This window comes from Meles meles, chromosome 21 (assembly GCF_922984935.1).
Source record: "Meles meles chromosome 21, mMelMel3.1 paternal haplotype, whole genome shotgun sequence".
NCBI lineage: Eukaryota > Metazoa > Chordata > Mammalia > Carnivora > Mustelidae > Meles > Meles meles.
Window position 1 is genome coordinate 35,647,157 of NC_060086.1, and position 140,321 is coordinate 35,787,477.

The 140,321-nt window shown below is 52.2% G+C and overlaps 3 protein-coding genes and 2 long non-coding RNA genes across 6 annotated transcripts; 4 read left to right on the forward strand and 1 right to left on the reverse strand.

The window, feature by feature from the left end:
• The first annotated feature begins 5,348 nt into the window (after positions 1-5,348).
• On the forward strand, positions 5,349-11,238 carry LOC123933686. Its single transcript, XR_006816654.1, has 3 exons — positions 5,349-5,445; positions 6,324-6,407; positions 11,185-11,238. It is a non-coding gene; the product is annotated as an uncharacterized LOC123933686 (long non-coding RNA).
• Positions 11,239-20,093: 8,855 nt separating this feature from the next.
• On the forward strand, positions 20,094-51,601 carry TVP23A (trans-golgi network vesicle protein 23 homolog A). Its single transcript, XM_045993109.1, has 8 exons — positions 20,094-20,206; positions 20,476-20,555; positions 47,921-48,065; positions 48,411-48,500; positions 48,735-48,863; positions 49,966-50,094; positions 50,738-50,797; positions 51,377-51,601. The coding sequence occupies exons 1-7, from the start codon at positions 20,198-20,200 to the stop codon at positions 50,795-50,797; spliced, it is 642 nt and encodes a 213-aa protein (XP_045849065.1). The 5' UTR covers positions 20,094-20,197; the 3' UTR covers positions 51,377-51,601.
• Positions 50,166-70,619, reverse strand: NUBP1 (NUBP iron-sulfur cluster assembly factor 1, cytosolic). 2 transcript variants are annotated; one of them, XR_006816651.1, is made up of 12 exons: positions 70,486-70,619; positions 70,303-70,407; positions 67,698-67,831; positions 61,790-61,858; positions 59,431-59,463; positions 58,741-58,831; positions 57,920-58,074; positions 55,139-55,249; positions 54,759-54,861; positions 52,361-52,444; positions 51,615-51,753; positions 50,166-51,483 (listed from the first exon to the last, which is right to left on the reverse strand). XR_006816651.1 is itself a non-coding variant. In XM_045993106.1 (11 exons), the coding sequence occupies exons 1-11, from the start codon at positions 70,502-70,504 to the stop codon at positions 51,695-51,697; spliced, it is 963 nt and encodes a 320-aa protein (XP_045849062.1). In that variant the 5' UTR covers positions 70,505-70,619; the 3' UTR covers positions 51,496-51,694. The 2 variants fall into 2 exon arrangements, 1 of the variants encoding a protein (XP_045849062.1); XM_045993106.1 differs by lacking the exon at positions 50,166-51,483 and having other exon boundaries at positions 51,496-51,753.
• LOC123933684 lies at positions 70,487-72,364 on the forward strand. Its single transcript, XR_006816652.1, has 3 exons — positions 70,487-70,594; positions 71,625-71,807; positions 72,242-72,364. It is a non-coding gene; the product is annotated as an uncharacterized LOC123933684 (long non-coding RNA).
• Positions 72,365-85,200: 12,836 nt separating this feature from the next.
• On the forward strand, positions 85,201-119,953 carry TEKT5 (tektin 5). The gene is made up of 7 exons (XM_045993105.1): positions 85,201-85,776; positions 88,474-88,557; positions 89,160-89,230; positions 92,892-93,035; positions 97,064-97,286; positions 117,068-117,222; positions 119,600-119,953. Exons 1-7 carry the CDS (start codon positions 85,201-85,203, stop codon positions 119,814-119,816), a joined length of 1,470 nt encoding a protein of 489 aa, XP_045849061.1. The 3' UTR covers positions 119,817-119,953.
• Positions 119,954-140,321: the final 20,368 nt, after the last annotated feature.

Consider the following 140,321-nt stretch of genomic DNA (forward strand, 5'->3'; position numbering starts at 1 on the left):
GGTTTTTCATGTAGAATTTTTACTATGTTTATGATATTTCTATTCTTGGTTTGTCATGCACTTTTATCATGAAAGGGTGTTGACTTTTGCCAAGTGCGTTGACAATTACTTCTGGTTCTCCACCTTGTCTGACCGCCAAAGTGCTATCTTTAATGTGCTCCCTCACCCCATTCTTTGGAGCAAACTATTTTAAGAGCCACTATTCATCTGGTGTTCTGTGTCCTTCAGTTCTAGGACATTTTCCTGAGCTATTGCTTTGGTAATTTCCTCTCTTAGTTTTCTCAGTTCTCTTTCTGGAACCCCTTCTGGTTAGACGTCAGCCCTCCTGCGTTGACCCTCTCCTGACTGTGCCCCTTCTCTCCTGTTTTCTGCATCTGTGTCCTTTCTTGCCAGCTCGCATGGTTTCTCCTTTCCCTGCCCTACCAATCCATCCCTATCTATTAGCTTTTTTTTTTTTAAGATTTTATTTATTTATTTGAGTGAGAGAGATCACGAGGGAGAGAGAATCTGAAGCAGACTCCATGCTGAGTGCAGAGCCCGATGCGGGGCTCAATCCCACGACCAGAAGATCATGACCTGAGCTGAAATCATGAGTCAGATGCTCAACCGAATGAGCCAGCCAGGTGCCCCACCATATTAACTTTTGCATTCCAGAAATGTGTTGATTTCTTTTGTCCATTTTTATCTCCTTTCCATTTTCTTTCTCTGTTCCCCTCTCTTTTTTCCTTTTGTCCATTCCTATACAAGTTATGCTGATAAAGTGATAAAGCCCTTTCACAGAGACCTCTCCAGAAGGAGAACAGGGAGAGGGCCACTTGACTCACATACCCACTCAGGTTTTCTGCCCCTGGTCTCTCTTTTCTTTTATACTGAAACCAGAATGGTGGAAAGAATAGGAATAGGTAGAGTGTATTAGATTAAACTATACCTCTCAAAAAGATACACCCAACTCCTAATTCCCCCCCCCCCGGACCTATGATTTTGATCTTGCTTGGAAATAGGATTTTTGTAGATGTAATGAAGGATCTTGAGATGGGCTCAGAGTAAAGTTACAGCGGGCCCTAAATCCAGTGACAAGGCCCTATACAACAAAGGACAGGAAGACGTGAAAACACAGAGGAGATGACCATATAGAGATAGAAGGACAGGAGTGATGCCACCATAAGCCAAGGAACACCGAAGGTGGCAGACAAGCACCAGACACTGGAGGAGGCTGGGAAAGATCCTCCCCTAGAGCCTTTAGAGGGAGCGCGACCCCACTGATACCTTGCTTTGGGATTAATGGTCTCAGAATGATGAGGGGATCCATTTCTGTGGTTAGGACCCACCCAGCCCTGGAAGAAGCTGAAGACAGAGCTAGATGAAAACTCCTGTGTCCTTGAACAGCTGACTCCACTTCTCAAGGACATATTCTTCCCCACCCTCCCATCCCCCAGCAGGAATGGAGATAAGAATATCTTTCTCACTGGGCTGTTGGACTGTGGCATGTCCCAGAACTCCCTGGGGGGACTTGTGAAAGCCAGATTGCTGGCGCACAACCCTCTCTTTCTGGATCCGAATGGGGCCTGAGAATGGGCAGATGCTACTGGTCCCAGGATCTTCGCTGTAGAGGATCCAGAACCGGGTGGGTTAGAAAAAAGTCAACTCCAGAGACACTGAAACTACGAAGAGCTGAGAGAAGGAGAGAGCAAAGAAGCAGGGAAGCCGCTGGGTTCTGTGCGGGGAGGGAGTGAGCAGGGACTTTAGAAGAGTGGCTTTCAATCAGAGAGGGCTTTGTGGCCACGTCTGGGGTCATCTGGGGTCATCTTTGGCCCGTACAACCGCAGGAAGTGGGACTGCTGGGGTCTTGTGGCTGGAGTCCAGGGATGGCGCTAATGGTCCAACAGCGTGCACAGGACAGCCCCACGACAAGGGATCATCTGGCCCTGAATGCCAGTGGTGGCGCGACGGGAGGGACAGCAACTTAGAAGGCTGGTTCCCATTCCTGCTGCATTATCAGAATCATCTAAGGAGTCGTTAGAGCATCTGATACCCAGACCACATCCAACTCGCACAGTGGGACGGAGGCGTCCAGGTGATGGCAGTGTGCAGCGCTGGTGAGACTCACTGATGGGGATGGCGGAAAGCACTGTTCATCCACGCAGGGATCACGCAGGGACCTTGTTAAAATGCGGATTCCAATTCACTGGGTCTGGGATGGGACCAGATTTTGTGTTTCCAACAAGCTTGCAGGAGATGCCCATGAGTACGTCGGAGGTTATCCCTAAGAGCTGCGGCTGGGTGTGTAGGTGTGTGTTGGGGGGTGGGGTGGGGGTGGGGGTGTCAGAGAAATCTCCTGGGAGGTGGAAGAGATTTTTCTACATCCTTTCTCTGCCCTCTGAGATGTAAATCTACCACCCCAAACTCTTTCCTCCAGGACCCAGAGAGCCATCCCTTTGAAATGTAAATATTCAGGGTGAGAAAGTTCTCTCCCAGTCCTGGTGGAAGGTCAAGGGCCAAATTCTCTGGTCACCTTGCGTCATCCGGTACCCCCCCATCCCACCCCACACCGCCTCCTGGCATAAAGGTAGCAGAAGCCAGCTTCTCCTCCTGCCAAGTGTAAAAAGCTCAGTGCCTTTTCCCTTAACGAAAGCCTTTATCTCAGGCTAGTCAAATCCAGTTCCGGTGGGGGCGGGGAGGTTTTCTGATTGTAGTAGCGGAAAGGAATGAATAAACCCGTGCCCACGGCTTTCCTAACCAGCCTCCCACTGTGCTGGTCTCGGATGGAGGGAGACCATCCGGGAAGCTCAGAGGCATCTGAAGGGCAGCACAAGGGCACCCTTACTGCGGCCTGATGACGGTCACAGGTCCCACCCCAGTTTACCTGGGCACAGCCCCGAGAAGCTCCCCCCCCACTTCTGCAGAACATGCTGCCAACACCACGACCTGCATTCCCACCCAGCCCTGTGTTGGCCAGGCGGAGATGTCCAGCTCTCCAGGTGACTTCTGATGTCAACAACACCCTCCAGGCCTCTTGGGCCACATGCCCTGGCTGTGGCTTTGAAGTTCTGGGTCTGGCCCACACCCAGATCCCAGTCAGGGAAGTAGGAGCCCAGACAGAGCCCCAGCTTCCGTCTGGGACGCAGTGCAGGCGTGGAGCCCAAGCTGAGCCTAAGAACGCTACATAAGACACTTCCAGGCTCTGCAACTTCAGGAAACCCCCTAAAACTCCCAGCGGGTGGTTCTGGAGGCCACACAGACCTCCCTCACTCTCGACTGGGAGTGTGGTTTCCCTCCAGGCAGCCTCCTGGCCTCCCTGCCTCCTCCTTCTGGGCACGGAAACAGGAGGAGTCCTGGGGAGGGGAGGCAGTCTGTTCCTTCTTGGATCTGGCCCAGCGGTTCCCACTATAACAAACAGAGAGACCAGAAGCCACGGTGGTGGGGGGCGGGGAGGATTGCTCAGACCTGGGAAAGTTTCCTTGTGCTGGAAGAGGGCATGGAGTCATGTGTTTTGTTTTTTGTTTTTTAATTTGGAGTCATGCTTTTGGATGGGTCTCGAGATCCCTTACCAGGATAGACTATTTTAATTCCAGAAAGGAAAACGAAACTGGGCTCTTTGAGGGCGGGATAGGGGCTCCCCGAGGGAGGGCCAGGAAACATGTCGTCTCCTGATCGCACCCCCCCCCCCCCCGCCCCGGCCCTGGTGCTGGTTATGTGGGGATGCTCAGTTTGGGAAAATGCGTTAAGCTGACGGTTTTGGTTTTGCACTTTTTTTGTGTGTATGCTACGTTATGCTTCCATGAACAAGTACTTGTTGTTGTTCAGTAAGCCTTTGGAGAACAGTGTGGTTCCTCAAAAGGTATTAGAAAGGGATTGTGAAACAAGGATGTGGGGGGGAATGGTTTCTTTAGGAAGCATCCCAGGAAGGAAAGGAAGCCTGACCAGGGATGAGCACCCGAGGGTCAGTCCCACTGCAAGGCAGGGGGCGGGGGGGGGTTCTTCCTCCCCACTCCCCCCACAACCCCCCCAGGGCTGCCCTGGAGCATTTGCGGCCTCCCTCTTGCTCGCACAGGTTGAGAGCGCCTGGACAAAGAGCCGTGGGAGCCTGCAGTGGGACACAGGGTACACCAAGGGGTAGGGGATGCCGCCCCCCCACCCCCGGACAGCTGCGGAACCCTGAGTAAGCCCTGACCTGCAGGCCACGGTGTCCCTAACTGGAAAGGACCCCGAGAAACCGATGAGGGCAGTGTCTTCAGCCCGACACTGGGCAACGTCTGCAGACACTGTCGGTTGCCACAACTGGGTGGCAAGGTGGTCTCACCACTTCTGGGACCTGGTGGGTGGAGGCCAGGAGGGCTGGGAAGCGCCCACGGCAGACTTCCATGACACAGCAATTCAGCCCAGTGTGTCCACAGGGCCGAGGTGGAGGAACCCCGGTGAGGGGGCAGCTGAGAGTGATGTTTCCAGCTTGAACGTGCCAAGCCCTAAGTTGCTCCAGCAAAGGCTGCTGCTGACCTCACGCTGGGCCCAACTGACTGTCCCCTCAGCCTGCTGAGAGCCCCGGGGACCCTTCCAAGGCAAAAGATCAGGCTGTCCAGCTCCAACACTGCTGTAGACCTTTCCTGCCCCCAGCCCTGGAACGTGGGGGTTCCCTTGGGGACAAGCGGGACAGAAATGAGGACCAATGCTGGGGTCTGGAGATAGGCCTGTGGGCCCCCACTCCTGAGAACCTGGATTTTGAGGTAGTGCAGGCTTCGGGTCCCACACACCTGGACTCAGGTCCACTCTGCCCTGGAACCTTGGCCAAATGGTGTCACCTCTCTGGGCCCTGGGAGAAGTGGCCGCCCTTGTGTTTTGGAGATTTGGCCCCTGTGGCTCTTAGACCAGGACTCCTATAGAAACCACTGTCTTCTGTGGTTAGCATCTTAGTCCTTAATCCCCACGTGGCAATCCCCAGAATCTCTGTTCGTGCCCAGTTTCTGCTCCCCTGGATCCTGGAGGACTGCATGTAGGTCTAACTTGGGTCATAGACCATTTTGAGTCAAACCATCCTAACCCTAACCCCCACAGTGGTTGAACATCCATCCAGCCATTTATGCATGACCGGGTGTGGAAGACAAGACAGAGTTATGGCTGCTCTAACAGACCAGTAGAAGTGTATTTCTCTCATGTAACCATAAACCTGTCAGCCATTCAGAATAAGCCACATGGCTCCCTGGGACAGAAACCAGGCTCCCTCTCTTGTCTGGCTTTCTCATCTTTGCTCAGGGCTTCCACCTCATGATCCACAGTGGCTGCTCTAGCTCCTGTCATCATGACTGTATTCCACCAGAGGGAAAGGCAGAACCCAGAAGTGGAACGATGGACTCCTACTAGCTTGGTCACACGACCCAACTAACTGCGGGGGAAGCCAAGAAAGGCAGTCTTTCATCTTTAGCATGAAGCAGCTAAAAATTCTCTTTCAATGTAAGAAGATCTTGGGGTTTGCTGGTGGTTTTGGCACTCATCAAACAGAAGAACAGAGAGTAATTTTATTTGTGTGGCTGGGTGAACCCACACATCGAGTGGTGTGAGGAGAACCCCCCCCAAAACCCTCGCAGGGTAATGGGCAAGAGGCTGGAGTGAGAAAGGAGCACCTAGGGAAAAGCAGTCAATATTTTCCTCCTGTTAGTCAACATCCATGTGTCAAGCATCTGCTTTGGGTCCTTCTAGAATAGAACAAGCTTTGGGCTGTGTACGGCAAGAGGAAGCCGAGAAAGGCCTGGGTGCTGCTGGCTGACACGGTGGTCGATATGTTGTATACCCTGGGTCACTCAACCTCTATGTACCGAGCACCTACAATTTGCCAGGCCCTGGAGGGGCTCCCGAGGAGAAAACAGTCCCAGCCTGACCCCGAAAGACTCTCATGATGAGTCTGCAGCGCCCACAAACCACAGGGGAAAATCCTTCTGTTAGAATCATGATTGCCTGCAGGGGCAGGGTCTGCCCATCCTTCCTTAGCACCAGCTGCCTGGACCCTGGGTCCCCAACTCACCCCCATGCTGTCCAGCTGCAGCCCTTCCCCCTCTGTTAGGACCAGGTGGCTTGAGCAGACTCCCCACAGCCTCTCCTGCAGACAGCAGGGACCTTTTCCTCTAAGAGTGGCCAACGCGGGAGTGAAGTACCGCCCAGCTGGCTTGGGAGCGCTTAGGGGTCCGACTCAACCTGGGTTGCTGGGGGTGGTCCTGGGTTTAGCAGTTGCAAGTCCAGCATCTGGAGATCCCCCTCGGGCTGGGCAGACGGGGCTGGTTCATCATGCTACAACTCTAACCTTGTCTTGTCCCCTCGCCTTCCCTCCAAACCAGGGCTTCTCAATCCTGCCCATGCATTGGCATCATCTGGAGGAACTTTGAGAAAAATGCCACAGCCGGAGTCTCATGTCAGACCAGGTTGTCTGGGGTCTCTGGGGCCGGGCGGGGCTCGGATCTTGTACAAAAATTCTCTGGGGGATTCTACAGCCCAGCTGGGGTTGCGAGCTCTGGGATTTGTGCCAAGTTCAGTGGGGGATACACACACACACACACACACACACACACACACACACACACACACATATATGTATATATATTTTTTCCATCTCGATCAGCTACGAGGTGAGGAGGGAGGGAGAAGGAGCACTGAACAGGGGCTCGTGGCTCATGCATTCATTCATTCACCCGCTGTATACAGAGGGGCTCTCATAAGTCACAAGTCGAGTGCTTTCCCGGGGCTGGAGGTACAGGGCGGGGAAGAGGGCAGTCAGGACCCACGTCCGTTCTAGCAGGGGGACCAGACCGGAAGCAAGGAAGTCACCTGTATCTCTGCAGGTGAAGATGGTCAATGGAGTGACGTGTCCAGGGAGGTGGGATACGTAGGGCTCAGGGACTCTGATGCAGTATTTGCTCACTTGGGCTCCCAGGTCACCACTAACGGGGCTTACCTCGACATGAGGCCGGAGTCTGAAGTCAAGGTGTGTGCAGGGCCGGCTCCCTGTGGGCAGGGGCTGGGGGGAGTCGGTCTCCCTCCACTCTCCCCACTTCAGGGGAGCTGCCACGGATCCGTGCTGCTCTTTGGCTGGTAGCGGCGCCAACCCCTGCCTCCGCCTCCACGTGGCTTTCTCTTCCATGTCTCTCCATGTCTGCACCTGCTCTTCTCCCTTCTCTCTGCGTCCCCTCTTCTCGTAAGGACCCCGGTCACTGGGTGTGGGCGCCACCCATGGCGTCCAGGGTAGTCTTACCTTTAGACCCTTAAATACGTTCACAAAATGTTTATTTTCCAAATAAGGTCCCAGTCTCAGGTTCCAGGGGTTAGGATATGGACATGTCTTTTCTGGGATGACTGTTCAACCGCGGTTACAGGGAGGTGAGGCCAGGGGACAGGAGGGGCCAGTTTTGGGGTGCACTCTGGAGCAGATCACCCTTGTGGGCAAATGGGACTCAGTCCTATGGGAGACTTTAGGAACCTCAGAGGTACCCCCCTATGTGGAGGTGAGGGCATGCGCCACTGAGACACCAATTCCTGAGAGTCACTGGTGGGGTCTCTACTAACCCACCTCCCACGCTGGGCCTAGCAGCTTCTGGAGGACAGAGGGAGCCCCCAGGCAGAGAATGGAAGGTGCTTGCTGTCATGGGAACCATGAGTGCCGAGAGGTCCTGGCGGGACCCCCACCACGGCTGCTGCAGAGGGACATTTGAGCTGTGGCCTGCACGGTTACATGGAAGAGCCAGGTATCAAGTGTGCCCGAGCATTTGGAGGACTCGTCCAAAAAGGAGACAGCAGGGGCAGACTCTGCGAGGCAGGAGAGAGTTGGGTGCGGCCCCAGAACAGCAAGGCTGCAGGGCGGCTGCACTCCGCGAGCGCGGGGCGGCACCCGGAGCCCCGAGCCCCCAAGGGGGCAGTTTTCAGGGCCCACCGTGAGGGTCAAGAGCTGAAATTTGATTGTGTGGACAAGGGGAAGCCTTTTTGAGTGTGAAGCAGGAGTCCCACGGGATCTGGTTACTGTTTGACAACCGCCTGACCCAGACACGGAGATGGATTTCAGGGAGTGGCGGCGTAAGGGTACAGGAGAGGGACCAAGCTGGGGAGGGCCTGGCTCAGTCTCCCCAGCAGCCTCCTGGCCTCTGGCCCCTTCCTTCTCAGTTTCCCATCTGAAAACCCCAGATGCGGCCTCGTCACCGCAGAAGGGTGTTTGGTGACTCTAGAGATCCCGAGAGAAGTCCCCTGGGCAGAGCTGAGTGAGGGCCTCCCCGCAGTGCTGGGGGCAAACAGCCCCTCAGGCAGAAGGGGTCATGCCTGGACCAGTCAAGTCCGGGGGGAGACCTTTCTTAAGGTCTCCACTACTGGCTGAATGTCCCTAAAAGTAATTTGAGCTATAATTCTGAATTATGAGTGCCATGTCCTGGAGATGTGAAGACCAAGAGGGTCTGAGAAATGAAGACTGAGTCTTCAGGGTCCCTTGGCAATGTGCAGCCAGCCCTGGGATGGGCTGGTCATCTCGCGTAGGGCTCTGGGAGGCAGGAGCTACGGCCGAATGTTCTCAGCAACTGGCTCCATGGTGGTCACTTGGCATTCACAGCTGACCAAGAGGAAAGTTGAATTGAATCCTGAGCCCCAAGAAGCAGCTAGGTTTCTCAGGATGGAATCCAAGTGCGACCATGTTCAGTTAACGCCTTAAATCTCACCATGCCCGGACCTGCCTATAGTCCAGCCCGTCCATGGTTCTCCTCCCCAGTGATTGCCAAGGCCCCAAGTGTGGCTTCAAGTAGCCAATAACTTTGGATACTCATTCATCAAGGGTTTGCCTCGTGCCGGGTGGTTGCTCGAAGCCTGTATGTGAGGAACGATGGTCATCATTCCCATCTTGGAGTACAGGAGATGGAACCTCAGGGACGTGAACTCATCCCTCTTCGAGCTGTCCTCCTTAGCAGGTGCCCACAGACAGGCTGCTGGGGTCCCATGCGTCCCACACATAACACTTCTGTGCTGAGGCAGCTGGGGTAGGGACGGATTTTGGCACCATTGCGTGTGGTGCCTACACCAACCCTTCCTCTCTGACTTCCCCCCCACGCCACTTGGCCTCATTTCGATGCCCCTCCTGCATACAGATGCTTATTTTCACCAGCTGGTGAATGCCAGTGAATGCTGGTTTGGATGGCCTGAGTACCCACCAAGGAGTGCTTTTAGAGTGGGGGTCGTGTTTCTTGCAGTGAGGCCGACAGGTGCGAGGGCTCTGTGTGCCACCACTGGCTGACCATCCTTGAGTGACAGCCACCTCTGGGGACACGGGGAAGGGGTTGGGTGGGTACAATCCACTTCTGTCCTTGGCAAAATGTGGAATGTGGTTGGTATGTAGAAAAGGGAAGGCGCTCAGCTGCCAGTGACTCATGTAGGGTCATTCCGAGCCCAGTGAGTGGGTGGCCGATGTGGGGTAAAGGTTATGCCTTCCATGCATTCGATGGAGGGGGCGGCGGGGTCCAGACCCCCTAGGATCCCTCTCCCACCTCCATGCCTCCCGGGCCCCCCATGAACTTTCCCTCCCAAACGTACCACCTGTGCCTCAGAGGGAGGATGACCCTCAGTCTGCCGGGACTCGCTTTTCCAGTGTGTGCCCCGAGCCAGAGCCCCTGGCACGTCCTGTCCCTGCTCGTGGCAGCCCTTAAGCCACGGCTGATGGGTGGGGGTGTAGAAAGCCTCCTGCTCCCTCCCCAGGGTAGACTTTCTGGGTGAGCAGCAGTTACCTTCTGTTACAGGCTGAATAGTGTCCCCTGCACCCCAAGTTCTTCCTTCGAAGTCCTAACCCCCAGCGCTTCAGAATGTGATTTTACTTGGAAATAAGGTCACGGCTGGTGTAATTCGTTTTGGTGAGGTCCTACTGGAATAGGGTAGACCTTCAATCCGACATGACTGGAGTCCTTCTGAAAAGGGGAAATGGGACGTGGAGATGCCATGTGAAGTTTGGAGCTACGTTGACAAAAAACTTTCAGAAGCTGGGGGAGGGTCTGGAACAGATCCCGCCCTTAGTACCTTTGGAACGGGGATGGCCCTGCCAACACCATGACCTTGGACCTCTGGCCTCCAGAACTGTGAGGGAAAAAATAATCTGTTGTCTAAGCTCTTCGATTTGTGGTATTTCACTAGGGCACCTTCAGGAAGCCCATACAGGTTCAGTGGGATTTTGCCTAGCAACATGTGCCTGCGGGGCCCCCCTCCCTGGGGACAGTGCCTGATAACTGGTGTTCTCATGGGTCCTTGTCATAGGCTCAGGTCTGCTCCTGGGCAGTACCGCCCAAAACAGTGGGATTTTAAGGAGCGATCGCAAATTTACCAGAGGCAGAGACCATAAGTGAGCAAACTCATGACTGGGGAAGGCGAACCCCATCTCCAGGGGGACAGTCCCTGTGCTCAGTCAGGAAAACAAGCAACTCTTGGTTTTGGGGTTGTGAGTGGGAGCCCCATGTTGGGTTTGGAGATTGTTTAAAAATAAAACCTTAAAAAACAACAACAACAAATAAGCCCAGAAAAGTGGATTTCCAAAGGAATAAATGATGACATCCGATTTTTAAATATGAGCAACTGACTCCATTCTTGTTTGTCCTTTTAACCTACTCAGATCCAACTCAAACAGGTCTGGGGATCAGATCTGGCCCCGCTTGGCACCCCCAGGTCAAGAGTTTGGGGGGGACTGTGTCCCCCACTCCCAGCCTCGTGTGCCGAGAAGAGCTGCGAGCCGGGCGTAGGACACCTGAGGTTCTACCGTGCATGAGCTGTGCACACCTGCTTCAAAAGCCCTCCCCGAGCCTCAGTCTCCATATGCATAAAATGGGTACCACCTCACAGACCTTGCTTCCCTCCTGGGGTGGTCATGAGGTGGAGGGACATAACCCACTTAGCAAACACCGTGCACCAGCAGGGTTCTGACCACGTGGCAAAAGAGTAAGGCTTTGACTCTGTCCTACCTGCACTCAGACGTGGGTGCCACGATGACCCTAGTTCACTCACCCAGGAGAAGTGAGGACCAGAGGTTAAGTGACTTGCTAAACATGCCCCGGCTGACCAGCAGTGGTCTTGGGCTTCATGTCCAGGGGAGCTGACTACCAAGTCTGTGCTCTTAGCCAACCCACTTGGCTGCCTCTTGGGAGACATTAAAATACTTTCCAATCTGTTTTTCCCTTTTCTTTTTTTATTAAGGGGGAGGAGAGGACGGATGGGTGTCCCTTGGCCTTCTCTTGGGGAGCATGCTTTCTCTCCGCGGGCAGCTGCTGTTCCTGGGAGGAACTGAGCGTGGGCTGACATAGCAGCAAGTCTTCCTGACCCGTCTGGACCGGGGCCAGTGCGCTGGGCCAAACAACGCTCCACCCTTTCTCCTCAATAGAGCATTTCCCGTAAGTAGCAGCTCCCTGCCTGCTGGAGCACAGACTGGCCCACAGTCAGAAGGTGTCTGGGCTCGCCCTCCACGGGGCCAGGCCAGACCAGTGGGGCCAGTGCTTCCCAAATAGGACCTGGTCCGTGTGTGTGTGTGTGTGTGTGTGTGTGTGTGTGAGAGAGAGAGAGAAAAATCTGGATCCAGATCCAGTCCTCCAGGTGTGGATCCAGGCCACTGTTGACCTTGATTCCAAAGTCCTTGTTCAAGCAATGGGCAGAGATTTGCAGCACAGCACAGTTCCCAGAGTTGTGCACTCTTCATTCACTTACTTTAAACTGTAAACTTCTCAAATATCCACAGTATGCCCTGCCTAAGTTATCAGATGGGGCACCTGCTTTGATGGAGATACTACTAGTGGTGGGTGGGGAGGAGAAAGATTGCTTAACTAATAAGATGATTTGAAACTGTGGACACTGCTAGAAAGAGGACAAGTCATGGCTAGGTCCCAGACCCTAAAGAGGGACTGAGCAATTAGGTGAAACAAGAGCTAGGAGTTAGGGAAAGCCTCATGGAGAGAGTCCTCATACTTTCAGTCCTAAAAAGTCCTGGCAAGGAAAATAGCAGGTGCAAAGGACCTGAGGTAGGGAGAAGCTTGGGTGTTTCTGGAAATCTTAGAGTCTGGCCAGTGTTATCAGAACATGATGAGTGACAGAAGGTGAGGTAAGAAAGGTCTGCACGTCCCCTCCAAACAGGGCCTGATGGGGGCATGGTGGTGGAAACCATCTTCTCTAGTGGGGGCCAACACAGCTGGACATCCTGCTGCTGGGGGAGAGACCAGCATTATGATCTGGACCTGGGGGAGGGACTTGCAAGCTCCTGCTGCTCCAACCAAGAGGAGGCCAGAGCTGTAAGATGGATAAGAGCCATTGCCCACTCTCCCATCTTCTGGACAAGAAGGCCAGCCTTACTGTGGACCTGCTTGCCATCTCTGTCCTTGGTCCCAGCCCTTGAGTGACAAGAGGCTTTCTCTGGCCTGTGTGCTGACTCCTCCATGGCCTGGCCAGGTTTCAAGTTCCTTGGGAAGCCAATCAAGCACATCAAAGCTTGGCTGTCCCTTTGGCCCCCTGGTCTGGAATGTCCCCTCTTGGGGGAACGCCCAGTTGGCCCGAGTAAGGGTCTCCCTACCAGACAAGGGCAGACTAGATAGGAAGCAAGCTTGGGGCACAGATGAAGCTTCACAGGACTTCAGAGAAGGAGGCCTCAGCAAGGAAAGAATGTGCAGAGGGGACAAGGAGTGGCAGCTGCAGGAAGGACAGTCAGCACCCAGATCTCCATGCCAGGCACTAGACACAGATCAACCCATTACTCCTGCGGGTGGCACGCCTTAAGATCTCACTGTCCCTAAGATCTGCCCGCCTGGCACCAGGCAGAGGTTCTGCTGTTCCTCCTCAAGCAGGAGAGAGGATCTCACAAGCAAAAAGAAGGGAAATGGAACTTGGGGGAAACAACAAATCATTTCTTAGTGTAAGTATATCCCACACACTATCTGGGATATACTTACACCTAAAAAAAGTATCAGTCACACACCTCAAATTCAAATGTACCTGGGGTCCTGTATTTCATCTGGCAATCCTATGTCTGCAGGCCAGGGTTCACCCAAGCTAATGGGGCCCAAACTCCCACCCTGATCCTGGGCAGCTGTCCCTGTGCCTCTCCCCTTCCTGCCTCTCACAGATGCTCCGCCCACTTCACGGGGCTCCTCCCCCCTGACCTGGCCTGTGTCCTTCATGCTGGCTGCCAGGGCAGTGTGGCCAGAAAGGCAGAGCATGGGGCGGAGAGAGGAAGGTGGGTCCTTCCCGTGGGCTGTCCCCGGGGGTGCCTGTCCTCCTTGTTGGGGTCAGGTGGTGCCCAGGGCTACCCAGACAGAGTCAGCGGTGCCTGGACCTCTGTGAGATGGGGAGAGATTCGCTACCCTGCACACTCCCGGGGTGTTTCACTCACTACCTACTCACCATCTCTAGGCAATGCACAGTATAACACTTAGAAAGGCACAAAAGATGTCTGCCTCTGTGGGCGCACATTCTCATTGTAGATGGACAAAAACAACCAATTAAAATAGAAGTCACAAAAGCTTTTGGATCGGTGCTCTAATGCTGCCAGACAAAGCCGCCTTGTCCTGTCTGGGAGCCATGAATCACCATGGAGCCCCTGAGAAGGGCGGGGCCCAATGGGGACATGCTGTACCCAGGGCTGGAAGGTCCTCCAGGAAAACAGAATGTAAAGTATCTTTTTCATAATTTCTTAATTGCTCATATGTTAAGATGATTGTGTTTTGGAAATAGTGGGTTCAAGAAAAGTACGATTAAAATCAATGTCCTCTGTTTTCTTTTTGCTTTTTTAGAGTGGCTATGAGATATAAAATGACGTACACCACTCACCTGACCCCGTTTTTTTTTTTTTAAGATTTTATTTATTTATTTGACAGACAGAGATCACAAGTAGGCAGAGAGGCAGCCAGAGAGGGAGGGAGGAAAGCAGGCACCCTGCTGAGCAGAGAGCCTGATGCGGGGCTCGATCCCAGGACCTGGGATCATGACCTGAGCCGAAGGCAGAGGCTTTCACCCACTGAGCCACCCAGGCACCCCTGACCCCGTTTTTTTTAAAGGAATTTCCATGCCCAGGGCGGAGCCCAACATCCGCCTTGAACTCGAGAGCCTGAGATCAAGACGTGAGCTGAGATCCAGGGTCAGACGCTTGACCGACTAAGCCTCCCAGAGGCCCCTTCCATGACATTTCTACTGCCAGAGGTAATTAGGTGGGAATTTGAAAGGCGACAGAAAAGTCGCTGTAAAACAAGCCTCACCATTAAAAACATTATTTTATTTTTGAGATTTTATTTATTTATTTGTCAGACAGAGTGCAAGCACAAGTGTGGGTGGGTGGCCCCCAGAGGGAGAAGCAGGCTCCCCGCAGAGCAAGGACCACCCCCCGCCCCCCCGCCATCCAAGCAGGGCCGACCCCAGGATCCTGAGATCACGACCTGAGCCGAAATCAAGAGTCGGAGACCGAACCAGCAGAGCCACCAAGGTACGCCACTCCCCGCCCCCATATGATTTTGAAGCGAGCCCCAATGTCTTGTCATTTCACCTTGCTACGTTGGTATGTAGCCTAAAGAGGGACTCTTCTGAGACACGAAGCTGCAAGCAATTCCACTCCTAGCTATGTGGCCAAGAAAACTGAACCCATGTCCGCCCAAAGCCTTGGGCAGGAATGTCATAGCGGCATTGCTCCCAGTCACCAGAAGGTAGACAATTGTCCATCAACTGATGAAGGGTTAAACCAAGGCCCCTCTGGCCATACAAGGAACTGTATAGCCATGCAAAGGACCAAAGCTCTCATACCTGTTGCAGGAGGGATGCACCTTGCGAACATGAGAAGCAAAAGACCATACGGTGTATGATTCTGTGTCTATGAGATGTCCAGGACAGGCAAATCCAGGAGACAGAAAGCAGGTGAGCAGTTGCCAGGGGCTGGGGTGGGGGGGAGGGGGCAGTGAGGGATGACCGATAATTATATAGTAATTCCTTTTGGGGTCATGAGAATGCCTGGAACTAGATAGAGGTGACGGTTGCATCGCTTTGTGAATCTACGAAAATCGCCACATGTTATACTTTAAAAGCGTTAATGTCATGGTATGTGAATTATATCCCAGTGTTTAAAAGCCACAGCATTGGGGCACCTGGGTGGCTCAGTGAGTTAAAGCCTCTGCCTTCGGCTCAGGTCACGATCCCAGAGTTCTGGGATAGAGCCCTGCCTCGGGCTCTCTGCTTAGCGGGGAGCCTTCTTCCTCCTCTCTCTATCTCTCTCTGCCTGCTTCTCTGCCTACTTGTGATCTCTGTCTATCAAATAAAAAAACACACACACACAAAAACCCCAGACAAACAAAAAGTAAAAGCCATGACATCATCCTTATGCCTTAAAAAAAATGAACCATTATCCTTAGTATTAGGGGTCTCACCTGCTAGGCGCTACCTTTCCAGGACTCATCTCATTCCCCGATTGTCCCATGAGTGTTATTTCCCTCTGTGTGTGTGTGTGTGTGTGTGTGTGTGTGTTTAAGATTTTATGGAGAGAGAGAGTGCGAGTGAGAGAAACAGAGCATGAGCAGGGGAGGAGAGGAGGGCCAGAGGGAGAGGGAGACTCCCCACTGAGCAGGGAGCCCGATGTGGGGCTCAATCTCTGGACCCTGAGATCATGACCTGAGCTGAAGGCAGACACCCAACCAACTGAGCCCCCCAGACGCCCTCCCATGGTTGTTTGAACCTCACCGTAGTAAGGGGCACACATTGCGTGTGATCCACACACGTGGATAAATGTGTTTAAACCAGAAGGTTCTTCTCCCTAACTCTTTCCTGGCGAAGTGTGGAAGGACCCAGCCGTCACCCCTTTGCATCCTCCCACGGTCTGTGTTATGTTGTGTCCCTGGGGTGGCAGAGGCCTTGTTCTCAGCCTGCCTGGCAGTCCTGAGCTGGTCACCGTCCTGCAACCCCAGGGGCAGCTGGTGAGACAGCAGAGGACATTTCGCCATAGGGTTGGGGTGGGGACAGGGCCAGGGAGCCCTGTGGACAGGCAGGGCTAGGGCTTATCTGTAAACTGTTTGCTGGGTGAGTGGTGGTGGCTGTCAGAGACCCGGAGGTCTCCAGCTAACAAGACCCTTGCCAGGCTCTCTTACCTTTCCACCGACCACAGATTTGGCAGGAACCCCCATCCCCAGAGCCACTAGAGCTGTGCTTGGGCCTGCACAGAGATAGGAACAGCAGAGCTGGGCCTCTGTCCTCAGCCAGGTGGCTTCTAGCTGCCCCTACCCATTGGATCGCCACCTTGCTCCCATCCTGGCCCCCAGCTGTGTCAGACAGGACCTGCTACCCTCTGCCAGCTGGCCAGACTCTGCCTGTGGCCGGCACATACCCAGGTCTTGCCCTGCTCAGGGCCTTTGCACCTGCTGTTTCCTCCGCATCCATGCTCCCCCCAGCACAGACATCAAAGTTCATGCGCTGAAAATGCAGAGGCTCCAAGTGGCCCTCCCTGCCCCCACTAAGCCCCCAGTGTCTCTATGCCTTTGTTCTCTTCTGTTGACATTTTTTAAAAAGATTTTATTTATGTATTTGACAGAGAGAGAGAAAGAGAGTACAAGCAGGGGGAGCAGCAGGCAGAGGGAGATGGAGAAACAAGTTCCCTGCTGAGCAGGGAGCCGGATGCGGGACCCTGGGACCATGACCTGAGCTGAACGCAGGTGCTCAACCGACTGAGCCAGCAGGTGCCCCCAGGTTTGGCAATTCTTATTTCTCTCTTAACGAGAATCTCAGCTTGGTGAGGGTTAGGCCCTATGTCTAGATCAGCACAGAAGAGGTGGGTGAGTAGGCAAGAGAGTGAGTGAAGGACCCCGGGAGTGTGCAGGGTAGCGAATCTCTCCCCATCTCACAGAGGTCCAGGCACCGCTGACTCTGTCTGGGTAGGAATCCAGGGCTCTCCCTGGGTACCACCTGACCCCAACAAGGAAGACAGGCACCCCCGGGGACAGCCCACAAGAGGGACCCACCTTCCTCCCTCTGCCCTATGCTCTGCCTTCCTGGCCACACTGCCCTGTTAACCAGCATGAAGGACAGAGGTCAGGTGGGAGGAGCATCTGTGAGAGGCAGGAAGGGGAGAGGCACAGGGACAGCTGCCCAGGATCAGGGTGGGAGCTTTGGGCCCCATGAGCTTGGGTGCACCCATCTCACGGGGTTTCATCTGGCAATCTTATGGAGGCATAGGGTTGCCAGATGAAATACAGGACCCCAGGTAAATTTGAATTTGAGGTGAGTGACTAATACTTTTTTTTAACATAAGTATATCCCAGCTAGTGCGTGGGATATACTTACACTAAGAAATGATTTGTTGTTTCCCTCAAATTCCATTTCACTGGGCTTCCTTCTTTTCGCTTGTGAGATGCAAGGCCCTGTTTGAGGTGGAACGGCAGGACAGTGGTCAGGGCAGACCCTAGGGAGTCCAGCCTGTGGCAAGGCAGGGCTGACGGCAAGGGGCAACTGTAGGCCTGGGGAAGACAGGCCTGGAGGCTGCAGCTATGGCCTTGACTGATGCAGGAGGACAGTGCAGCTCGGGGCCTTCTCCACCCCCAGATCCGAACCCCTCCCCACCCCCTGGGCCAGCTGTCCTCCCGCAGCGTAAGGATGGGAACAGTCCAGCCGGGCCGGCCCCTAACCTGCCCACCTCCCTGGTTGGACTCCAGGCCCCAGCCTTCAGCCATGTCCGTTCACACCCAAGCCCCTGCTTTCTGCCCTGGGGCTCCTGGGGTTCCATGTGGTGGAAAGGGCCATGCTGGGTCCTCTGTCCCAGCTGTCACATGTCCCGGGGACACAGAGTTGGGCCCACAGTAGATGTTCGGGAAAGTGCAGTTCCTGTTCCCCCATTAAGACAGACACCTCTTGGTGGAAGGAGTGACTGACATGGGGCTCACCAGCCCTGCTGATGACTGAAGTCACTATCACCAGAGCTGCTATCTCCCGAGCCCCAGCTGTGAGGAGGGCATTTGCCATGTGTTTTCTCCAGGTCTTGCATCATCTGTGATGATGGGGGAAAGGGGAGGTGTGGCCCCATTTTACAGATGTGGAGACTGAGGCCAGAGAGGTGAGGTCCCTGGCCCAAGGCTACCCAGAGAGGAAGTGGTAGAGTATCCCAGCCAGGCCTGCCCAACTCCGTGTGTTGACCTCCAACTGCCGTCCAGGGACCGGTGGCTGCCTGAGCTGGGAGCCCCAGGACCAGGGACCAGAGATGGGCTTACTCTTCGAAACTCTGCTTCCCAAGGTCCTCTGAGCCATGACCAGCAGAAGGTGACTAGGGTTACAATCCCAGCGGCCATATTCAGTGGTAGCAGTGTGAGTCAGTGTTCACCCCACGTCAAAGCCAACGATGAATTCCCTGCAGAACTGATGGGTTCTCTGCCCACCCCACACCCAAATTCTATTGGTTGACTCTGCAGAGGGCCAGCTGGGTGCATGTTCAGGGACAGCTTTGTCTCCTGGGGAAGGAGTGCCCCAGGTCTGGCCCCGGCATCTGTATCCTCAGCCTGTGCCCTGATGTGGTCAGGAAGGGGGAGAGTGACGTGACCTTGTGTTTGTGGGGTGACTTCCACATGGCAAGGCCATGGCTAATTCTCAGCACGCCCAACCTGATGGCCAAGAATGACAGTTTGTCCCCACATGGGGTTTCCAAGGGGGTTTTCCTACCTTCTCACCCCCCTGGGGACTCTCTGAGCCCCAACTTAACAGCTAGCAACAGCTGGTGATTTGCAGGGTTAGAGGAAAAGCCCATAAATGTTTTGTAACGGCCTCTCACCTCCACCTGCCCTTGCCCTGAGCATCCCAGGCAGCTGGGGACTAGCGGGGTAGGGGAAGCTTAGGGTCCCCCAGCCTCCCAGTGCAACACTCACCTATGCCTGGAGCAAGCTTTGAGCTGGAAGAGACAACAGGCCTTTCTAGAATCTGGGGTTTGGTAGCACAGATCGTTAGGGTTCAAAGGAAGGCTGGGGGCCTGTGGCATCCGTATCACCTGGGAACTTGTTAGAGAGATGCTTCTCAGACAGGCCCAGACCCGCTGACCCCGCAAGATGGCATCCTGTCCCCCAAGAAAGCATGCTCCCTGCACTTACACTTGCCAAGCCCTTTGCAGGGTCAGTGGGGGGAAGGGAGGGGTGCTCACCCCGGGATCAGAGCTAAGGCAGCTCCTGACAGCTGTTTCCTACTCGTCCTGGGCACACCCTAGGCCATTCATCTCTTCAGGAGGCCACCAGTGAATGAGTTGTGTCAGGAGCTTGTGGACCAGTGGCCTTTTTGCAGGTCACCAGAGATGGGGGACAAGCCCCTACTGCCCGTGACAAGAGGGCAAAGGCAGGACTAGGGGCCTTGGCATCTAGACTTTCAGCCCTCTGCTCCTGGGTGGGGGGAGGGGGGCTTAGGAGAGGGAGAAGGCAGAAAGGAGGGGAGTGACATTGTCCTTGCAAACAATACTTGCAGGTGGCAAGCCTTCTTTCCTGGGAGATACCTGGGAAGGTCTTACCATCCTGGGTCACTACTGTTACCGCCAACAATAGTCACTGCGTGCTCCGTGTGTGTCTGGCGCCCGGTTGAGGGACGATCTCACTGAGGTCAGCAGATACCTATTAAAAGGTAGATTCCACTGCCGGCACTCCAGCCCTTCCCAATCTCCAGGACTGGGCCTGGGAATCTGCTTTTTAAGAAGGACCCCAGGGAATTCTTGGGACCGGAGACTTGGGAGGCATTGACTTTCTCCAAACCCTAAATGAGGCTACCCGACCCTGGCATTCATTCATTCGTTCCCTCACCTGGCCCGACAACTACGGGACATCCCCCTCATTCATCCGCCCACCCCCGCTCTGTTCCTCCCCGGATCACTGTTCACGGTCCCCGAGTGCGCCTTTGAGCCCGAATCGTCCACTCCGTGCCCACGGAGGCTGCTCGGTTTTCGCCCTCCGTCCCTCCCGCCTGGGAGTCAGGTCTTTCCCTTTCAGGAGCCGTTCCCCAGCGAGCCCAGGGTCTGGGACCCTCCCAAGCCCCGCCCCCTCCCGGGCCGCCGAGCCCACCTCCCCAGCCTGCGACTGCGCTCTGGGCCGCGCGCGCCCCGCCCACACCCGACACCTGCACCGCTGGGCGCCAGCTCGGACTCCCACCCTCCCGGCACCCCCGCCAGGAGAGAGCCGGAGCGGGAGCCGCAACCGCAGGCGGAGCTTGGGCTGTGGGCTCCAGGTGCGCTCTGGGAAGCATGAAGCAGGTAGGGCCGCGAGGATGCTGGGGCGGAAGGATGGGGGAGAGGACGGGAGGAGCCTGTGAGAGCTCCGGGCAAGGGAGTGGGGGTGGTGAGGAGGGAGAGGGGAGGACAGGAGGAAGGATGGGCGAACCGGGGCCTGGACCGCACCCCAAATGGACAGAAGGCCTCGGATTGCAGCCGCGGGGGGGGGGGGGGGGGGGAGGGGCCCTTCCAGCAGAGAGGGTAGGGGTGGGGATGGCCACCGCCTGCCATCCGCGTTTGGTGTCCCCCAGGCCCTGGTGGATGATACTGAGGATGTGTCTTTGGACTTCGGTAATGAAGAGGAGCTGGCCTTTCGGAAAGCCAAGATCAGGTGCGTTAGGAAATGCTGTTTAGCAAGCGTTCTCCAAAGCTGCATATTCATTCTCCTTCACTCGCCCACTCATTCATTAATTCATTCATTCATTCAGAATGTGTTGAGCATCTAGTGTGTGCCAGGCATGGGTCTAGGGACATACCGCGGGCAGATCAGACAAGATCCCATGCCTCCTTGGGCCTGCACTCTGGGCTGCAGGCAAACAAAGATGGTAATGAGATAGTTCCACAGTGTGAGAAGATTTGGGAAGAAATATCAGCAGGTGGTGACAGAAGGTGATGGGAAGTCCGCTGGCCTGACTGCAGCCAGGGAGGGTCTCTTTGAGGAGATGGCATTTGCACTTAGACCTGAATGATGAGAGGCAGCCAGCCATGGGAGACTCCGGAGGGAGAGTGTTCCAAGCTGAAGAATAGCAGGTGCAAAGGCCCCGAGGCTGTGTTGGAAGGGCAGAGAAAGACCCCTGTGTCTGGAGGCTGGTGGGGAAAGGGAGGGGGTTGGCAGGGAGGCTGGAGAGCTGGGCGAGAGCTTCCGTTTTTATTCTAATCCTTGCTTCAGCGCCAGACAGACCTAGCATCCTGGGTTGAGTCCCTTGCCTTCCAGAGACCTTCCACAACCCAGAAGGCAGCAGGACTAGGGTGTGAGGAATGACCCACGGACACCGTTGTTGATGACCTGGGTGGCCACCGCAGCTAGAAACGCATGCCTCAGGTACCCTTACCACCTTGCCTTCCCACCCTCCAAGCCAGCAGGGTGGGGGTCTCTCCCTTAAATGCCCTTCCTTTCCAGCTCTCTGACCCAAATCCAATACACTCTGCATTGGAATATGACCCTATGAGTGCCCTAGGGCTGCCGTTACAGATGACTCAACTCGTTGGCCTAGAAACAACAGAAATTTATCCTTCCACAGTATTCCGAGCGAAAGATTCACAATAGCCCTCTTTGGGTTTTGAAAAGGAAAGGCAACTTTATTATTACTATAGAAACCTAATAGAGCCAGGAGAGGAGAGGAATCTACCCCCTGATGAAGGTAATAGTCGGCAATAAATGAGAATAAGGCAGAGTTAAATCAAATCAGGCTCTTAGAGCTTCTAGCCTCACCAGCTGGGGAAGCCCCGCGGAGACAGCCTGACTGGAGTCCCAAGTGAGAGACTTCCTACCCTTGCTGAGCCTTCCAGCTGACCACCCCCATAAAGGCCATTACTTATACGGCAAATGACAGGGTTTGAAACTGAGACTTTGTTTGCCTACCTGCAGTTTGGAGTGAGCTGCATTTCCGTGTTATCATGTTTCTATATTTTTAAGGAGCCTGGGCTATCTATGTGTGTCTGCCTCCCCTCCTGGATTCTGGATTCCATTCTGGGGGAGCCAGCCCAGCCTGGAGCAGGAGGGGAGGTGTGACAAGATTCTTAGCCCTTGGCACCCAGAACAGAAGGGCTAGTTCTGAGCTGGAGGCCAGATCGTGTATTGGAAACAACCAGGCTCCCGAGATCATTCTTGTAGCACGAGTCTCCCGAACATCATTCTGTAGCCTGCCTGCTTGCTTCTGTGCAGGTCCAGGAGCTAGGTAATGCGGGATAAGTCACAGAAACATCTTTCCATTCAGAACACACAATTCTGGAGGCCAGAAGTCCAAAATCAGTTTCACTGGGACAAAAAAAAAAAGGCATCAGCAGGGCCAAACCCTGCTTGAGGCTGTAGGGGAAGATCCGTCCCTTGCCTTTCCCAGCTTCCGGTGGATGCTGGCTGGGGCCCCTTCCCCCATCTTCAAGGCCAGCGTCGTAGCATCTTGGAATTTCTCTGCCCTGTCTTCACGTTGCATTGTCTCTGTCAATGTCCCAGTCTTCCTCTGCTAGGCTTGCTTGTGAGTGCATTTAGGACCCATCGGGATAATTCGGGATAATCGCCCCATCTCAAGATCTCAAGATCTCAAGATCCTTCACTTAATGGGATATGCAGAGTCCCATTTGCCATCTAAAGGGGCATTCACAGGTTCCAGGGGTTAGGACTTGGATATTTTGGGGGGCCATTATTCAGCCTTCCGTAATGACCAGTGAATGAATGTCGTTGTAAGACACTATAAGAGAACTGAAATCCTGGGGGAAAATCTTACAGAACATCTGGGCTCCTTAAGTGCTCCACTCTAGACTGGGGGCAGGGGACACACACTAAATAGGACACACACCCTTTCTTTATGGAGCTGTCCTATCCAGAGCAGGGATGGTCAAACTCAACACTGCCAATATTTTGGGCTAGATGATTCTTTGCTGCGAGGGTTATCCTGGGCACTGAAGGACCAGATGCCAGGACCACCTCACCAGTAATGAATCCATACTCTGCCAGGTGTCCCCTGGTCATTGGAGGAAACTTGCCTCTAGTTAAAAATTGTTGGTATGGGGTAATGGGTGTAGACGTGTCCATGGCTCTCATGACTCAGTGCTTTATATGCTGTGATTGGACAAAGTTTGGGCACTTGTCCTGAGTAGGGGAGAAGCAACAGCTGAGACCCAAAGAATGAGTAGGAGTTAGCCAAGCCAGGAAGGCAGGAAGGGTATGACGTGCAAAGATTTAGAGGGGAAAGCACGACTTTAGGGAGATGAGAGTGGTTCGCTGTGGCCAGGGATGCTGGGGAGGGGTCTGAGTAGAGGCTAGGGCCCGACCCCAAAGGGATCCCAAGCAAAGCCGTAGAACTCCGCTGACCACTAGAACTTTCTGTGAAGATGGGAGTGTGCTATACTTGTGCTAGCCAGTATGGTAGCCGCCAGCCATGTGTGGCTCTTGAGCATTGATATGTGATGAGTGTGAACTTGGGCAGAACTTGGGATATCGAACTCAAATAGCCACGTGCGGCTACCATATTGGACGGGGCAGTTCAAGAGTCCGCTCAGTGCTGGAGAGTTTTGTGCGGGGCAGTGACAGGATCAGATTTGCAGGACAGAGAATGGATGGTGGCGGCAGATGGAAGCAAGGAGGAGAAGCTGGGAGCTTGGACCATGGTGCTGGCAGGGGTGCTAGAGAGAAGTGGGGATACCTAGAGGCACATAGAGGATAGAATCTGCTGGCCTTGGTGATGGTCGAAATGTGGGGTGGGGACAGGGACAGTCAAGGGTGATGACCAGGTTTCTGGCCCAGCGATCCCAGCAAAGGAATCAGCATGTTGGGTTTAGGAGGTTGCTCTTGGGTTGTGCTGGGATGTCTAATTGGCAGGTTTGGTGGGCAGCTGGGGAGAGAGGCTGAGAGCTCAGGGAATCATCTGGGCTGCATTCCGAGGCCTGGGAGGCAGTAGTTCCCAGACCCACGTGTGTCTCAGAGCCACCTGTCCCCGAACTGTCCAGTGCGCCTCCTGTAGATTTCTGGGCACAGCCCTGCACCTCCTTAACCAGATCCCCAGGAGATGGGCCTGGGAGTGTACATTTATTTATTTTTAAGTTTTTTATTTTTTACTAATTATTTTTATTAGCATATAATGTATTATTTGCCCCAGGGGTGCAGGTCTGTGAATCATCAGGCTTACACATTTCATAGGACTCACCATAGCACGTACCCTCCCCAATGTCCATAACCCAACCACCCTCTCCATACCCCCCTCCCCCCAGCAACGTTCAGTTTGTTTTGTGAGATGTCTCCCTCCTGATCCCATCGTGTGTCATTTTTTTCCTTCCCCAACCCCAAACCCCCCACCCTGCCTCTCAAATTCCTCATATCAGAGAGATCATATGATAATTGTCTTTCTTTGATGGACTTATTTCACTGAGCATAATACCCTCTAGTTCCATTCACGTTGCTGCAAATGGCAAGATTTCATTTCTTTTGATGGCTGCATAGTATTCCATTGTATATATCTACCACATCTTCTTTAGCCATTCATCTGTTGATGGATGTCTAGGTTCTCTCCATAGTTTGGCTATTGTGGACATTGCTGCTATAAACATTCGGGTGCACATGCCCCTTTGGATCACTACATTTGTATCTTCAGGGTAAATACCCAGTAGTGCGATTCCTAGGTCGCAGGGTAGCTCTATTTTCAACTTTTTGAGAAACCTCCATGCTGTTTTCCAGAATAGCTGTACCAGCTTTTATTCCCACCAAGAGCGTAGGAGGGTTCCCCTTTCTCCACATCCTTGCCAACGTCTGTTGTTTCCTGACTTGTTAATTTTAGCTATTCTGACTGGTGTGAGGTGGTATCTCTTTGTGGTTTTGATTTGTATTTCCCTGATGCCGAGTGATGTGGAGCACTTTTTCATGTGTCTCTTGGCCATCTGGATGTCTTCTTTGCAGAAATGTCTATTCATGTCCTCTGCCTATTTCTTGATTGGATTGTTTGTTCTTTGGGTGTTGAGTTTGATGAGTTCTTTATAGATTTTGGATACTAGCCCTGTATCTGATATGTCATTTGCAAATATCTTCTCCCATTCCGTCAGCTGTCTTTTGGTTTTGTTGACTGTTTCCTTTGCTGTGCAAAAGTTTTGATCTTGATGAAGTCCCAATAGTTCATTTTTGTCCTTGCTTCTCTTGCCTTTGGCGATGTTTCTAGGAAGAATTTGCTGTGACTGAGGTCAAAGAGGTGCTGCCTGTGTTCTCCTCAAGGATTTTGATGGATTCCTGTCTCACATTGAAGTCTTTCATCCATTTTGAATCTATTTTTATGTGTGGTGTTTTATGTTGTCCAGTTTCATTCTTCTGCACGTGGCTGTCCAATTTTTCCAACCACCATTTGTTGAAGAGACTGCCTTTTTTTCTCTGTCTTTCTTTCTTTTTTAAAAGATTTTAAAAATTTATTTGACAGAGATCACAAGGAGGCAGAGAGAGAGGAGGAAGCTGGCTCTCTGCTGAGCAGAGAGCCCAATGCAGGGCTCATCCCAGGACCCCAGGATCATGAACTGAGCCCAAGGCAGAGGCTTTAACCCACTGAGCCACCCAGGCACCCCTTTGATTTTGTTATTAATTGGTTTATATAGTTGGCTGCTCCCATGTTAGGGGCATGGATATTTAAAATTATTAGATCTTCTTCTTGGACAGACCCTTTGAGTATGATACAGTGTCCTTCCTCATCTCTTATTATAGTCTTTGGATTAAAATCTAATTTATCTGTTATAAGGATTGCCATCCCAGCTTTCTTTTGATATTAATTAGCATGGTAAATAGTTTTCCACCCCCTCACTTTAAATGTGGGGGTTTTTTGGGTCTAAAATTAGTCTCTTGTAGACAGCGTATTGATGGGTTTTGTTTTTTTATCCATTCTGAGAACCTGTGTGTTTTGACTGGGGCATTTAGCCCATTTATATTCAGGGTAACTATTGAAAGATACGAATTTAGTGCCATTATATTGTCTATAAGGTGACTGTTACTGTGTATTGTCTCTGTTCCTTTCTAGTCTACTACTTTTCGGCTCTCTCTTTGCTTAGAGGACCCCTTTCAATATTTCCTGTAGGGCTGCTTTGGTGTTTGCAAATTCTTTTAATTTTTTATCTCTCCTTCTATTTTAGGATAGTCTAGCTGGATATAGTATTCTTGGTGCATGTTTTTCTCATTTACTGCTCTGAATATATCATGCCAGTCCTTTCTGGCCTGCCAGGTCTCTGTGGATAAGTCTGCTGTCAGTCTAATATTTCTACCATTGTATGTTACAGACTTCTTGTCCCGAGCTTCTTTCAGGATTTTCTCTTGTGAGGGGGGTTCTCTGCACTTACTAGATTTTGATGGTTGTTCCCTTTGCCATATTAGGGAAATTCTCTATTATAATTTGATCTAATATACCTTCTCCCCCCCTCTCTTTCTTCTTCTTCTGGGATCCCAATTATTCTAATATTGTTTCGTTTTATGGTGTCACTTATCTCTTGAATTCTCCCCTAATGATCCAGTAGTTGTTTGTCTCTCTTTTGCTCAGCTTCTTTATTCTCCATCATTTGGTCTTCTATATCACTAATTCTCTCTTCTGCCTCATTTATCCTAACAGAGCCTCCACTTTTGATCATACCTCATTAATAGCTTTTTTGATTTTAGCTTGGTTAGATTTTAGTTCTTTTATTTTTCCAGAAAGGGCTTTTATTTCTTCAGACAACGTTTCTCTAATATCTTCCATGCCTTTCTCGAGCCCAGCTGGCATCTTGAGAATCATATTCTGAACTGTAGCTCTGACATATTACCAATGTCTGTATTGATTAGGTCCTTAGCCTTCAGTACTGCCTCTTGTTCTTTTTTTTGGTGTGTTTTTCTGGCTTGTCATTTTGTCCAGATAAGAATATATGAATGAGAGAATAAAATACTAAATGAGTGGCAAAGACCCCAGAAAAATGCACGCTAACCAAATTAGAAGAGACTGAAAACCGGGAGGAGAAGAAGGGGAAAAAAAGAAATAAAAATTTAAAAAAATATATATGTATACATATATTAGACTGATGAATCGAACAGAGCCACCCACTTGATTTTGGGCATATTTTGGTCTCAGAAGAAACTATCTCCCAAATTTTAAAGAAAGAAAAACTTATATATATACAAAAATAAAGATAAATACCATGAAGGGATGGAATATGACTGTAAAGATGAAAATTTAAAAAACAATTCTAAAAAAGGATAAAAGGAATTGATAAGATAAATTGGATGGAAAAAGAGAAAAAGAAGGAGGAGAGGAATTGATCAGGCTGGAGACTAGAACAGTGGCATGTGCTAGATTTAGGGTATATTTTGATCTATTAGAAGAAAGTGTATCCCAAAATGATAAAGAGAAAAAACCTATATGTATACAAAAAATAAGGTTAAATACAATGAAGAGATAAATATGGCTATAATAATGAAGATTTAGTAATTTTTTTTTTTTAAACGTATTGTTAAGGGGCTGCCTGGGTGGCTCAGTGGGTTAAAGCCTCTGCCTTCCGCTCAGGTCATGATCCCAGGGTCCTGGGATTGAGCCCCGCTTCAGGCTCTCTGCTTAGCAGGGAACCTGCTTCCCCCCCACCCTGCCTTCCTCTCTGCTTACTTGTGATCTCTGTCAAATAAAAAATTAAAAAATCTTTAAAAAAAAACCGTATTGTTAAGATAAACTAGTTGGAAAGTGTTAAAAGAGGAAAGTGGAAAAGTTAAAGAAATAGAATAAGAAAAAAAAAAAAAAACAACTTTGCAAGACTAAAGAATCATGGGGGTAAAGCCATGAATCTCAGTGTTACTTTCCCCTAGCTCTGGAATTCTGCAGTTCTCATGGTGTGTGAACTTGGTCTTGGCTGGATGTTTTTGCTGATCTTCCGGGGAAGGGGCCTGTTGCAGTGATTCTCAAATGTCTTTGCCCAAGGTGGAATTGCACCACCCTTGCCAGGCCCAAGCTAAGCAATCTGCTCGAGTTTTCGCTTGGGAGCTTTTTTTTTTTTTTTTTTTTTTTTTTAATATTTTATTTATTTGACAGAGAGAAATCACAACTAGGCAGAGAGGCAGGCAGAGAGAGAGGAGGAAGCAGGCTCCCCGCGGAGCAGAGAGCCCGATGTGGGGCTCGATCCCGGATCCTGGGATCATGACCTGAGCCGAAGGGAGAGGCTTAACCCACTGAGCCACCCAGGCGCCCCGGGAGCTTTTTTTCCCTGAACGCTTTCCATACCACTTTGGAGGGTGGGAATGAAAATGGCAGTCTTCCATTCTCCAGTCCTATAGGAGCCGAGAGCTCAGGCCCCACTCCTCAGTGCGCCCTCAGAGAAAAACAGTCAGTCCTTCCCATCTCCGTGGTCTCTGGCCACACTCTGAGCTCACACGGCCTGTGACCAAGCGTTTCTGTCTCTGGTGCGTGGCCCCATTTGGAGTCTCCAAACCCAGTTGCTTCCTGTAGCTCACTCCTGCACCGCTTCTCCCAGAAGAGGAAGGGGGTGTCTCCCCAGATCTGCCACTTGTGGGGTCCCTTCCTGAAGAGCAGTGGCCCAACTGTGCCTTGAATCATGGTTTAAGGGAACCCCAAGCTGAGAGACCCCTCCTTGGCTCCGTCTCTGTAGCTGGCTTCCCCACTCTCATACCTGTGAGCTCTGCTACACTCAGGCACCCCTGATCTTTCTGTCACCCTGCAGGACCTGAGCCCACACTGTCCTCTGTGAGCCTCTGGAGCGACGTCCCTTGGGGAGCAGATTTCTACAAGTTCTGATTTTGTGCTCCGCTGCTCCACGGCTTGCCGGGAGCTGGCCCCTCTCCCGTGGTCTGTCTTCCCTTTGCCTGGGATTCCTGTCTCCGCACATCCTACCTTCCAGAAAGTGGTCACTTTTCTGTTCTTAGAATTGCTGCTCTTCCTCTCTTCTATCTCCTGTTGAGTTTGTAGGTGTTTGGAATGGTTTGATAACTGTCTAGCTGAACTCGTGGGACCCAATTTCATTTCAGTCTGCTACTCCTTTGCCATCTTGCTTTCTCCCATCCAGGAGTGTGCATTTAAAATAGCATCTTTCCTTGCCTCTTATGTTCAAGAATATAGATATGGCTCAAAAATTCTGAGGATAAATAAGGCCCCCTGCCCCTGGGGTAGCAGGATGTAAAGGGGGTTCTTAATAAGCTCGATGGAGGGGCTTCAAGAGGTCCAGGAACCCTCTGGAAACTATTCTCTAAGTCTCAAATGTGTGCGGCTTTGGGGAACGGACACTATTAGGCCCGTGATCTAAAAAAGTTAAGACCCACTAGTATAGGGCCAGAATTACTATTTGGGAATTCCTGTTGAAATGGGTGCCAGACTGACTCTGAAGGGAGATGGTATGAGAGAAGGGCCATCTGACAGGAGTCTGGCATCTCGGGGCCCCCTCTCCTTTTACCATTGGCTGGCTTTGTGGTTTCAGAAAGGTCATCTTGCCTTGCTGAGCTTTGATTAGCCTGTCTGTAAGATGGGGATCACGGTACCAACTTGATCTCACCACGTGGTTGTTACTGCAACTTGTTCAGCAAATATTTATCTCACATCTGCTGGGTACCCGGTGCTGGGCTAAGCCCTGGGACAGAGACCAGAGCTGGTCCTCTTCTTCCTGTCCCCAGTTCTAGGTCAGCGAGATGTAGCCGTGGCTCTCAGGGGAGGGCACCTGGCAGGATCAGGGCGAGATCAAGTGTGCCACAGGACACTTGGGTAGGTAGAGCTGTTAGCTGTGTGTGCGTGTGCGTGTGCGTGTGTGTGTGTGTGTGTGTTCCCCACTGGATACCTTTTCCTGTTTCTTTTTTCTTTATTTTGTTTTGTTTTGATTTGTCATGGTAAATACCAAACCCAAAAGTTACCAGTGTATCCACTTGTAAGTATATAATTCCATAGCATCGAATATATTCATTTTGTTGTGAAATAGATCAGCAGAACTTTCTCATTGGGAAATCTGAAACTCTACCCATGAAACATGAAATAACTCCCCATATCCCCCTCTGCAGCCCCTGGCAACCATCATTCTTCTTTCTGTCCTGGTGAACTGTAGATGTTTCATGAAAGTAGAATCATATAGACTTTGTGCCTGGCTTATTTCTGTTCACGTAATGTCCTTGAGGTTCACCCACATTTTAGCAGGTGCCAGAGTTTCCTTCCTGTTTAAAGAATGAGTAATATTCCATTGTACAGATAGTGTGTCCTTCCAGTTGTCTGTCAGTGGACACTGGCTGGCTTCCGTGTTGAGCTCATGTGACTAATGCTGCAAGGAACATGAATGAGCAAATCTATCTTCAGGACCCTGGTTTCAATGCATAGTATTGAACCTATGGCAATACGGGTTTTAATTTTTTGAGGAGTTTCCATTCCATTTTCTGTAACACTTGTCCCATTTTGTAGTTCTGCCAGTGACGTGCAGGGCTCTCATTTCTCCCCATCGCCACCAGCTCTTGTTATTCCCTGTTTTCTCATAGGATCCATGCTGATGGATATGTTCATCCATCAGCATGAGTGAAGAGAGTAAAGACACTCTCTTCATAGTGTCTATTGACATTTCCCTTATGATTGTTGGTGGTGAGCGTCTTCTCATGCGCTTGTTGGCCATTTGTATGTCTTCTTTCAAGAAATGTCCATCCAAGTCCTTTGCCCGTTTTTTTAAATCGAGGTATTCGATTTTTTGCTGGTGAGTTGTAGAACTTCTTTATATATGCTGCATATTAACCCTTTACAAGATATAGAATTTGCAGATACTCTCTCCTATTCCATGGGTTACCTTTCCTCTGCTGATTATATCCTTTGATACATGAAAGTGTCTTAGTTTGACATAGTTCTGTTTGTCTATTTATACTTTAGTTATTGTTGCTTTTGGTGCCATATTGTGTTGTGCGTATTTTAAATTGGAATATAGCTCATATACCCTAAGCCACCCTTTCCAAGAATGCAAGATCAGTGTGGTTTCTAGTGTATTAACAGGGTTATGCAACCATGACCATTGTCTAGCTCCAGAATTTTTTCATCACCCCAAATGGAAACCCTGTGCGCATTCAGCAGTCGCTCTTCCCGCATCCCCCTCCCCCAGCTCCCTGGCAACCACCAATCTACTTTCTGTTCCGAAGAATTTGCCTGCTTTGGACATTTTATAGAGATGGAATCACACCGCATGTGGCCCTTTTTCTGGCTTCTTTCACTGAGCATCATGTTCTCTAAGTTTGTCTGTGTTTTGACATTTCTTCATTTCTTTTTATGGCTGCATAGTATCTCATCATATGGCTAGAGCAATTTGTTTATCCACTTGTAAACTGATGGACCTCTCCATTATTTCTGCTTTTTGGTTCTTGTGAGAAGTGTTGCCTTGAACGTCCTTGTACAAGTTTTTCTGTGAGCGTATGTTTCCAGTTCTCTAGGGCAGAAGGGAAGTTGCTGAGCCATAGAATAAACTGTCTTTTCGCCATGCTGTGCTGCAGCCAACTTTGAGTGAGTACTCTGGGCTCCCAGCTGCCTTGGGGGAGCCTGGACTCAAGATCAGACAGACCCAGGTTTGGATCTTGGTTTCAGCATTCTCTAGCCAACTAACTTGGTTAAGGGTTCACCTTGGCCGACAGCCTCACAAGACACAATAGGTGTTCAGTTAAAACGACATCAATTCACCCATCCTATGGAAGGACGCGAAGCACCGCGTCTTCCTCTCATCACGAGATCCAGCCACCATCCATACACACGGTTCCCTGTGCTCTGCCACCTACATAGGCCATGTTATGTCCTACCAACCTTTTCTATGATTCTGTTCCCTGAGGTCCAGTTCCTCCAACCCAGGGCAGTGCCACACTCTGAGCGGGCAGAGGCCACACTGAGGTGGGAGACCCAGATCATTCCCAGGCAGGCCTGATGTTAAACCCGGACTCTCGATGTTGACTTTGAACGAGTCAGAACACCTTCTGAATCCCCCGTTTTCTCATCTGTAAAATGGGGATAATGTTAGCTCCATCGTAAGGTTGCAAAAAAAGGACTAGAGTAGGTGCCAAATGTATTAAACCAACTGAGTGGGACCCCCTGAGACCTTGTAGGGGCTTCATAAATGCTACCTAGTATCTGCCTTCTTGTGACTCCTGTGTCCTGCTCCTGTGGGCGGGGCCAGGGAGGAGGCACGTCCTCAGTCGGGATAGGATGTCACCTATCACTTGAGACTTGAGACAGGGGAGCCCGAGACTCTATCCTCTTGAAAGTTATGTGTATACTTTCAAGGCACTGTCTTCACAAAATTCGTTTAGATCCAAAGGTCACGGGGTGCAGGGCCTTTCCCCCAAAGTAGGCTGGTTTCTTCTTGTTGCGGACGGCATTCTTAGGTCTGATTTTGGGCCTAACGGTCAGGACGGGCTGGTGGGTCTTCATCTAGGCCAGAATTGTGAATCGAGAAACTTGCTGTTCCCTGGTCCCAGATGCCCCAGGGAGTCACATGGGATTGGGGGGAGGAGCAGGCCCTAAGGCAAAAACCACACGAAATCAGAACTACCCCCACAAATCCCCAACTTGCCTGTCCAGCAGAATAACGTTCTATCTCTCAGGAAGTCTCCCACTGTCGCTTTATCTTCCCATGCTGGGTGCCAAAGTGGTTCCTCAGCTTGAGCCACAGATGAAATTGTTGGCTGCTTTGGAGGGGAAGTGATAGTGAATGGAAAAGGCTTAATAGCAATAGCAATTACCTGACCAGCGCGTGCTCCGTGTTACAACGGTCTGTTTACCCCGTATTGCAAACCTGTGAAGGGGATACTATGATGTTTAGTGGTTTGAAGAGCCAATAAATTGATGGAGAGACTTGCCAAAGTCTCACTCACTCCAGTGACTTGCCCAATGTCACACAGCTAGCAGGTGGCAGGATGGGGATTTGAATCCCGAGAGTCTGAACACAAGGAGGGACACTTAGGGATGAGTCGTGGGAATAGGATTTTTAAGGCTCCCATCTTATGCTTACCCTTGGGGAATACTTGACCTTTTCCCCCTGTCTCCAGGAGTGCAGAATCGCTCCCCATTTTTAGAGTGGGTTTCCCTTTTTTTAAAGCAGTCTCCATGCCCAGCGCAGAGCCCAATGCATGACCCTGAAGTCCACCTGAGCTGAGATCAAAAGTTGGATTTTAACTGACTGAGCCACCCACGCGCCCCTTAGAGCAGGGTTTCTTAACTATGGCACTAACTGATATTTCAGACTTGGTAATTCTTTGTTGTGGGGCTGTCCCCTGTGTTGTAGGAATCTCATGATGGTGGCATTCACCTCCAACCCCAGGTGACAAACAGAAAAGTCTCCAGACATGGTCAGATGTCTCCTAGGGGCAAAATCACATGTTGAGAATCCTGATGAGATCATCCCCTCTTTCTGCGTGTGCGGTTAGGATATAGATAAGTTAAACTTTAATTTGAGGGGACTCTGAGAATTCCCAGCAATTCCCAGGGGGTAAGGAAGGAGCAGCAGGCAGATGACCACAGACAGAGCCTTGGTGGTCACCTGCCATTCTCAGAAATCCAGACAGGGGCAGCTCCAGTCACTATGCAAAAACACACACACACACACACACACACACACACGCACACACACACACACCCAGGGGCAGCTCCAGTCACTATGCAAACACACACACACACACACACACACACACACACACACACACCCAGGGGCAGCTCCAGTCACTATGCAAAAACACACACACACACACACACACACACACCCCAGGGGCAGCTCCAGTCACTATGCACACACACACACACACACACACACACACACACACACACACACCCAAGCTCCAACACACTAAGGAGAAGAATTTTGGTTTTTTTTTTGTTGTTGTTATTCCAGGAAGTCTGTTCCCTGCAATACGTGAGGCTCCCTCCCCCCTGAACCCACCTCTGTCCCCATTGACCTTGGGGAGGTTGTGCTGCCCCTCTCTCCACTCTGAAATCTCTATTTTAAAACATATAGAAATACAACGCATAAACAGGTCCCAGCAAGAGCTAATTGTTTAATTTTGAGGAAGGTCCATAATTACCAAGGAAAAGAACCCACAGAATCAGGGAACTAGACGAATTTCAGTTCTCTTTGATTAGGGCACGGAATTACATGTTTTGAAATTAACTCCTTACATCTACAACGGCTTAACTTCCCCTTGTGTGTAGTTCTCGTTAACTTGAAATCGATTGCATAAGCCTTGTCTCCAATAAAGTCACCAAGAGGAGATTTCTGCTGAAGTGTGACCCACACAATAAGGGAAGGCACTTGGGGACATTGGTCTGGTTCCTTGATGGTTGGTATTGAACAGCAGGCTGACTATGTGGACCCATAGTGATTAATTCACTCACTCATTCATTCTGGGATTGATGCTATTGACTTTTGGGGAATATGTTCTTTGTTGCGAGGGTCGTCCCTATGTACTGTAGGAGCCTGAGCAGTCGTCCTGGCCAGTACCCCCTAGATAGTAGTCGTCCCCCAGTGGCGACAACCAGAAATGTCTCCAGATATTACTGGGGGCAGAGGCAAAATCACCTCCCCTTTGAGGACCACTGTTTTATTTGTGCCCTCATTTCATTTATTCATTAAATCAACACAAATTTTTGGAACACCTGGGTGACTCAGTCAGCTAAGCGTCTACCTTCGGCTCAGGTTATAATCCCAGGGTCCTGGGATCGAGTCCTGCATCAGGCTTTCTGCTCAGGGGGGAGCCTGCTTCTCCCTCTGCCTGCCTCTCCCCCTGCTTGTGCTTTTTCAGACAAATAAATAAATAAAATCTTTTAAAAAAATAAATCAACACAAATTTTCAAGACTTGCGAGCTGAACACTGTTCTAGGGGACCCAGAGAAAATCGTCCAGGCCTAGTCCTGGCCTGCACAGAGCTGACATTTTAATTAAGGAGAAGACAATGAGCCGCTAAGTAAATATCTATAAACATAGTAACTTCAGAGAGTGGTCAGCGCTAGGAAGGGGTATGTGAGGGAAGGGGGGCTCCTTTAGATGAGGGGCTGTTTAGAGTTTTCCTCTGGGAAGAGGCACATTTGGACCTGAATTTGGAGGAGTAGCCAGGTGAGGAAAGATGCATAGCAAGAGAGTTCTGGCAGGAAAACAGCAGGTGCAAAGGTCCAGAGGTAGGAGGTGTACTTTGGGGCTGGTGGAGCCAGGGTGTAGGCAGAAGATGCTGGTGGCCTGGGCTGGCTGAACGCCAGGGATGCATCTGGGGACTTGGCAGATTTTTCTGGATTGTTCATTTGTGTAAAAGTAGGGAATGCTCCCATTGGCTTGTGCGTGTATGTGCGCGTGTGTTTACTTTCTTTGGCCCGGGGGTGTGTGTGTTGATACAAAGCTTAGACATAAATTCTTGTGAGTGATGCTCATGACATTTTCTTAGTGAAGACCAACTCAATGAATTTGGGTTGGAACCCAAGGGGACCAGCCCCGGGGCAAGCCCTTCTCCAGCCCTGAGGAAATCCTCTTCACAAAGGGGCTCAGCCCTGCATGCCCCACCGCCATAGTCCTTCTTCAGTCATTACGGGAGCGAGTCACTCTCGGGATGACTCAGATGTGACCACAGATGGTGGTAACAGGTCCTCACAGTTTGCCTGCATTACCGTACAGATGTGTGTCTCGCCTGGATTTTAAAGTACCCTAGAATAAGAACTGCAAAGAGAGAGTCAGGATGCTGATTCCAAGCCTCAGACACACTCTCTGAGGCCTGGGACGTATTTTAAATGAGTTTGAATTTAAATTGAAAAAAATTGGGAGAGGTCACATTAGAAACCTGACTTGCTCAGAGAAGGTAGACCGAAGACAAAAGGCAGATGGCCGTCACCAGGGGATGCAGGGAGGATAGAATGAGGAAAAAGTGCCTGAAGGGGATGGGGTTTTACTAGGGAATGGTGAGACTGTTTTAGAACAACAGTGTGAATTTCTAAGTGCCACTGAAATGTTTGCTTTAAAATAGTTACTTTTATAGAATGTGAATTTCACCTCAATACATTGGTGCCTATTTTTATTTTTTAAGACTTTATTTTTAAAATTTAAAAAAAATTTGTGTTTTTTTATTTGACAGAGAGAGACACAGTGAGAGAGGGAAGACAAGAAGGGGGAGTAGGAGAGGGAGAAGCAGGCTCCCCGCTGAGCAGGGAGCCTGATGTAGGGCTTGATCCCAAGACCCCGGGATGATGACCTGAGCTGAAGGCAGATGCTTAACTGATTGAGCCACCCAGGTGCCCTTTAAAGATTTTATTTTTAAAAGCAGTTTGAGGTTCACAGCCAAACCGAGGAGAAGGTCCAGAGATGTCCCCCGTGTCCTCCTGCCCCTCCCCACGGCCTGTCCCATCTTACCACCCCCCCCAGATACAACTTTATTACAGTTGACGAACCAACATGGACGCGTCATGACCCAAAGTCTGCAGTTTACCTTACAGTTCACTCTGTACTGTGCGTTCTCCTGAGGGTATCATAAAGACTGGCTTCAGTGCCCTAAAACCCTCCGTGCTCCCTCTCTTCATCCCTCCCTCCCCACAATCCCCGGCAGCCACGGATCTTTTACTTGTCTTTATAGTTTTGCTTGTTCCAGAATGTTGTGAAGCTGGAATCCAGCCCTTGGAGATTGGCTTCTTTCACTTAGTAATATGCGATTAAATCATTTAAAACAAGAAACTGATAGCTGGTTTCTTTGGGAAAGCTGTGAGTGTTGGAGGGATGAGCTGAGTTTTGGACCTGCCCCCGTGGGGGAGACACTGAGGCAGGTTTTTCTGGATTGTTCATTTGTGGATGAGTAGGGAATGCTCCCACGGGCTCGTGTGTGTGTGTGTGTGTGTGTGTGTGTGTGTGTGTGTATGTTGGGGGTCATTGGTTGGAGGCCAACCACATGGCTATTGGTTGGAGACTTCCTTGCCAGGTGGTCCTCTCCACAACACTGCTCCCAACATGGCGGCTAGTTCCCTCAGGGAGAGGGAGGGAGAGAGCAAGAGAAAGTAACTAAGATGGAAAGCCAAAGTGTCTTTTAACCCAATCTCAAAAGTGACAGATGGTCAGGTCTTAGAGTGTTCTATTAGTCATGCAGACCAGCCCTGGTTCACCGAGGGAGGTGACGATACAAACGCATGCACACCAGGAGGTTGAGGTCACTGGAGATCATCTCAGAGTTCTGGCTACTTAAAGAGCCCTGCCCAAGGAAGGGACAGATGCATGAGTGTCTACAGAGTGCCCCTGTACTCCCAGCACTGCTGTTAGGTAGATGTGATTAATCCCATTTTGAAGGCGAGGAAACTGGACCAAGAAGTTTAAGTCACTTGTCGAAGGTCACACAGTAAATAGCAGAACTGAAATTCACAAGGCAGTAATCTGCTTCCTTGACTACTTAAAAAAATTATTATAGAGAGTTCCAGACAGATGCGCAATAGAATAAAGTAATGAACCCCATGTACCCATCACAGCTTCATGATGGACTCATGACCAATCTTTCATTTACGCTGATTATTTTGAAGCAAACCCCCAGACATCGTGCCACTTTAAACATACACTGATATGTTATCTTGAAAAGAACTGTTTGCTGTATTTTTATTTTTTATTTCATCTTATGGGGGGGGGGGTGGAAGAGGTGAGATGGGCAGAGGGAGAGGGAGAATCCCAAATAGGCTCCATGCCCAGTGCAGAGTCTGATGCGGGGCTCGATCTCGTGACCCTGAGATCATGACCTGAGCTGAAATCATGAGTGGGACGCTTAACTGATGGAGCCCCTGAGGCACCCCAAGAACTCAATATAACAGTATTTTCTCACTTGAAAATAATGAATAATTCCCAAATACTGTGAAATATCCAGGAGGAGTGGGAGGGGGAGGAGGAGGAGGAAGAGGAAGAAGAAGACGGAGAAGAAAGAGGAGGAGGAGGAGGGAGAGGATTTGATCAGACAAATGAGGAGAACAGAGAAATGCACTAGATTCTGGGTGTATTTTGGTTGGCTTGTTAGAAGAAACTGCATTCCAAAATTGTGTCCAGAGTTTCTAGATGGTCTCATACTTTTGTTTATGTATTATTTGTTGGAACTTGCAGTTGAGTAACATGCACATGTTAAAACTTGGTTGCTGGATTTCTTGGGTCCTTAACCCGTAAGTGCCCCAAGTCTCTGCCTGTCTTTTCTTCCACTTTGCAATCATGCTGGTTTTCTGTAGAGTGTCCTATGGTCTGGATTTTGGAGTGCCCATCAGTATTTTCCTTCAACCCATACACTTTTCAAAGATCAGTAGGTGGAGCCCGGGGCTTGAAGAAATTCAGGTGTGGCTGCTTGGGCGCCAGCTTCAAGGAGTGGGGAGGGGAGGCGTCCTTCCACCAGGGGCTCCTGATGCCTTAGGGTCCTCCATGGTCTCCATCCCTGAGCCCTTTCGGGGTTGTAGCCTGGCTGCTTTCCAGTTCTGTCATTCCGTCTTCATTAGTGAGCCGAAGTGATCTAGAATCTTCCTTCCCCCCATCGATGTTGTAGTCATTGCTACGTGTACTTTATAAAGACATGATGCCTGTTAGATTCCTGCCCTTCACTCTTCTGTGTTCTAGCGATGAGTCCGTCATCTGCTCACATCTCCCATAGGTGAGCACGGAGGGCTGCTTGTAAGCTTCAGATGACTTACGGATTAAGGTGTATTGTCGTTGTTACTCAGATGGGCCCACCACTGACCCATGGGAGCCGCTCCCAGTTGGCCTCTGAGCCTTTTGCCCCGACTCTCATGGTCTCGGAAAGCTTTCTCGCTGCCTGCAGTGCTCAGATGTCCCAGCCTTATCCTGTGAATTTCTCCATCTGTGTTTGAAATGTGCCGAGTGGTGTCCAGAGGCCACAGTCCGGACGTGTGTCCTGCCTTAGCTCCCAGGCCCCTGGCTAGGACGTGTGTCAGGTGGGACCTGGACTGCCAACTCTTAGTGGACGTATTTGGGGTTGGAGGAGTCATCGTTGTCAGCAGTCCCTTTCTGTTGATCTGTGGCTCACTACGGGGCAGGCCACAGGTGGGGCAGCCTGGAGGCTCAGGGCCAAGGTTAAGGACTTGGGCTCTGGTGCTCAGTCTCCGGCTCAGAGCTGCTGCTAGCTCTTAGCGCACCTTCATGCAAACCAGACCAGAACACCCAGCTGGAGAGGGGAGGCGGGACCTGATTCCAGCCGCCAGCACCTGCACAAATGATCCTTTGCTCCAACCTGGGGTTGTTCCCTTCACCACCACAATTCCCGCTTCCTTACCTGGAAGATGTCTGTCTCCTTCTTACCTGCCTTATTTGGGCTCATTTTTCCCAAGGTAGGTGTTATGGGTTGGCTTGTCTCCTCTCCCAAAAAAACGGTATGTGGAAGGGTATGTGGAAGTTTTAACCTCTTGCACCTCAAAAGGTGACCTTCTTTGGCAATAGGGTCTTTGCAGATCTAATTAGGGAAGCTGAGCTCCGGTGGGAGCAGGGTGGGCTGCTCACGCAGCGTCCTTCCAGAAAGCCAGCCTTGTGAAGACACATGGAGAACGTTCTGTGACGTTGGGGGCAGAGACTGGGGTGGGGAGTCATAAGCCAAGGACCACGAAGGGTACCAGCTGCCGTCAGAAGGCAGGCGAGGGGCATGGGATGGATTCTCCTGCACAGCGCTCAGCAGAAACCAACCCTGTTGACACTGTGATTTTGGATTTCTGGCCTCCAGGCCGAGAGAGCGAGAGAGAAATTTCTGTTTTAAGCTCCGCTGCTTGTGGTGCTCTCTTAGGGCCGCCCCGGGAAATCGGCACAGCAGGTGATTCTGCTCCTGCTACCCCAGCGGCGGGTCCGAGGACCGGCGTCACCGGCGTCACCTGGGTACTTGCTGCAATGCTGGCTCTCGGGCCCCACGCCAGCCTTCCCGAGTCAGAATCTGGATTTAACCAGAGACCCAGGCGATCCGTGTGTGGAGCGGCCTGCCTTCTACAAAGGAAGGTGGCGGAAGAACCACCCCCCAGTGCAGATGCACCATTTCCGATCCCCGCTGGCACTCATGGAACCCCTGCTGCCCACCAGGCTCTACCCTAACCCCGGCGGTGCACTGATTACTCTCCTGGGATTTTCCCCGAAACTCCGTGTATGCAGTTGGCGCCACTGGCGGGCACACACATGACTCAGGCCAACGCTGACTGACTGGAACCCCCGGCAGCCGTGAGTCTCAGCCATCCTGATTCGCAGCCGAGGACACGGGGACCCACAGAGAGGTTGAGTCACCCGCTCAGTGTCACACAGGTCTTCCGGGGTGGGGCTGGGAAGGACTCGCGGCCTCCCTGCCCCCATCTTCTTTCGCAGGAGAGCTCCCCAAGCCTCTCAACGCCTCCCTTCCTTTTTTTTTTTGCTTGTTTTTTGAGGTAACAGGCAGGTCGTGTGAAATTGTGAGGTAACATACACGTGATGTGAAATTGACGACTTTCACGTTTACAGGGAACAGTTCAGGGACATGTGTGCAACCATCCCTATCGTCTGGTTCCAGAACCCTTCCCTCCCCCGGTAAGGAAACCCGCACCCACTAAACACTCAGACCCCCATCCCCTGGCCCCCGATGGCCTCTCAGGTGCTGGCTGGCCCCCTCGATTTGCCTCTTCTGGGTGTTTGCTCGGAATGGGGTCCTCCAGGACGTGACCTGGTTGCTTTCACTCATGGTCCTGTTTTCCAGGTTCCTTTGTGTTGTGGCGACGGCCAGGACTCCTTCGCACCATCCCCCTCCCCTTTTTTTGGTATTGTTCTTAGTATGGTTAAACGTGCATAATCTAAAATTTACCATATTTACCATTTTCAAGGGGACAGTTTGGCGACTTTAGGTAGGTTCACACTTCCTGTGCCAGTGTCACTACTGTCCGTCTCCAGAACGTTTTTTTTTTTTTTTTCATCCATCTGAAGCCCGACACATGAGGCAAGAGCCCCGTCCCCTCGCCAACCTATTCCGTGTCTGTCTTTCCTATGTGCAGCCCTACGCTCTCTGTGCCTCTGGGTCTGACTCCCGCGTTCTGGGCTCATCCACGTGGTGGTCTCTGCTTCATTCCTTTCTGTGGCTGAGTCACGTCCCCCTGTAGGGGTAGGTCCCATTTTGTCCACGCTTCTGGCGATGGACACGGGTATCCACCTTGTGGCGATTGTCCGTGTTGTCCTTAGGAACATGCGTGGACACGTTTTTGTTGGAAGAGGTTTTTAGCTTCTTGGTGTCCAGGTGTTCTGGAAACTCTGAGCCATGTAAGGGGGAGTCCTGCTGGGTGCCCCCAGGAGAGAGAGGGGAGTCCCCCCCAAAGACAGGGCCCAACATGGGCCCACTGATGTGTCCCGGGGGGATTCACTTTAATTTGCTCGCTAAGCCTGTCCAGGCTCTGAAGTTGGGATGTCTCTTTAAGAAGAAATCAAGAACAGAAACAAGAGTTAAAACCTTGGTGACCAGAGGGAAGTCTGGTGTTTTTTTTTTGTTTTGTTTTGTTTGTTTTGTTTTGTTTTTTGCTTCCATGCTCAGACTGACTACTGTTGGGCTGACCTTTGAATCGAAGCTGTGAGGACTTAGCCATCCGCCCATGCTGAAATCCCAGCTGTCTGCAAACCTGCCTGTCCTGGGCTGAGAGACCAGGGGTGCAGGGGGACATGCTGTCATTGGAAACGAGAAGCCCGAGTCTGAAGGACTGAGTGGTGCTCATGGTGCCTCTGGGGTATTCTAGGGGAGAAAAATCTGATTCTGCCCAGATGCTTCCCCTGTCCCCTGGCTAGCCAGGCCCATGGGGTTTCAGATTCCTCCAGCCTCTCTCTGCATGGCTCCTGGAGCAGAGTTGGTCTTGAAGATGGGATAGAGGAGGGCCCCTTGATTGAGAGGAGCACGCAAGTCCCCTGTGGTCTTGTTAAAATGCAGACTCGGGCTTGGGAGGTCTGAGAGGATTCCCTTGATCCCGTCTTTCTAAGGATTCCCCTGATCCCTTGATCCAGCGGTCGAGGGCAGCAGCTGAAGGATGGACCAGTGGCGTCCTCACTGTCTCCCCCTCGTGCGTGGCGGTCCCCTTCTTCCCACGTCTTGATGCTGGCACACGGCCGTGAGCGGAAGAGCCACCTGACTAAGTGGGTGTCAGGACTGAAGAAATAAATAGCAGCACCCTATTCTTTTTTTAACAGTGAGAGGAAAAAACCCTCAGAGACAGGACGTCCAAAAAGAGCACCACTGGCCAAGGCTTTTTTGTTTTGTTTTGTTTTCACTTTCTTCCCCTCTCAAAAGTCCTGACCATGAATGAGAAACCATAAGCGAAGTGAATGGCCACAGCTACCTGAGGCCACCTCTGATCTGGGGTCCGAGGTATTTCCTCTCCAGGAACCTCTGGCATCTGGGGTGGTCGTTGTTCTCCCATTTTATAGATGAGTAAAGCAAGGCTCTGAATGGGCCGTGTCCCCAGCATGGGCAAGGATGGTGTGTGAGTGTGGATCTAGGTGCTCTTGCTCTCACCATCCCCTCTGTCCAGGTGGGGGCTGGGTGAGCATTTATGTCCCAAGGAGCGACGCCCTTGGGACCCACATTTATCTTTTGGTTGAGAGATTGGTAAGCCCAGAAGAAAGGACCCGATTTCTGGAATTTTCCTCATGCATCCAACGGTAATGGTCAATTACTCAGTTGGGGATTTTTAGGTCTGGATTTTTATGTGGCCACAGATAGCCCCCTGAATATCAGCCCATGGGCTTGGTTTATTCTGAAAGGTGTCTTGTCTCCGTGCAAAGTGGAGGTTGCCTCTGCTTTCTTGATTCTTCTACTTTTTAATTCAGATTTACATAAAAGTACAGGGAACGATGAGTCTCCATCATGAGCTGCACGTGACCAGGTCCTCTTCACCCTCCCTTGGGTCCAGCCCTGAGCTGGTTGTGAAGCAAATCCTGGGCATCGTCTCAGATAACTTGGATTTTTGGGGTTTTTTTTTGGTTTTGTTTTGTTTTGTTTTGTTTTTTAGGGGCAAAAGAAGTCAAGGAGGAAAAATAGTTTTTCCTCAACTTGTGTTCCAGCGAAAAGCAGAGAGCTTTCCAGAGTGTCTAAAGGATGAAGATTTATTTAGGATTTTATTTATTTGTTTGACAGAGAGCACAAAAACACATGTAGACAGGGAGGCAGGCAGATGGAGAGAGAGAAGCAGACTCTCCACTGAGCAGGGAGCCCAACGTGGGGCTCGATCCCGGGACCCGGGGATCAGGACCTGAGCCGAAGGCAGACACTTAAACTACTGAGCCACCCAGGTGTCCCAGAAGGATGAGGTTTTAAAGGAAAAGAACTTAAAAGGGGCTGTTTGCTGAGGAATTCAAGCTGGAGACCATCTTTAAAAACCAGAGCACGGTTTTCAAAGTAATATTCTTCGATCCCTGCTGAATTTAGGATTAACAACGCCCTTTTCCCGTCAGATCAGACCTGCCTTAGAAGTTTATGGGAAAGGGGATGATATGTATGCCTGTGCGACATGGTTCTCCCCCAGTTTTACTCTTGATTCAGTTTAGACACAGGCTCCCCTAATCCCCCGCCACCGCTTGTGTCCATTTTTAAGAGTCCTTTTAGGTTTACAGAAGAACTGAGCAAAAAGTACAGAGTTCCCGTAAGTCCCTCCCCTGAGAAGTTCCCCCTGTTAACATCTTGCATTAGGGTCTTATATTTGTTAATGTGGCGTTTTTACCATGTAATCTGTCCTTTACATGAAGCTTTGTCCGTGTGTATTGTCTGGGCTCGGACAGACATGTAATGACATCAGTCCACCATTACTCCGTCAGAACGGTTTCACTGCCCTGGAAGTCCCCTGTGCTCGTCCTGTTCATCCCTCCCTCCCCGACTAAACTCTGTCAACCATTGTGTTTTTTTGGTTTTTTATTTTTATTTACTGTGTCCATTTCTCAGTCTTTTCCAGAACATTCTAGCATTGGGGTCCTACAGCATGCAGCCCTTTCCGACGGGCTTCTTTGATTTTGTAATAAGCATTTAAGGTTCCCCCTTGTCTTTTCCTGGCTGGGGAGCTCCTTCCTTTTTAGTGCTGAATAATGTGCCCCCGTGTGTGGAAGGACCACAGCTGACCCTTTCATCTGTTAAGGACATCTTGGTTGCTCCCAGTTAGGGGCAGTGATGCCTAGAGTGGCTGTAAATATCTGTCCCTGTTGTGGGCGACGACCTGAATTTTCAACTCCTTTGGGTAAATTCTGAGTAGTGCGATTGCTGGATTATACCACATAGAGAAATTTTAGGGTGATTTGCAAGGATCTCTTTCTGGTCTGTGGCTTCAGTCAAAACTTGAAGGTGTGATGTATATGAAATGCACTAATCTTGATGAATGGTTTGAACTTCTGGACATGTCTATACCCGAGATCCGGATACGGGAGTGTGTCCAACACCTGTGTTCATGTACGGTCTCAGGCAGTGTGTTCCCCCTGCCCCCTACCCCAGAGGTAACTCTACTCGGACTTCTAGCACCATCCCTCGGTTCTGCCCGTCAACCAGCTTCCACCATGCTTTGGAAAGCAGGTTTTTGGGGGGTGGCTGGGGAAGGGGCCATGAGTAGCAGTATGCTTTATTTTGGTTTGTTTTGAGCAGTGCCTGGTTTCCTCATTGTTCATGCTGGTCTGGAGCGGAGAGGTTGGCTCACTTTCTGGGTAAATATTTTCAACTGCAGGCCAGCGAATGAATAAGTGTGGCTCTATTCCAATAAAGCCTGACTTATAGAAACAGGAAGTGGGCCAGATTTGGCTCGTGGACCAGAGTTTGGATCCAGTGTAGAGGAGGGCTTTTCCTTCATACAATCCAGCCCTGGGCCATGCTCCAGGTCTGACCCCCACATGCCCTGGGAAGGGGGGCCTTGGGTACCTCCCAGGGCTTCCTCAGGTGGCTTTTATGTGCCTGCCAAGCTGAGAACCTTCTCAGTTTCCTCCAAGGAGGAAGACCACAGTTGTGGGGCCCAGGACTGTGAAAATGGATTAAAACTTAAACAGAAGCCCACCCCGACTCTCCCCAACCTTGACCACTGAAGTCCTCTCCTTTCACATTCACCGCCTGTCCTCCCCTCCTCCTGCTCATCTCCAGCGGCAGGCCCTTCCTGCCCGGCGAGGGGAAAACACTGTTAAAGCTGAGGATCGAGGAAGGTTCTTCAGTGAGGTGGAGGGAGCGGGGGAACACGGAGAAGTCAGGAGACGTGGGGGATCCCTGCAGAGGTGAAGAGAGTGAGAGAGAAAGTTGTGGCCAGGTGGGGAAATTTCGCCGTCAGGCTCCTTGGAGGTGCATCGGTTTCGAGTGACTGAGGGCTGAGGTAAGCTTGTCACGGTCCCTGAGCACGGTCTGGGTTTCAGGCACTTTCTATGTGCCACCTTCACGCGGCGAGGAAGTGGCCACTGTCGGCATTCCCGCTTTACAGAAGTGGAGATGGAGGTGTTCAGGGGTTGTGTGGCCGAGGGTGGGAGGATTTGAACACTGGCAGTCTGGCTCCTCGGTCCTGGTTGCCTCTCAGGGCAGGGCTGGGGGGTGGGGTGCGTTGGGCAGCGGGGAGTGGCCAGGTGGGTGACCGGGAGGGTGGCGTTGGAAGCCGGTGGCTTTGGGAGGTGGAGGTGACGGTTGGTGTGTGTAGGTGTTCTGTGGCCGCGGAGGTGGCAGAGAGAACCACGGGGGATGGAGGACCCCCTGGCAGGGAAGGGTGGACAGGTGTAAGCCATGGCCTTCACAGCTCTCAAAACCAGGAAACTGGTCTGAGACCATGTGAGTGTTGGCGGGGGACACAGACTGAGCCAACTCCAGAGGCAGCCTGAAGGAGGGTTTGGTGGGTGGCTCAGGGGACAGCCTGCGTCAAACAGGATGAGAACAGTATTTGAGGGAGCCATCGGCATCCTCGTCTACTCTGGGCTTTGATCATGACAGCAGCCATGGTAGTGGTACTTTCCATGACAAGTTAAGGACATCACTTAACTGGGACCCAACTAAGCAGAACCTTCCAACAATGGGAATTTCTCTGGTTTTTATTTTAGGAAACCACAGCTGAAAAAAAGTGGGTGGGCAGGGGATTTATTCGAATGCATTAACTTCCAGGTTTTACCCTGGAACAGTGGCCACGTGGGTCTCATACAAGTCAAGACTGTTCTACAACACAGACCCGATTACAAGGCTCGGCGCAACTATTGGCCGAGCAACTTAAATGCCAGGGGCAATAGGGGACATAAAACGATCTCATGGCTTCTGCCCTTGAAGAATTTTCGGTTAGTGCATAGAGGACGCCTTCATGTTCCAGGCGAACAGGCAGGATTGTGTTAAGACATTTAGTTCAAATCCTCAGGAAGATTTAAGGTTGAAAGGGTGTAAGAGAAGGGGCGCCTGGAGTTGGTTGAACGTCCAACTCTTGGTTTCGGCTCAGGTCTTGATCTTGGAGTCACGGGATCGAGCCCCGAGTTGGACTCTGCGCTCAGCGGGGAGTCTGCTTGAGGCTCTCTCCCTCTGGCCCCGCCCCACCCCTGCCACCCAGTGTGCCCACTCCCTCTCCCTCTCTCAAAAAAAAAAAAAAAAAACAACAAAAACCCCCAGGGGTGCCTGGGTGGCTCAGCGGGTTAAAGCCTCTGCCTTCGGCTCAGGTCATGATCCCAGGGTCCTGGGATCGAGCCCAGCATCGGGCTCTCCGCGCCTCAGAGAGTCTGCTTCCTCCTCTCTCTGCCTGTCTCCCTGCCTGCTTGTGATCTCTCTCTCTGTCAAATAAATAAATAAAATCTTAAAAAAAAAAAAAACCCCAAACCAAAAAACAATAAAAGGAGCAAACATTTATTTTTTAAAAAAGTATGCGAGAACTCTAAGGGTGTGATCTTCGGGAACATTCTAGATGTGGGGGGCGTACGGGTCATGTCTGACTCTTCAGGGCCGGGTACGGGTCCCAGGCTGGCTTGCAGCCAGCCTGCCAGGAGAGCTCAGCATCTGAAAGGCACAGATGAGAAGGACTGCGGCGGACAGCTGGGGTTTGGGCCCTGCTCCTTCTTCCCTGGGAGCATCGGGAGAAAGGCAGAAGTCACTATAAATCCTGCTTCGGAGTTCCCAGTTCCCTAGGAGCCCAGTTTGCTTTCTCTGAAGGGCCCTTTCTTGGGAGGACAAGCAGGCGCCTCCCCCGTGCAGCTCCCAGGTCTGCTGGCTCCCTCTCTGAGCACCCGACCGGTTGGGAGGCGGAGGCTCATGGGCCCTGGTGAAGCAGCCCGTGCTATCCTATTGACATTACTTGTTGTCGTCACATAGAAGCACACTCTTGTCACAACTCGGAGTTTCTGGCTTCTCGTGCGAACAGTGGGTCTGGCAGTTGCCCCTCCCTCCCAGCACTGGCTGGCACTTTCGCCGTCACCTGCCCTCTGGCTCGCACAGTCGCTTTCTCGCTCTGCATTGTTTCCTCCTGTGCTCTACCAAAGTGGATTCCAAAGGGAAAAGCAGGATGGCGTGAGGGTCTCCTACCTGGCCTGTGTCCCCCACCACCATCGCCTGCCAGAACCCTATGGGCAGATGTTCTCTCTGCTCTGGATACATGGGCGGCCCTTGTGCTCGAGCGAGCCTTGGGTCTCTGGTCTTCCTAGACTTTTCTTTAAAACAGCCAATGTGGGATGAGTCATGATTTCCCTCTATCCAGGTACATGGGTTCCCTGGTGACACGAGATTCTGCACTCGTGGGCTGCACGTGGACTGCCCGGTTACTGGTGGAATAGCCCAACCTTTATCTTTAGGGAACTGGTCCTTATCGCTATCAGGTGGGAAGGCAGCGACCACTGTCCTGTTTCACTTCAAAGGTGGCTGAGTTTCGAAGAGGACCCATGATCTTTGCAATCAAATGAGGGGAAAGTACTGGATTCTTCGAGAGGGGAAAGATGCTGGTCGGATAATGACTGTCTCAGGACATCTGATGTGCGGGCGTGCTCCGAGCGGCAGCCTGGCGGGGCGGGCTTGAAGTGCACGGGGCACAGTTTGGAAAGTCAGAGCCCATATGGTGAGTTTGGTGCTCGCCCTCTCGGCCTCTGCAGTGAGGGGGCTTCTGGGTTCTTTCCTAGGCACCCGCTGGCCACCTTTTTCCACCTGTTTTTCCGAGTGAGTGCCATTGTCACCTATGTGTGCTGCGACTGGTTCAGCAGAAGCTTCGTGGGCTGCTTTGTCACGGTGCTCCTCCTCCTGTCCTTTGACTTCTGGTCTGTGAAGGTGAGGCCGCCTCGCTTGTGACGCCGTCGCTCCTGAACCCAGGAGGGCTGTGGTTCTCAGCTGCCGCGGTTGCAGATCGCTGTCTCGGGAGGGTGGCAACTCCCTGCAGCTTGCATTTTTTGTAGTATTTGCGGAAACTTAAAATATGTATGCTACATATTGTGTGGGGGGGGACATGGTGGGGGGCGCGGGGAAGTGACTGGTTAAGGTAAGCGTAGTTCGGCTTACCTCTCCTGCTCCCACGGCAAGTTCAATACAAATCGGTGACTTTATTTTGTTCGTCAGTGGAAAGGTGATTTTCTCTCCCTGTGGCGTGCTTAGAGTCTTCCTGTCCATTTCCCCCAGAACGTAACTGGGAGACTCATGGTGGGCCTCCGCTGGTGGAACCAGATAGATGAAGATGGGAAAAGCCACTGGATTTTTGAAGCCAGAAAGGTATCGTCCATACAAGTCCAACTCGACCCAGGAGAACGGCTGTGGAGGGTTTGCATGGGTCCCTGCTGGACTCTGTGCAGATCAGAGCCTGCCCTGGGCCACGGCCGCTGCTGCGGGAGTGCCCCTGAAACCAGCGGGTGGCAGAAGCCCGTGGACGAGAAGCCAAGAGGACCGCCTGCCCCTCTGCAACCAGTTTCCCTCATTCTGAAAACGGACTCTCTCCTCCCTTCACAGGCCTCTCCGAACCAGATCACCGCCACCGAGGCCGAAGCTCGCATCTTCTGGCTCGGCCTCATCATCTGCCCGCTCATTTGGATCGTGTTCTTTTTTAGCACCTTATTCTCCTTGAAGCTCAAGTGGCTGGTAAGGCGACACCCCGGCTGGGACAGTGCTTTGCCATCTGCACAGGCCAGGGCTGCAGAGGTGGCTTCTAGTACCGGCTCATTTGAGACTGCTTTGCTGAGGTCATTCACGTACCTCACGAGCCACCCCTTGGGCACGTATAGCTTGTGGGCTTCCAGTATATTCAGTGTGCAGTCATCACCACAGCCCATTTTAGGATATTTTCAGCACCCCTAAAAGGAGCCCCGTACCCTCTAGCCATCGCCATCCCCAGCGCCTGGCACGCTCCTCTTTCTGTTCCAACCCTTACCAATCCAGACGTTGCCTGTAGCTGGAATTCTATTTTGGGATCGTTTGTGCCCTTCTTTCATGGCACACCGGTTTTCAAGGTTCATCTGTGTTGTAGCCTTTACCAGTACCTGTTCACGGCTGTATAATATTCCTCTGTAAGGACCTGCTGCGTTGTTTCTCCACTCGTCCACTGATGGACTTTCGGTTGTCTCTTTTGGACTCCTAGGAATAATGCTGAGAGAGGAGTTGTAAGCAACACCAAGTGCTCTCCTACCCTAGAATGTTCCTAAGTAGGAATAAGCAAGTCTGAGTTCTGAAGTTTTGTTTTACAGGTTGTGAGTATGCTTCAGACACAGCCTGGAGCCCCACCCAGGGCTCGAACTCATGACCCTGAGGTCAAAACCTGAGCTGAGGCCAAAGGTTGGACGCTCAACCGACTGTGCCACCCAAGCGCCCCTATTTCAGTTTTAGGACTCTATTTCATGGCTGTGATCGGGCTCCTTCAGGGAGAAAGCCTCCACAGACGGTCTAAGTAGCCGTGTAATCAGAAGTGGGGGCTCGGGAGTTTGGCCGCTGGCCCAGATATGCATCAGCTCTGGGACTTCAGGCAACTTTCCTTTCTCTGGGTTTCGGTTTCCTTCCTACAAAATGGGATGATGAGGGCACCACCCGCTCGGGTGGCGGCTGACTAAAAGATGTCCGTGATGATTTGAGAAGTCTCGCCACAGGCTGGCTGTTACGAGGTACAGGCCAGAGCTACTGCTGCGTGGTTTGGGAGGAACATTCTCGTATGTGCTGTTGCAAGAACCACCTTTGCTGTGTCTGCCCGCAGGCCCTTGTGATAGCTGGGATTTCTCTCCAAGCCGCGAACCTGTATGGCTATATCCTTTGTAAGATGGGAGGCGAGAGTGACATCAGCAAAGTCGCAGCCAGTTTCCTGTCCCAGACGGTGTTCCAGACGGTGAGCTGCTTTAGTCTTCCTCCTGGACCCCTGCACTCCACACCCTTTGAGCGCGGGTGGCCTACGGGCAAATGTAGTTGGAACCTGTTCCCTATCGGCTAGGCTGCCGGGGTCAGTGGTGTGTGTGTGTATTAAAATCGGCACAACATTACATTGACCACTTGGACCGTTTTGAATTGTGCAGGTCAGTGGTGTTGAGTACGTTCGTGCGGTCATGCCTCCTTCAGCACTGTCCCTCTCCAGAGCCTCCCCGTGACACAGTAATTCCTCCCCTCCCCAGCCTCCCACCATCTACTTTGCTCTATGAATCTGACTCCAGCAGGGCCCTTGTGTAAGTGGGATCCCACAGTACGAGTCCTTTCATGACGGCCACTGTTAGTTTTGAGTGATCTAAAAACTACAGAATTAAGTACTACACACACGCAATTCTTTTTAACCTAGCATATATTTCCAGACGTGTGAGATCTTTTCAGCTGGATGGTTTGAGCCATCTTAAAATTTGAACAATGCTACTTTATGCCAACACACTGAGCAGTGAGCCCCGTGGGCTTTCGGTTACATTGTGGGTTTGCTCTGGGCCTTGTATCAGCAGTCAGGCCCCTCACGTGTGAGGACAAAGCCCCAGTTGACTTTTCTCTTGCAGGCCAGCCCAGGTGACTTCCAGAAGCCTGGCCTTGAGGGGCTGGAGATTCACAAGCATTAGGTAAGAGGCAGGATGGAGGTGGGGGCTGGGGCTCAGCTGTGCGGGGCGGCTAGGACGCACAGTGGGGAGGGAGCTAGCCGGAGGGGTCTGGCCACTGGGCCTTCCCCCGGCTTCCCGGCCCCTCTCCCCTTCCTCACATGGAACACACTCAAACTCCATCACGGGTGCAGGTCAGAGGCAGGGGGATGGCAATGAGGGGAGAGGGAGAGAACAAAGGGATTTGCCCATCGGCCAGAGGGAGCTGGAAAAAGGCAATTATCTCTTCGCCCCCTTGGTGTCAGTTCTTGTGCATCTCCTCACAGCAAGGAGAATTCTAGAGTTTACGTCGGTCTCTCTTATGTAATGAAAAAAAAAAAAAACAAAAAACCAACCCTGTGAACGGTCTCGTAGGACAGCAGAAATTACTGGACAGTGAACACATCTTAGCGCATGGGGCACGGGCCTGGCCCCTCATTCTGTCTACATGGGTGACTGAAGGGCTCTTCAGGGCTGGTTGCATTTCCCCCTCAATGTAAAGCAGTGGCATTTGGACCATGTTATTTGAAACCATGACTGGATTTTGAGATGGTTCTTTTTTAGGCGTCTCTCCTGAGGCCGCAGTGGCTTAAGCAAGAGGTTCTGTCCTTTCGCAAGCTTCTAGCAGAGAATTCCCTGACCAACCAGCTGTCCGTTTTCCGGAAGCAGGCCTTGGGGAGAGGTTTGAGGAGACATTTTTATTCTTAAGACAGCGTGTTTGTAAAGAATGCCTTTATATGTATGTTGGAAAGTATACAAATAATACGATTAAAGTGTCTGCAAAAATGACTTCACGCCCTACCAGAGTCTGGTCCTTTTCTGCCCAAGACCCCGGCTCTGTCCCCGGGCTGCTCAGACTGCACTCCGCGTGCAGCTCGTGTCTCAGGAACCAATGAGGTGCTCGTCTTTGGGCTGATGGTGACCACAGAACTCCTGGATCCCTAGACCAGGAGACAACACAGAAGCAGTGAGGCTGTGCCCGTCTCTCCCGCAGCCCTGCCTCCGCAGGTGAGGGCTGCACCCCCAACGGCTCCACTCCCCACAAAGCCCTGTTTCTGCCAATGCGCTGAGGTCCATGGGCCTCGGTGCACAGCTGGAGACCTTACATCGGCGCATTCCACAGATCAAGATGCCCCGTCTGCTGGTATCCATCCCGGACACCGTTTTCCTGGGCAAAAGGAACTTGTCACAGCCCACCAGCTGACAGCTTTAATGACCTGCTCCACCCCAGTGGCCTTAAAATGCAGGCCGCCGCTGGCCATTCCCCAGCACGCTCAGGCCTGCATGTGGTGGGTTTTTTTCCTTCCTTCTCTCCTCCCCCCCCACCCCCCCCGCTTTCTTTTTCTCTTTCTTTTCTTTCCCCTCAACGGCTTTCTCAAAGATGCCCAGCTTCCTGGGCTGAGGGGTCATTCCAGCCCCAACGAGCACTACTGTCTCCAGCCGAGGCTGAGTAGCGGTGAGCCTGATGACCCATAAATGGCTCTGAGTGGGGCCTTCACACCCCGCCGGGCAGCCCTCTGGACCCAAGGGACTCACGGGCGCACGCACTTTGAATGATACTTCTGTAGGCGAGAGCGGCTGCGGAAGCTGGGGCGCCCATCAGGAAAGACTGTCCGTTGTCGCAACTCTTACCTTAGAGAAATAAAAAAAGTTCGTAAAGAAAATAGCGGCAAGGTGAAGTAGGGGCTCTTTTGGGCCTGTGACGTGGAGACCTTGAGCCCCTCTGACCTGTGGTGAAGAGCAAACCAGAGGACTCACACGAGATGAATGGGACACGAAGACACGCGCGGAACGAGACTGCCTAGCCTGGTGCTGTTCTCCTCTGCTCTGCGTGCCCCTGAGCCTCAGCAGAACTCCCGGCCCCCGGTTCAGCACTATGACAGAAGCAGGTCAGTGGTTCTGCTCCCCCTAGCTGCTCCCCAACCTCTGGAGGGTCCTGGCAAGGCCAGCTGTCCCCTCGAAGAGCAAAACCAAGGGAGGGAAGGAACAAACGAGGAGGGGGCGGCAGAGGCAGAGCCCAGGCTACCCTGGGAATATGCTGGACTAGGTCTGGGGAAGCCTCATGATTTCAGCCAGAAGTGAGGCTCGAGGCCTCGTGACTTGTCCCAGAGGCCTGCCCGCTAGAAGGCTCCTCATTCGCTGGGCTCGGGACTGAGCGCAGCTGCACTCGGGGCCCGCAGCTTTGCTATCATCTACTGTGAAGTGCTCAAACCTTGGCTTTTTTGTGAAAAATGGCCCTAAAAAGAAAAACCTGACCGAAGCTAGAACCAGGCAGGAGGGCACACCCTCCTCCCCCTCCACCAGCCCCGCTTCCTCTCTCCTTCCATTCCCTGCCAGGCGTCCCCCAATCTCTTGCCCGCCACTCCTGTCCTAGGGACCCGGACACAGGCAGTAGCACATCCAGAGGCTGGTGGCATAGAGTGTGTCTGGATGCCCCTGGCCGCCCCGTCACACCCCTCCTGTGCGTCCTCCTGCCTCGAGCGGCCCCTGAGCAGGAGATGCCTGCTCGCACGCCTTTTTCCACTGCAGGGAAAACGTGGGCAAACTCAGCACCACGTCTGGTCAGCACAGATTCATCTGCCGGGGGTTTGTACCCTTGCTAAGCAGCAGCGGGAGTGTCCATGTCTCATGCGGGAAAGCACGGAGCAGGGCAGAGTTTCAGGCTGGGGAGCACGTGAGGCAGGCTCTCGGGATCTGCTGGGAGCCAGGGTGCTCCGGTGGGTGCTCCGGCAGCTGCTCGTCCCCGCACGGCCCCTGCCAGCCGCACCCCCACACCACGCTCTAGGCCTTGCCTCTCTACAGGCCCCTGGCGATCCCCCCTGGATGGACACATCCCACCACATGCCCGAGACTGCTGGCAAACACCAGGCCTCCCCTGCCTCGAGACCCAGCATGCGAGGGGGAACCTAGCGCTCCTCTCAACATTGCGTCCTGTGGTCACTTTCTGAGGGAGGTCCCCATCTTCTAGATGGCTCGAACAACTCCCGGCCTTCTCCCCACCCATCAAAAATCCTGTCATCTTCCCGCTCACTGTGCCTCCTCCCTGCGGAGGCCCAGGCCCGCGACAGGTGCTAACCTCCTATCTCCCGCTCCCTGGCAGGGCCGCTCAGAGGCCTCTCTCTCGGCACTCAGCCCCGTACCCTTGCTCAGTCTCGGTTTCCCACTTCCTACCCCGTGAAGGCCCGGCTTCCCTGTGGCCAGGCCCCGCAGCTAACCCTACTGCCTCACCACTTCTGCATGGCACAAGCTTGGCTACCTTAAGCAAGTTTTAACTCTACCTCAGGGAAACAACAATTTGGAGGAAAGTGTCCTTTAAGGAGTGGGGGTGGCCCTCCCAACCCGGCCACCCAGCAGCTGACACCCGAGAGTGAATACAGAATGGGGACGGAGTCTACCGCCCCCTCCCACAGCCTTGCTGCTGCCCATGCAGTATCCGGAGAGGACCTGGGGACTCTGGTACTAAAAAGGGAGCATTTTTCATGCAACGGGGCCGCTGTACGCAGGCCAAGGCCCTCCTCTACTGCCGAGACAGACAGGTCCGTCTGCACCGGGCTGGACCTCCTGGGAGGTAGGATGTCTTCCTAAGGGGTTTTCGAGGCTCTGTTCATGACTTTTACCTTAGAAACCAATTCCTGTCTGAGACGGGATGACAGCATACTCGCCTGTTATTCCACCTCCTGTCCCTTCTCCTTGGTGAAATCCTACCCTGGGACTTCCCAGCACGTCCCTGAGCCACCTGCACCCACCTTCCAGGCCCCACCCCGCCATGCCCTTCACACTGAGGGCTGCTCGCTCCCGGGGCAACATGCCCACACAGTTTATGGTTTCTCTGGGCTGCAGGGGAGCTCCTGAGCATGGGGTCCTTGTCTGCTGCTCCCCTGCCCAGAACCGTGCCCGTGGTGGCTGAACGGGGTTGAAGGCCCCGTCTGGCAACGGACTCACCCACCTATGTGTGGGTCCAGAGGCACTTTCCCGAGGAGCGGGATCTTCAGATCCTGGCACATGGCCTCCGCACCCCCCGTTGTTGGGGGGAATATCTGAGATTCTTTCTGTGAGGCAAGTCAAAAGGGGAAGAACAAGGATTTTGTTTCAGAATCATTAAAAATGGACATTTCAAAGAAACTTAGGGAAAAAATGGCTGTTTGAATGTGAAACATTAACCATCAGAAGAAATTTCATTAAATCAGCAATAGAGATTTTTGTGATTCCACTTCCCCACATGGCGGGGAAAAGCAGAAACAGTATCCCAGAGACTCCCTTCCAGGCTTCCCTTCTCCACGGAGGCAGGGACCCATCGGCCACGCCCCAGGCGGCCGCACCCCCTACCTTGCACTTGGGGCAGACGAAGACGCTCATGTTCTCCACCACTCCGATGACGGGCACCTTCACCTTGTGGCAGAAGTTGATCTCTTTCCGGACATCCTGGAGGGACACCTCCTGTCAAGGTTCAAAAGACCGTCTGTTTCAAGGTCAAAGTGGAAGAAAGAATGTTTGTGTGGTTGCAGGGATGCCTGGTGAGATGCACTGGGTTCCCCATAAAGCCTCAGAGACTAATTCGGCAAGTATCTCTCTAGTCCCAACCATGGGCTGAGCCCTATCCTAGGGGCTATTTCCCCCCAAACCTAAGAGGATAAACGTGAACGGTCAGATAGCAAACTTACAATTAATGCACAGAAAAGTGACCTTTTATAATATCCCCACATTCTATTTCCTCATCAATTACTACACTGAGCCAAACTGTGCAGTATTTTCTAGACTGGGGGATAGGAAAGCATGGCCTGTGGGCCCAGTCTGGACGTCTGTTTTTATTTTTGTTCAGACTTAGTTATGAGAGCAGAAAGAGAGTGTGTGTGGGGGGGTGGCGGGATGCGTGAGGGGGAGAAACTCAAGCAGACTCCACACCGAGCATGGAGCCTGACCCGGGCCTTGATCTTAGGACCTGAGTTCATGACCTGAACCAAAACCTAGAGTTGGGTGCTTAGCTAGAGGAGCCCTTACTTTTTTTTCTAAATAAACTTCTGGACACAGCCATGCCCATTCCTCTATATGTCATCAGGGCCTGCTTTTGTCCTACAGTGGTACAAGGGAGTATTTGGGACAGAGGCTGTTGTGCCTCACAAAGGGTAAAATACTTACTCTCTGGCTGTTTATTGAAAAAGTTTGCTAACCTCTGATTTAGACTACTATAAACACAAACAACTTCATGGACAAGAAGAGAATAGTGAATATTCCCATATTTAGATAAAATTCACCTCCGAACTCTAAAAGCTCCTTTTACAGTGCTAAGTAGTGTAGCCTCCTGGCTTGGAATCTTCTCTTCTCCCTCCCCGGGTCATGGAGTCACAGACACACGATTCCTAGCTTGCTGTTTCAAGTTACCGGGCTCCCAAAGGTTCAAGGCTTCGAGCCGCCTCTCCTGCGGCACACATTTGGTTCTCAGTCCCTCTGAGACTGAGGTACAGACAAAAAGGCATTTAGCTAGAAAATAAGCTGGTTTCAACTGGTCACAGCAACTCTGCAGTTCTCTCCTTACTGGCCCTATAAGTAAGGGGCCTGCTTTGTCAAAAAGGACCGCCAAAAGAGAGCCGTCTGCCTGTGCCTGCAGCCATGAAGGACTCTGAGAAGGCAGGTGACCCTACTGTTAAGTCACACTCTCCAGAGAAGTTCCACACAAAGAGGACACAAGTGCCGAGCATCTTCCCACGTCTTCCTGGAGAAGGGCCAGCAACTGCTCAGTTTGTTTCCCTCCTGACCCCAAGGGGGACGTCATGCTCGGTTTCACCATAAATGGGGTTCTGGGGAGGCCGTCTTTGTACCAACTGCATTGTCGTTGTTTCTCAACAGATGACTTTAGAGTGGTTCTACGTTCACAGCGAAAGCGAGCAGGAAGAGTTCCCGTGTGCCCCTTGGCCCCACACCCATAAACCTCCCCATTAGCGACGTCCCACATCACAGTGCTCCGTTCCAGATAGACTGTCTTCCTTCCAGGCAACCTGACTGGGACCCACCCGTGACCACACTGCTGGTCTAGAACGTGGCCCAAATGCTCAATAATTAAGTTCAAAACCACTGTTAAGTCCATCTTCACCACCACCTGCTGGGGCAGGTGCTCCCCACCTCTCGCCACTTAAGTGGTGCCCTGCCCTTCCATGTGACCCCAAAACCCTCTCCACAGGGCACCAGAGTGCGGTCACACACACATCCTGTGCCAGCACTCGCTGATCCGGGCACCTTCACGTGGCCCCTGGTGTCTGTCACAGGTTGTTGGAGCGCAGTGTGTGCCTTGTGTCCAGCACCCACCTTCCTCTGTGAGCCGCACAGGGAGGCACAGGGGGCCGTCGGGGGGCCGGCCCGTTCCTCCCCTGGTGCCTGGCACGCTGGTGGTCTGAAGGTCTGGTGAGGCCTCAGGGTGGGACGGACTGATCCACGGATAGACTAAAGCCTCCCTTGCCTTTTTTTCTTAGGAGTGGAGAAGAGCATCATGAAAAGAAGGTCCAACTGAACGGAATAATCTATTACTTTCTTGGCAACGACAGTAAAGCCTCCTCAGACCTGACCACGTTCGTTCACTGCTGGATTCACGCCAGAGGACACCCCTGTGCTCTCCTCAGTCTGGGTGCAGCACGGCCTCCAGGTAACGGGCGGGCATTGCTGGAGAAGGGGCCGGGACCACAGCGGCTTCTCCAGAAATCGGTCTATACCCCAGACCGGCTCTACGGGAAGCCGGGCAAGGCGCACGGAAGCAGCACGCAGGCTGCGGGGACTGCTGTGTGAGCACAGTCAGGGTGACATGACCTCGAGGGACAAGCCGGATTCTAACGGCACCAGGGGTCTCGCCGGTTTTGTGAGGGAAAATAGGAAAGGCCACTGTGAGCCACTGTGGCTTTCACCTGGGGACAGAAAGAACTGTGGAACGCTTATTTGTGAACAGCAAATGCCTGGGCCCCAGATACAGCTTCTAACCCAGTTTCTGGAGGTCCACACTGAGGGCTGCTGGAGCGCCACATTCTGGGGAGCTGCTCTGGGAAACGGGTCCCGAGGCCGTGCCAGAGACAAACCTCCAACACGGCCAAGGCTGGCGCCAGCGGCCCGCAGGCGCCTGCTCACCTGAGGGGTGGTGATGATCACGGCCCCGTCGAGGCGCGCCGCCGACAGGTACTGCACGGCCGACAGGTGTTCGTCCGACGTGCCGGGCGGGGTGTCCACGATGAGGTAGTCCACCTCTCCCCAGTCCACGTCACGGAGGAACTGCTTGATCATGCCTGCAGAGAGTGTGCCACGGAGCCGCTGAGGCCTCTGCTCTCTCCTCTCCGTACCTGCTGCCCCTCAGGCACTTTGGGATTCTCACGGGCCCCGGCCTCTGCTGTCTGTCAGCGGTGGCTGCGATGACGGAGACGTGTCACTGTCACGACTGGAGGCGGGGACAGGGGGCACTGGCATCCAGACGGTAGAGGCAGGGGTGCGGCCAGCATTCTGCAGCCTGGAGCGCAGTCCTGCCCTCCCCTAACCAAGGACTGCCTGGCCCCTAACGGCAACGGTGCCAAGGCCCAGCAACCCTGCCCGGTGAGGGCCACTCCTGCCTGCTTCCCTTAAGCCTCCTGCCCAACCTCCCTGCTAGTTACCTCACACGCTTCCTGCACGCAAAATACTGTGAAACCACAGTAAAACAGCCCGAGGGTTACCTAGCCTTCAAAGACGGAAAGACTCGCCATAGATGTTACAAATGATAAAACAACGTCTGCTAGCTCCCTTGCTATTTCTATTAGCTCTCTCCAGCTAGTGCGGAGGCAACCGGATGCTTCATCGCGATGCTCCGGAAAGCCCGGGAGAAGACTGTTGCCACCGTGACAGCAGACGGTGCAAAGGAGACCTAAAGCAGTTCTGCTCTCGGAAGACCAAGCTCACAGAGAGAAAGCAGAGGGGCAAACCATTTTTCTTTGGTCCCCTCCAGATGACGGCGTCGTCAGGACTGCTGAGCAGGAAACCAACCGACATCACACCCAGGTTGTCTTCCACGAACTGGAGAGGATGAAGCACAGAACACTTAAAACCACAGCACGGGGCACTTCCTTGTCGTTTATCCGAGCTCAGGCTGAAAAAGCCATTTTGAGAACAAAATGACCCTGGGATCTCTGGGTCTATTCATGTTTTGATTTCGCAAATCATTGTGGGGGAAGAAGGGCTACCATCCTGGGGGACCTGCACGGAGTGCCCCGGGGCCACGTGCGGCAGTGCGGGAAGCGCGGCCCAAGCATGTCCTCGGCTGCCCTGGCCTAGGGTGGCAAACTGTGGCCAAGCCTGGTGCCAAGCCTGGCCTACCTTTGCGTTTCCTGTAAAGTTCTATTGGAATACAGCCACTCATTCGTTCCCATACGATGACTTTCCCACTATAATGGAACGGCGTGTAGCCCATAACAGTGAAAATACATACTGTCTGACCCTCTATAGAAACGCTTTGCCAATCCCTGATCTTACCTGTGTTCCCTGAGTCTAGAAGAGTGGCCCACTCAATACTTGCTGCCAGATAAACAGCTGGGCGGAGGACCGTGCTGCTAGCCCAAACCGTGTCCGCTCTGAACACACTGCCTGGCAAATAAGCCAAAGATGTGAAAACTCACCACTGGAGACCAGCCCGAGCCACTCTGGTGAACCTGCAGGGACACGAACACCGATGTTCGCTGGTAAGAAATGAGGTACCGTGGACAGAGTTCTGACACACTCAGATTTATGCGCTAGGAAGACGATTTTATAAAACACAGTTCATCGTTTTAAATGCCACCACTCAATTCTGACCAGACAGTCAGCAGCTGGGGTGAGGCAGTGGGTAGCAGAAGCTGTGTTTCCTACCACCCCCCCACCCCCACGCCCCGGGCTGGGTTTTTCTGAAATGCTTAGATGAGTCCAGGCAGGGAAGCAAGCTTGGCCGAGCTCACACAGAATTTGGGGTGTAACGTGTGTTGTAAGTGGGACAGGAACCGGGGGGGGGGGGGGGTTGCTGAGCCAACGGGGCCAGGCCGCCTCGGTGCACATCCGGGAGTGAAAGGGTTGGCTTCAGTGAACCAGGGGGCTCAGACCCTGCCCCGCCCATGGCCGGAGCGTCTGCACCGGTCTGCTGCACCTCCCGGGGGGAGGGGGCCAACAGGAAGCTCACGGGGCCCCCCGAGATTCAGATGCTGTCCTTCCAGTAGGTGCTCGGTAAGAGCCGGCATCCCGCCCCATACTGCCTCCTCATCCTGAGACGAGAACTGACTCAAATGCCAAGTACACATCGGTTTTAGCACGTGGGCCATACAGCAACCAGGGAGCCAAAACAGAACCCGTTTTCTTTGCTTTTCTCAACAGCCCTACAGAGGCCTAATTCACATACTACACCAGTCTCCCGTTCAAAGCGTACACACCCGTGGCTTTCGGGCTATTGCCAGAGCTGGGCGCCCACCACCAGTCGGCTGGAGAACATTTTCATCACTCCAGGAAGCTACCCTATGCCCCGTGACAGTCACGCCCGATCCTTCCATGTCCCCCCCCCCCGCCGCCCCCATCCCAGGTGACCCCCATCTCCGCTCCGCGCCCACAGATGTGCCTCCTCTGCACGCCTCACGAAATGCAACCCTAGAACACGTTGTCTCGGGTGCCCGGCTTGAAGGTCTTCCCGATTTTTATGTACTTTGCAAATTCCAGTACAGTTAACGTGCAACGCTGCCTCCGTCTCGGAGGGACGTCACGGTGATGCAACGCCTGCACGCTGAGTCCGTGCTCATCACCCCAGCGGTGTGCTCAGTCCCTGGCACCTAGTTCACCCAGCTCTTAACAGCCACCCTTCATGCCTATGGAAACTCGTTCTCCCCAGGGGCTGGCCTGAAAGACGGATAAATGAAACGAGCCGTAGTGCAGGAGAACAAAACGGCAGAACTTCCGCTCTCTCGCACGGTGCGAACGGTCAGTGCTGACAGAAGCCTTGTGGACGGCGCAAGCGCAGCCGTGCAGTGGGTGCGCACCACGGGGCCTGCTACCGACGGGTGCGCGGGCAGATGTGCGCCCTGCAGCTCGGCCTCCACCCCCGACGGCCTTGCGCCCTTCCCAGCACCCTGAGCAGCATATCCCAAGCCCCGAGCAGAGTCCACAGGCCCAGCCTGTCTGCTTCTGGCTCCTGTCCCCTCCCTCTGTCCCTCTGCCACTAGTCACTGTGTGGAGGACACACCTGCTTCAGCCATCCTGTACTTGCTCTCGTGGCCCAGAAGGCTCTCCGCCCACTCTCCACAGCAGGGTGCCCTTGACTGCACCCTCACTCGCCCCATCCCCTTACCCAGCCTTCATTTTCAACTATCTATCAACTGCCCTCTCCCTGGCTTCATTTGCCTCGTTCACCACTGTACCCCAACCCAGCAGGGCCCGGCAATCACATCAAGAATGAACCCGTCTGACACCCTGGGAACATCCTAGCCCCCCAGCCCCATTTCAGTGCACTGCCTTTGAGGGGGCCCCTTTGCAGAACAGCTTCTTGCCACGCAGGACAGGAGGGGGTGGCCAGCACCTGCGTGGACTATTGTGGTGCTGCAGCCCTGTCCCCACCCCATGTCACTCTGCCACTCAGTCTCAGTTCCCCAGGGGTGACAACAAGGGCAAAAACATTCCCTCGTTTCCAGAGTACAGACACCTGGCAAGGACTGGTCTAGCTTTCCCAGACACCGCCGACGTCTCTGTGCCCTACTTCCACATTTTACTTGCTGTTTCCCTTCCCCTCCGAGAAGGCACTGAAACTGAGGGTTCTCAAATGGTGCAGGCGCACTTGACCCATAGTCCCGGTCCTCCAAGTTCACAGGGGCCGCTGAGGCAGAAAGACGGACTGCTGAATGTGCACCTGGGTTCAGCACGGCGGTGTAAAAACGCACGGCTCTGCCGGCCCCTGTGTGGGATTACAGTCCGGGGCCACGGCGTGCCGTGAGAATACTTTCCGGCGGTTCCTCCTAGACTTATTACCTGTTCTCCTTCCAAGCCCATTATCTTGGGAATTGACGGCCCACATATGTCAATGTCCAGAAGAGCGACCTGGGGAAAGAAGAGACCGGAACAGTGATGCGACTGAACGTCCCATCTTCCCGATGTGCACCAGTGGGAAAGGAGGAAGGAGGAAATGAGGAAGGGGAGAAGATGGAAAGAAATGGAGTCAGATGAGGGCCGAGTAGAGTCTCATCCCCCATGTCTAGCCTAACTCTGGGGTGATCTTCTGGAGCCGGTGTCAGGTTCCCCTAAAGATTCGGGCCCAGCCACCATCCACTTGGCCTTCACCACGGGCCTGAGGGGCGGGTATCGTGATCCCGGCTTTCCAGAAGAGGGAATGGAGGTTGGAGAGGCCCAGGGACTGGTTCAGTAAGCAAGCAGCAGAGCCAGGAGCTAGCCCGAGGTCTGGCGACTCCCCCACCAGGGCTCCTTCCATTAGTCCAGGAGGACTAGAGAGGAGGGCCCAAGTAGAAACTCCCACCAAGCTCTGACCGAGCCCCACTGTGCTGTGATCCCGAAGGTTCATGATGGCTTAGCCTCAACTTCTAAAATAAGAAGGAAGTCTAGAAAAGCTCTTTGCTGGTGATCTAATAAGAAGGAAGTCTAGAAAAGCTCTTTGCTGGTGATCTCTGCAACCTCCAATCACTCCTTCCAGCCCAAACACCCTGCTTTCTTGGTGGTGATAAATGAGAAGATCTGAGACAGTCTTCAGGAGCCATTTGAAGAGCAGAGTTAATATTCATCTTGAAAGGTCAGATACCAAGCATCCAAAGTGCAGCACGTCTGGGTAACTTTGTAACTTGCCCCGAATTGGCTTCTTGCTTCCCGCTTCCCTGCCCCCTGCAAACCCCTACCTCCTGCTTCCTCACACCCGTGATCACGAAGACCGGTCATCCTGAGACCAGCTGCTTGCCTCCCCCGCCCTCTGCTGGACCAGCTGAAGAAAGCACCAGAAAGATGCCGCACGGCAAGGCCGGTGTGTGTTAATGATGCACAGATATTCTATCTCAGAGGCTCACGATTCAGGAAACTACACCATTACTATGACCCTAACAGACTTCATAGTCCTTTCGGTTTCTAGCCGCTCTGTCTCTGTGCCCTTTCTTTCGGGAACAATTTAATGTTTCAAGGAACTAAACTCCCCAAGGGGGTGAGTCTTGAGTGAAATGACTCAAGGAGGGAGGAAACAAATCATGGGCACTCACGCCCCTGGCGGTAGCCAAAAAGGCTGTGAATGGCCCTGCTATTCAGACCCCTGAGGGGCCCTGTGTCCTGTCCCTTTCAGACTTCCTGTTGAACCTGTCCCTACCTTAATATCCACCCAACTGGACTCCCTTTCTGCTCAGGCCAGAGAACCCGAGCAGAGAAATGTGCCTGAGGAAATCCTACCAGGGTCTCTGGGGAAGGTGCTAGAACCCTGATGAGACAAGCAGACTTTGCCACTCCTCTCTCCCAGGAGACTGGTGGAACAGGATAGTGTCAGGATCCACAGCCTTCCCATACCCAGCACACCCAAACTCCCCCTTAAGAAGAGGTCCTGGGAGGTGACTCTTGGCACTCCAAGGCTGTGTCACTCATACAAATGGCTTCTGTCAAACAAAGGCTCAGGAGACCATCAGGCCCCTTCCAGCTCCAAGGTCTACCAGCCCTAGAGACGGGCCTCAAACACTTCAGTCCGGAAGCCCCCAGAGCAGACCTGTTACCTGCAAGGCATGCTATAGCTCGCAAGGCAGGACGACCTCCTGGTCACTGGTGGGAGCTGGTGCCCCTGCCATGGAGAACAGGATATGAGTCTGTGGTGTCTCCCAGTTCAGGTGTCCTGCTCCTCTCACCACAACTCACACATGCCCGGCCCGCCTGTGAACCCGGGAGGCGGTTCCCAATTCTGCTCCCCGCTGGCTCATGCCCTTTGCTAGCGAGCCGCTGGACACTTGCCTGCCTTGAGCAGAAGAGGCCTGCTCAGAGGCAGGGATAAGCTTCCACAGGACAGCAGACAAGAAAGGGACCAGGAGTTTCCCTCCTGAATTTAGACAAGGAAGAAATGTGTGCTAACTGAGAGTGATCAGCCAGACTCAGAGTCTACTGTCTGTCACTGTCCCACACCCTCTAGAGACAGGGCCATTCCCAGTCACGAGTGGGAATCTTGGAGGAAATACACTTTTCTCGGTGTGGACTTTTTTTTTTTTTTTTGGTAAGCCACCACCACATAAAACAAATCCAGCTTCTCTAGCCTGATTTCCACCCTGGACAGTAAGTTTTCCTTCACTTGCCAAGTCCAGGCAACTACATCACAACAGAATTATACAGAAGCACAATTTTACATAAACAGCTCTCTATTTCCAAGGGGTTACTTGCTTCTGGCCTGGTTAAAGCCCATCTTCAGAGGGCTGCTTAAGAAAAAAGAGGAGTATAGGGGAAGGGAAGGAAAAATGAGTTAAGATGAAATCAGAGAGGGAGACTCGTGGGAAACAAAGTGAAGGTTTCTGGCGGACAGTCGGGTGGGGGCATGTACCTGGGCGATGGGGATTAAGGAAGACATTGCATGTAACAAGCACTGGGTGTTGGAGGCAATTGATGACTCACTAAATTCTACCCTGAAACTAGTAATACGCTATGTTAATTAGTTGATTTTAAATTAAAGAAAAATTAATGCACACACAAAATAAAATATGCCTGACAGCTTCTAAAAGCAAAGAACACACTGGATGGTATGGATACTGTCTCAGAGAAATAATCCGTTTTGGCAAACCAACTGGCCAATATGCATTTGACGCTCAAATGTCAGGAGACTGTTAACAGAGCAGATCAGTCAGCGGGCTTGCACCTGCTCAGCACGGTAGTTGGTGGGGGGGGGGCACAAGCCCGGCACCAAAGCAGAAATAATCACCCTGCTCCCCCGCGTTCCGGTTAGTGGGTAAAGGGACTACGACTGCTATCACAGACATTTACTGAACACTTACTGCGCAGAAGACATCAGACTCGGGCCTCATTTGTCCCCTGGCACTTGTTACACCCACTGCCCTCATCTGGGCCCTCATGGCTGCTCCCGGAGACATGAACACCATCTCCCACCTGGCTTCCTGTCCCCTCTAATGACACCCAATCACACACTCGGCTGACGGTCATTGCGAGACTCCTCAAGCAATGCTCCAATCCTGCCTCTCTGCTTTCCAGATACCTTAGCAAGTCCTTCAAAGCCTCCCCAGTCTGGCTCAGCCTCTTCCTCGGCCCCACTTCACTGAAGAAGCCCCACCAGACTGCCCGCCACAAACACTTTCCATCCGTTCCCACCATAGGCCAGGGGCTGCCTTCTCTAAGCCCAGGGGGCCCTCCCAGGTTTCCTTCCCTTGTCCCAGATCCCTAGAGCACATCTTGGAGGGCGGATGCCAGATTTCAGAGAAGGCCCCCTCAGCCACTGGCAGGCCAGCATTCTAAAATGCTCAGAACAGAAATGAGGAATAAGGGAGGATTCAGAGCCTGGGTGAGTGAGAGGAACGCGGAGCATGACAGGTCACCAAGTCCAGCCTCTTCCCTCCAGAGAAGGCTGGGCCTTGCCCAAGGTTTCAGTCTTGCTCCAGAGATGAACTACCCCAGCCGGCACCAGCATTTCTGGTGCTCCCAACCAAACCAGGGGCCGGTGGACTACAACCTGGGGGCCAAACCCAGCCTGGAACCTGTTTTTGTTCAGCCCACAAGGTAAGAATGGTTATTATATTTTTTAGAAGGCTGGGGGCGGGGGTTGGAAATTTTAAAAAGTCTATTTCATGATGTAAAAATGATGTGAAATTCAAACATCAGGGACAGTAAAATTGCGTTAGAACACAGCCAAGTTTGTTTACAGACTGCCTCTGGCTGCTTTCCTGTTTGATGGCAGGACTGAACAGTTGCCATAGAAACCGTAGGGCCAACAAAACCTAAATTATTCACCATCTGGCTCTTCACACAAGAGGTGTGCCCAGCCCTGAAGCAAATTTTAATTTCTTAATCCAGCGATTTGAAAACCGTATTCCTAGAGTCCTCGGATACTGGCGTAGGGTCTCAGTGGCCTGTGTGTCCTGAGCACAGTTCAGAACGGTGGGTTAGATCCTCTGTGCGCTGTAGCTGGCTTTTTTGTGAAGAAATATCAAGCCTCATGTCAAGATCTTATGGTGTTATTTCCTACTTACGTACAGTGGTTTATTTACTATAGGTATACAACACTGATCCAGCTTTCAGAGTTTTAAAATATAACGGGCAATGTGTGGCAGTTGTGAAATTTCAACACTAGGCTAAATGTACCTTTACAGTCCCTTTAGCACTTTTTTTTTTTTTAAATCAAACAACAGTGAAAGGCCGTTTATCAGTTAGAAAAGAAATCTCAACGTCAGTCATCGTATATAAAAATAACTCAATGTTCAAAATGCATGAAAAGAAAACGAACGCTCAGGAATAAGTCGGTGTGTGAAGAAGGCATGATGACCATGGGAAGAACTGAAATGGGAAGAAACAGCTTTCAACATGAAAAAAAACACAACTGTTTTCCTAACTCCTCTGCAGGCCCTGAACAGTGTCCTGGGACGCAACAGGGCAGGTGGCCATCTCCATCTGGAGAGCCCAGGCTCTCTAACCCAGGCCACGCACAGCGCCGCACTCAAGCCCAGCCAGGGCGCTTGTTTCGGGGATCCACCCGCTGGAGAGCTGGATTCTAAGAGACATGCACGCTGCTCTAGCAGTTCTGACGTGGAAGCATTTTTTCCACCGGAACTTTGAACAAAATTTTATTTTGGAAGAAAACAAAGATGGCCTATGTTCTGTGTTTAAAGAAGAATTAGAAACCACAGTATCCATGGTTTTATTAGGTATATCAAGTGATAATCAACATGAATACTGGGATCGCTTTTCTGAAGTCTGAAAAATTATTCTGAGTCCCACGAATAACTCAATGTATTTTTAAAATCGCAGGTACTGTGATTTCCAATCAAGCTTTCTGGTGAAAAGTTATTTCTTCCTCATCATACCATACCTTTCATTAAAGCTAAAATCCAGAGAGCAGCTGGACTTTTACTGGGCAACTGGAGTTTTCGTGCTCATGTGTGGGCTGGGGTACCAGTGAGTGGCCCAGTTCAGGGGCTGGCAAATGTTTTCTTTCTCAAGAGTCAAACAGAAAACACACTGACCTTTGAACAAGGCAGAGGTTAGGGGCAACCCCTATGCCGCTGAAAATCCGTGTATAATTACTGATTCTACCAAAATTTAACTACTAATAGCCTACTGTTGACCGGAAAGTCTTACGGGTTTAACAGTCGATCAGCACATATTTGTGCATGGGTATTATACACTGTACACTTATACTACAGTAACCTTGAGAAAAAATGTTATTTAGAGAAATCATAAGGAAAACACATTTACAGTACTATAAAAAAAATCCACATATAAATGGAACCATGTGGTTCAAACCCATGTTGTTCAAGGATCACCTGTATTTTAGACTCTGTGGGCAAAATCAAGGACACTATAAAACAATTCAAAAGCAACTGTTTATAGACGTAAAAATCATTCTTAGCTCATAGACCGTAAAAAGGCAAGAGAGGGGCTGAATTTGCCCAGTGGCTATAGTTTACAGACCTCTGGCTTAGAAAGAGGCAGAAAGGGACTGAGAGGAAGAACTCTGAACTTAACAAAATGATCAGCGATGCCAAATGAAATCACACCTGCTATCCACTGTCACAGCTAGAGAAGCTAACGAAACATTTCATCTCACTGCATAGCGGCCACGCGTTTCCTCCTCCTTTCTGCAAGGATCTAGACTCCCAAGAGACCAATTCAATTTAGTCTAAGCAATCAGTTCTCCAGAAATCATCACACATCCTCAGACAGGAGCCTCTCCCAGTTTTCCCCAAGGTCTCACCTGTGTGTTTTCATCCTCTGCTAGGCCATGGGCAAGGTGGGCACTGAATGTGCTTTTTCCAACGCCACCTTTCCCAGATAATACCAAGATTTTGTGTTTCACGGTCTTCATTTTTTCTTTGATTTCTTCTATGGCTGCAAAGAAAGCAAATCAGGTGATTTAGTCCCTGAACTAAGTTTCAAGTGTCACTTCTTCAGTGGCCCAGCAGGAGCTAAATCCTTGGGGCCATTTCACGGGGCTGTGTATGAAATATGACCTAGTCAATGACAATAACAATAATACAAAGAAAATAAAGTTTTTATCATCTCTGAAATTTTCTTATTTATTGGTTTACTTGTCTGTCTCTTACGAAAACATAAGCTCCACGAGGATACAGACTGTCTGATGTGTTCACAGCCATATTCCCAGCTTCAGAAGAGCTTCACACACAGTCCTGGCTCCCAACCTGGGGGCAAAATCCACCTGGGGACACTTTTGATTGTCACAAGGAAGGGGTGCTGCTGTTATGGAGTGAGTAGAGGCCACAGATGCTGCTAAATGTCTAACAATGCCGGGCGCCTGGGTGGCAAAGTAGGTTAAGGGTTCAACTCTTGGTTTCGGCTCTGGTCATGAGATTGAGCCCTGTGTTGGGCTTCGTGCTCTGCTCAGCATGGAGTCTGCTGGAGATTGTCTTCCTGTCCCTCTGCCCCCGCCCCCTGCTCGTGTTCTCTCTCTCATATAATTCCTTAAAAAAAGCCTAAGAATGCTCAGCACAGCACCCCACCCCAAAGAATTATCCAGATCTAAATGTCCATAGTGCCAAGGTTGAGAATCCCTTACAAACAGCAGGGATTTATGAGGACCAGTCACAGATAACTAGCACAGATCATACACTTGCTGTGCATCCAACGTTTCACCTTACTTCAATTCCTTATAATACCACCACGAAGTGACTATTCTACCTGCCCCCCCCTTTTTTTAAAGATTTTATTTATTTGACAGAGAGAGAGAGAGACAGAGCGAGCACACAAGCAGGGGGAGTGGCAGAGGGAGAAGCAGGCTTCCTGCCAAGCAGGGAGCCTGACGTGGGGCTCGATCCCAGGACCCTGAGTTAGAAGGACCCCGAGCCGAAGGCAGCTGCTTTACAACTAAGCCACCCAGGAGCCCCTGTCCCTTATTTAAAAAGTAGGTTATGAGGGGCGTCAGACTCTTGGTTTCTGCTCAGCTCAGAAAATGATCCCAGGGTCCTAGAATCAAGTCCCAGGTCTGGGTCTGCATTCAGCGGGGAGTCTGCTTGGGATTCTCTTCCTCTCCCTCTCCCCCTCTCCTGTTTGTGAGCACGCTCTCTCTCAAATGAATAAATAAACCTTAAAAAAAAAAAAAAAACCCAACCCAAGAAGTTGGTTCCAAGCCCCATGTGGGGCTTGAACTCATGACCCTGACATCAAGAGTCACATGCACTATGGGCTGAGCCAGCCAGGTGCCCTGAGCCCCGTTTTGGATAAGGGAATGGAAGTTCAGAGACTCTAGGAGTCTTGCTCAAGGTCATACTGTTTGCGGGAACCAGGAATCAAACCCGAGTCTCTCTTGGAACTCCTTCACAATTCTCCCAGCCTCCTGCTTTTTTTTTAATTCGACAGACAGAGATCACAAGTAGGCAGAGAGGCAGGCAGAGAGAGAGGAGGAAGCAGGCTCCCTGCGGAGCAGAGAGCCCGATGCGGGGCTCGATCCCAGGACCCTGGGATCATGACCTGAGCGCAAGGCAGAGGCTTTAACCCACTGAGCCACCCAGGTGTCCCAGCCTCCTGCTTTTTAAGATCCTTTTGGTAAATCCCCAGAGGCTGTCCCATCCTCCGATTGGTCCTTCGTCATACTTATCGCTGCGATGATTTCATGCTTGCTCACTGGTTTATGGGGGGGTGGGTCTCCCCTATTAAACTAACGTCCACTGGGGCAGCGACCTCTTCTCTCTCATTCATAGCTGTATCCCAGCACAGAGCACTGTGCCTAGCAGGTGAGGATGTATTTCTGTTAAATGAACAGGAGAAACGCTCCTTCTCAAAAGGAAAACAATTCCGGGCGCCTGGGTGGCTCAGTGGGTTAAAGCCTCTGCCTTTGGCTCAGGTCATGATCTCAGGGTCCTGGGATGGAGCCGCACGTCGGGCTCTCTGCTCGGCGGGGAGCCTGCTTCCCTCCCCCCTCTGTCTGCCTGCCTCTCTGCCTACTTGTGATCTCTGTCTCTCTGTCAAATAAAATCTTTTAAAAAAGTGGGGGAGACAATTCTGCCCAAGAATAAGCCAGAGCAACCCCCAGTTCAAAGTCTACACCCTATTCCCTAGGACGCTGCCTTCCACCCGACCACTGACTACTGCTGTCACTCAAACCTCTGGCCCCACCCCTTGCCTCCCGCCCCTAGACCCGCTTACCTTGAGACACGCCCTCCCTTAGACTGGCAGGTCACTCCCCGGTCCTTCAGGCTCCGCCCCATCCCACTACTTCTCTCTACTCTTCCGGACTTCTCCACAGCCCGCCTCCTCTAGGCCCACCCCTCCTAAGAGGCCTCCGGGTCCCACCTCTTCCGGGCTGGCGCCCTTTACTTCCGGTTCAGGTCTTGCCCCTTCCTCACCTGGGTCGGGAGCAGCGGCGGCTCCAGAAGCGCAGAGCCGCTGGTTGGGGCAGCCCTGACATGAGGCCCCTCGGCCCGCCTGGGCGCTGCTGGTCCCGGGACAGCCTGCGCGGGCACAAGGTCACAGTTAGAGTGGCTCCTGTCCCTTCAGCCCCTCCACCCACGCCCCTTCCGCGCGCTCACCCTGAGGCACCTCCTCCATTCGGCTGCCTTCGGTGTCTACGCGGTCACCGGAACACACCTTACGTATTTCCGTCTCCGCGCGCCCAATCTGACTCTCCAGCCGCGCGAAGTAAGTCTCGGAAAGAGGGCTTTGCTCACGCGCGGACCTTGTGCGCGGTGCTTGGGGCTGGTCTTTTCCTTTAAAGCCGAGCTGTGGAGATGTTTCGTAAATTATGTAGCATGTAGCTCCGTGGAACAAAGGCACTATCCTACGTGACCTCAGTGCTCTTTCGTACCCAGGCAATCGGATACTGATGCAAAATTATTAGCTAACGTGCATTTTATATTCAAATGTACTCAATTGTCCCAAAGAAGACCCCCCCCCCCACTCCCATCCTGGATCCCGTCAAAAGTCGCAACTACCGTTGGTCCTCATCGGGCTCTCTCTCTCTCTTTTTTTAAAGATTTTATTTATTTATTTGACAGAGATCACAAGTAGGCAGAGAGGCAGGCAGAGAGACTGGAGGAAGCAGGCTCCCTGCTAAGCAGAGAGCCGGACGCGGGGCTCGATCCCAGGACCCTGTGATCATGACCTGAGTCAAAGGCGGAGGCTTTAACCCACTGAGCCACCCAGGTGCCCCTCCTCATCAGGCTCTTAATTCAGAACAGTCCTCCTCTCCTGCCCCCTTGCCATTTTCTGTCTTTGAGGACATGAATGAATTTGGATACAGTCCAGGCCATTCGCCTTATGCGATACCCACCCAAGGATCTTGTTTTGTCTGATCCCCCACCCCCTGGCATGATTAGATTCCGGTTAAAAGGTTTTGGCAGAAGGCCCCTGAGTAATGTGAACGACTGTGGTGTCACAGCGAGAGGCACAGAATGACAGTGGGTCCCGCTGTTGGTAAGGCGAGGGCTTGGCCCCTTGGGGAAGGCGGCGTCCGCCCACCCTGCCTCTCCAGCAAGTGGTACCCTTTTCCGTCTGTAATGAATAAGGATTCTGCTATGATTCGTGGAGGTCATGTGAGTATCCTGTTCATCAACCTTGCCCTTAGTGGTTTTAGCACTGTTCTTGCCTGAACCCGTTCTAGCGGTGTTCCCAAACTTGTGCCTTTGGGTGAGAAAACAGAGGGTCCACATGTCTGAACTCCTTTCCTCAGGTCACACCGCTGCTAGTGAGGCAGCCAGAGGGATGAACCTGGGCCGTGGAGCTTGTGAGCCTGCCCGGTCACCCATAACACACAGTGACAGGTGCCTCCGTACAAGCTGCTGGTGCCACCAAACTGCCATGATGCCAGTCGTCCTGGGGCCCAGCCTGACCGCCACAGTGGATAGCGAAGCAGGTAATTAGTTTTATAAAAGCTATGACATTAGACAACAGGGGTATTAGGGAAGAAGTTCTTAAAGGGTGGTGGCGGGGGTGACGAGTGGTGTTTCAGATGGAACAAACCACACGAACAAGCCCAGAGGTCAGAGAGAAAGTCCCCTGTTAGGCCGGGACTGTTGTGACCTGCAGTTTGCAGGTAGGAAGACAAGGTCACTGGGAAGGGACTTGCCCAAGGTCTCAGAGCCGGTAAGCAGCACAGCTGGGAGGCCAGAAAAATTTGTTGTAGGGCCTGGGCTTTTGACCACTGTACCACACACTGGGAGGCAGGATGCAAACTGTTCTCCTTTCACTGAACAAAGTGAGGCTCAGAGTTAAGTGGCTTACCCAGGAGCGTGCAGCCAGAAGCTTCCACCAAACTCTTGAGACAGCGGGCTCTTTTTCATCCCTCAGCCACAAAGCAGAGGCCCAAGGCCGGCCCGCTTCTGATCTTCCTTACTGATGTCCTCTAAGACACTTCCGGCACGTTGCTTCCAGCTGTCTTCAGCAGCCCTGCGAGCTCTGATTACCCAGGGGCCCTCCCACTCAGCCAGTTTCTCTGCTCCGAGGCAGGGAAGAAAGGTCTTCCACTCCTCAGTCCCTCCCTCCTCGCTCCTCCCCACAAGGCTGTAAAAACCATCACATTCTGCACTAGAAAGTAAAATCAAGTAAACCTCCTCTCCGCTTTGCTCCAGATCTCTGTCCTGAGGTCCCCGGCCAAACTCCTGTCTCACCGGGGTGGAATTTTCCATCTGTGGGAGTGGGAGCCGGAGGGCAGGAGTGAGGCTGCAGGGCAGATTTCCAGGTCCATCCTGACTTGAATCAGAAACTCGGGGGCTGGGCTGGGGAATCCCCTTCTTTACGCTCTCACCGGATAGTAATTTTATGCAGTAAAGTTTGAGAACCACTTCTGAAGAGGAGTACGTCTCAAGACTCTGTCCTTGGCCCACTTGTAGTCACCCTTTCCACATCCTTCATGCCTTCAGGTCTAACAAACTTCTATCCACAACTCTTTCCTCAAACCACTTCCTCCTTCCGGAGTTCTTATCTCAGAGAATGGTACCCCCACTGCCCTAAGAACTCAGGTCCGAAATGTAAGCATCAGACTTGCTTCCTTCTTATCATCTCCCTGTATCAGTTAGCACCTGCTGCATAACAAGTCATAAATAACATATATGTATGCGTATACACACACACACACACACACACATATACCGTGGTTAAAACAAAGGTTTATTATTTCTCATGAGTCTTCTGGTTTTATCTGGGCTCACTAATGTGGCATCAGAGTGGAACAGAGTAGAAGATTCTCATTCTCATGTGTGCCTCAGTCTCCCTCCTTGTGACCACTGTCTCTCCACAAAAAATTCAGTGGTCTAGCCTGAGTGCCTTTCCATGGCAGCTGAACAAGGCTGGGTTCTGGTGCAGGGTCTCTTTCTCACATCGTACTGGTCAAAGCAAGTCCCTAGGACAGCCTGGGTTCCAGGGGCAGGGAAACAGAGGCCACATCTAGATGGGCGGAGTGGCAGGCGTGTGTAGAGATGGCGGTACAGGCTGGCAGTCATTGCTAGAAACGTTCATGATGTCTCCCTCCATGTCCAATCAGGCAGCAAGTCCCGTGGCCTCATCTCTGTGTGACGGGATGGTGTAGTTCCCTAACTGGTCCCAGTACGTCACCCTGCTGTGAGCAAGGCCTCTGTTCTACCCCTAGACTCTGGCTCAGGCATGTGACTACTTTGCTCATGAAATGTTAGCCAAAGTGAGCTAACAAAAAACAGGTATGTGCCTGCTCTCACCTTCTTTGCTTGCCCCTCTGCCCACACTATGAGAACACCTCGTGGGCTAGCCCGCAGGAGGGAAGACATACAGGGCCAGGCCGAGCTACCTGGGGGTGGTCCCAGCCAAGCCCATCCCAAACTAGGGACCCTGAGACCCGGGAGAGTCCAGAGTCCCCTATCCAGACCTGCAGGTGACCACCAAGTGTGTGAGTCCTGGAGAACCATCCAGCCAACACACTCAGGAGCTAAACAAACACTTCACTGTGTTAAGCCCCCAAGTTCGGGGCGGCAACAGATAGCTGATGCTACATGACATCATCGCCCTGTGACCTTCATCCAGACCCTGGTCCTCCTGGGCCTGCAGTGGTTTCTGGGTAGCCCCACTAGGCTATGTGGCCACAACAAGCCTCCCCCAGCCTGCAGAGGCTCGAGGCAGCAGAGATCATTCTTGGCTCCCGCTACCGAACAGGTTCACGGGCAGACACCTGCTCATTGTTCTTGGGGACACACACGACAGAGGCCCTACCGTTTCATGTTGCCATGGTCTGAGCACACGCTCCAAAGCTGGAGCACATGACTTGAACGATGCTTCTTCAACACATCCCCCCCCAGAAACGACCCCTATCACACACCCTCCGTCCAGAGAATCGGTCACACGGTCACACCCAAGAGGCATAGGGAGTTCGGTCCCTGGAAGGCGCGGAGACCAGGGAGTGGCCAGCATTGGACTGTCTCATGGTTCCCCAGGGGGGCTCCTCTGTTACCTGCCTCACGGTCCTTTCAGATGGGTCACTCTGCTACTCATGCACCTTCTCTGGCTCCCTATGGCCCAAGCTAGCACCAGTCTTGATATGGTTTTCAGTTAGCCCTGCCACCCCGTTTTTGCTCTGTGCCACTGTGCACGCCGAGCTCGATCTAAAACAGAATAGCAGGCTTTTCCTTGGTACCCCAGCCATTACTCTGCGGCTCACATCCATCCTTCACCACGACTGTCCTCCCCGCTGGCCCTCCTCTGGGACAGCTCACCTCTCCGCACCATCCCATGGGAAGCCGGTTCAGGCCCGTGGAATCCACGGCCTTCTCCTTTCCTGAACACGGCATGTTCCAGAAGTCTGAGCCCAGTTTTCCATTTTCGGAACTCAGAAAGTGTGAATGCTGCAAACCTAACCAGAATCGGCATTTGAAAGTCTATTTCTATTTACATCTCCTTTACATTTATTTAGTTTGGGGAGTTTGATAGATTTTAAATGTAAAGTTTTTATTTCGGTCCCCCTGACTGAAGGTGGCGAGGAGGACCGAAACAACAAGGCGAGAGTTAGAAATGTTGTCATTTCGAATTTCGAATGTGGAAAAGCTCAGTACGTGCCAAAAGATTTAATTAGCTGCGTTTTTAAAAGCTTTTAAAAATAAGTTTTGTCAAAGTAGAGACCCAGCAGAAAGCTCAGTGGCTGCCAGCGGTTGGGTTAGGGAGGGAGGAGTGGGCGGAGAGCCCGGGATTTTTAGGGCAGGGCAGCTCTCGCGTGTCAGGTGTGATGGTGAGCACTTGCCACTGTGCATGTATCCCGTCTCCCAGAACCTGCACCAGCAAGAAGGAACTCTAACTCACCCTGTGGACTTTAGTTAATAATAACGATTCACTGTTATGGTTCACCCATTGTAACAAATGACCCCCCCCAACGCCAGATGTTAGTAATGGGGGGAATTGCCAGGGTGGGGGGGGGAGTGGTAGAGAAGGAATATTCTGGAATTCTCTAAGCCTCCTGATAACATTTCTCCATATGCCTAAAACTGCTCTGAAAACAAAAATCTTTTTTTTTTTCTTTCTAAGTTTGGTTATACCTCCGATGTGATGAGAGTGTAATGTGCGTAAAGAGTGCTGGTACACCTGTGCACACACCCCCCGTAGCTTCCTTTCTCAACGTGGGTACATAGTATGATCCTCTGGGGGTCTTAGGCCAGGCACTTGCTCAGGCGGGGAGCCTTGGCATGTGCCCAAAGGGGTTCTGAACCCAGTTTCCAGTGTGGGGTTTCTCCAAACTAGCAAACAGCGCGGGGGCGCCCGCCTGGTGTCCTACAGTTTAGCCGGGTTCCTTGATTCTGATGCTCTTCACTGGAGATAGCGTTTGAATCCACAGATAAGGGGCTCAGTTTTACAGGACTGGACCCCCTGGCCCCCGCCTGTGACTTCATGTGTCCGTTGCAATTCCGGGTTGTCACCTGTCCTGACTGCCCGGCTACACTTTGGGGGTTCCAGTAACACACACTCCCCTCCGTGGACTGCAGACGCCTGTCAAAGTCTAGATTGTTTTCTGACCGACTGGCTACAGAGCAGTTTTCCATGCCCTTCTCTCCCTTTGGATTCGATTAATTTGCTAGAGCGACCCCACAGAACTCAGAAAAACTTTCCACTTACCGGATGACTGTTTTTGCTGTAAAAGGAGAGAATTCCGGAACAGCCCGGTGGAAGAGATACTTAGGGCAAGGTCACGGGGAGAGGGTGCAGGGCTCGCATGCCCGCACTGGGCACGACTCTTCCCAAACTCCCACAGTTCACCAAATCGGAAGCTGTCCAAGCTGTCCTTTTGGATTTCGCGGAGGCTTCATTACACCAGCACGATTGATTAAATCATTGGCCGTTGGTGATTGGCTCAACCCCCTGGTGGGGGCGGGGGACTGAAAATTCCAACCCTCCAATCGCAGGGTTGGTTCCCTGGCAACCAGCCAGTGTCCTAAGCCTAGGCCCTAAAGTCGTGTCTTTAACATAACAAAAGACCTAACTCACTCACTGGACGTTGCCAGGGGTTTAGGAGCTCTGCTCTGTGTCAATAACCGGGAAGAAAACCAAACGTGTTTATTATAAGTCACAGCATCACATCATGTTTTAAAAACCCTCAGGGTCCTTTTCAATGACTTTGTAGGTCAAATGTAACGTTTTTAGACAATAAAATTGTCAGAAAACTAAAAACTCTTCGGGTCTGTCGCGAAGCCCTCCAGACTCCCTAGGGTGCGGCTGCGTGAGATGCGTGAGGGCAGATGACCCGCGGCTTTACAGCCGGTGTTCTGAAGTCGGAGGTGGTGCTCAAATCCTGATTCCAGTTCTCTTGAGCTGAATGCCACTGGGCCCGTGCCTTCTCATCTGTGGCCTCGGTTTGCTCACCTGTATAATGGGGATGATAAAGGCATTTCACACCTCCACCCCCACCCCCTACGGTTGCTGTGGGCGTAAAACACTGGAATTCATGGAAATCGCGGAGCACAGAACATCCAGAGAGCAACCATCCAATACAGGCTTGGGTGTAGGTAAACTCGGGTGAAATCCTGCACCCTATTTACGAATGCGGGAACGGAGGCCTAAACGGGGAAAATTGTGCAAAATCACACGGCGGGTTAGTGGATGAAACAAGACTACACCTGGGGCAAGCTGGTTAAACGTACAGATGCCGATTCAGCAGGACAAGAGCATTTTAAACCCGTACAGGTGGAGAAAACACGCTCTATTGAGGTGCCTACAGTTCCGCCTTTCACCGGTAGGTGGCGCCCTTCCCCCACCTATGATCAAAGTGGTGCGGAAAAGCCGGAAAAATTAAGTTTTAAGTGGAGAGAATTTTCTACCTCTTTCCCTGGATCCAGCAAAAACATCTAACAAAGAGCTATCTGTATACACTTAACATAAAAATGAGTCAAAAAATAAGGTTCAGGGGCTCCTGGGTGGCTCAGTGGGTTAAGCCGCTGCCTTTGGCTCAGGTCATGATCTCAGGGTCCTGGGATCGAGTCCCGCATTGGGCTTCCTCATTGGGCTTTCTGCTCGGCAGGAAGCCTGCTTCCCTCTCTCTCTGTCTTTGCCTGCCTCTCTTTCTACTTGTGATCTCTCTGTCAAATAAGTAAATAAATATATCTTTATAAAAAAATAAGGTTCAGATCGATTACATCTAGAGAAGCCTACTCATGTTGGTTAAGCACCAGGATTCTTGAACGCCCGGTGTCTGGGTTCAAATCCCAGTTCCCTGTTTACCAGGCTTGCAGTCTTTTCTTCATGCTTCAGCTTCTTCCTCCGTAAAATAGCAATAATAGTATGAACTACCTCAAAGTACCCTTGTTGGGGGGATAGAACACGCTGGTGTTCCAGTAGGTGTAGATTCATATCTTATTGTGGCTTTAATTTGCATTTCCCCAGTGTGTCATTATGTCGAACAGCTTTTCATGCGCTCACTTGCTGTTAGCATAGCTTCTTCACCGAAATGTCTGCTCAGATCCTAAGGCCATTTTAAAACATTTCTGGTTGTCTCATATTGCATTTCAAGTGTAGTATAAATTCGGGATACATGTCCTTCATCAATAAATTATATGTTTGGCAAACATCTCCTCCTAGTCTGTGGCTTGTCTTTTCATTCTCTAAAAGCATGTCTTTTGAAGAGCCGTTCCTAATTCCAATGAGGCTCAGTCTGTCCGTTTTTTTCCCTTACGGGTTGTGTTTTTAGCATCACTTACAGCAATCTTGGCTGAACATAAGGTCACAAAAATTTTCTGTTTCCTTCTAGAATCTTTATACTTTCAGACTTTATGTTTAGGTCTGTGACCCATTTGGAGTTAAATTTTGTACATAATGTCGATATACGGAGTCAGGTGTGGGACGTGATTTGCTTTTTTAATACATGGATACCCAGTGGTTCGAGCTGCGTTTGTTGAGAAAACTATCCTTTCTCCACAGAACTAACTTTGTGCCTTTGTTGAAGATCTGTTGACTGTGAATATGTGGGTCTATTTCTGAATTCTTTGTTCTGCACTGATCTCTCAGAAGGCCGTGCCATTCCGTTGATCCTTGTCTGTCTTTGTGCCGATACCGTACTGTAGCTTTCTAATAAGTCTCGAGGTCAGAAAGTCTAAATCTTCCTTTTTGCTTTTCAGAGTTGTTTTTGGCTAGTTTAGGTCCTTGAATTTGCATTTAAATTTTAGAACCAGTTTACTAGTTTCCACCTAAAAAAAAAAAAAAAAAAAAAGAGTAAGAGCCTGCTGGGATTCTCACTGGGGTTTGCTTTGACTCTGACCTTCAGCTGGGGAACAAGTGACCTCTTAGTGCTGTTGAGGTTTCCGGTCCACACATGTAAAGTAGCTCTCTATTTAGCTGCTTCTGCATTTCGCTCAGCAATACTCTATAGTTCTTTCCCCCCACCCCCAATCGTCTGTTTCTTTTTGGAGGCTTTCTATTGCTGTGTCTTCAGCTTTGCTGATTTTCTTTTCTTCTTCATTATCCCAGTCTGCCTCGTTATGGGCTGAATGTTTGTACCCTTATCCCGACCCCCAGTTCGTATGTTGAAGCCTGGACTTCCCCTGTGATGGCGTGGGAGGTGAGCCTTGGGCCCGCCATGAGAGTGGTTGTGAGGCGGGACCTCGTGATGGGATTAGTGCCTCTAGAAGAAGAGTCGCGGGAGAGCTCCCTTTCTCCCCACAAGGAAAGGCCATGTGGGGACACACAGAGAAGATGAAGGTGGCCGTCTCTCAGCCAGCAAGACAACCTCACCAGAGCCCACCACAGTGGAATCCTGATCTCAGACTTCCAGCCTCCAGGGCTGTGAGAAATACGTTCCTGGGGGCACCTGGGGGGCTCAGTCGGTCAAGCACCTGACTTCAGCTTAGGTCATAATCTCAGGATCCGGGATCGAGCTCCGCTCAGTGGACAGTCTGCTTGTCTCTCTCCCTCTCCCCCTGCTTGTGCACTCCCTCTCTCTCTCTCAAATAAATAAATAAATAAAATCTAAAAAAAAATACGTGTCTGTTGTTTATAAGCGCCGCAGTCTGTGGTACTTTCTGGCAGCGCTGGCTGAGTGAAACCACCTATAATCCCATCTTAAGTATTTTTTTAAAAATATTTTATTTATTTATTTGACAGAGAGGTCACAAGTAGGCAGAGAGGCAGGCAGAGAGAGAGGGAGAAACAGGCTCCCCACTGAGCAGAAAGCCCGATGCGGGGCTCGATCCCAGGACCCCGAGATCATGACCTGAGCCGAAGGCAGAGGCTTAAACCGCTGAGCCACCCAGGCGCCCCCAATCTTAAGTATTTTTAATCTAGACTTTGTCGTTCCATCTCCCCACATTCGATTCAGGCGTGTGTGTGTGTACATATCTGCCATGTCTCCACTCACCGTGTCCTAAATGTGGTCTAGCTTCTTGAATACATATAATGTGGTTACAATGTTTCAAGCGTCCTTCCCTGCTAATGCTGTGATCCATGTCACTGCTGGTTTGGTCTTGATTGATGTCTCCCCCTCCCCCCATCATGGTTTATATTTTCCCGTGTCTTTGCCTGCCTGGTAATTTTTGTTAGATGCCAGGCATTGCGACTTTTCCCTTATTGAGCACTAGAAGTTTTTTTTGTTTGTTTTTCTCTTTTTACAAGTATTCTTGATCTTTTCTCTGGGGCAGGGCTAAGTGACTAGAAACTTCTTTCATCTTTGGAGATCTGGCTTTTCAGCTTCTCTAGACGGAACCAGAGAGGCCTTGAGTCCAGGACTAATTTTGCCCTAACACCGAGGCAAAAACCCTTCTGAGTATTTGACTCGATGCTGCCCCAAATTATGACAGAGTCTACTGTGGTTGGTGGGAGGGAGAGCTGTTCCCAACCCCGTGGGAGCTGTGGGAATTGTTCCCACTAACCTTCGGGATGATTCCTTCCCCTGCCCAGGTCTGTGTCTTCACATACCAGCATTGCTGATGCCCTGCTGAAGAGCGCTCTTCTGCGTCTCTCCAGAGCTCGACTCTGGCCACGCTGGCGTCCCACCTTCCCAGCTCTGTCTCCTCGACACAAGGGGCTCCCCATCCCTGTGCATGGCCTGGAAGCTTTGTCCAGGCTGTGAGCTGGGGGTAAGGGTACAACTTGCTTCCTTTGTTTCTCGTCCCTTGGGAATGGCTCTCCTTCATGGCCTGACGTCCAGTGACTTCAAAATCATTATTGCTTTGTATATTTTAGTGTTTTTGAATTGCTTCAGTTCGAGGGGACAGCCAATCTCTATTATCCGATCTTGGCTAGAAGTGGAAGCCCCATTAGGGTATACATATGGGAGATGTACATAATACCCATGGGACTGTCTATGTTATATATATTGGTATATGTGAAATACACACTATGTCTATGCTAAAATGAAATCATGTGAATGTGTATACTTATAAATATGTTAGTATGGAAGGCTTAACCAAAAAGTAAAAGCCTCCCTCTGTGCCCCTCCCCCCTCAGTTCCACTCGTGTATCCCCTAAGGGTAATCACCCCAATGCTGGTTCCCTTGCACCCTCCCGGAAGTGTTCCTGTGTGTACAAGCTACATACACATCCGTGTAAGTTACACGTATATCATATCGTGTAACCTGTCTTGTATCTTGCTTGTCTTCACGTATATCTTTTTTTTTTTTTTAAAGAATTTATTTATTTATTTGACAGAGAGAGATCACAAGTAGGCAGAGAGGCAGGCAGAGAGAGAGGAGGAAGCAGGCTCCCCGCCGAGCAGAGAGCCCGATGCGGGGCTCGATCCCAGGACCCCGAGATCATGACCCGAGCCGAAGGCAGAGGCTTAAACCACTGAGCCACCCAGGCGCCCCGTATCTCTTAGAAGTTGATTCTTATCAGCCAGCACAGGTCCATCTCCTCTTCATGCTGCAGCAAACAAAGCCATAACAAGAGGGTTTTTATTTTAGCCGTCCTGTACCGAGGGACAGAAGTTCGTTCTGCCTTTTTCGCTGCTATGATCATTGTAGCAGTGAACACACTTAGCATTCAAGGGGGTGCGTCTCTGCAGGGAGATGTCCAGAAAGGTTGCTGGGTTATTAGACACCTGCTGGGGCTGGTGCTCTAAGCTCCCAAAAGATACCCTCTTTCAAGTGCAGGGATGGGGGGAAGTGCTTTGTTTTAAAATGCAGGTTTGGGTTTTGAACGACACAGTGAGACACAGATGCTGAATTGAAAGCAGCCTCTTTCTGGATTTTCTGGTCTCCCCCGCATGTGTCCCTATTTTGCCGTTTTTCTGAGCACTGCTGGGAGCCACCTCCAGTCCCCTATTTCGGTGGCCGAGCAGGCGCGAGTGCAAGACCCCTGCCTACCCACAGGGGACGCCCAAGGAATGCTTGCTGATCTGATCTGCTCGCTGCAGAAAGTTCTGTGAGACAGTGGCTCCAGCCTAAAGACCGTCTCGATGCTTTTCTTCCGTAGGCTGTCGGGTTTCCCATTAAGTTCACAGATGTGAAGCTGTCCCCTTCACAGCCCGTGGGAGTCAGGCAGCGACCTCAAAACAGCAGGCTTCAGGCAGGGATTGTGGTAGAATAGTCAGGGCTGAATGTGGTGTCTCCCGTTTGGGGGGCAGAGCTGGCGGACCATGGGGAGCCCCACTGGGGAGGGGAGTGTCACTCACGTGACTGTCCCCATCTGCTTCCTACAGAGATTACAGAAAGAGAATGCATTTTCCATCAGCATGTTTAAAGGAGATTGAAAACAAACCAAAACAAAACTTACAGTGAGTGAGAGGTCTCTAAGAAATGGCTACCTGGGTAGGTAACTGTTTTAACACCCCCACCTCCGCCCCATCTTCCCTACAACAGGATTTTGGGTAATAGTTTCGTTCCAGGTTAGTTTTGATTCAACGGGCAAATACAGAGATTACTTTTCACTTTTTTTAAAAAAAGATTTTATTTGACAGAGATCACAAGTTGGCAGAGAGGCAGGCAGAGAGAGAGAGAGAGAGGGTGGGGGGGGGAGCAGGCTCCCTGCTGAGCAGAGAGCCCGGTGTGGTGCTCGATCCCAGGACCCCGGGATCATGACCTGAGCTGAAGGCAGAGGCTTTAACCCACTGAGCCACCCAGGCGCCCCTACTTTTCACTTTTAAAGACATTGAGGTCGGAAAGTTTTTCATATGAATGAAAATGCCCACTTTCCAAATAAAAGTAATCACACCTCAAAGGTCACACTCTCCTTCGCCATTGTCCATTCTGAGCATGAGCGGTCACGCAGAATGATGGAATGGAAGCATCCAGGTCTGGTTTCCTCCCATCTCGGCTCTCCAGCCTACTGTCTGAAAACAGGGGTGCAAAGTACCCCAAAGGGTTGGAGATGAAAACCGCAACCAAAGAGAGCACCACTGATTCCCAAACATGAGGAACTTATTGTCAAAATGGAGTGCAGGGAGTCTGCATGTGTTGGGGCTGGCTGAACCCCAGGCTAACGGTCCTCCCCATGTACTCTTTTTAATAGAGAATAAGCAATAAAAACTGGCTAATTTGAAACTTACATTTTATTAAAACTCAACAGTATCTTATTTTTAAGAATATTTTATTTATTTGAAAGAGAGAGAGCACAAGCAGGGGGGAGGTGTAGAGGGAGAGGGACAAGCAGGCTCGCCGCTGAGCAGGTAGCCGGTTGCAGGACTCGATCCCAGGACCCTGGGATCATGCCCTGAGCCGCAGGCAGATGCTTAACTGACTGAGACACCCAGGCGCACAAAACTCAACACTGTCTTAGTCAGATTATCACAGGATCCAGCAGTTCCCATCCCTGCTCTATATTAGAGAGGACTGGAAATTTTGACATGAATGTTCATAGCAGCATGACTCATAATGGCAAACATCCAACCACAGATGGATGGACACACAAGCTGTCCGTCACACGATGAAGTATTATTCTGCCCTGAAAAGGACTAAAGTACGGACATCAGCTATGATGTGGCTGAACTTTGGAAATGCCACTACCCCACCCACGGCAAGGCACTGCTAAGATTCAAAGTCATACTCCACTTGCTATAGTATTTTTCACTTGAATTTTTAGAAGTCGATTCCTTGGGTCTTTTGGATTGGGTGGTCTGCTTACCATTCCTTTTTCCGTTGGGCTATCCTCAGCTGTTCTCATTGAATGGCTTCTGACGTTCTGTTGCTTCATTGTCTACACAACCATCCACCCACCCACTCGTCCATTTTTTTTTTTAATTCATTCAACAACCCCCACTTCTGCACCTGCTATGTTGCAGGAATTCTACCAAGTGCTGTGGGTGCAATGCAAAGAAAATCCAAACAAGGTCCTTTCCCTCCTAGAATTTATTTCAGAGTCGCACAACTCCAAGTATGGTTCCTGGACCAGCTGAATATAAACCTTCCTTTATACCCTTAGATATCGGTCACATTTTTATTTTTGGACGTGAACCTTTCGTGCTTCCAACATACCCCGAATCTTTTGGGCCCCTTTCTTGACGTCCCCAGATGTGCAGCCACTTCCTGTGTGTGGTGTCTCATCTTAAAGGAGCTTACAAAGGAAAGCGTTGTAGGGGTGGGGGGGGTCCAGAGCCCACCCTAGAAGATGGGGGTGGGCGTCAAGCCCTTCCTTCTAGGTTTGTGGTGGAGATTCAATGAGTACATAGAAAGCATCAGATATATACAAGGAGCTTAATAGCATCTTCCTCTGCCTTGGTCCTCGATAGCCCCTGTTTTCGGTCGTAGTTAGGGAGAGAATTTCCCTTGACCATCACACTTCACTAACAAGGACAACTTATTTGAGGGTTAGGTTCCTCTTTTTCCCAAATCGGAAGGAGGAAGGCTCTGCATATTAAGCACCCCTCTTGTTCTATACCTTGGGATCACGTTGCTGATCCCACCAGCCAAAGAGGGGCCAAGTTTCTTGATGGTTTAAAACCAGGGGTAGAGAATGGAGGGTTGAATATTCTTCCCGGCACAGCCAGGCTCTTGATTCAGGACGCCCGTTCATTCATTCATCAGTGTGGTGGGTGCTGGGACTTAGTGGTAAGGCGGACAGACATGGTCTCTGCCTCACGATCCCTCCCCTGCCCCCTTTACTGAGTTAAGGTGTGTTGAAGCCTGACTTAATGTACAGTAAAATCCCCCCGCCCTTTAGTGGACAGCTCTGTGGGTTTGGGCATACACGTAGAGCTGTGTAACCCCACCACGTGAAGACAGAGGACACTACTGTCACTGCCCCCATGTTTTCCCATGCTCCTTTGCTCCTTTGTAGTCAGTCCACCTCCCTCTCCCCCTAGCCCCTGGCAGCCCCTTGTCTGTCTTCTGTCCACATGGATCTGTCTTTCCAGAATGCCATCTAAGTGGAATCATACAGGATGTGGTCTTTTGAGTCTAACGGCTTCTACTTGGCTTCATCCATTCAAGTTTCCTTTTTCTCTGCTGAGTAGTATTCCATGCCCCTGGATGTCTTGGGGACAAAGAGGGAAGGAAGACAACTAACCTTGGCTGGGGCTCCCTGAGCTGACTGAGTTTACCAGAGCGGACTACGTTGCATTTCCCCCCAGGGGCAGAGTTAGATGTGAAAGGCCGATTTGATTCTTCTGGAAAAGTGGATCAGTGCCATTTCTTATTCCCCCAATTCTGTGGCTTGAGAAACTCACCTTCGCTTTGTCTTTTGGCATGGGTTTTAATCGGGACAAAATGGCCCCAGCCGGCCTGAAACAAGCCAGCACCCCAGTAAAGCCCTGCTCCCCAGGCTTTATGACAACAGTACCGAGTCATAGAGGTCCGGCCCATCCCTAAGAGAACATCCTTCCCCGTCCTGCCATGCCTTGGCCCCTCAGAGTTTTGCCCAAGGGCAGCTGATGGGGGAGGATGGAGTTTCTGGGAACCAGTCAGGTGGCCAGTTACTGTGGCCCCAAGAAAGCCTGTCGCTTCAGTGCGCCGCCCCCGGCTGTGCCCGCCCCGGTGATCCAGGAATGTTACCAGCCCTACTGCCTGCCTGGGTACCGCTACCTCAACGCGTGGAGACCCAGCCTCTTTTACAAGGTCTCCAACGCACAGACCTGCACGGATGAGGCGGCCACGAGCCGCAGCCCCCTGAGGCCGCCCACCATCCTGCCGGCACTCCGCTCCGCCCTCTTCTGCCGCTACAGCCCCCACGACTGGGACAGGTCCAACGAGCTGCAGGTGCGCGGGGCCGAGGCCTCTCGGCTGTGGGCCAGCCGGCTGACTGGCGACTCCATGCGGCTCATGCAGGACAAGGACCAGCTGACGCGCCAGATGCAGGAGGGGACCAGCCGGAACCTGGGCCAGAGGCTGTCGGACATTGGCTTCTGGAAGTCTGAGCTGGGCTACGAGCTGGAGAGGCTTCTGAAAGAGAACCACAGCTTGGACACAGTCAAGAGGCGGCTGGAGTGTGCGGCCGAGGAGCTCAACTGTCCGCTGCAGGTGAACTGGGAAAGGAGGGGGCGTGGCAGCCGCCAGGAGGGCAGCCCCTGGGCGCTCTGCTCCTCCCCAGTGAAGGTCAAGGCGCTGGGAACTTTGCATCACTGTCTGCTGTCAGTTCCTACAGCCCAGGGTTATCCCAGTCAGATCAGGTTTCCTCAGACCGAATTGGATTTCCTTTTCTCTTTGGGGTTGCATCCAAACTGCAGAGGTTTTGTCCAGACTTTCTGCACGTTCCTGTGTGCGCGTGTGGGCGCATGCATGTGGGCTGCTGGGTGGAAGGATAGACTTAAAAGAATTGCTGTATTTTTCTCCATGGCCCTTAACACCTGCTAACATGCTCTCTAACTTACATATCTATTTAGTTATCATCTCGCTCCCTGAGCTAGAATCTAAGTGCCACGAGGGTGGGGATTTTTGTCTCCTGTCGCCAGTGTGTTCCTGACTGATCCGCAGCTGTGCTGGGCAGCCCGTCTGTGTCGATCCTCCGGGAGCCGTGTCTGTGCCGACCGGCTGCCATCCGGGCCGGTGTTCTGAATGTCTTCCCAGCCTAGCACAGCGCGTGGCACGCCGTAGGCTCTCAGTAAATGTTTGCTGAGTAGACGAGTCCGTATCTGAATGTGGACATTCTCAACGCTCCTTGGTCTCCCATCGTATCCCGGGTCAGTTAGGATTGCCTTTGGTGGCACGTAAGGGACCCCTGTTAGGGCAGCTCAGCCAAGGCTCAGCCAAGTCATGAGGAAAATTCCAGAAGGAAACAGAGCGGGCCACTGCAGCCTTCACCCGATGCCGGAGGGGGGACCCAGGCGCCTGTCTTTCTGCTCTGCCGTCCTCAGCTTGTGGCTTTTGTCCTACTGCTCGTGGGGAGATTTCTTATCTCCTGTTGCAGGCTCCTACTTGCAGGGAACATTTTGATCTTCTCATTTGAGGCAAGAAGATAGGGGCCGAGCAAAGGGCCCCATGTCCCCACTGTGTCAGGGTATGTCCATTTCCTGGAAGGGAACATCCTGCGTTTCCATTCCTGGCCCATTGCTAAAACTCTCCCAGGCTCTGTGGCGGCAGAGGAGTCTGGGCGAGTGAGTGGTTTCCCTGAGGTCCCAGAGTGGGCCTCGGGTATGGAACTGCCTTGCGCCGTGGGAGCTGATCTGGGTCACACAGACGATGTTCGGCTGCCCGGCTGGAGCAGGTGGGGACTTGGGACCTCCTCCCTGGGTGCCACCTGCAGCCGTCTCTGTGCCATGTCAGGTGTAGGGCCATCTAGAGGAGAGGTCCCGCCTCCAGATCCCTCAGGAGACATGGCACGGGTTCCCCCCCTGCCACATTGTGGGGACTTCTGCTGTGTCCCTCTGTCCCCAGGTTTCTCCCCTGAGAGGAGAGTGGGCAGGGGGACCTGAGACAACACTCGAAACCTATTGCTGTCCTCTCCTGCTCTCCTCGCTCCTCCAGCCTACCTGGGAAACCCGGCTCTGCCTGCTCATTGGCGGCTTCTCTGGCAGCCACACGGTGGCTTGGAGGGACCAGAGGTCTCTCTGCCCCCCTTCTCCCTGTCCTCCCCACTCCTGCCCTCCTCCCACGCATTTTCCAGCCCCGGCAGGGGAGGGGGGAGGTGGTATTTTAAATACTAAACTGGATCTCCACGCTCCCTTACTAACCCCCCCCCCCCCCAGTGCACTGTTAACATCCAAATTTTCCTTGTCACCAGCTCCAGCTCCTGTACAGCCCAAGCCCCTCTCACGGCTCCAGCCTCCCCTTCTCCAGCTCCAGGGGTTTCCAGTCTTCTCCTGCTCCTCTCTCTCAGGGCCTTTGCACCTGCTGTTTCCTCCTCCTGGCACCTTATTCCCATTCATCTCTGCTGCTTCCGATAATTCAGGTCTTGGTCTCTCACCTCCTTAGGGAAGTCCTTCCTGGCCAACCCCCCACCGGTTGCTCCCCCCCCCCACCTGCCTCACCCTGACTCTTTGTGCCCCTTTGCACCCAAGTCCTGCTCACAGTCAGAAATCCTTGCTTCTCTTTGTGTGTTTACTTGTGTGTGTTCTCGCCTGTCTCTTAGATCCCCGTTAACGCGGGGACCCTCTGATCGGTTGACTGTGGTATCCCTAGCACCCCTCCTAGCAACAAGATGGGGCGCTCCCTGCTGCTTTCTCCCTTCTGCTGTTCTTTGTGATGTCACAGGCCCGTGGCCTAATCACCTGCCTTTCTCAGCCTCTCGTTGCAGGAGCTCCCCTGAGCGGACACTTCTCCTTGTCCTCTGTTCCACACTGCTCACAGCCCCATGACTGTTGCAAGGTGCCTGGCTGTGTGACAGGGTCACCTGGATCTCATTGGCCCTGGGCACTTTCCGAAGCCCCGCCCCCACTCCATTTACAGATCTTCAAAAAGGGGTTTTCACATATATTCATAAGTAATATGTGTTGACCCTATCTGGAGTGTTTCACAAGTGTCCGGCCGACTTAATCCACGCAGCAAACCTGTGCAGTATGCCCCGGTATTCTACCTGTCGGCAGTCATGGCATCCTGGGGTCCCCACGGAGGGAGAAAGGGAGGCGGAAGCCCACCCACGGGCACAGTGATGAGGCCACACGGGCCATCCAGGTTTCCTGGGGATAAAGCAGATCCCAGCAAAGGTGGATGGAGTCGCCTGCGGTCAGGCTGTGCCTATAGGCACAGGGAAAACGCGCTGTTTTCCACTGCTCCCTACAGGTGGCTCTGGAGTGTCTGTACCATCGAGAGAAAAGAATCGGGATCGATTTGGTCCATGACAATGTGGAGAAAAACCTTATCCAGGTAAGAGGCCTCCTGGGTCTGCCCAGCCCCCTGGGGGTGGTGGGGGATGATGGCAACTGGTCACAGAGGTTTCTGAGCTCCTACCAGGAGCAGAAGCCACATGTCACCCCATGCAGAGTCAGGGCTCAGAAAACACGGTTGGGGGCTACACTACGTGGAGAACAGGGAAAAGGGAAGTCATGGGACCCTCAGCATCTCACCATAATACCCATAATAACAATAAAAAAGCCAGTGTTCATGGAGCGCCCAGAGTATGGCACACACTGTACCATTTCACACGCACTATTGACTATAGCAATAACAGTCTAAAGATGAGCCCTTGGCACATAGTAGGTGCTCAATTTTCTTTTAATCGGGAAGTGTACAATTTAGGAAGAAAATAAGGTGGGGCATGTGGAGCCCCCGCTGCTGACCCTTACCTGTCTGGCCTGGGGACGGGGGAATGAGGCAGGAGATGGACTCCCGCCCTGACATTGCACAGGGCGGGATGGGGGTAGGGTCAAGAGTGGGTGGCGAGAGGTAGGGGTGGGGTCACTCACCTGGGAGGCCAGATGTGGTGACTTTCTAAGGAGCGTGGCTCTTTTTGACCTTTTTCATTGCAGGAAGTAGATTTGCTAAAATGTTGCCAAGAGCAGATGAGAAAACTAGCTCAAAGAATTGACATCCAGATGCGGTAAGAGCTGCTTTCTCTCCCCTTTCTCAGGGTCTGACATCAGGCATCAAGGGGAGGGGCTGGCGCATCTCCAGAGAGGGGCTGGTGATGCCTTGAGCCCAGAGTCTTCAAAAGCAATCAGCTTTTTGTTCTCGGAAGATGACCTAACCGGTATCATGACAAGCCAGGAGGCTCCCCGTATAATTAGAGGGAGGCCCGAGTTTTATGGGGCTTGGGGCCCCTAGCTAAGCCCTTGGCCCTCACTTCCCCTGGAGATAGCCTTCCCTCCGGAGGCTGGGGCTGGCCATGGCCTTTAGCTCTCACAGGGCACGCTGCTCTTCTTCTCCTTTCTTCAGACCCACAGAGGGAGAGGAGGGCTGTTCCCCTAACCCCAGCTGCCCCTTCCAACTGCATGGGGCCTGTGGGTAACCTGGAGGGGATGCTGGGAGGTCAGGCAGCTCGCAGATAGGCTTTGGCGGCTGGCCATTCCCCAGGAGGAGCAGTCAGTCTCCTGCCCTCCCAACACCCACAGAGCAGCCCCTCACCTCCCCTGAGGACTGGGCCCAGGGACAGGATCACCCAGGGCCGTGTTGAAAAGCTCCCTGCAGGTCTACGGGTGAGGTCAGGGCGGGCCGCCGGGGTGGAGGTGTTGGAAGGGGCACACAGCGCACACAGCAGTGACGTGGGGACAGGTGAATTACCGAACGCAGGGGTGACTTCTGTCATGGGCGTGCCTCTGACCTGATTGCTGACAAGTCCACCTCCCACTCAGACTGTTGCCTCCTGTTTGTCTATACGTTAATTTGCTTTAAAAAAAAAAAACAAAACCTTATATACTTGCATTTTAAAAAGAACGTTTTAACAAAGGAAGCGCTTTGGGCAGGCAAATGTCTTCATTGTGTTTTTCTTGCCCTCATTTTTATGATCTCCTATTTTGGGCAAGAAAGAGAGGTTTTCCATTTGTGGTCGACACAGGGCTATGGCAGAATGTGGTGTGGGGGTGACGGAGGACTGGGGTTTCGGAACTAGGACAGTTTGAGCCAGCAGAGTGAACAGAGTCCCAGACCAGAAATTGGGGAGCTGCACCCTGGAAGGGAAATCATCTCAAGACGGGACTGGGGCGGGCGGGGACCCTTCGGGCAACCCCGGCCATGAAGCAAGATGTGGGAGAATAAGGAAAGCCAGAAAGACAGAGAGGCACAGACACAGAGTAAGAGGAAAAGCGAGGGACATGGGGGACAGCCACCAAGAGGCGGAGGCAGCCAAAACAGGGAGGCTGGGGGGAGAGAATGAGAGCAGGTGGATAGGTGTCCCTCCCCTTTGCCAGAACAGAGGCCGAGCCATGCTCAGTAGAGGCTGTTTGACACTGGGCAGTGGCCCGCTTGTCCGATGGTGCCCATCGTCTTGCAGGAAGCAGCTCCTGGTGCCAGGGCTCCCTGATGAACTTGGAACTGGCCACAGCCTCATTGGTAGAGCCTCAGTGTGCCCTTGCCCCCAGGGGGAATCTCCACTACTGACCTGCTCTGGTGGCCTCCCTGGCACTAGGTTGTTGACTCATGGTTTTCTGGGTGAGGCCTCGGGCTTGCGTCTGGGCAGAGCTGTGTCCCTACCTCACCAGGAGCCCCAGCAAAGCAAAAAATGCTGGGCAGAAGCCATAACAGGGCTTTTCCTCACAGGCCCACAGCAAGGTGAGCCTTGGCACTTGGCTGGACCAAGAAGGGGAGACAGGGGCTGCACCCTCTTTGTCTAGGCTCATTAGCAAGGGCCAGGAAGCTAGACCAGCCAACCAGGGATTCTGAGGCCCTGGGTCCCCTCTAATGCTCTGACCTGTTTCTTTTCTACATTCTGGTCTTCATGGTCCAGTTCATTAGGCAGGACAGGACCCCATTTCTCCATGGCTCTGCCAATTCAGAAGGCCCCAGGGGCCTCAGGATGGTTCCTCCTGTCCCAGCATGACTCCCTGAGGATTCCCATAGGTGGGGTTCCACCACCAGGATTTACTTCTCTTGCTTCTGGCCTGTTTGAAATCCATCACCAACATCCAGTACTCACAGCAGGAAAAGAAAGCAGCAAAATGATGAACAGAGGCAGACAGGGGAGAGGGACAGAGAAAGAGACAGGAAGTACCTAAGACAGAGCGAAACCAAGAAAGATGAGGCAGAAAGAGAGAAAGACACACACTCGTGTGCACACACATCCATGTGACATGTGCACCCCTCACTTTAGTTGGTGTGTCTGGACATCAGCTGGCGTAGCGAAGGTCCTTCCCTTCTTCGTTCCCTGTAGCCTCCAAGCACTTCAAGATCACATTCCCAGCTGATGCTCGTATATCTTTAACACTGACTAGTCCTGTTTCAATCAAGACAGAGACAGGAAAGCTCAGGCTTGGAACCTTCTGGAGACACCAGATTCTAGCTGGGATTCTGTTAGCATTTAATTAGTATTTATGTGTGAGGTGACCTTTTAACGGAAGGTGCTACTGATGATCCTTTAGAGACCGCGATGTGGATTTTCCCTTTAAAATCACTTATTTCTATTTTAAAGGTGATTTTTTAAAAAAGTAGTAAGTAACTTACAGTGCCGGTACTTTGAGAATATGGCAGGAATCATGAAAGTGGTTCTCCAGGGTCTGGAGTTTGGCACATGGTGGCTTTTAAGTCTAAGCTTCCCAGCCAAGATTCCAGCCCTGCAGGCGCCAAGCACTGTCCCTGTCCACTGTCCTCTGCTCACCTCTGCTCTGCCCCGACTCCGCCCAGTCTCTCATTCCACCCATCCTGACTCTTCAATCCCTGGCTCCGCCCGGCCCATGACTCCGCCCAGTCCTTGATTCCACCTATCCCTGACTGTCTATTCCTGACTCTTCAATCCCTGGCTCCGCCCAGCCCCTGATTCTGTCCAGTTCTTGACTCCGCCTAGCTCCTGACTGAGTCCAATCCCCGACTCTGCCCAGGGCATGTTTCAGTACCAGGCTCTGTCCAAAGCAGAATTCATGTCTTCTTCTTCTTCTTTTTTTTTTTTTTTTTAAAGATTTTATTTATTTATTTGACAGAGAGAGAGAGATCACAAGTAGGCAGAGAGGCAGGCAGAGAGAGAGGAGGAAGCAGGCTCCCCGCGGAGCAGAGAGCCCGATGCGGGGCTCGATCCAAGGACCCTGAGATCATGACCTGAGCCGAAGGCAGTGGCTTAATCCACTGAGCCACCCAGGCGCCCCGAATTCATGTCTTCTAAAGCAGGTCAGCCAAGTACAGCTGGAGGGCCAAATCTGGCCCACCACCTGTTTCTATAAAGATTTATTGGGACATAGCCACGCCCATTCACTTACATATTATCCAAGACTGTTTTCCTGCATAGTTGAGTAGTTGCAACAGAGACTATACGACCGACAAAGCCTAAAGTATTTAGTATTTGACCCTTTATGATAAATGTTTGCCTACACCTGTTTCCAATGACAACAGATCTGCATGGATTGGGGGAAGGGGACATGTGGGGAGGTCGTGGGTATGTAGTGGGGGCATCAAAGTGGGAAGAGGGCAGAGAAACTACTGGGGGGTAGACAGAGCACCCTGGGGGGAGTCCAGAGACTTGGCTTTGAGCAATGGCTCTGCACCTCCCTCCTGCATGACGTTGTGCGAGGGACTCCGGGCAGGTGCACCATCTCCAGGCAAATCCTTGCACCGCACAGGGATAACCGAGACGCTCAGCATGCTCTGGAGAGGGACCTCGAGGACAAAACCTCGGCCCAGTTTATCGATGAGAAGTGCTTTAACCTGAGGAACACGTCAGACTGTATCAGCTTCTTCCACGGCATGGAGAAAGTCGATGGCACGTAAGTACTGGGCTCTTGGTCCCCATCTCTGGCCAAGCCTGATGGGAGTGAGGGCTTGGGTCTGCTCCTGCCAAGGAGCCATGAAGCCATCACACACCAGTCAAGTAAGAAACAAAGTGGGTGAGTAGGGGTCCTCGGTTGCAAGCCTCGGAATCCAATTCTGGCTAACTTAAGACAAGACAGAACTTACTGGAAGGCTGTGGGGGAGCCACAGACTTCAGGAGAAGGCTGGAGGGGAAGGTTCTGGCAGCTTGAATGAGCCAGGAAGTGGGAGCTAATCATCTATATTGTCAGAGCATGGGTATCTCTTCATTTTGCCCCATTTTGCCCAAGACTAAAATTCCAGAGAGAGGGTACAAGAGGTCGGCTTAGGGAGGGTCACACAGCCACCGCCGTGGAGCCAAGGCAGGCCGGGCACCCGGATTGGCAATTCTGCCAAACAAATCCAAAACAGAACGACTGTAACCAGAGGAGGAGGGATCCAGGTTCAGCTGGGAGAGCCAACTGGTGGCCGTCAGAGCCGGTAGTGGTTTAAAAGTGAATGCTAGAGCCAGGCTGCTTGGCTTCCCGTTCAGCCTCTACACTCGTGCTTGGGGCAAAGTACTTAATCTCTCTGCACCCCCCCCCCGCCTCGTCTGTACTGGAATAAAAATAGTGCCCACCTCCCAGAGTTGCTATGAGTATAAGGAGGTGGGCGTGTGGGGCGCGGAGCACAGAGCCTAGTGTGGGGGAATGACAGCAGCTGAGATGTGTTGAGTGCTTGCCGTGTGACCTCATTTGCTTGTCACGGCGGCTCCGAGGCGGGTGCCTTCTGTGTGCCTGGCTCTGTCATGGACATGTCACTGTTTCTGGAATTTCAGGCAGAAGGAAGGCATGCTTTCCCCATCAGCAGGCAGTGCAAGGCCCAGGATAATGAGGGCTGGACAGAGCGGTGCTCTGGGTACAGGGAGAGGGTGGTATCTATCCTGGTCTCTTTAAAAAAAAGTTGGGGAGGGGCGCCTGGGTGGCTCAGTCAGTTAAGTGTCTGCCTTCGGCTCAGGGCATGATCTCAGGGTCCTGGGGTCGAGTTCCGCATTGGGAGTCAGGTCCGTGCTCAGCGGGGAGCCTGCTGCTTCTTCTGCCTGCTGCTTCCCCTGCTTGCACGCGCGCTCTCTCTCTCTCTCTCTCTCTCCCTCTCTGACAAATAAATACAATCTAAAAAGAAAAAACCAGAAAACTTTTAGCACAATATAATTGTGCTTGGTACATAGTAGGTATGCAGGACGTGTTTGTTTAATAAGCGAACACATGAAAAGAGGAAAGGTGGGAGGGAAGAGAGAGAGGAAAGGAATTTCATGGTGATCTCCTTGGCCCGAGCCCAGGGCCACCTCCTGGACCTTAGTAAATATCAACGTGTTGCCCTGAACTTTGGGGGTTTCTGGCAGTGGCAACTTGTGGGGCACCTCCTCTTCCCTGACAAGGCGACACCCCTGGCCCCTGGCGACATAACCAGGACTTCGGGGGCCGCAGCTGCTCATCTGGAGTGGAAGTCTGGAGGGTTCCCTTCCCAAACGGATGCCTCCCTGAAAGCTTGCAGCCAGGGGCTGGAGAGAGTCAGGACGTGCTGTCAAACACCCCCGTCCAGGGGCTCGAGCTGGGGAGCAAGTGCTGGGGTGTGTGACTGATCGCGCACCAGGTGTACTAGCCCAGGGCTCTGGACCGGGCATCTTCTTAAAGCAGGGCCGCGTCTGGGCAGCTGAAAGGACGCTTGGGAGACTGAACTGCAGGAGCTCTGCTCACCCAAGTTCTCGCTGCCGTGGGTCAGCCGACAGTGTGACACCTGGTGACAGCAGGTGCCCTTTACCTGATGCCGGCTGAGTGCTGTAGGCACCGCACTTTGCAAACAGCGTCTTGTGACTCCTGAACCCTTATTGAGTGCTTTCTGTTGCCAGATGCCAAGACGGGGTTTCACATTTAGTCGCTCAATAACCCTGGGGTGTCGACACCACTGTTATCCCCATTTTACAATGGGGAGACTAAGGCTCAGAGAGTTGAAGCACCCGGCCCAAGCTCACACAGCTGGCGACCGAGCCGCAGTCTGAACCCGTGCTGGACACGGAGCCTGTGTGTTTTATCTCGGCACCTTCCTGCCTCCCAGCCACGCCCGCCACCATCTTTAGAGGACACATGGCCCCCAAAGCACATCCCCCCTGCTGAGGCACACCACTTTCCAGCACACAAGCTGCCTCTGGCTCATTCCCCCAGCCCAGGAAGAGTGTGACGGAGCAGGTTCTTTTCTCTGGGGAGGACAGCTGTCTGCTCCAGGGGAGGTTGGGGCCTTAGAGGTTGCTGCTTCTGACCTTGATGGTGCCCTTTGAGCAGCAGGAGACACACTCCTGAGTCAGGTGCAGTCTCTCTCTGCTGTCCTTGGTGCCTCCCCCTTCCTGGATTGATGGTGAGTAACTGTGTGACCTTGGAAAAGATGCTTCACCTCTCTGAGCCTCGAGTATTTGTTCGCTGAGAGATCTGATTCAGACACCATGCCCTCTCCCATCTCCAGAAGCCCGAGACCCCCATTACTGGTTGATTTTTGAATTCCTGCCAAAGACAGACAAGACAACCACATATGATGTGTTCTTTTTAAAAATTTCTAGTCACCATGCAATCTAAGTGTGTTTTAAAATGTCTGAAAAGAGACTTCTATTTCAGAAAACTGAATCCCTTTTTTTTTTTTCCCCCACTGCCTGAGAAGAAAGATGTTTTATTTAAGAACTGGAGATTTCCCAGCTAGAAGAGACCTTAAAAAGTTACCCGGGAACCGAAGCCAGCTCAGGGAAATGCATGTCCCTCCTTCTCAGAGGCTCCCCAGAGGAGAAGACCCCCCACCCCCCCACCACACACACAGGCCATACATAAGTTGTATGGTGCAAAGGGTTACACCCTTGGCCAGAAAGTACTTTCTTTTGTCTAAACTAAATCCCATATGCTTTACCGCCTCTGAGAAGTCTCCCTGCCTGCCTTTTCTGATCAAGTCTGTGTCTCTGAGGATCGTTCACCCCCAGATCCGTTCTCCTGCTGCCCACTGTAGACCATCTTTCCATCTGGTTCCCACTGGGGTTCAACCAGGGCGAGGGGCGCCCATGGGAGGCAGACAGCAGGAGGAGAAGGAGGTTGGGAGTTTCTTCCTGCCCCTCCTCTGGCCCTCAGTGGTGACAGCTTTGCACTTTGACTAATCCTGGAGCTCCTCAACACCCTCCGATCCTTCTTCCTTCCTTTTAGGACCTTAACAGGCACATAAAGCCTGCACTCCATCAGCCTGTCCTTCCCGGGCTAAAGTCCCTCCTAGCGCATATACTGTGTGTAAATATCTTCTTTCTTTGACGTCTCCGTCTTCCTCTGTTGGAAGCTTAGCCCGGTGAGGATAGGGCTGTTGATGTTCTTGGGCCTGGCTCAATCCCGATCCCTGGAACAATGCTTGGCATGTGGTAGGTGTTCAGAGAACATTCGTTGAATGAGGAATTCAGGGCCATTAACCTGGCCACATGCTCATTTCTGAACTGAAGGGGCTCTGTGGCCAGCCCAGAATCCCAGTGCCTGCTTCTCAGCCTGTCTCTGTGACTTTGGTGGTGGTAGCGAGAGAGCTTTTCGAAGGACCATTTTCTCCCCTACAACTCACCAAGCGCCCTTTGGAAGATTAACGCTTGCCAGGATGCTGTTGCTTGCCATATAAAATGGGGTGGGGGTTGGGTTCGCCCAGTGATCCCCAATGGGGGGCAGTTGTTCCCCGTCTCCCAGGGGACATTTGGCGATGTCTAGAGACATCTTTGGGTTGTCACGACTGGAGGGATGGTACTCCTGGCATCTAGCAGGCAGAGGGGCGCTGCTAAACTTCCTTCGGGGCCGGGGTGACCCCCCCCCCAACAGAGAATGGTCCCGACCCAGATGTCAAGAGTGCCCAGGGTGAGACTCTGGATTGGGGATCCTCCAAGGCCTTCCTTCCACCCCCCGATTCCTGTCTTGTGTTAAGTTCATCCCTGTGCCTCCTGCAGGGTCTCCGTGCCCGAGACCTGGGCCAAGTTCAGCAATGACAACATCAGGCACTCACAGAACATGCGGGCCAACTCCATCCGGCTGCGCGAGGAGGCCGAGAACCTCTTTGAGATCTTGTCGGACCAGATGTGGAAGCAGTTTACCCACACCAACCTGGCCTTCAGCGCCCGCATCTCCGAGGTGACGGACGCCAAGAATAAGCTGCAGACACAGCTGGCCAAGGTAAGCGAGATGCGCACGAGGGGACCGCCGCCTGTGGGGCTGAGTCTTCACCTGCCTCCCGGCGGTCCTGGCTGAGACCGAGCGCCCCTGGTGCTGACCCGGTCCTACCATCCCAGATCCAGGAGCCTGTTTTCCAGCAAGGGGAAGGGGCCGTGGGTGTCACAGGGGGAGTACAGCATCTGGGGTAGATCCTTCCCTGCTCCCCTGATGATGGAACTTGGAGCTCAGTCTGGCTGTCAACACGGGTGCCCAAGAGGCTGACGGCCCCCAAGGTCCTTCACTCCATCCAAGGGCCTCAGCGGAACATGACAAGTGTCCCTCCTTTGCGGGTGGGGAGGCCTCTCTGCATGGAACTTATCCTCTCTGCTCTGCCTACACTCAGCAAGCGTGCCCGATGCTTGCTGGCCACCAGGAATGAAAGGAGGGGCCATGCAAACGATCCCCGGGTCCCTGTCCTCAGGGGACTTGCATTCTGGTGGAGGCTTTGACGTGTGCACACAGGAAGGACTTAGGGATGATAGTTTGATGGGGGAGTGGTGGCAGGGGACGAGCCTTGAACCTGCATTCACAAAAGAGAGTTCTAGATACAAAGATTGTTATATATATGGGGGGGGGGGGGCAGTTAGTGGGCTGCAAGCAAAGTTCAATGGCAATTAGACAGGGGTGGTATAAGCCCCCACATACGCCACCCTATAGCCTCAGGTATGGAGGGGGCCGAGGAAATGGAAGTTTCTAGGATGAGGGAAGAGCAAGGAGATGCATCAGGGCTTCTCATAGGGACCTCACACCTGGTGGCATCAAGGGCAGGTCACCAGGGAGTTGGGCAGTCAAGGGATGTGGGAAGAGTATTCCTGAGGGTGGCCAGTGCGTGCAACAGACACGTGTGGGATGGGGCAGGGGCAGGCTCAGGTCATACAGGTCCAGGTAGGTCCTGGCGAGGAGTCTGGATTTTACGCTGAGAACCCAGTGAGACTTAGAAGGATTTTAAGCGGAAGGCATGGGGATCCACTCTCATCCTTAGGTGGATTTCTTTCCCTCCTGGGTGGAACAGGGTTGCAGAGCTCCAGAGTGGACATAGGGAGAGTGGATAAGAGGCTCTAGAAGGCGTCCGGTGAGCCGGATGGCTGGCCGTGCCGTGGCGGTGGCATCAGATGCGCCGGGAAAGGGAGAGATGTGAAACATCTTGAGAAGGCCGAGTTGGCAGATGGACCTTCCCTCCCTCTTTTACTGAACATTTTCCTATTAATCTTCCCAAAACAGGGTTGAGAAACTTGTTCTGTAAGGGGCCAGGTCCCATTTTCAGCTCTGCAGGCCATTTGGCTTCTGTCAAAACAACTCAGTTCTGCTCGTGTAGACGGCCATAGACAGTATGCACACAGATGAGCACGGCTGTGTGCCAGTAAAACTTTATTTACAAAAATCATCAGTCGGGGGCGCCTGGGTGGCTCAGTGGGTTAAGCCTCTGCCTTCGGCTCAGGTCACGATCTCAGGGTTCTGGAATCGAGCCCCACAACGGGCTCTCTGCTCATCGAGGAGCCTGCTTCCTCCTCTCTCTCTCTCTGCCTGCCTCTCTGCCTACTTGTGATCTCTGTCTGTCAAATAAAAAATTAAAAATTAAAAAAAAATCATCAGTGGGCCGGACGTGGGCCGCAGGTTACAGTTTGCTGACTACAAATGCAGATTTACGTAGATTACCATCGCTCTTTCCACCCCATAGAGTGTGGTTGGGAGCACAGACAGAGCATGGCCTCCTGGGTGTGAATCCCAGCTCACCATCTCTGCAACCCTGGACAGTTTCCCTAACCTAACGGCGCCCGAGTTTCCTCATCTGTAGAATGGGGATAATAATGGTTCTGACCTCAGGGCTGCCAGAAGGATTATCTGAACCACAGCCCTCTGTCCAGAGTGAGCACTTTGTCGATGGTTGTGATTTAATGGATTCAGTGGGTTTATTTGTCCGTGTCCCCCCAGGACATAGATCCTGATGCAGCTGTATAACCACCCTGCTTCGTATAGCGCCCGGCACATAGTCGACATCCTTTAAATCTCTGTTCGGTGAATGAGAGGAATCTACAATGTTGAGTTTCCTGTTGATATTTTTTAAAGGAATGATCCATGAATGAGTTAATGCTTTTAATTTCAAGCCTTTTCTCTCTTTCTTTTCTTTCCTTCCTTCCCTCCATCCCTTCCTTCCTTCTTCCAGGGAAAAAGAAATGTGCTCTTACTGTGGCAAAATAAGCATAGCAAAAAAATGTACCATTGTCTTAGTCTGTTGAGGCTGCTGTAACAAAAATGCCATAGATTGGTGGCTTAGAAACAATCGACATTGACCTCTCATAAGTCTTAAGTATCAGGATGAAGCCATGGGCACATTCGGTGTCTGGGGGTGGCCCGTTTCTTGGTCATCGAGAAGACATAGTCTTCTCGCTGTGTCCTCACATGGCACAGGGGGGAGGGAGCTCTCTGCGGTCTCTCTTATCCAGGCACTAATCCCATTCAAAGTCAGCCTGCTGGTGACCTCATCACAGCTCCCAGACCCCACCTTCTCTTCCTGGTACAGCACGGATTAGGTTTCGACGTGAATTCTGGGAGACACACACATTCAGTTCATAGCAGCCACTGTGAAGTGTGTATAGGTGTACTTCACGCTGTTGTACAGCCGTCACTACGATCTGTCTCCAGAACGTTTCCCCATCTTCCCAGGCTGAAAAGAACTCCTGTGTTTAATTAACTCCATGCCCACTAAACCACTTCCCAGTCCCCTGTCCCCCTGCAGCCGCCACCATCCTCTCTGTCCCTTACAGCTGAGCCCTGCGGGTCACACTTCCTCAAGAGTGGAATCCTACACTAACTGTCCTTTTGTGACGGGCTGATTTCCCTGAGCGCAGTGTCTCTGAGGTTCCTCCATGTAACAGGTCACGTCACAATGTCCTTCCTTTGCAAGGCGGAACAGTATCACATCAGATATGGGTGCTGTGTGTTCCTTCCTCCCCAAGGGGAACGTGGGATGGCTTTTTGGTTATTATGCAAGCATTTTCTCCCTCTCTCTCTTAAAGGTTTTATTTATTTGAGAGAGGGAGAGGGAGAAGTAGGCTCCCCACTGAGCGTAGAGCTGATACAAGGCTCCATCCTAGGACCTTGAGATCATGACCTGAGCCACACAGTCAGACGGTTAACCGACTGGGCCACCCGGGCGTCCCAGAGGAAGAGCGAGCATTTTCTTTTTAGGCATTTCATATTGTGGGTCAAACGTAGTGCCTTGTTACGTTTCATGGCATGAGATCTGAGGCCTGGAGATGACTCGGAAAGCTCCTTTGGTGGTTCTCAGCAGCTGGTTTTATCATCCGTGAAACGGGGAACGAAAACTAATGGATGACGTTACTTAGAGTTAATCAACATGTGTGTTTTTGCGGCGTCCTTAGTGCAGTGCTTGGCGAATGGTAAACATTTAAGAAAAGGTAACTGAGCATTCCTATTATCAGTAAGGAGAAAAAGGATATTTTGGGTGGTTATAGGGAGCAAAGCCTCTTCCCTGAATTTCTCCAGGGAAGCTTGGAATTATTACTAACAGTCTCATCGCTGCTGATGAGAGAGTCTTTGCAACTGTGTGGGTTTTTATCAAGATTCATTATCTAATGACCAGCTGCCTTGCAAATAAGCCAGCACCCATTTGAAACACACCAAACCCCAGCCGGATACCAGTGACGACACTCCTTCTGGTTGGTGATGACACCAAGACAATAAAGGAAGTCGATGGAACGAAAATAAATGTGTAACAACCCTTTCACCTTTCGATGGTTTGCTTCAGCCTGAAAGATTGGAAATGCTCCCTTTAAAAATGTAAACTGTTAGGTGTTGAGCTCAGCCTCATTCCCCTTGGCAAGAAGCATTCCTGGAGAATTCTAGGCCTTCGTCCTCACCTGTGCTGCAAAGGAAGTGTTGCCCCAGATGGTCATACGAATCCACTTCGAAAGGCCAGGTCTACACAGTTCCCCAGGCAGCCTTCAAATCCAGCAGGGGTGTGGAGGTACACAGACAGCCTTAGATGTTCACCGTGATCCTCAGGCTCCATCTCCAAGGCCACACCCCACATCCTGGAACTTGGCTTGGACCTTGTCCATGCCCTTGATCCTTGTCCTCTGGAGCCTGGGGTGTGTCCCGGTCACATTGACCTCTGCTAGAGGAGAGGCTGGTGACTTCTGTGGGCTCAAGCCGTTGATGACCTGCGAGCAGGCTGCTGTCTTTGAGAACCAGTGCCTCCTGAGAGCTCCCTGCCTCCCTCCTCCCCCACAGGACTCCAGAACTGCAGAAGTCCCCACCTGTAACCAGTGACCCAGTTGAATGAGCCTTGTAGGGGGTGGACTCTTAAGGTGGGGGAAAGGCGTGAAGTTGGAGGTATGGGGACACCGCTACAGAGCAGTGTTTCTCCTGGAGCGTGGGAGCCAGGCCCCAGCCAAGGCAAGTGACGGTGGATCGCAAGCAAGAAGGTGCTTCTTCCTTCAATCCTGTGTCAGTCCTTGAAATGATCTCAAGGGGAAGCCCTGTTCACAGGCTAGAATACCTTCTTCTCCTCTTTTAAACAGAGAGTGCCGGCCTCAGGCTAAGAACTTGGGACAGCTGGCAGCATGTAGCCAGAGTTTAAATAACGGGTTTACTTGCATCTCCTTTCACGCTTTCTTATGGTTGTTTGCACTTAAGGCCAATGATGCGCATTTTCCACCAATCAGAGCGATACAAAGTTCTGCTTGTAGGGCAAAATTGGCTTTGACAGACATCTGGGTGAGCAGCTGTCTCCTTCCTTTCTCTCTCCCTCCCTCTCTCCTCCCCTCTTCCAGACTTAGAGTACTGGGGGAACCAAATCCTTCCAAAAGGCAAACCTCAGGCATCCGATCTAATCCGAGTTGCCCACTGCATTTTGTTTCCAAGCTTCCAAGCCAAGCCGGGTCATCCCTCCTGGGATGCATCGGGCCAGCTTACCCCATCACCTGGATCGGCCCCGAATGTGGCAAAGCAGACGCCCCTCTGGGGTTTCTGCCACCCCTCGGTCATGTGAGCCCTTGAGTCAAAATCCCATTTTTCCCAGCTTGGACACGAATGTGGTTGGCGCAAATGAGGACACCAGGAGCTGGGGGTGGGCAGGGAGGAGATGCGGTCAGGATAAGCCAGAAGTATAGCCTCAGTCAGGCTATCTGAGAGATAAGTTGGATTCTCAGCTTCCTCTCAACTGCTCTCTCCTTGCACGTGGTGTGGGCTTTCTTATAGTTAGAGGCAGCAAACAGGAGCCAGGTTTCCCCTGAGGACTTCCGCCCTGCCTCCTGCTGCACCATTTTCTTCTGTGGCTCTGGCTTCCAGATGCTTCTAGATGCTTCCACTGGCTTCCAGGGGCTCTGACTTCCAGGTGCTGAATCCCAAACATCAGGGCCCACTTGGACGCCTCTCTTTCTCTCCCATCCTAAGTCTGCTCCATCAGTAAATCCCGTCGGTTCTACTTTCAGAATCTCATTGCTCCCCACTGCTCCTTCTGCCTCCACCCTGGCTGGGCGTCCACCATCTCTTGGATTACCACTATGGCCTCCCTGCTGCTCTGTTTGCTTTTGATAGTACCCATGAATTAGCTGGCAGCTAGGTAAGAGGGCATTTGATTTACAGGGAACAAAAGCTCAACTGCTTTAGATCCTTCTGAAAGCCTTGAGAGCTTGGCCCAAAGGTTCAGGTGACAAGGTCTCTCTGGGTAGCACCTGCCCGTGTCCCTGGGTCCCCATCTTCACCTGGACTGGGCCTGTTTGAACCACTGCTGTCCGGAGAACTCAGCAAAGTTCCTCACCCTTGCAAACCCAGCGCCTCACGAAATGCACGGTGCACCAGGCATCACGTAAATGCTGGCCGCGTGGTTTAAATCCAAAGACAAACACCTGTAGCCCGTGGGCTGAACTTGGCCTGCCTATTCTCTGGCCCCTCACATTTTCCTCCGAAGAGCTTTATTTGTCCTTGACATGTCAGTAGGTGCCTGTTTTCCAAGTGTACAATTTGAGAAGTTTTTTTTTTTTTAAAGATTTTATTTATTTGTTTGACAGAGATCACAAGTAGGCAGAGAGGCAGGCAGAGAGAGAGGGGGAAGCAGGCTCCCCGCTGAGGAGAGCCCGACGTGGGGCTCGATCCCAGGACCCCGGGATCACGACCTGAGCCGAAGGCGGAGGCTTTAACCCACTGAGCCACCCAGGCGCCCCAATTAGAGAAGTTTTGACAAATACAGGTCATGAGGCCACCACCTTCAATCAAGGTAGTCAACAGATCAAAGGTTTCCTTGTGGCTCTTTCTCGTCTCTTTCTCCACCCCTCATCCCTGCAGCCCCCCACAACCACCAACTGCTTTCTGTCCCAAAGAGGCGTTTACATTGTCTACACTATTTTATGAAGGGAGACATACCCGTATGCACTGGTTTCTTCCATTTGGCTTCTTTCACTCAGCGGAATCGAGGGTCCTGGTTTACTCATCGATGAGCAGTGTGTGTTGTGTGCATATGGTAGTGTACGCATGAACCGCGACTATGTGACTTACCCACACACCCGAACTGGCTTATCCTTTCACCTGCGGAAGGACTGGAGGGTTATTTCCGGTTTGGGCTGTCACCTTTAAAAGTGACATGTCCACATGTTTGTACGCACTCTTATAGAAGGTTGTTTTTGTTTTGTTTTAACATTTTGGCCCCCAAAATGGAGGTTTTACAGAAAAGTTCAGATTTCCAGAATCTCTAGAGAAATGGGTGGCTCCAGCAAGCTCTGAGCTCAGGTTTCTATGGGGGAGCAGCGGGCAGGAGCTGAATGGGCACCACGTTTCTTTGGACGGGGCCTGGACCCTCCAGTTTACCTGGGTCCCCAGCACCCCTGTCATGGGCCACCGCACTCGTTTGCATTCCTCGCCTGGGTTCCAGTAGGCTCGCGCATTGGACACGTTCTTCTCCACGTGTCGGAGGAAATGCAGGAAAGCAGATGTAGAAAGCAGTCGGGCCTGGGAAGAGTTTAACAGAACACAGAGGGACTATGAGTTTTAACCTTGAAAGCCGTCGCTTCGGGGTTTTGCTTTCCAAGGGGTCATTAACACCAGCAGAGCATCCTTTCCCTGGGAGGCGGCGCCAGGGCAGGAAGTCACAGAGTCTGCGGGGTAAGGACCCAAAGCCTGCGATCTGAGCACCCCAGCTCCTACTGCCAGCCCCTCTGTTTGTCCAGGGAGGTCTGGAACCTATTGTGGAGCGGGAAATACTTTCGTGCTTCGCAAGCAGCCAGATCCCATCCAGCACCGGTCCCCGCCGCCAAGCTACTGACGGCTCTTTCTAAAACTGGCCCAGCCCAGGGGAAGTGGAGCCTGCCCGCCTGCCCCTGTGGCCATGGGCAGTCTGGCGAGGGGGGTGGGCGGGGGCCAGGCTTTCAACACGGTTGCTGCTTGGCGAGAAAGTTCCCTTTCCAAGTGCTCGCCATCAGGCTTTCGGTGAGCGTCAAGACTGGAAGTGATGCTCCTTTGCCTTTCTGGCAGCGAGGCATGGAGTCTCAGGCAGGCTTCATACCTCTAAAGACAAAAGAACTTAGTGAGACTTACCTTTTTTCTCCCATTTTCTCTCTTGTTGTGGTTCCCTCTACTAATGGCAAGGGTACTCGGTTATCTACGTGCGGCAATAAAACAAAGATCCCATTTTAAATACATGTGTCAAGGGCTGAAAAGGGAGTTGATTTGAAGAAAAATAGGAAATCATTGTCCAGCCGGTATGTGGTATGCTAGGGTAATTCAGGGAAAGTCTCAGGGTGGCATGCGGTGGATCTCTGCCTGACATTCACCTTTGTGCCAAGAGGAGTCAAAGGCTCACCCATGTCACGCGGGCATAGGTCTCCTTGCTGTACCTGGGCCACGTGTGTGGACAGCTCTGAGGGCAGGGTGTTGGGGAGATGGACTGCGTCACCAGTTACCTGTCCGCAGCGACACCGAACAAATGGGAGAGAAACTGCTGGAATTTGGAAGAGCGAGCCGAGGTCCAAAGCTGGGAAGGTAGCCAGCAAACGCAGGAAGTTGGAGGGAGCGAACAGGAGATGGGGCAGGGAAGGGGAGAGGACCAGCAAGGCTCAGCTCGGGGTGGGCAATACAAGCGGGGCGGGGCGGTCTCGGACTCACTTTGCGGCCACCACCCGGGCTCCGGGAAGCTCTTCCGTGGCTCCTCCCACCCGCGAGCTTCGGCTGGTGTCAGCCAATCCTATGCTTTGCCTGGAAACCCAGGGTGGGGCAGTCGCTGGGACTGGTTGCAGCTGGGACAGGAAGACTGTAAGATGCTGCTGGCAGAGGCAGAGGGTTGCCTTGGCCTCACCTGGGTCCCCGCAGTTTCCTAATTTCTTCCAGGTTATGGCTCATCCACTTCTGTGTCCTTGACTGTTTGCCGGCTTGGGGCCCCCAGCTTTGTGTACACTCCCAGCCGTTGCATCCGCTGTCTTGTCTCGGTCTAGATTCCCCTTGCGTCCCCGCGTTCTTTGTCCCCCACGAGTGAGACCCACGGTGCAGGGCAGATGGCTGCGTTCAGTTCTGACTCTAGCACTTCCTGGCTGCGTGGCCGAGGCCAGCTTGCTTCACCTGCGTGTGCCTCGGTTTTCTCCCTCCGCAGAATGGGGGCAGTAACAGTGGGAGACATTTGTGAGAACAACAGTTCCATGAATACAGTTGGAAAGATGGTAAAATGCCGAGTTCTCATCTCCGAGCTGGAGCGGGGAGCAAGCAAGGTGGCGGGAAGAAGGGCGTCTGCAGTCAGAAGACCAGGGATGGATGTTGGTAGAACTGAGGGATCTCGGGAAAGAAACTAATTCCTCCGAAACTCCGTGTCTTAACGCATAAGGCAGGAATAATCCTGCCAGCTGTGGGATCAGAGGGGGAGGTGCTGGTGAGCAGTTCTCTAACTCAGCTACACCCTGGGATCACCCAGATGCCTGGGTATCGCCTCTAGGAATTCTGATTTAAGTGGTTGAGGTGTGGCCGGGGCATCCAACCTTTTAAACTCCTTGATCCCAGAGTTTCTGAGTTCAGTGCTTCTCCGAGTGTGGTCCTGGGACCAACAGCATCAGCATCACCCAGTAGCATGTTTGAAATGCAAATTCTTGGGCTCCATTCCAGCCCTTCTGAATCAGAAACTGCAGGGCCCATCGGTCTGCGTTTCGACAAGTGCTCCAGGCGTGTCTCCCAGGTGTAGGCATGCAACAAATGTTTAATTCCCTCCCTCCCTGAAACAGATGCTCACTTAGGTCATCTTATGTACTGGACTCTGACTTAACGTGCTGAGGATAAGACATGAACGAGACAAGATCTCTGCCCTCAAGGGGGCTTATGTTCTAATGCGGGAGACTAGTTCGAAAAAAGAAACACAGTGAAAAATTGCCATACACGTTAAGGAGAAGCTCGAAGACCTGACCTAGTGGATTACCATGATTTTCACACTCGGACAAGTGTCCTCTCTAGCAGAGAGCTTCCACCAGCTTCTAAACTCCTCCGGGACTTGCAGGACCCCTGACCTCAGATGGCCTCTCAGCAGCTTGTGCTTGCATTGGCTGGCATTGTCTGAAGACAACTGGCCATCTCTGGACAGCAATGACTGGGAGGCGGGCTTAGTCAACATCTAGCCTCCTCCTCACCTGGGGCGAATTTCTTCCTCAGTGGCATTTGCCAAAGTCTGGAGATGTTTTGATCGTCACAACGAGGGGGGCAGGGAGCTACTCACAGATAGTGGGGAGAACCCAGGGCTGCTGCTTAACACCCCCCAAGGCGCAGAACAGCCCCCGCAACAACAAAGTGTCTGTCTCCAAGTGTCAGGATGCCGAATTTGGGACACCATGTCCTGGAGGTTTCGCAACCTGAGTTTCTGGTGAGGTCGCCCAGAGCACTCCTGTCCCCTGTCTCCTTGCTTCTGGGCTTGGCTGCACTTGAAAACCTTCCACCATTTGACCAGCGAAAGGATTCCAAGCTGCCTTCTCCCTTCCTGAGCTGGGAAGACTCAGACACCTCCTTGAGCCAGACACCTCCTTGGAAACCCCTTGGCTTCGCGCAATTTGGAAAACAATAAATTCGCAAGCTTGCACAAAGCACCCACAAGCCAAAGGCCGGCTGGAACGGCTAAATCCATTTTTCCCTCCACATCAAAAATTATTTCCTGGCCTCAGAAGCTTTCTCTGCTGTCACAAGACAAGACTCAGGCAGATAGTTTTACATGGCAAACAACCCTGCCAGACCCATCCCCCGCTTCCAAAGCCTCTGGGTGGATTTCTGTTCCAGCCAGGAACATCGGCGCACTTTTCCACTGAGCGCGACGTTGGTTTCAAGGGAGGCCTGCCTGGCAGTTGCCTTTCACACTTCATACATGGCCAGAGCCCATTTCCAGTGGGGGCCTCACCCTTTCCCCACACAGGGGGGCTGGGGTGGGTGGCTGGCTGGGTGGGGTTGGCCCTCAGCAGCTCCCCTGCGAGGCTGAGGGTGGCTGGTGGCAGTCTGGGTCTCGTCAGCCGTGGGACTGCAAGCAGAAGGAGAAAGAAAAGATTCACCCTAAAGACCAAGCTGAGCCAGTGTTCTCAGTGCTCTTCTTGTGTTACGTCCTCTTTCCCTCCTGCAGCCTTCTAGAAGGCTCCTCCTGATTTTAGGGGCTGGGCAGGCAGAGGTCTGTGAAATACTGCCTCTCCCCACTTGGCACACTCCCATCTGTTACCAGTGAATACCCCGTGACCTTGTCCCTTCCGTGTCTCTCCATCCCACCTTGCCTCTCCATCGCTCCCTGCCCTCCTGCTTCCCACCTTTGTCCCTACTGTCCGTCCACCCCCCAAACAGCAGCCAGAGAGATCTGTGTCAAACCACAAACTCGAGCCTGTCCTCTCACCTTAAAACTTTAATGTGCATGTGATCACCTGAGGGTTTTGTTAAACTACAGATTCCCTTGGTAGGTCTGGGGTGGGACCTGAGACCCTGCATTTCTGATAATGCGCTCGGAGTCCAGGGATGCTGGTCCACAGGCTGCACTCCAAGTAGGAAGGCAGCAGAGAAGTTCTCCGAATGCCGGAAACCTCAGAGGAGCAGCAGCCTTGCATGACATGGGCTGGTTAGGGTAATCAGGACTTGACTGTGATGGGTTATAGCAAGGGTCTCCAACTTGCCGCCCCAGGCTCATTTTTGTACGTAAAGTTTTACTGAAACACAGGATCCCTCCCCTGCCTCTGTGCGTTTACATATTATCTGTGGCTCCTTTTGCACTAAAGTGCCCGCATGGTTGTGACAGTGACCCAGATGGCCCAGAAAGTCTGAAATATCTACCACACAGACCTGTAGAGAAAAGTCTGTCCACCGTCCAGAGCATCTTCAAGACGGCCATGTCCCAAGACCCCTCCTCCCCCCAACGTCTGGAGGGGGTTGACTTGAAGACTGAAACACAAAATCACACACACCAGAGCCATCCCTATGCCTGACAGATCTTGGGCTGGGTCCCAGGGACGTGGCCCTGGGCCTGCAGGGAGACCGGCAATGGTTTGGGGGGTAGAGCACGTCGCCTGGTCCGGGAGACCGTGCAGCACCTTAGCCCGTGAGGGGATCTCCTTAGAGATCGATCGCCCAAGCGGCCCAGGGCTCTGAGTGGGGGTGTGGGTTCTGCAGATGGTTTGTGTTAGGGTTTGGATGGGAACCTGGGTCTCCTGACTTCCTGTCCAGGGCTTCTACCTCCAAGATACCCAGCATAGAGGCCCGGCTGCTGGGCATCTGCCTGGAGGGGGGGTTGGTTAATAAAACGAATCTTGGTAATTGGGGGGTGTTGCTGGGAGGATGTGGGCTGCCATCTGCCTGGGGCTGGCTTCCTCGCTGAGCACATTCCAGAGGCTGGGAAAGAGGACGTTCCTTCTCCCTTGCACAGGCCGCCTTGACCCCTTACATCCAAGTAAGTGGGTTAATGGAGGTTAAGTCTGAGCCCTGGAGTGGATGTCTGAGGGAATTTACGTTGCCTGGGAAGACAAATTCTGTCAAACGACTCTGTTTCCTATTGTCTTAGAGTAAAAGGAAAAAAAAAAGACCAATGATCCCAAAGGGAAAATCTAACAGCTTGAACATTACAGGATGAGGGTTAAGGATGGAGCGGGGATGCAGGATCATTCCCATGGTGTGTGCCAGGGACTGGACTAAGCACTTCACACTCATGATCTCGTTAATGCTCAGAAGCACCGTATGGGTGGGTTATTGTTCTGCTGGGACTCCCCCCAGATGCCCCCGTCTCCCAGCCTTGATCAGCAGGCAGCCTGCAGCAGCAGCTCATAGAGCCCAGAGCTGGGGCCTGGGGAGTGCTGAGCCCTCGTCACCACCTCCTTCCCATCCAGCTTCTGGGCCCGAGCTGCCGAGGCTCCTCCCATGGGGTGACCCCCTGGGCCAATCCCGCAGTGACCCGCCCAGCCTCGGGTGAGCCAGGCTGCGCCCTGCCCCGGGAGCCTGGGAGGCTGTTTCCCCCTACTTCTTGGGCTCTGTGGGAACAGAAAGGTTAACACCCCAGAGCCTGCGGGAGAGGACATGCTTCTGGAGCTCAGGGCAGAACTCAGAACCCAGGGACCAGTAGAGAGGAGGAGAGAAGGCGAAAGAGAGAGATCACTCTTCCTGGCCTAGGAAGGATGGGGAAGGGGCTTGATGACTTTGTGTGGCTCTTTCCAGGGTGCATTTGTAGAAGAAATGCACACGCGCGTGTGCACACACTTGCTCTGGGAAGCGTGGGTTGTGGCACCCGTGCTCTTCACGTGGCTCCAGAGATGTGCGTGTCTCCCAGCTCCACGTGTGTGCCGGGCAGTGGAGGGGCTCGTCCTAGGCCTGCCACCAGTCGCCTGGCCTCCTCTCCGTGCAGTGCCGGTGATTACCGTCCCCGTTTCACTGGGCAGTGATTACCGTCCCTGTTTCACTGGAAAGGCTCGGAGAGCCTAGGACACTTGCTAAAGGTCAACCAGCTTGGGCTGGGCTTTAGACAGACTCAGGCAGGCTAGTGCCAACCTCTGTCCCCTTTTTAACCCAACACCCCATGGTGTGTGTGAGTCCATGTGGGGGCAAGTGTTCTTGGAGCACCGACGAAAGCCCCCCACAAAGTGTCTGGCACCCAGTAAGCGCTATTCCAAGTGTTGGACGTTTATTATTATTATTATTATTATTACTGTTATGTTCCGGTCGTTGATTGGCATAGGTGCTGGAGATTCGGCAGTGAGCAAAACAAATCTCCTTCTTCTCTTGGAGCTTACTTTCTGGTTGGGGGAGATGAGGAAGTTAATGAATAAAACACATAGTATGTCCGCTGGTGGAAGGACTACGGAGAAAATTAAGCAGGGGTTTGGACACTTGGGAGCACTGCCCAGTTTGTTGGTTGCAGTTTTAAAAGAAATGGTCAGAGAAGGCCTTCTGGGCATTCTAGCCACAACCTGAAGGAGGGGAAAGAATGAGCCATGTGAATGTCTGGGGAAAGAGCATCCAGGCAGAGTAGACCATGCAAAGGCCCTGTGGTAGGTGTGTGTTGGGTTTGATGTGGGTGTGTGAATACACCATCTCTGGGAGCAGGTGGGTGGGTGAGTGGGTGGATGACTGCAAAATGAGGTGGGGGTTTTTGGGACACTCATTCTGTGTGTGTGCGCGCATGTGTGTATACACAGACATGCACACATGTGTATACACACATGCACATGAACACACATGTATGCATATAACAGGTGCCTTCAGTCTGAGGGATCCTGAGCCTGAAGCATATTCAGCTTGCCCCGACCTTCCCACCTTGGAAGGCTGCCCGTGCTCTGAGCTTCCTCTCTGCCTTCCTTCCTCCCTGGGGTCTGGATGCCTCTCGGCCATGGTGGGAGGAGGGCACAGCTCTGGGCTGGGGCATTGAAATACCAGGTTTTCATAGTTATTGGCATCAGACTTAACCCTGTAATGAGGCAGCTACTCCTTCCCCAGACTCCTTTCTGGAAGCCCAGTGTGGGGCTTGAACTCATGTTCACATTTTTTGAGCTGCGTGCACAGCTCAAAAAAAAAAAAAAAAAAAACGAACCAAACCCCGCCCCCCCCCCATCTTCTGCCTGCTCCGTCAGTGTTGGGGATGAACTGAATCCGTTTACCTTGCTTGGAGCTTCCTGCCAGGACAGCCAGCCTTGATTTACAGCCCCAAGTCCCTGACTGTGGTCATTAACCCGTTTCCTTCCCTTGGAGACTCTGAATATTGGGGTGTCTCTGTATCACGTGCCCCAGTGGTTCTTGACCGTGGCTGCACTTTTGAATTACTCAGGGGGCTCCTGAAACCTCTTGGTGCCCAGACCCAGAACCCAGATACCAGAAACCAGATACCCAGAAACCAGAACCTCTGGGGGAGGGGCTCCGGCATCTGTATTTTTTAAAAACCCTCCTGATGATTCTAACATGCAGCCAAATTCAGGGTGCCCAGGTGGTTCAGGCAGTGGAGCATCCAACCCTTGATCTTAGCTGAGGTCTTAATCTCAGGGCCATGAGTTCAAGCCCCACATTGGGCTCCATGCTGGCTGTGAAGATTACTTAAAAAAAAAAAAAATAAAATAATTAACATGCAATTGAAGAAACAATACTCTTTCCTATCAGATGGTATCTTTTTCTTTAATTGGCTTTCTCCCATTAAAAAAAAAAAAAGAAACTAAAGATATTTTAAAAGGAAGCTTAAATCTGGTAGGGTTGTGGGAACTTTTTCCTTTTTTGACCCCGGCGAAGAGAGAGGATTTTATCATACTCCTCACTTCTTGGCACATCCTGTTTGCAAAAAGCCCTTTGCTTACTTCTCGTTTCCTTCCTTTTATCCCCATACTTGACACTCGCTCCCTTTCTCCCGTAGACGAATTTCCAGTGATGACCATTCTAATTGTTGAGCATGGGTCTCTCGGTTGAGATGTCTTCTCACTAAATGCATATGGCTATTGTAGGTGTGGGATTTTTCATTTTCTCCCAAAGGGATTGTGTAATACAGTCCAGTCTGTTTCCTTCTTTTCTCGCCCTGCTTGGTTTTAAAGACCCAGCCTTGGTCCTACCCACGCATAATCCTCTGCCCCAATGGCCCCCAAAGGTCCACTGCAGTGCCCATTTGCTGTATTACTCGTTCTTCTCCATGGCCAAGGGCATCCATTGCCAGCTCTCTGCCCATTACAAGTGATACTGCACTCGATGTCCTTGACGTGGATACTCCTAGCAGTCTTGGGACGCGACAGTGTATACCCACCCAGGAGCGGGTGTACTGGGATAGTGGGGCACCCTCTCAGACTCGGATCTCTTCTTCTAGGGGACATAATGAAATTGGGGGTCCAGGGACCCGGCTAGCCCTTGGAGCCTATGTTGGCACCAAACAAACCCTTAGCTTCCTCCTGAGCATGAAGGTCAAGGATGCTGGTCTCCAGCTCCTGTCCCTGGTCAGTCACTTGGTCTCTGCCTCCCGCCCTTGGAGGTTGCAGTCCTCAAGCTTCTGGAGGCTGTGTCATTGCACATGGGGCTCCTGGGGCTGCACAGGCTGGCAGGACTGGGGTGGGTGGCAGGGGCTGTCCCCAAGACAGAATGACTGTGTGTGTGTGTGTGTGTGTGTGTGTAGAGCTTTCTTCTCCCTTCTAACGAAAAGGACCTTGGCTGTGAGTGACAGAGGCCGGACACGAGGCTATGGGGGACAGTTTTGACAGAGTGCACTCACCTGGGCAGATGTGCTTTGGGTGTGAGTCATCAGTTGGTTCTAGAATGCCCCACTCTGGAAAACCCCTACCGTTCTGGAAAATCCGCAGGCAGGCCTGCTCAAGAAATGCCAACGGGAGACAGGAGGTGGTGACTTGGAGAAACAAACCCCAGTCAGTCCCAGCACACACAGTGCTTCCCCCAACACCACCAGACACCAGCCCTGAGGGGACAGGAGGCAGGGGACTTCACAGGGGTCCCTTACCCTTTGCATCCTCATTTGGGCTGTGATGGCCCGCCCAGCTCCCCGGCTCCCTTCCATTCTCTCACCTGCTGTATCTGTACCCGGGAAACAGTGTGACACAGGGTTTCCCCAATCCGGTCACCCCCGGGGCCACCTTCCCAGTTTTACCATGCCCACGAGCCACCTGGGCTAGTATTGACTTTATATTTCGGTGTAACGCGGGTCCCTGAAAAAATGCTTAAAAACACATTCATTTAAGATGTGTTTATGTCCCTGGTATCAAAGGAGAACCAACAGCCCCTGCTTTAGCTGGGGAGTAGCTAGAAGGACACACAGAAGGAAAGCAGAGCGAAGCTGTTGAAACATAGCTTCAGCCTCTTGGCCCGCAGAAGCCTCTGGATTCTTTCACCCCTGGCACCCCTCCCTGGACGCGGTTGGCAGGCTTGAAAAGTAATTGATGCATTTCCCTCCTCCTGGAAGTGCTGTTTCCTCATGGGACTGTGTCCCGGTCCCTCCACTGTGCTCATGAGAGGTCTCCCCCAGAACGGAGATGAGCCCACCCGTGCGTGGTCCCGGCCCCCACCAATGTCTTCTACACGAAAGACATCCCATAAGTTTTTTGTTTTTGACCGAGAGAGGGAAGCAGGAACTTGAGCTTGCGTTGATGCCGAAGAAAGCACTTGTGGTTGTACGAAGCACTTTTCGGCGCTTACTAAGAAATGCATGTTACGCATAAGAAATGTTTGTTGCACAAGGAACAGGTGAGTGAGTGAACTCTCCACCAGAACGTAAACTCCACCAGGATGGGTTTTTTTCTCCCATCTATCGTGGTCACTTCTGCGTCCAGTTCCTAGAAGTGCCCTGCACCTCATAGGTGCTCCGTGAACATTTTGGAAGGGCAACGCGGGAATCGATGAAACCATGAAATAGTGAGTGAACAAAGAAGTGACTGGGCACCTGAACGAGAGTCAGCACTATCCCTAGACTCGAGAGGCAGGCCTTTTGTCAAGTTGCAGGCCCCACGTTGCAAGCCCTGAGCTGGGGACCAGCGGATGAAGAGAGCAGATGCGGAAAGCAAGAGCAGCCCAGCCTCAGAGTGCTGGCCGCTGGCCGATGTCTCTCAAGGCTCCTTCAGCGGCAGAGGGGAGCGTGCTGGGACCTGCCTTCATGGCTGGGGCAGGGCTGGCGGGTCCCACCCGCAGTCAAACCCTCGGTGATGTATGCCCTCCCTACCGCATCACGCCAACAGGCCGCAGACATGTAGATGGGAGAGGGAGGGGCTGTTTTCTGCACAGGGCTGTGTGATGCCAAGACGCATTTTTCCTCTCTGGAAAGCTGAATTTTTCTTTGTACGATGCTGGGGTGGTGCTTTCTGAGATCTGCATATCTGACAGCCCCCCCTCCAACACACAAGGGCGCATTTCTAAGGAAAATGCCCACTTCTAAGAGAGCTATCTGCCCCCCCCCCCCCACCACTGGAGTGTTTACATGGAAGCTCCTGTGCCGAGCACAGAACATTCTTCTGGGATAATGTTTAACCGACGCATGGTTGGCGGCGTCACTCTGGTCCTGGGTGGCTCAGTGAGGACCAGGAGAGAGGGCCAGCTTCCACCTCATGGGCTTTGAAGGAGGCTGAGCAGTCCCCCTGCCCCCTCCCGTGGCCCTGCTGCCCATCTCAACCCCTGTAGGGAAAAGGCCTCCTGTTGTTACCTTGAAAAAGAAAAATGATCTCTTTCTAGACTTTTTTTTCCTAAGCTAATAGGGAAGCCAGATTTTTTAAGCAGTTTCTTGGTGCCCATAGTATAGGGGCTCAACCCAGGTAACATGGTCATCCCAGTACCTGTTAGGCTCTGTGAATATCTCCTAGCCCAAGAACATATGAAAAACATGAATGTAAGGTCCTGGAAGGTGGGGGCTGGGTCTCATACTTGCAATCCCCACCCCATTCAGGAGCCCTGGCATTTTCGTGGGCAAGCAGTTTTCCCTGACATCAAAATTTGAGATGGATCCAACAATGTAAAGTTTTGGGCACACTGTTTCCAAACCTCAGTGTGGAGAAGGACCGTGGAGGGGCTAGCCAAACACCTAGACCTCCAGATCCCACTGTGATTCCCTCCTTCATTCATTCATATGATTATTCATTCATTCTATGACTCTTCATTAAGTTCCATGAGTAGAGCTGGTAGATTTAGCAAATAAAAATGCAAGATGCCCAGTTAAGCTTGAATTTCAGAGCAACAGCAGATCATTTTGTTAGTGCTGGTGTGTCTCTTGCCGTAGCCGACACACATTCACGTAAAAGGCCTTGTTATCGATCTGAAATTCACATGAAGCGTGGTGTCTTGTGTTTTTATGCGGCAGACCTCAGTCTGCGGCAAGCATTGGCCCTGCCGATGGGGATGCCACGTGGACAAAGCAAGGCCCCCAGCTTCTCGGAGTGCACGTGCCTGTGAGGGAGATGGACAAACAGCGAGCAGAAGGAGGGATGCTGGAAGTCGGGGTGGCAGGGGTCCATGTCCAGGCTTGTCAGGAAGGGAGCACGTATGACCTCGTCATTGGGTCCTGCCAAGTCTGAAAGCGGTGTGAGCGACCCACAGAGAGTCTCCTGGAAGGAGAGGGTCATGAAGACTAGAACTGCTCACGGTGCTGGTAGGGACGGGAGTGGACGTGTCAGTCACAATGAGGTGACGTGCGTGGAGTACTCTGGGTTCCGGCGTGCTTATGGTCGGCCACGTGCAAGATCGGGTTCCTTTTGTTCCTGTACCACGCCAGCGTGGCTTGTTTCCGTTCATCCTCTCATGCTTCCATTTTTTTATTACAGAAAACTTCAAACACATGGAAGTAGAGAGAATCCTATAAAAGGTCCCCATGGACCCAGCACGAGTATCACCATTTTGCCAATCTTTTCTCGTAATGACCTTTTTCTGATTTTAGCTTTATTTTCTATTGAAGTATAACACTCTTACAGTAAAATGTACAGCTTGATGAATTTGCACAAAAATTTTCTGCCTGTGTTTACACCCAGGGAGCCTCCATACCGATCAAGATATAAAGCATTCCCGGTCCCCGGCAGCCTCTCTCCTGTCCCTTCCTGGGATTCGTACTCCCATCAACTGTAGGGCATTATATGGGGGGAAATATTTCTACACATAAGTAGAAAATTTTGAGTCTCTCTCTCCCCTGTTCCCTCTTCCCTCCCTCCCTCCCTCCCTCCCTTCTTTCTAGTTTATTTACTGACCTAGTTACTAGAAAGGTAAATTTGGATTACAAAGAGATCTAGAGCAACCTAGATTAATTTAGATTCAAGTGGATTCAATCATAAGCTTTTTGGATCAATTTGGACGATTGTGTTCATCTTTTTTCTTTAAAAGACTTTTTTTTTTTTAATTTATTTGACAGAGAGAGAGATCACAAGTAGGCAGAGAGGCAGGCAGAGAGAGAGGGGGAAGCAGGCTCTCTGCTCAGCAGAGAATCTGATGTGGGGCTCGATCTTAGGACCCTGAGATCATGACCTGAGCTGAAGGCAGAGGTTTAACCCACTGAGCCACCCAGGCACCCCAATTGTGTTAATCTTAAAGGCCTTTCTCCCCCTCTCCATCCCTCCCATTGAACACTCATTGGCCGACTCCGGTGGACTCTGGAGATTCCGGGGGACTCTGGATTGGAAACGCAGTCAGCCTTGGCAGCTGCCCCTCCCCCATGTTCACAGGGTCCTCAAGCTGCTTTCACCGGGTTGTCTGAGGAAGAGCGCAGCCCCCCTGCCATGGGCATTCTATTGGGGAAGGAGTCATTTAAGCACCCAGCCCGGAGCTGCCTGCTTCCATGACACACCCCTGCACGCTCCCCACAGACGCTTCAGGAGATCTTCCAGGCGGAGAATACCATCATGCTTCTGGAAAGGTCCATCATGGCCAAGGAGTGCCCATTGAAGGTGGCGCAGACGAGGCTGGAGTGCCGAACCTGGCGGCCCAACGTGGAGCTGTGCAGGGACATCCCACAGTTCAAGTGAGTGGGGGAGACCAGGACGGGGACGGGTGGGTCTCCAGAGCTCCCCAGAAACCTAGGTCTGAAAAATGGACTGCTCCCTCACCACCGCCCATCAGGACAGGTAGCCCCATAACTCAGCAGGACACGGGGCAGGGTTTGGAGTTCCAGGGTCCCCTTCATATCCTCCCCCACCTTGAGTTCTGGGTGTCCTCCAGCTTTCTTTTTTTTTTTTTTAGCTTTTTTTTTTTTTTTTAAGATTTTATTTATTTATTTGACAGACAGAGATCACAGGTAGGCAGAGAGGCAGGCAGAGAAAGAGAGAGAAGCAGGCTCCCTGCGGAGCAGAGAGCCTAATGCGGGGCTCGATCCCAGGACCCTGAGATCATGACCTGAGCCGAAGGCAGAGGCTTAACCCACTGAGCCACCCAGGCGCCCCAGTGTCCTCCAGCTTTCCCCTGGAAAACTAGGAGAGGAAGCCTCTTAGGCCAGAGACATGGCCTGTGTCCCAGGGTTGCTTCCCCGACCCCTGCCCACCCAGGAGAGAGGCGCCAGCTCCCACCCCCCTTGGTTTCCATCTCCGTCTTGGAAAGTTCTCCATGAATGCTGGAAGAGGAGGGCTGCTTCTGTGGACAAAGGGTCCCCTCACTGGAGAGGGGGTAAAAGGCTCATGTAGCCCCAGAGCCGGGGTTTATGAGCTTGGGGTTGGGGTTTGGAATGCGTTGAGGGCCGGGCAGAGGAGGAACAGGCTATGAGACATGGAAATCTGTGTGACCAGGGGCAGGCCTCTCTGTTGTGTGGGCCCTCCATGCTGGGGCACCGTACCAGCTCCCTGTTGCAGCCCGATAAATGCTCACAACTCAGTGGCTTGTCCTCATCCTGAGCTAGATGTGTGGAGATGTGAGAAGAGCCGGAAAAGTAAAGAGAGGAAGAATATTTTGAGAGAAAATGCTGGGTGGCTCCAGGTGACGCATTGTGATATTCACACAGCCTTGTCACTACCAGATAATCACTCAGGAAACGGAAAAGCTGGGGGTGTGTGTTGGCAGGGAGTGGGCAGGGAAAGTGACCCCAGGCTTTGAACTTGGAGGCCTGGCTACCTGCTTCTTGGCCTGCTGCTGGTCTGGAAGTTCTTCACCCTTGAAGTGGGGGCAGTGTCCAGGGTCCCACCCCAGCTGGCTGCAAGGGGTCCAGCTCCCTACGGAGGGTTGGGGGAAGCTCTCCCAATCCTCTGCACCCGTCCCTGTTTTCAGATGCTCAGTTTGGATCCCAGCACCCTCTGGGGCCAAGGGCTCTCTGATAAGCCATCCCAGGGGACTTACACGGAACAGGGCTTTCGGGGACCAGATTTGTCCTGGAGGTCCTACTGCTCTAGGACAAGCTCCCCACCTGCTTGTGCACTAGCTGTGCTGCTGAAGGGGGTAGATGGGGAGCATGAATGGGCTACATTTGGCTCAGGGGCCCCAGGCAGTGTGCACATGTCTGTGTGTGTGTATGCGTGTGTGTGCATAAATGTGTTGGGAACTGAGCGGATAGGAGGACAAGCCATGTGCCTTCTCCAGCAGCTGAGCTGCCTCGTCTGTTCATGACCTTCCTCACCCCGCCATCCTTCCTTTACCACCTCGGGGCCTTCTTTCCTGTTCCTTCTACAGGTAACCCCTCCCCCTCTCTCATGGGTCAGGTCCCATCCACGCCCATTTCTGAAAATGAACACCCATTTAAATTCACATATAAATTAATTAACAGAAACAAATGTTAAAGCTCAGCTCCTTACATCCACAAACCACATTTCAAGCAGGCAGTCATAGGCTGCCTTATTGGACAGCACAGAACATTTCCACAGCTGTGAAAAGTTCTGTTGGACAGCTCTGGGCTTAGAGCCCCAAGGAGCTAAGAGGTTCCAAGCTGTTTTGTGACCTCTCTCTAGCCCAGACCTGCCATGCGGAAGCCCGCCCTGATATCTAAATCAAGACCTTCCAGTAGCCTGAGCCGAGATGTGGGACCCCAGACAGAACCCTGCCACCGAGCTGCCATCACAGCTCACTGGGCGGATTCATTCCCTAGGCCCACTGTAACAGGAATCTGAGTATCTGTTTGCAGTCCTCATGGGTAGATACCTAGGAGCGGAATTGCTGGGTCACATGGCTAAGTCTACATTTAACTTACTGAGGAACTGCCAGATTGTTTCCCTAAACACCCTGTTCCTTCCTTTGTGCTTCCTTTGTGCTCAGGGCTGCTCACCTCTCTGCCTGTTCTACCTCTGTCTCCCCCGACAGCCGAGCCTTTTCTCTCTTACTCACGGTGGTCCCTGGTGCCTCGCACAGCTCCTGGCACCTTGTAGATGTGCTGGTGCTGACCCGCTCCGTGAACCGCGCCTTCCCCTCTGCTCTGGCCGCAGGCTCGTGAACGAGGTGTTCACCATCGACGACACCTTGCAGACCCTCAAGCTGAGGCTGCGGGAGACGCAGGACACGCTGCAGCTGCTGGTGATGACCAAGAGCCGGCTGGAGCACGAGCTGGCCATCAAGGCCAACACTCTGTGCATCGACAAGGACAAGTGCATGAGCATGCGCAAGAGCTTCCCGTGCACGCCGCGCCTGATGGGCTGCTCCTGAGCCGCGGTTGGCCCGCCCCTGCGCTCTGCCCCACGCCTGTTCCGGGTGCCCGGCTTAAAAATGAAAAAGTCAGGAAAACAAAATAAAGTGTCATTTTCTCCCTTTCCTCCTATCATGGAAAAACAAAAACCAAATTATATAAATACGTATATTAAGAGCCAAAATAAACGTGCCCAAAGCAAAGATCCCGGAGCTCGTTCCTTGCTGCAGAACCAGCCTCGCGGCAGGTCCCGGACCAGATACCGATTTCTCCGGGACAGAGCATTGCGAGTTTCTCGGCATCCCCAGGAAATGGAAGAGGGCACATTTTTGTGAAACCTGTTTGTCCATTTAGGAGCACACTATAGACCATGGGATCCAAAGATGGGACACCAGAGCTGAGTCTGGAGCCCAGCTGTCCCCCAGGAGCTGTGTGGCCTTGGAAAGGCTCCCGACCTGAGCACCCTCATCTGTGAAATGAGGTCAGTCCCTGGGAGAGGCGACGGTCCCGCTGTGTGGGGCAGGGGCAAAAAGCTAGGATTTGGAGCCAGGAGTCCTGGGTTTGAATCCCAGCGAGGCTTCGTGGGATGTTTCTGAAATTGCCATGGGAGGAAAAGGAGATGAAATTAGTTCTGTGGGTGGGGCAGGAGGAGGCAGGTGAGGGTTGAGGAAAAGCTCTACGATGATGTGACATTGCTTGAGAACATTAAACATAGAAGTCCCTCATGATGCAGCAATTGTACTCCTAGGTGTATAACCAGGAGCATTGAAAACAGATGGAAGAAAGAAAGAAAGACAAAAATACTGGTACATGGACATTCACAGCAGTGTGCTAATAAACACAATAGCTAAAAAAGGGAAAACAACCCAAAGGTCCATCAACAAATGGAAAAGCAAGACACAGCCTGTCCATGCCACAGAATTTTATTCCCGCGTAAAAGAAACACCTGCTTCAACATGGATAGGCCGTGAAGACATCACACGAAGTGAAAGGAACCAGACCCAGAAGGCCCCATTCCCTGTGATTCCATTTATACGCAATGTCCAGAATGGACAAACCCCTGAGCTGGCAGGTTGCTGGGCCTTTACGTGGTCAATTTTAGGTCGCCTGACATTCACCGCAATGAAACCAGAGAAAGAAAAGTCACGAAGGATCAGGAGGTGGAGGCAGAAGAGGGTGGGTTTTTGGTGAGAGAAGCGGCCTAAATAAAGGCAGGGAGCTAGGGTCCTGGCTGCAGAAGCCCTTGCAGAGGCGTGTGAATCATCTTGAAATAGTTTCAACTTTTTGTCCGGAGGCCCGCGTTTCCCAGGCTTGGTTATTCCCATCCGTGCTTACTAGAGTTTACTGCGCTTGCGCGGAGATCCCACAGCCCTTGTTAAAATGCGGTTTCTGAGTCCGGAGGGCTGAGCCGGAGCCTGAGGGTCTGAAGTTTGCAAAGCTCCCAGATGCTGCTCACGGTCCAGGGACCTCACCGGGAGTAGTAGTAACACCTCGACCGTCTGCCACAATGTACCGCCGCCTTTACTGTTACTCACTCCATCTTTCAGACAGTTGCACTTAAAAACAATCACAGATTCATTTCAAAGGCAAATTTGTAGCATGACTGCAGACCTGTATCTACGCCCAGGGCTGAACGAAGTAAAATGTTGCTAATGATGTCTGGTTAGGAAGAACTGTCTGCCCAAGTTGATGTTGGCTGAAGGTGTCCGTCCTTTTGTTCAGAAGGGAGATCAGCAAATCCTGCAGAGGTGTAAGAGACTACCTACCGTCCAGCGTCCCCGCGGAGGCTGCCCTCGAGGTAAGCTTGCTTGGAAGAGGACAGAGAGTCCGCTTTTGTATAAATGAGTTTCAATCCTGTTTCAGGCCTCGAATGCAGGAATCTAGGCATGTCTGCAGGCAATGGTGGGGGGCGGGGATCTTTAAACGTGGGGATGCGAAATGACCACATCGGTGTTTTAAAAATAATTCCTCCATGCAGAGGAGTCAGGAGGAGAGAGAAACTGGAGGGAGGGAGTGGGGTGGAGAACCCATCTGTTAGAGTTTAAGGCAGAAGGACACGTGCAGGAGGCACGTTCGTGGGGCCGAAGCTGCAGTCCGTAGAGCGTGGCTTGTAGGAGGTGAGCAGTCAGGATGGACAGAGCGAGGCCCTCCCCAGCGGCATGAAGGGGCAGTAGAGGCAGGGAGAAGTCACAACCAGCCTTTTATACCAGGAGTCCAGATCAGCGCCCAAGGGATGTCCTGGTAAATATCTGAAAGGCAGGTGGGAATGTGGTGTTGGAGCTCAAGAAGGAGGCTAGCCGAGGCTGGGCTTGGAGGCCGGGAGGTTTCAGTAAGAGGTGGGCTGGCACAGGGAGATCCTGAGAGTGAGAGAGAGGGGGGCGCTGCTGGAGTGCCGGCGGGGGACCAAGGGGCCCAGAGAGCACAGAGTGGGGCTGGCAGAGTCCAGGGGAAGCAGTGTCCTGGGGATCGCAGACAGATATGCAAACATGGGGATGTTCTGAAGAATAAAGCAAACGCTTTAGAAGCAGGTGTTCTCAATATCCGGCTGGCCAGGACACCCACGAGCACGCTGTTTGGGAAAGCAAATTGGCAACATGCGTCAAGACCCTTAGACGTATCCACACCCAGTTAGGAACGTCTTCCTCCAGACTCTCTTTAGGAAACGATCCCAAATGCAAACCCAGCTGTGTGCGTTAGAGTTTATTTTTTGTAAGAGACCTCTGAGCGCCAGGTCCAGCAGCAGGGACAGAGCAGCTAAGCAAAGCACGGCACAGCCGAGTCGTGGGATACTGAGCGGCTGCGAGACTGGTGCCAAGTGCTTGAATGCCGGGGGAATGTGCTTGTAAGGCCGAAAGCCAGAAGACAAAACTGTGTTCTTAACCAGTCCACGATTGCGTCAGAAGCGCACAGGAAAAAAGATTGTATTGAAACACACTGGCCTGCTCACAGTCGATGGTAAGCAAGCACTGGTGACTTGTTTATAGGACGAATTATCTGCCGTGAACATGTGTTCCTTTATTAATCGGGAGGAAGTGCTTTTATAAATAGACCTTAGTTTGCAGTAGTTTGGGATTTATAGAAAAGTTGCAAAGAGGACGCGTGCAGTTCCCGTGTGCCCCTCGCCTGCCTCGCCCTGATGTCCGCATCTTCCCTAAGGGTCCTTACGGTGTGTTTGTCAAAACTAAGACATGAACGTCAGCACGTTCATGTTAACAGACTCTGGGGTGTATTTCCGTGGCTCAGCCTTCCTTCTGTCCTAAGATCCAACCCAGGGTAGCACATTGCGTTTAGTGGTTAATTCCTGCTTTCTGACAGTTTCTCAGGCGGTCCCCGTTTTTCGTGACCTTGACGGTTTTGAAGAGTGCCTGTGTTTGTCGGGATTTGAAGGGGTTCGTCAAATGTCTCTGAGCTGGGGTTTGTCTGATGTTTTTCTCATGATTAGTCTGGGGTTACGGGTTTGGGGGGAGGCCCCTGAGGTGACGTGCCCTTCTCGTTCCCTCGTATCAGAGCGTTGGTGACATCCCCATGGTGGCTGTTGACCCTGGTGATGGTGACCGATCCCTTGGGGAAGGTGGTGTCTGCCAGGCATTCCCCACCCTGTGTTCCTGCTTTTTCTTTTCCCTGCTGTGGAAATAAGTCACTAAGTCTAGCCCACGTTCAAGGGCAGAGGGAGTCAGGTCCCCATCTTGGAGGGAGAGTATTTCTGCCCTCTTCCCTAAGTATGTCCCTTGTCCCTTATTCATTCTATCATTTATTTGTACGGCTGCGCTCATGGACGTTTGCTTTAGGCTTTGAGTTATAATCTAATACTGCAGTATTTCCTCTGTCCCTCCAATCGCTGGGCCATTGGCGCTCTCTTTCAGGTTGGTTCCTTCGACCCTTTGACACAGACCCCCCCTTCTGTCTTCTGAGCACTTCCTTCTTTTCCAACCCTACAAGACGCTCTCAGTTCCTCTTGATTTTTTTTTTTTTTCCTTGCTCCATCTCTCAATCAGTCATTTCTCCAAGGAGCCCTGGTTTGGTTTTTGTTTGTTTTAGTTGTTGGGTTGGTTTTGGTTGTTTTTGATTTGTTTTGTTTTGTTTTGAGACGAATCATTAGAAGCCAAGGCCTGGTCATGGGCATCAGCTATACTCAAAGAAAAAAACTTGGGGGGCCCCGGTTGGCTCAGTTGGTTAGTGTCTGCCTTCTGCTCAAGTTGTAATCCTGAGGTCCTGGGATCGAGCCTTGGGTTGGGCTCCTTACTCGTTGAGGAGGCTGCTTCTCCTTCTGCCTCTCTCCCTGTCTCTCATGAATAAATAAATAAAATCTTAAAAAAAAAAAGAAAAAAAAGGAAACCAAGGTCTGGGTTCTGGGTGTGCTCATTGTTAAGATTTTTTTTTTTTTTTTACATTTCTCTGGTGACAAAATCCGCTTAACATAAAATTGACCATCACAGCCACTTTGAAATGTACATCTGGCGGGAATATGGGAGCATTAGTGACGCTGTGCGGTCTTTACCACCGCGCCTCTGTGTAACTGTTTTCATTTTATAAAGCTGAACCTCTGCCCCCGTTACACACCTGCCACTCCCCCACCCCGACTGCCGCCCTTCTCCTTTCTGCCTCTATGACTGTGACCACTCTGCATCATCATGCGAAATCCTGCAACATTTGTCTTTTTCGACGGCTTATTTCTCTTAGCATCGTGTCCTCCGGGGTCAACCGTGTTGTAGCCTCTGTCCAAGTTTCTTTCCTTCTCAAGGCTGACTGGTAATCCGCTGTATGGGTCTGCTACGATTCGTCTCCACAGTCCTCTCTCAGTGGACACTTGGGGGGCTCCCATGTTTTAGCTGCTGGGATGGTTCCACCGTGAACATGGGCATACCCCCGTCTCTCTGAGACCCTGCTTTCAACGCTCTGGGGTGTATACCCAGGTCCCTTGGTAATTCCATTGTTAATCTTTTGAGCAACTGCTTGCCCTTCCCCCCAAGCGTTCCCATTTCCCCACATCCTGGTTCACACTTGGTCTCTTCTGGGCTTTTGACAATAGCCGTCCTCATGGGTGCGAGGGGGCATCTCACTGTAGTTTTGATCTGCGTCTCCCTAATAATGAGTGATGCTGGGCATGCTCGTTGGTAAGAAAGTGTTGTAGTAAGAGGTAAAGAAGAGCTACCAGGTTTGGTGCCCAGGAGGCTTTGGGTGAAGCGCCAGAAGTGATGGGGGCAGGAGGTGAAGTGGAGGGAATGGGGGTGCCCTGAGATTCTGGTCACCTTTGTACCCTCAGTCCCTGAATGCAGAGGGTGTCCCGTAGATATTCTATTGAGCGGACGATAAATGCTCAAATAATCATATATGAATGCAGATATAGCCATCCTGGACTGGTGGGTTGTTTCTGAGTTTCAGGAGAAAAAGAGGAGGGTGGTTGTGTTTGGAGGTGGGGAAGGTAAGCCTTCCCATCCATCTGCTGTTACAACCCAAGAGGCCAGTGATGTGGGATCCCAGAGTGGCCCTCAGAAGCTGGCACGCTGGCCAGCCGTACAGGGTGTCTCCCCACTGTGGCCCAGGCAGGAAATCCCAGAGACGAGTGCTGGCTCCCTGCCAGGCCTAAGAACAAATTGGGAGTACTTGGAGGCTCTCCCAGTTGATTCGCATTCCCTGTCCGCTCAGAAGGGATACTGCCCAGCTGGGCTCTAGGGGACGCAACACTCCCTAAACGGGTGTGTGTGTGTGTGTGTGTGCAAGCCTGTGCTCACACTTCTAGCCTTTTCCTGCCTCCATGGCCTGACCCAGCATTTTAGCGTTTTTCAGAAGGCCAGGCAAGTGCCAGAAACCCTGCAGACTTTGGAGGCAAAGAGAGAAGCCACGAGAAAGGACACGGGACTGAAGACATAGGAACTGACAGGGTTGATGGGTGTAAGACCTAAGTCTCAATTTGTTGGGAGCCTTCAAAAATGTATTGAATTCATTACTAGCATTTCAATAATAAATTCTGCATTACGATTTTTTTTTTTTTTGGCTTCTCTTAAAGCTGGGCTTATCTGACTACCCCACACCCACATTCCCCTGGTGTAGCTCATACACTGAGCTCACAGCGTTGATTTTGCCACAGTCCCCACTATGCCCTATTGCCACATACCAGTCTGGCTTCACCCCTATATCTTGCCCGCTGACCAGTTAGGCAACTGGGTTATCCCTCTACATCATTGAATCTCCCTGAAAAAGCCTTTGACAGCCTATAAAACTGAGGCTCAGGGGCTAGAGAAAGACAAGGGACTTCAAGCATGGGTCACATGACTACAGAGGAAACCGATTTAGGTTAGGGAGCAAGGTGCCTGACTCCTGTCCCGTTGACTTCCTGCGACACCCTGCTTCCCCACTGTGTGCATTTTTTATCAGTTATTATTGTACCAGACACCCACAGGGACTCTCCTTGGGGTCCACTTCCCAGTGGGGACGTGTTTAGAGGAGGAGCACGGGGTCTAAGATGTAGAGGCTGGAGCTGTAGAAGGCCAGGACCCTTCGACCTTGAACACTATCGTGTGTATTCTCTTTCCCAGTCCTGCTTCAGTCATTCCGCAAAACCGAGTCCAGGAAAGTAGAGTAAAACCTCAGCAGTGATGCCCTAGGTACGCAGAAGTCCTGGGGGTTTTTCATGTTCTGGTTAACAAAGGTGATCCTGAAGGCCCCTTTTTGGTTTTAAGCTTCAGAATCCCGGAAGTTGTTTGCATGAATGGATGGAGCTACTGAGGGCCTCGGGAAGGATGCTTTCAACCCCTCATTTTTGAGAAGAGAAAGCCCCATCCAGAGAGGCACAATGACTTGCTTCCTGTCACACAGCAAATTTGAGATGGAGCCCGTTCTCTCCGGATCTCTCTAGCGCCTTCTTTTACTCCTGTTCCCTGCAGCCCAGCTCTGCCTCCCCCACTTCTCCACGGGGATCCCCCACCCTTTGCTGGCACCCCCAACTCCTGCTCCAAGCCAGGCCCTTCCCATGATGTGTTCACCCGTCCCACACCTCCGCCCTTCACCCCTGCGTTTCCCAGGGGACTTCCCCTGTGCAGTCTCCCCCAGCCCCAGTGAAGGCTGTGGCCAGTTACAGACCACCTATATTTAAGGAGGACTACATGATCAGTTTTTTATTTTTTTAAGATTTTATTTATTTATTTGAGAGAGAGAGGGAGAGAGGGAGCGGGGCAGTGGGGAGGGAAAAGAGAGAGAGAGAAGCAGCCTCATTGCTGAGCAAAGAGCCAGATGGGGGCAGGCAGGGGCTTCATCCCGGGACCCTGAGATCATGACCTGAGCTGAAGGCAGAGGCTTAACCCACTGAGCCACCCAGGCGCCCCCAGTACTATTTTTCCAAAAGCAGCTCATATTTACGGAGTACTGCTATGTGCCAGACAGTCAAAATGCTGTCCCATGTGACCCTCACGCAGCCCCGGAACACGGGTACTGTTGACATGTCATTTTGTGGACATGGAAACAGAGGCACAGAGAGGTTAAGAAAACTCGCCCACAGTCACACAGAGAAGAAATGGCTGAGATGGACCTTAAGCCCTGCGGTGGGACGTCAGGGTGCAAACTGCTGACCACAGCCTTCCAAATGAAGGAAAGCTATGCTGAGGGGGCCCACGAGTCTGGGACGGGTCTGGCAAGGCTACTGGCAAAGGCCAGCCCCACAGGAACAGAATATCCCACCAGCCTTTCTCGCCCAGCAGCTGCCCTGGGGGAAGAGCCCTGCTGACATATAGCAGAAATAATAAGACTTGGAAATCACCTTCTGCGTGCTTATGAGATGCCGGGTACTTGACCCTGTATCCCAAGGAATCCCACACCCATCTTTTGGAGTAGCTGCCGTTTCTGTCCCCATTTTACAGAAGAGGAAACTGAGGCAGAGAGTGGCTAGGTTGCTCACCCACAGGGACACAGGATGAGCTGGCACTGGCCCCCAGGTGGCTCCCCCCTGGTGCTCCCCACCCCTACCTACACACACACACACACACACACACACGCACAGACACACACACACCAGCCAGCGTCAGGCAGCGAGACTCTGGGAGGGAGGCGGCTGCATTTTTGGCCTTGTCCAGAAATGTCAGTGCGTCACCATCATACAAAGTCCTGGCTGTTTGCTCCTGTCGTTCCCGGGGCTCTCTTGACAAGTGTCCCCTCACGAAGGCTGAGGGCGGAGGGGCAGGAATGGGAGGCAGGTTCGAAGCACGCAATTAAAATTCCTAAGGAACTATGTGAAGTCCTTCTATTCCTCCCCTAAAAACACACACAACATTCTTGATCTCTGTATGGGGCTGGGGGCTGGAGTTGAAGCCTCTCTCTGCACCTCCTCGGCGGGTCCCATGTGACTGCAGACGGGCTCCCTGGGAGGAAGGAATTCGGTGTCCCAGAGACAGCTGGTCCTTCCCTCCTCCCTACCCAACTATGCTGCTTGGGATTCCTGGCGCTCCTCTGGGGGCAGGCACGGCTGTGGGCACCCATGAGGAGCAGAGCCCAGGGCCCTGGGGGCATCCAGGGGGCTGCTGGCCAGGCTCCCCCTGCGGCACTACCACCGTGTGCCTGGTGGGTTTGAACTTGGCAGTGGGGGAGGGGAGAGGGAGTGTCTGGCCCCCCGGGGCTGCTGGCGGTCTCCGAAGATGGGAGACCCATCAGCCCAGGATATGAGTCAGAGAACTGGCCTTCCCAAGGGGTGTCTGGCCTCCTGTCCTGATAAGGGGTCATCCTGATGGGGAACTGAGAAGCAGGCAGGGAAGCCTCACGTCCTGGCAGGCCAGAACTGCAAGCAGGTGCTCTTCCTTAGTTTCGCCTGGCCCTTCCCGGCCTGTGGGGGTGGGGGGGAAGCAAGGGGGGAGTGACTGCTCTAGGGCACAGGCATCCTTTGGAGCCGATGAAGAGGCTGGCTCTGGAACCAGCAGGGGTGGTGTGTGCACGACACAGTCAATGTACAGAAGGCCACGGAATTGTGCACTTCCGGGGATTTCGGGTTATGTGAGTTTCCCCTCAGCTTTAAAGAGCGAGAGAAGGAGAATCAGTTATGGCCACTCCTTCCCTCCAACCTTATTTTCCTAAGTAAACGTCTGTGTGGACTCTGGAACATTTCCACTAGATACAAGAAAACATGTTGACGGAAAACTTGGACAGTGTCTTGACATCTCGTGGAATGAATCGATGTGCATACGTAGATGTAAGGAGGCCCCAGGGCTCAGGGGCTCAGGGGCTTGCCAGGACAGGGTCCCCTTGCGCAGGAACCTTGGGCCTCCTGACACTTTGCTCCTGGCTTCCCTCACCTGGTCCCTGCCCCACCTCCAGTCACCTGCCCAGGTGCCCTGGGCTTCTGTCTCCTGTCACTCCTCTTCCCCTTTCACCTTTTTTGTGGGTCAGCATGAGGGTTAAAAGCACTCACTTCAAGGGGGTCTGAAGCCCCCTTCCCTGGATTTAAATCTGGGCTCTCCAGCTCATGCTCTGGGTGACCGTGGGCAACTCTCTTCAGTAGCCTGGGACTTAATGTCCTCATCTGTAAAATGGGGACAGTGTTGCCATTGCTTCTACTCACAGGGGCTCAGCCAGGGTTATTGGATTTTAGGTCTGTGAATTGCGGGCCGCGGAGGCTGGCATACAGTAGGGGCTGGCTAACTGGTCCTGCTTGCCCAGGATCAGTTAGGGACCCCCGTCACTACTTAGAGAGCTCCGGGGGTTGGGGGGACGGGCTGGGATGGAACTTCACTTCAGAGGCCTTGCTAGCACAGGACTCTCGGATGTAGCAAATGGTGGAGTAAGTTTGGTGAGAGGCCCTCGGTGCTGTCCCTGGGACAGGAGGAGAGGGAGAGGGTTTGAGGCCCCCAGGAAGGGATTGGAGGGAAACCCCAACCCAATTAGCTGTACCCAGAAATGGCTCCCAGAATGGAGGTCGTTCCTCCCTTCCCTCCCCCTCTAACTGGCCTAGGATCCTTACATTTAATCAGAGGAGTAAAGATGCTGGGAGGCGGTGGAGGCGCCCTTGTCCCTCCGTTATGGGGGTGGGAGCAAGGGCACCCAGTAAGAATGAAGGTAGAGGGGCTCCTGCGTGGCTCAGTGGGTTGGGCGGCTGCCTTTGGCTCAAGTCATGATCCCAGGGGCCTGGGATTGAGTCCCGCATCAGGCTCCCTGCTCAGCAGATAACCTGCTTCTCCCTTTCCTTCTGTCTCCCAGCTTGTGCTATCAGTCTTTTTGTCAAATAAATGAAATAAGATCTTTAAAAAAAAAAGAAGAAAAAGAAGAAGAATTGACTCAGAGGTTTGGCCCCACCCCCTCATGGCTGTATGTAAATAAGGCCCAGTCCGTGGCTCCGCCCCAGGAGTTGTGCCACACCCCCCAGTCCCTAAATGGACAGGAGGTACCAGCCTGCTCCGTGCCAACCACCCTTAGCAGCCCATTCCCCGTGGGCACTGCCCACCTTCCCCGACTGCCTCCTCCTACCCACCAGCTTCTGCAGGATCCCCCAGCTCCTGGCTGCCAGCCACACCGCAGGGCGGGAAGGTGTGGGAGAAGGGGCTCAGTCAGGTAGGTACACAGATGAGGAGGAGCATGCCCTGCAGGGCTGAGTGTCTGCTCTTCTCTGTTCCTTCCCCTTGCGGCCTGATAGCATCTTGGCAGGTGACCCTAGGGGGCAGAGGAGGTGGGTGGAATGGGGACCGGCTCTGGCACTGGCTTCTGAGGGCCAGGGGAGCCAGGGATGGATCTTGGCAGTGGGACTGGAAAACAAATCCAGAGCTTCGGAGGTGGGCTCCAAAGGTGGGAGCAAAAACCAAGTCCAAAGCTTCCAGTCTGCCAAGGCTGGCCTGCAGACTGCCTGGGCTCCCCCTCCTCCTTCTGCAAAGGGCCCACAGGAGGAGGGGAATCACGAGGGAAGCCTGATTTCGCCAGTCTGGCTGTGGAGCTCAGCAAGCATATCAGCTGAAAAGTCGTTCAAGCACCAAGCGTGTCAGCTCCTCTGGCACAGAACCTCTCCAGAGCTCCCCAGTGTCCCCGGGGTGCCTGTTCCACCTCTCTGGCTCCTCCATCCTCTTGTGCTCCAGCCACACTGGCCTCCCACTTTCCCCCACAGGGCCTTTGCACATGCTGTTCCCTCTTTCAGTACTTACCTCTCAGTCAGCTCACCAGGACAGCCTTACCTGCCCTGCACTGGGTGCTCTCAGCTTCCTTCCCTTCCCTGGGTTTAGCTCTGTTTAGAGTTCTCATTCCTTGGAGGAACAATAGTTAGAATCTTGGGAAGTACTCTTTAAAAATGCAAATACCCCGGCCCTTCCCCTGCCTCAGCATCAGAACCTGGCAGGGTGCGGTCTCTGGCGCCCTTCAGGTGATTCTGTCCAACACCGTGGGTGGTCGTGGTCTGCACCCCTGCTCAGCTCCCAGGGCCAGGAGCCAGGCACCATCTTTCTCTTTATTCTTGCAAGCCTGCCTCCAGCACGGCATCTGGCCGGCGATGGGCCTCCAGTAATACCTGTTACGTGAGTGGATGGCTACAGAATGAATGGAATTAGTTCCAGGGATGAACTTAAATTCAATTTCAAGTGTACTTGTTACCAAGCCTACACAAGACTAGCTCACTAGCAGAATCTCAAATGGATTGATGGGCCCCCTGGGAATTTGAGCCGTGTGTGTGTGTGTGTGTGTGTGTGTGTGTGTGTGTGTGTGTGTATGAGAGAGACAGAGAGCGGTAGTGAATAGGACATGAATAAATCCTAGCTAGGGTCTGAGATAGAGGCAGGTTTTTGAAGGGGATCCTGCCTGTGCTGTGAGCCCCAGCAGAGGCCAGAGACATCCTGGAGGCCATCCCGAGGTAGCTAGAAGAGGGGATCATTCCCCCCAAACCCACCCCAACACATGGTGGAGGCAGAGGAAATGTGGACACCTGTGGGGAAGTGAGGAAACAGGCCAGGGGAGCAACAATTCTAACAGTAACAATCATTAAGATATGCATTTTTGGCATCCCTATAATGCCAGGCTCTGTTCTGAGATGGTACAAGTTCACTCTTGCAACCCAGTAGCTGCTTGGGCAGAGACAGTACCTGCATTTCTTGCCCTGCGCTCGCTTCCTCTCCCTTCTGTCATCCTCACCTCTGCCAAGTGTTAAGCTCTGAATTAGGGCAGCTCTTTCCCCAGTTCAGAGCTCAGACCGCTCCTTCTGCCTGCCGGTCTCCCCGGAAGGGCTTACACGGTCCACAGAGCCATCGATGCAGGGTTCTGGAAACATCACCATGGCCCCAGAATGGGGTACCCTCCTTTTGATGCACAAATGTAGGGATAAGGGGGAGGAAGGGGTACAGCAGAGGGAGCCAGCCCTGCCCTGGCTTTCCTCTGTCTTGGCTTCCCACCCTGCAGCAGGCACCCACGAGACAGCTGCTTGCATTTCAGGATTTTGAGCTTGGCAGGACGCCTGTGAGGTTCATTTCTGAGGGGGCAGAGAATGGAAAGAGGCGGAGGAGCAAGAGGCTTTCCCAGTGCCCTGCCCAAGCTGAGAAGGATGGTATCTTCCAGATCAAAACCCAGCTGGCTGGTGTCCAGGCCTGCAGGGAGTCCCTCCCCGCTGGGGCAGCAGGGGAGGGATGGGTATGCAAAACAGGGGTGGGTGTGGGGGAGGCAGGCTTTGGGGGCTAGTCTTCCTGCAGTCGCGGAGCCTGGAGGGGTTACTATCAGACCCCACCCCCCACCCAGACTGAAGGGCCGTGTTTCTGAGCCGGGTGGGCCGTGCTGACACTGAAGGCTTGTTTGCCTCCTGCCCACACTCGCTGGGAATCGCCTTGGGCTGGGCACCCAGGACTGCTGCTTACGCCAGTGCCTGGGCCAGGAGACACCGCCCCCTTCCAGATCTGCATCCCCCTGCCACTCTGAGAGTGCCCCAAAGGGCAAGGACCCCTGGGTGGTGACCTTTGGGACAGGGTAGAGATGGACCAGAGTGAGCTGAGCCCCTGGACACTTTGCCAGACCTGGTAAACAGGACTCTCAGAAGTCAAAAAAAGAAAAACAACAAACCAACCCTCTGATCTCTGCCAACTCCAAGCCCCTGGAGTGGGTGAGTAGGGTCAGGAGTTTGTGGACCAGGGGTTCCCACCCCTGAGCAAGGCTCCCAGAAACAATCTTAGCCCCTTCCTTTCCCTTAACAAACCTGGCCTCCAGCTCTGGTGGATCCAGAAGGGAGGCCCCCTTCGAAATCCTGGGTCACTCCGGGATTTGGAAGGAAAGCTGGCAGCAAAGCATTGCTTTCAGAAGGGGCGCTGGGGTTTTGTCTGGACTGGGATTGCATGGGTCTGGAGGGGTGAATTGTGTTCCCAGCCATGAGGTCACTGTATTCCTGCTGTGATGGGGAAGAGCAGCCTGGGCCAGCAGAGGGGGGAAGGGCACCGTGCTTGGCATCCTAGACTCTGACTTTGCCCTTTTGATTTGTGCAACCTCACTAGGCTCTGAGTTTCACAAGGGCCCTATGCTCCATTTCATGCTCTGTCCATGCACATTCTCGAAATGCTTAATTTGAACCAGGGGCACTACATTTTCAGCTCGCCTGGACACTGAAGTTGATGTGGCTGATCCTGGTCTTAAAACTCTAGGAAGCAGCGGTGTGTTAGAGTTTCCATTTAGGGGATGCTTTTCAGTGAAAGGCTGGTTGGAAGTGAGAGCTGGACAAGTCCTGAGACTGCTCTTGGATAATAATAGTGATGCTGCTGAAGACATTATAGTCCTGTAGTGCTTACTCTAGGCCAGTCATCATCCTAAATGCTTTTTATGAATTAACTCATTTCATCCTTGCAGCACCTCTGTGTGTCAAGAACCACTCCTATCCTCATTTCACAGCAGAGAACATGGAGTCTTGGCGAGGTCGAGGAAGTGGCTCGGTCAGTCCTGGGCAACTTGGCTTCCCAGTTCCTTGCCTCCCCTCCCCATTCATTGGTGTTTAAAGGGGCTTTCTTGTAGACAACATACAATTGGGTCTTGTTTTTTTATCCACTCTTGACACTCTGACAGTCTCTGTTTCCTCACTGATATATTTAGACCATTTACATTTAATATAATGGTACCTACCATGTCTGCAAAAGTACTTAGACCACTTGTTCTATCTTTAAAAAAAAACCAAAAAGCTTTCCCATCCTTTTCTGCCTTTTCTGTTTTCAGTTGTTTTATGTGATTCCATTTTTTCCCTCCTCTCCTGGCGTATCAGTTATACTCATTTAAAAATATTTTTAGGGATGCCTGGGTGTCTCACTCAGTTAACCATCTGACTCTTGATTTTGGCTTGGGCCATGATCTCGGGGTCGTGGGATCGAGCTCCCCACCTGGGGCTCTGTGCTCAGCAAGGAGTCTGCTTGGGATTCTCTCTCTCCCTCTGTCCCTCCCCCTGCTCGTTCTCTCTCTAAAATAAATCAGTCCTTTAAAAAAAATTTCTTTTAATGGCTGCCCTAGAAATTTTGCAATATACATGACAGCTAATCTCAGTTCACTTTCTATTGCTTCATGGAGTCTTCCCACGTTCTCCCTCCCTCCCTTACAACATGGCTGCCTCTCAGGTGCCTTCCCAGGTGCTCCAGTCACCCAACACGTTGCTGCTGTTCCCTGTCATTTATGGTGGTCATTTGATTTGCAGAGCCTCACAGGACCTGGGCAGTCCTCAGCCTCATTTTGAAGGGGAGTCAACAAAGGTGTGAAATATTTAACAAGTTCCAGGCCTGCTGCCAGCAAGGGGCAATGCTGAGCTTTGACCCTGGGTATCCTCCCTCTGTGTAGCAAGCAGCCTGATTTTGTTGAGTTGATAACGTTCCATGTCGTCCACCGGGGCAAAGTTTTCTAAAGAGATTTTTATTCTCATTTTATATGGTGTTTTCGGTTCCTATGGTTCTGGTCAGTGTATGATTATCATGAAGGGCGGTTGCTTTGGAGAAGTCAAGGGAGATGGGGAGCCACCAAGAGAATTTGGATTCTGGCCTCCTGTGTTGAGGACTCCTGGAATCACGCCCTGTCCCCCTGTAGGATTAGAGGGCGGGGCGCGCAGCGCCCGCCTCTGTGGCCTGATGCGCTTTGGGCTGGGACACCCTATGCAGAAACACAGGCTTCTGTTCCCCAAGGTCAACATGCTGGCCTGTGTTGCAAAACCTCTGCAGAAGAGTTTGATCTCTGGATTTTCAGCCTAGACTGTTCCCTAGTGGCTCAGGGGTTGCCCTTGGAGGGAAGCCAGAAGAGGCGTTCTGGGGACCCTGCCTGCAGGAGCTTGACATCCTGAGCCAGCCCAGACAGCACCATTCTCAGGAATGGGCAGGAAGGAGCCACTTTCTGTTTGTAAATGGTGGCCATGCCCTGCTGTCACCCTTCCTTCTTCCTGCCCTCCGCAAGCTTTACCCCCTTGGACAGGAAGAAGGGACCTGGCCCAGGGTCCTGAGGCAGGAGTGGGCAAGAGAGTCTCCCACCAATCCCACTGGGCTGATTTTCCAGGCTGGTGTGGGGATCGCCCTGCAGAGGCATCTGGAGTCAGAGCTGAATTCCTGGAGCAGATACGACCCTACCTGATCTTGGAGGGGGATACCTGGCTAGAACAGAGGGGACCTGAGGACCTCCCCTCAAAATGGCTATAGTGCCGGGGCTCTGGGGCACCCAGTGACAGGCTAAGAGTTTCTACACCGTGTTAGGCGTGTTTTTGATGACCCGCATCCATTCTTCCTTGTGTCTCCAGCATCCCAGTTTCCCTTTGAGGAACGACCCCCTTCCCCCACTTTCTCAAGTGTCCTTCACCCTAGGAGACAAGTGGGTCAGACTTGGCCTATTAGCATAACCCGTTCCTGGCCACCACATTGGGTCAAGCGTCCACTGACTGAGAGTCAGCCCTGGGACTTTTGCTGGAACTACTGAGAGAAGACATCTGTTTGCTGAGCTTGTTGAGCTGATCAGATAGAACTTTGGAGCTGCTGGCAGCTGACTTGCCTGCCAACAGAGGGAAAACACAGCCCAAAGATGATTTTTTAGAAATGACATTTCATAAAGGAAAAAAAAAGGATGAATTATTCACTAAATGGGACAATTGGCTACACATTTAGGGTGAAATTAAGTCAGATCCCTTCCTCATATCACAAACAAATCATTCCAGTTGCATGAAAGAAAAAAGGATTGTGAAGTGGATGTAGTGGATGAAAATGCAGGCTACTTTCTGATAAATTTGGGAATGGACAAAATCTTAGATTTCCCTGGGTTTCTGTGACAATCCAGAAGCCCCCCCCCCCAAGGAAACTATTCACAGATGGGGGCGCATAAAAACAGAAACCTATGTAGCCAGAGAGACCACAGAAAAAGTCAAAAGGCTGATCATGATTGGGAGAAAATTTTCGCAATATTGCAATGGACAGATAGACGTAGATGCCTCTAATGACAAGTCTCAAAACCAAACTGGGCAAGGGACATGAACAGGTAAATCATGGAAGAATGGTCAGACGGATCATTGCTCGTGGCAAGAAGCTCTGATTCAAAGGGGTTCCTCAGGGAAGGGATTGGAAATGATGTCGTGCACGAACTGTTAAAGGAAAGGAAAATATTTAGACTGGAAGGAAGCAGGTTAGAGTAGCACTGTCCAGTAAAATATAACTTAGCCAGATGCGTAGAAATTTTAAATTTTCTAATAACCACTAAAACAACAACAACAACATCAAAGAGAAACGGGTGTGATCATTTTTAATGACATATTTTACTTATCCCGAATGGTGTCATTTCAGCACGTTATCAACATAAAAACTACTTACTGGTTTTTGGTACTACGTCTTGGAAATCTGGCGTGTATATTAGGTTTACGGCGTGCTCAGGCCAGCCACGTTTCAGATGCTCCACTGTGATAGACAGCGGCAGCTACCACATTGGACAGCCCAGGGTTACCGACAAAGTGAATGAATCACAGACATGGGCCATGTCCTGGCTTTCTCATTTGCGAACTATGTGACCTTTCTGACGTTCCATGTCTTCCTTTGAAAAATGGCGCTATTGGGCTGTGTGGGTTTTAAATGGAATTCACAGAAGGCATCTGGCTTACTGGCTGGCACAGAGTTAAGAGCATACCAGTTTATTTGTAGCTCCTCATTGTCACCAAAGAGCCAATCAGCCTGTATGCACAGTGAACAAAAAGAAAACCAGTGGCAGCATGTTCGATTTCAAAGCAGCCTAAGAAAGAAGTCCACATCCAGTCCGACGAGCGCCAGCCCCATGTGACCTTGGAGCACTGGAGGAGCTAGCCCGGTGGTGGAAAAGCGCTTCCGTGTAAAACGAAACCCCAGATTTCCAAGACTTGGTGCGAAAAATAGAATGTAAAACATCCCACAACATTTTTTTAAAGCGTCGATTGCAGCAACATGAATGTTCTCACATTGTAGTTCTGTTGTATGGTGTTGATTTAGGACTCTGCAACAGTGGGATAGAATGCTTTGTTGGTAGTGAGTTCCCCATCCCGAGAGGGCTTCAAGCCGAGGATGCATGATAGGGAAGTGGGGTGGCATAGGATGACACAGAGCTAGGGACTTGTGGGTTTCTTGAGCTCCTGGCCATAGAGGGTGTCCCGGGGCCTCAGCCCAGTGCATGCTGACAGGCAGCTGACCATGACTGTCCACCTGCAGGTGATCTAGAAAGCTGCCCTCTGTCCTGCCCAGCAGGACCCAGCTCTTCCACATAGGAGCCCGGTATGACATAATGTTGGCTCAGGGCAGCGGCTGGCCAGAGGAAGGATGGGGCCGTGCCTGCCTTCTGTGTCCTTGTGGCTTAGAGCAGCTCAGGGTCAGCTCTGTGAGGTCTCCCTTCTCCCCTGCTCCCAGTGTCTTGAGGGAGCCACCCCCCCCCCAACCCCAACCATTGCTCTCTGCTCAGCCCTGGATCCTGGGCAGAGCTCCCAAATGGGGAAAGTTCTTGGCTGCCTGGAAACATGGAGAGGCCCTTGGAGGAAGTATCTTAGCAGATGCAAAGCTGGGACCATGTCCCCCGCCCCAGTGGCCAGACAGCTTCCTCCCTGAAGCCCGAGGCCCAGGGTTCACCAGTTGGCCCAGGGCAAGCAGAGCCACCCAGAACCAGAGTAAAATTTGTTTAATGTTGAAACCCACAAGCAGCAGGGTGGTGTGGCCAGAGCTCAGCCCAGAGGCTCTGCTCCAGCCCCAGAGGCTCTCCCGTTACCAGGGGACCTTGGGCAGGTCCTTACCCCCTCTTGGCTTCAGTCTCCTCATTCACCAGAGCAGGTAAGGGGACACTCACCAGAGCAGGTAAGGGGACACCCAAGTGGCCTTTCCATTTCTTAAATCCGGGGATCCTGTGATTGACCCACATCGGTTCCTCAGCTCCTCTCTGGGCATCCTCTGTCCTGTGTCCGAATCTCCTCTTCTGTAAGGACTCCAGGCATCTTGGGTGAGGACCCGACCCCATGACCTCATTTGAACTTACTCACCCCTTCAAAGACCCTGTCACCAAATACAGTCCCAGGTTGAGGCGCTGGGACCTGAGACTTCCGCAGATGAATTTGAGAGGGGAGCACAGTTAGGCTTAAAACACCCCTGAGAGGCAGGGAGTAACTCTTTCCCCTGCAGAGATTCTCAGATAATCTTTGTTCAAAGTCAAGGTCGGAGTGGGGTGGGTTGGGGAAGGAGGAGACTCAGGGGCAGGGAATGGAAAGTACCCCTTTGGGGTTCTTCAGCCCCACCTTGACACTAACTCCCCCCTCCCCACCCCGGTCCACTGTGATACTGACAGCTTAGTCTGGGGAAATGGCCAAGAGAACAGAAATTGCCTCTTCATCATAGAAGCGTGTTGACCCCCGTGGGGAGGGTCAGGAAGGCTTCCTGGAGGAGGTGCTGTAAGGAAGACAGGAATCCCAGCCAGGTGAGACCTGTTGGGGAAGAGCTTTCTGAGCAGATGAAGGGAACAGCAGGTGCCAACTGGTGTGTGTGATAAGACAGGGTGTCTTATGAAGGAGGTTCCAGCGTCAAGTTCAAAGCCAGGGGACACAAGTGGCAAGAGAGAGGAGGGGGCAGCCCAGGAAAGTCCTGAATGTTGAGGAATGTGGACTTCGCCTGAGAGCTCTAGGAGGTATTGAATGATGTTAGGCAAGGGAGCAGACGACAAACTGACCAGTGTTCTCCTTGGGGTGGGGGTGTGGCGGGCTGGCCCGGAGCCTGAGCTCTCACTCCCCCCTCCTCCACCTCTGCAGCACTCCATCCCAGCCACACCTCTCACTCGCTCACAGCCCTTTCTTCCCCTGCCTCTGGGAAGCCAGGGACCCTCTCCTCCACTGTTGAGCCGGGACCACCCTGAACCATACAGCATCCCTACTGTTAGTCTTCAGCAGTACATTTGCAAACACAGCTTTTGGGCAGAGTCTGGGAAGGATGTCTTCTCTCTCCTTACAAGACTATTTGTGCCTTGCTAAGCTTCGCACACACCGGTAGCGGGGGGTCAGGAGGATCTCCACCGGCTGAGCCTCCAGAGGGAGGGGGAAAGTCAAGGACTCCAAGTGGGCTAAACTGGGCAGGTCCTGCGTGTGACACAGAACGTCCCCACTCCAAGCTGCTTTGGCTACTAATAACAACAGTAACAGAGCAAATATTTACCAAGGGCTTACTTTGTGAACACTTCATGAAATTAATTCCCTTCATCTTAATGGCAGCCCTGTGAGGCAGGGACCTCTATTATCTCTGTTTTACAGATGAGGAAAGAGAGACTTAGAAGGGCTGGGTCCCTGATGCAGGGTCAGCGGTGAAACCGCTCCCATAAGGAAGGGAGACTTTGGCTGAGTATAAACAAGGAAAGCTACGTATCTATGGCTTGGAAATGGTTACACTATTAATTTCAAGCCAGATGCTTCCTGAAAATGATAGGTCACAAACTGGCTTCTCCAGTTTTTTTTTGAGTTTTACATGCAAAGCTTTGACTTTTAGAAATTAGATGCAATCTTTAAATCAGGAGATTTATAGAAAAATCCGGCTCCGGGCTCCCTCTTGGAAAATTGGAAGTGCTGGTGTCTTGAGCCCACATTCCCACATGGCAGCAACTGTCCAGGTGGGCCGGCTGTAGGTTCCAAGACTCTATGTTCTAATGAGCATTTCCCTGTTCCCCACATAGGACTACCTCACTGGTAGTCCTGGGACAGATGCTCTGAGAAGTATTGCTTTAGTCCCCGGGTGCTCAGAATGACTGGGTGGCATGCTAGCAAGCAGCTCTGGACTGGGGAGTCTAAAGGCTCAGTTTTTCTCCTCGGTCCCAAGTGACGACAGACAAACCCATCTCCAGCTCACCCAGCGGTGACGTCTTCCAACACTGGGACGGTGCATGGGACTTTTCTTCCCAGAGCGTGTAGTCCAGACTCCCATACCTGCATTTTGGGACCCAAAGGACACCTCAGTCTCTCCCCTTCCACACCCTCTCCGCCTGCCATCCCTCCCACAGGCAGCTGAATGTGCCAGGTGCGTGTGGAACTTGTCTGCCTGTTTGTTGTACAGGTTTGGATGAAACAGACTTGGTGTGGGGGGATGGGTTTTAGGGGAAGGAGCCTGTGCACAGCC

What these genes read in the sequence shown, in the direction of transcription:
- TVP23A (XM_045993109.1), top strand. An exon ending in GGATTTTTGAAGCCAGAAAG is followed by an intron (nt 48,501 to 48,734) that starts GTATCGTCCATA and finishes CTCCCTTCACAG; the next exon opens with GCCTCTCCGAACCAGATCAC. An exon ending in CCCAGACGGTGTTCCAGACG is followed by an intron (nt 50,095 to 50,737) that starts GTGAGCTGCTTT and finishes TTTCTCTTGCAG; the next exon opens with GCCAGCCCAGGTGACTTCCA.
- NUBP1 (XM_045993106.1), bottom strand. An exon ending in CGCCGCTGCTCCCGACCCAG is followed by an intron (nt 67,832 to 70,302) that starts GTGAGGAAGGGG and finishes CTTTCTTTGCAG; the next exon opens with CCATAGAAGAAATCAAAGAA. An exon ending in TGGGCTTGGAAGGAGAACAG is followed by an intron (nt 59,464 to 61,789) that starts GTAATAAGTCTA and finishes GTGTCCCTGCAG; the next exon opens with GTTCACCAGAGTGGCTCGGG.
- TEKT5 (XM_045993105.1), top strand. Translation starts at nt 85,201, where the DNA reads ATGGAGTTTCTGGGAACCAGTCAGGTGGCCAGTTACTGTGGCCCCAAG. An exon ending in TGGAGAAAAACCTTATCCAG is followed by an intron (nt 88,558 to 89,159) that starts GTAAGAGGCCTC and finishes TTTTCATTGCAG; the next exon opens with GAAGTAGATTTGCTAAAATG. An exon ending in AGAATTGACATCCAGATGCG is followed by an intron (nt 89,231 to 92,891) that starts GTAAGAGCTGCT and finishes TGCACCGCACAG; the next exon opens with GGATAACCGAGACGCTCAGC.